The sequence below is a fragment of the Mustela erminea genome, chromosome 10 (assembly GCF_009829155.1).
Source record: "Mustela erminea isolate mMusErm1 chromosome 10, mMusErm1.Pri, whole genome shotgun sequence".
NCBI classification, from domain to species: Eukaryota; Metazoa; Chordata; class Mammalia; order Carnivora; family Mustelidae; genus Mustela; species Mustela erminea.
The window spans coordinates 98,678,392-98,816,035 of record NC_045623.1 but is presented as its reverse complement, the minus strand read 5'-3'; the positions used below and the strand labels follow the sequence as shown (position 1 = coordinate 98,816,035).

Here is a 137,644-nt window from a genome sequence, read left to right as displayed (position 1 = left end):
GTGTCAGGCAGTCTGACTGTGAAAGCTTTGAGGACACAAGAGGAAATGCTGTAAAATGGTAGTGGGGCAGAAAGACCTGGAAGGGACAGCTGTAGTGATTCTCGAGCCCCACCTGCTTGCTTGACAAATGGGGACTGTGAAGCCTGGACCAGCTGAGGGATGTGGCCCCTCTCAGAGCCAGGACAGGACTTGGGCTCCTCCGTTGGCCTGTGGCCTGGTGCAGAGCCAGTCGTTAGGGAGAAAGCCTTTCAAAGCCAGAGTTTGCTCTGAATGCCCCTCGGGGGCATGTGACAGTGTGGGGTAGGTTTCGTGTGCCTTCGTCGTAAAAGCACCCTGTGTCCTCCGTGCCCGTGCTTCCTGCAGCGCGGTGCTTTGTCTGCGTTTCTGCTCTCAGGTTTTCTTCAGTGTTGGTCGCACCTCGTAAAAATGTTTTTATTAGTAGTACATCCCTGATCCTTTTTGCCATCTGTGTTTAGTTTTTCTTTTCTGAATTTCTTCCCCTTTCATCTTCCAGTCGTAAGTGTGACCGAGCTTTGGGAATGGTAGGAGGGATGCAGAGCAGGTGGTGTTTGGAAAACTCACAGACGTGCCGGTGTGCAGGATCATTTAGAAGTGGACACACTGGGTGTCATGTCCAGCTTGGTGACTGTAATTAACAGTGCTGTATCATGTACTTGAAAGCTGCTAGGAAAGTCCATGTTTGAAATTCTCATGTCACACGCGCGCGCACGCACACACACACCCGACATTTGAGATATGGCGAGCAAAACAAAATCCTGCCCTCAAGTAGCTTACGTTTTAGTGGGGGCAGAAAGACAATAAAGAAAAAGATTTATAGGGGCGCCTGGGTGGCTCACTGGGTTAAAGCCTCTGCCTTCGGCTCAGGTCATGGTTCCAGGGTCTTGGGATTGAGCCCCGCATCGGGCTCTCTGCTCAGCAGGGAGCCTCCTTCCCTTCCTCTCTCTCTGCCTGCCTCTCTTCCTGCTTGTGGATCTCTGTCAAATAAATAAATAAAAAATCTTTAAGAAATAGATTTATAGTATGAGAGGTGAGGGTACATTTTATTTTATTTTTATTTTTTTAGATTTTATTTATTTATTTTACAGAGATGACAAGTAGGCAGAGGTGGGGGGAAGCAGGATCCCCACCGAGTGGAGAGCCTGATGTGGGGCTCAGTCCCAGGATCCTGAGATCTTGACCTGTGCCGAAGGCAAAGGCTTAACCACTGAGCCACCCAGGCACTCTGAGGGTACTTTTTAAATAGACTGATGAATGAAGGGCTCTGAAAAGGTAATGTTTGATCAGAGACCTTAAGAGAGAATGACTGGGGAGCACCTGGCTGGCTCAGTCGGCAGAGCATGCAACTCTTGATCTCAGGGTCGTGAGTTCAATTTCCACATTGGGCATAGAGCCTACTTCTAAAAGGAGATGACTGGGAAGAGAACATTCCTTAGGTAGAAGAGCAAGAGAAACAGTCCCAGAGGGAAATTGATCATGTTATTTGGGAACAGCAATTACAGTATGAGATGAAGTCAGAAGGAGAGCCAGGGACCCAAATGGTTTGGGCCTATTTTGTAACGGGAAGGACTTGGGCTTTTTGTTCCAGGTGTGATTGGAAACCACTGGGGGGTTTTGAGCAGGGACTGGCGTCTGATGAAAAGGGACACTGGATGTAGTCTTCCTGCTTTGTGCCATGTTACTTCTCAGTGCTTTCTACTGTACAATCTTTTCTGGTCGTAGATTGTCTATGCTGAAAGACCTCTCACAGACAACCACAGATCGCTGGCTTCCTACGGCTTGAAAGATGGGGACGTTGTGATTTTACGACAGAAGGAGAACGCCGACCCTCGACCTCCAGTGCAGTTCCCAAGTAAGACATCCCTGACACCAGCATCAGGAGAGTGTAACGTGGGCCGGAGCAGTGGACTGCCTTCGGGTTCAGAGTGCAGGGTACAGGCTCTGACTGCCCGTTGGTTGCTGTGTAACCTCGGATGTGTTAACTTTCCTACGTCCGTTTCATCACCAGCTGTGAGATAGGCTGTGAGAATAGTGCACTCGCAACCTCTGGCACACAGCGTGTCCGCGATAAACGTTCGCTTCTACTGTTATCAATAATAACTTTATCCTTGGGAAGGACTTAGGAGGCCACCTCTGCCTGTGATTCCTGACTGACTTTTGCTACTTTGTGCCTGGCCTGCTGCTGGTAGTCAGCCAGGCATGTGCCCCTCTGTTACGTGGTCTCATCACTGTTGTGGGGGAAGAGATTCCTCTTTATAATTTGTTATCACTAATAGATGAAGCTCTGATTTTAAGTAATGTCTTCAGTGTTATGTAGCTAATAAATGAAGACATGGGAACAAAATGTGGTATTTTTTCCCGTTATACTGACCTTTAAGAGCATTAAGCCGCCAGACCACCAAATTCTGTTCCTTCCCTGCCAGCCATGTTAATCCTGTGAAAGGCAGCTGTTGTCTATCTTGATGTTCCGTCAGATTAGGGGTTTATAATCTGGAATCTGTGCATTGGGATTTAGAGTGATTCTGTGTCCTTGAAAGAATCACAGAATTGGGTGGCTTCGCACATGTGTGCATTCGATGGAGAAAGAGTCTGTAGCTTTCCTCAGATGCTCAGAGGGGTTCCTGATCTGTAGAAAGTTGACAGGGTTTTGAGAGGGAACTGTTTGATGAAATGTAATAGTGTTTTCCGTTCCCTGTTATCTTTGGATAGATTTCTTTCCACAGTGTTTAGTCATTAGGATGGCTGGTTTTATGGTTTGTGGTAACAGCTGATGGGTGTCTGGGTGACGATGACAAACCCTAGCTCGGAACACAGTGCTTCCATTCAGCCTGAAACTGGGGCTGTGACCATGATGCACTGTTCTCCCGGATCGGGGTTACAGTAGTCCCTCAGGGCTACTGTTAAACTTTAGAAAGAGCTGGGATTCGAACGTGCCAGTCAACAAAAACCAAGTCTGCCTTTGGTTAATTTGGTGAGATGGTTAGTTCTAGTGACTGGTTTTTGTTTTTGTTTTTTTCCCCCGGCACTGTCCCATGTGGACCAGACAGCCAGTAGGTGGGGGTGGCGAGGGGATCTTGGTCTGTCAGGTAAACAGGTTTCTCAGAATTACTCTGAAGTGAAGGGACTCTCAAGATAAGGGTAACAGGGTTAGAGATAAAATTTCTCCACCCACAGAGAAGGCCCGCCCCTGTGTTTTGCCTGTTGGTATAGATTAACTCCCTCAAACGTGTACACGCACACATAAACATTTACTAGCTGCCCGCTGAGGTCTGTTTGGAGAAAGTGTCTAGTTGAACCCGTGCTAAGAGGCAGAAACTGACGCTGGAATTTAAGGATTCCCTCCTTCTGTTGATGTCCCGTACGCTTCAGGACGGCCTCAGACTTGGGACAGGAGTGACCCTCAGATACATTTTTGGGATTGAGGAGATGCAGCTCCACTCAGTTCTAGCGCCCCATTCTCGCTCTGCTCTACTTTTTCTTTGCTAAGGTAAAAACTCCTTTTTAAGTAACAGCTATATTGAGATGCCATTCATATACCATAAGTTCACTCATTTAAAGGGTACAGTTTGGGGCGCCTGGGTGGCTCAGTGGGTTAAAGCCTCTGCCTTCGGCTCGGGTCATGATCTCAGGGTCCTGGGATCGAGCCCCACGTCGGGCTCTCTGCTCAGCGGGGAGCCTGCTTCCCCCTCTCTCTCTGCCTGCCTCTCCACCTACTTGTGATTTCTGTCAAATAAATAAATAAAATCTTTAAAAAAAAAAAAAGGGTACAGTTCATTGATTTTGAGTATATTCCAAGTTGTGCAGCCGTCACTACAATCAACTATAGCACATTCTCATCACCTTAAAAATAAACTGTACCCATTAGCAGTCATTCCCCATCTGCCTCCAAGCCTCCTGGCCCCGGGCAACCATCAGTCTACCTTCCGTCTCTGTGTATTTTCCTATTCTGGACATTTCATATAAATGGAATCATATAATATGTGGGTCCTTTGTGTAAGACTCCCTTTTATTTTCCTTTCATTTTAATAGGGTCAGCCCAGCCTGCATTTTAGAACCTGGGAGTTGTATCCTTTAACTCTGTTCTATCTTTTGGTGACCTAAGCACTGGGAGAGAACCTGAACATGTTCCTTTTTCTTCTGTTTGTCTCTCCTGTAGAACAGTTCTACCTGCTAGCTCCCCAGGGCATAAGAGTTAGCAGTGATGCACAGATGAAAGCATAAATTCCGACGACGAATGTGTTCAGCAGAAACTTGTAGAATTTTACATCTAAAATGGATTCAGGTCCCTTGGATTGTATAGTATTCTTTCCCCAGGGTGTGCAGGCTCTTTGAAACATGTCAAAGCGGACTGGGATTTTTCTCAAGAATTACATTCAGAATTATGTGGTTATGTTTATTGAGACTAGCTTTAATGTTTTAAAAGCACAAATAAGTAAAAACTTGTCATCTCTCCTGGGATACTGTATAAGCCAAAAATCTAGGGTTACTACCACTGTCGGCACCCCCTTTTCTATTCTTGCCTGTGGGTTCACCCAGACTGCGGTTAGTTGAGAGCGGGAGCAGGGCCAAGGTCAGATGTCTACAGTTACCATTTACGACATGCCATGTACCAGCAAGTGCTGTTCCCTTCAAATGCTTGTTTTGATGGAGTCACTGGAAGTAAACTTTGAACCGATTTTCCCCAACAGACTTACCCCGCATAGACTTCCGTAGTATAGCCGTGCCCGGCACGTCAGGCTCCCGGCAGCGCCAGCCACCAGCACAGCATTCCCACTCATCTCCTGGAGACATAGCTTCATCTCCTCAGGGCTTGGACAATCCGGCCTTGCTCCGAGACATGTTGCTGGCCAACCCCCATGAGCTGTCCTTGCTGAAGGAACGCAACCCGCCCTTGGCAGATGCTCTGCTCAGTGGAGACCTTGGTAAGCTTACGCATATGGAAGACTGGCAAGCTGACCCGAGGGGAAGTGGTTCCATCGCAGCACGTGTGGAGAAACTCAGGCAGCTGGTGTGTTCGAGCCTCCGCATCACGCGATTGCTTGAACCTACCAGGTGCTCTCTGAGAGGTGGATCCGGGCTAGTGTCAAGGGCTGAGTTTACTGGCAGTAGCGAGAGAATTCTACATCTGCATGGAGTTTTGAAATCCAGCTTGACCAGCCTCCTCCATTGACCTTATTTTCAGATTGTTTTCACAGCGTATAACCTGGGTACTCCTATTTTAACCTGTTCAGTTAGACCCTCAGTTTGAGAGCACACCAGTAACCCAGCTTGCTGCCAGGTGAAATGCTTTTAGTTACAGAAACCATGTCTGGTGCCATCAGCCTGTATGGTAAAATGGAACGAACCCTTTTATTTTCTCCCGCCCCAAGTTTAATGGGAGCAGGGTTGTTGCCAACAGCTTGTTTGGAGCTGTATTTGATCCATTCTTATATTAAATAGAACATTTATTTTTAGTTAGCTTCATGAATAAAGTTTTTCTCTGTAAATTTCTCTAGTTTTATTCTTGGGCTTATGAAACGGTACTGATTAAATTTTAAAACATGACAGACACTTAATAGCTCGTTCTTCAGTTGACCATCTTTTAAATCGAGGTAATACTTACCTAACAGAAACGCACAGATTTTTTTTTAAGTATACATTCATTGAGTTTTGGCAAACTCAATGTGACCACCCTAGTCAAGATACAGAACGTTTTTCTCACTCCAGAAGTTCCAGTATATTCTCTGCGGCAAGTCAGTTTCCTCCCCTGATGGGCTGCTGCCATTCTGATAATTGTGGTTTCGATCTTCATGTAAATGGAATCGTACACTGTGTCCTCTCTCATGGCAGACCTCTTTTGCTCAGCTTAATGTGTTTCAGATTCATTCATGTTGTGTGTGTTAATAGTTCATATGACCATTATTCTGGTGTCTTTGATTTCTTATGTAGCAGATCTAGTCACCAAAGACCACGGTGATGGCAAGTTGAAGTTTATACATTTTTATTCATCCTCATTTAAGAAATAGCAAAATTAAGGTGGTTCTTGTAACACACATTTTCTAGCAAGCAATATTTCCTCTTCACTCATTTTCCTACCTGTATTCACCAGGTCAGATAGGTAGGCTAACAGTAGTTTGCATTTAACTTACCTGGCTTAAGGCAGAGGCTGTTATAAAGGGAATGAAACTAGAGGAAAAACGGGGTTGTGGTGCATGGTTTTCAGTGGTGGTGGTGACGTTGATGGGTTTTTTGTTTTTTAATTGAAATATAGTTGACACACAACGTTACTGTAGTTCACGTGTACAACAAACACCGTGATTCATCAGGTCTGTGCCTTACGTTGTGCTCACTGCAGACACACTGCTTGTCACCACACAAACACTATTACAATACCACGGACAAGATCCCCTGTTGTCATGCTGTTTTATCTCTAGGTAATAGGTTCATAAGGGCAGCCGGGGAGGAAAGCAACGCAGCCATTATCTGCCACACAGATAGTCATTTCCGTTCATTTCAATTGAAATATTGTTACCTCTGGGTAAAGACACTACAATGGATAACTTCTTACAGGAAGAAATGATTTTTGCAAAGACTTAATTTCTTCATATTAAATTTAGGTGACGTACGTAGTCTTGCCTCAGAAAACAGCAAGTAAATGTAATTGTTCATTTAAAATAATTCTTAGGCATTTCTGCATCTCTTTACAGTTGTATCTTGAGAAACTGTTTGATCTGGAAGAGTACTAATGAAGAATGGAAATAGAGCGGTACTCAAGATTTTCTCCTTTATTTTTGTAGAGAAATTTTCTAGGGTCCTGGTGGAGCAGCAGCAGGACCGAGCCCGGAGAGAGCAAGAAAGGATTCGTCTCTTTTCTGCTGACCCTTTTGATCTTGAAGCTCAGGCAAAGATAGAAGAAGATATAAGGTAATGACCCTTTCCCTAAAGAGCGAACTTTAGAGAATCCAGAGTTCCCAAATGACAGGTGACCCTGTGTCAGTCGGGCATCTGCTCTGAAGCAGCCTCCTTGTTTTTGTATTTGAGAGAGCAGTTCCGCCTTTTAGGTCTTCTTTCCTCTTCCGTTTTCCTCACACGTTGATTCAACGTATGACAGTGGCACAAGTACCTAACTTAATGACGTTCTCTTCTAAAAGTTGAGTGAAGACTCCGGGACTGGCCCACAGTGCATCATCAGAGCAGCTCAGGTAGATGACTACAGGACTGAGCAGCGGCCCCTGCTTGGTGAGACTGTTCGGGCAGCTCCACAGGCTGCCTGACTGCAGTCTCCGTCCGTAGACATAATGCGTGAGCCCTAGTTAAATTAAACCCAGGCTTGGGTGCAATCTTGGATCAGAGAGCGATCTCTGGACAGATGGAACTCTGTGGTCCTAGGGCTGTTTGCCTCCTGCAGCTCTTGCACTGGCCTCAGTAGACAGCTCTAGCTTCCCTAATGCTGTGGTCCTCACCTGGGGCTACATTAAAATCACATAAGAGGCTTTAAAACTGTAGGTGCTTGTGCTCTCCCCTCAAATCTGATGGATCAGAATCTTCAGAGGTAGGGCCAGAGCAGGTACAGTGATGCTGATGGCAGCCTTGGTCACATTACTATCACGAGCTAGATGCTCTTCAGCCCCTTAGAATGGAAGGACAGCCGCCCCCCCCCCCCCACATTCCGTTTTTGTTGCAAATGGTGAAGGCCTTAGTATAGTCTTCCCTGTCTTTTCCGTGTTCTTGGTTTTCTGTGGCTAACTATAGTCTCCAGGCAGATAGATCAGAAGATCAATAGTAGCTTCATACCATGTCGCAAAACCTATGCCATTCATTTCACTTCATCTTACCACGTAGGCACTTTATCATCCCACATCATCGTGAGAAGCGTGAGTACAGTACAGTAAGGTATTTTGAGAGAGACGCATTCATAGAGTGTTTACTACAGAATATTACAGTTTTTCTATTTTATTATTATTGTTGCTTCTCACTGTACTTCACTGATAAATGAAGCTTTATCTTAGGTATACGTACACAGGAAGAAATATAGTATATGTGTAGGATTTGGTACTCTTTGTGGTTTCGGGTGTCCACTGGGGGTCCTGGACTCTCTCCCTTGCCTTATAGGAAGAACTATGTTCTTTGCAGTCATAGTCTTTTGTTACTTGAATGAAGCCCAACTTGGTCATTACATTATAATGTCAGCTTGGAAGTCAAATAATGGTTATTTTATTTTTTGTTTCTCTGACTACCTCTGAAATCAGGGAAATTTAAGTTATTTGTCAGAATCAGTTGACAGCTCCAAGCCGTTCTTGTTCTTTTTGATGAAGTGCCCACATTAATTGCATCAGTATATTAGTATATGAATATCTTTGAAAAAAACATCTCACTAGTTAAATCTACCCAGAGAAATAGAAAAAGACATTTGTGTTTTCTGAACTAGACTCCATTGCAGCTCTAAGGGAACTTGACATAATTCTGAAGAACAGACATGTTCAATCCAGGAAGCAGGAGCAGTGGGAAGGAAAGTGGGGAGGCATCAGAGCCAAACCCTAACACTGCCCTGTTGGCAGAGTAGCAGTTAGAGGGGGCATGTTTGTGTGTCTTGCGGGAGGTGGGGGAGGTTAAGGAACTGGGGTAATGTGTACACTCTTTTTTTTTTTTTTTTTTTTTTTTTAGATTTTATTTATTTATTTGACAGAGATCACAAGTAGGCAGAGAGGCGGGGGTGGGGGGTGTGGGGAAGCAGGCTCCCTGCTGAGCAGAGAGCCCAATGTAAGGCTTGATCCCAGGACCCTGAGATCATGACCTGAGCTGAAGACAGAGGCCTTAACCCACTGAGCCACCCAGGTGCCCCAGTGTGTACAGTCTTTTATTTTATTTTTTTTAAGATTTTATTTATTTGACAGAGAGATCACAAGTAGGCAGAGAGGCAAGCAGAGAGAGAGAGAGAGAGAGAGGAGGAAGCAGGCTCCCTGCCGAGCAGAGAGCCCAATGAGGGACTCAATCCCAGAACCCTGAGATCATGACCGGAGCTGAAGGCAGAGGCTTAGCCCACTGAGCCACCCAGGCGCCCCGTGTACACTCTTTTAAAGAATACCTTGTGCTTCTCAAGAGATTCTCCACATATAGAGCCCAGAATAGCCAAAATGACTGGTATTATCTCAGAATCTGATTTTGCTGAAACTTAACTTGGTGGAGTCAATGCAAGGTCAGGAGTATACAACTAATTTTAGTTCATTTCTAAATTTAAGAATGTGGCATAAGAGAAGAGCTGTGTAATTCTGTCAGTCGCTTCCTGCAGTTTGCTTTGGTATGCTGCACAGTGATTACCCAGGGCACAACTGCACTGGGGTATGCGAGCTTGCGTATTTCCCTAGATTAAATAAACGTGCCTTCGATTTCCTGAAAAATTTCGTGTATTATTACAGAATGGCTGATAAAATGATTAGTTCAGTTGAGGGGGAGTATTACTGTGAAAAGGACAGGCACTGCAGGTTAGAGCAGGGGTTGGCAAGCTTCCCGTGGATCGCCAGGCAGTAAATACTTTAGGGTTTGCAGGCCCTGCTGTCTCTGTCGCAAGGGCTCATTTGTGCCAGTGCGGTGCCAGCGTGGACCTACCTGATACGACCTCTTGGAGACCGGCAGTGCGGCTGCGCTCCTGTGGGGGTGTTTTGTTTTGTTCTTTTCTTTTCTTTAAAGGTTTTTATTTATTTGACAGAGAGAGAGTACAAGTAGACAGAGCAACAGGTGGAGGGAGAGGGAGAAGCAGGCGTCCTGCTGAGCTGGGAGCCGGATGCGGGGCTCGATCCCAGGACCCTGGGATCATGACCTGAGCTGAAGGCAGCGGCCTAACCTGCTGAGCCAGCCAGGCGTCCCGTCCCATGGGCGTTTGTTCACACAAACGGATGGTGGTCCAGACTGGTATAACTTATCCCCAGTCTGGGGCCCCCTCCTGTTTGTGCATCAGTCTTTAATTGCGTTGCCCAGCCCTGCCCTCGTTCCCATTAATGTTGGTAGTGTTTGGTGTTTTTAAAAGGAGGTTGGGAATGAAGGTACAGGAGGTTGGAGAAAGCTAGAACAGGAGGTTGGAGAAAGCTAGAACCCCCTTTTAGATCCTTTTCATATGTGGGAATAGAATATGTCTGGTGTTTGGAGGAATGGTTTGACAGACAAGTGAACTGTGTGTGTGTGTGTGTGGTTTTCTGAGCGATAGCAGGTAGCTAGAGGGACATTTGCTCAGCATTTGCTGAGCATCTGCTCTTCTGTCAACACTGTGTTCTAGATGCTCTCCACCTCTTAGCCACACTATAATCGGAGCTGCTACACTCACTTAAAGGTAGAAAACCCAGTCTCGGGGATTAAGCAGAGACACAGTGCAGACCATTAACACCCATATATTATATTTGCCAACTATTTCTAACGCACCAGACATAGGAAATGTACCAGATGTCTAGTAAATCCTCTGTTAAAATTGAAGCATTCGTGAAATTCTCACATTCTACAGAATTAAAATGTCGTGACCCTTATACTCTGGAGGTTTATTCCTGTTTCTGAGCTCATAAAGGAAGCAGAACTATTTTGCGGGAGAAAGCCATGTGCAGGCCTTCAGATTTGCTGCCAGCTGCGTCTCACCACCTCACCTGTTCCAGGAGAGAGCACCGGTTCCCATTTCCATGACTCAGCTGCTGTAATAGGGGCACAAGAGGTGTACAGATGTTGGGTTGGTTTTTCCCCCAGTCAGTTTAGTGAAAGGAAAACTGTGGAGGTTCCAAGGCCTTGGGGCTCGGGCCGGAGGCTGCACTGCAGGCAAAGGAAGAGCTGGTGGAGTGGCCTTATTTGACCTCCTTCTTGGGGCGCAGGGGCTGGTGTGGCTGCAGCTCTTGGGGCGGTGGACAGCGTGGGGGTGTGGGCAGGCAAAGCTCTGGTGGCCGATGATCTTGCCACGGGTGTGTGTCCGGGCCAGCTGGCGGGGGAACGGCTCGATGGCACCGCCCCGCAGACAGAACACCAGGTGCAGGCTGGACTCTGCGGCTGCTGTCGTCAGAGCGTCCGTCTGTCAGTGCTTTGCCCGCAACATCAGACCCTGCTCTCAGGTGGGATGCTCCCATTGACTTGGATTTTGGCTTTGTTGCTCTCACTGGTATCACTAGGCTCAACCTCTAGAGTGATGGTCTTGCCCATCAGGGTCTTCTCGAAGATCAGCATCTCTGCGTCTGCCACTCAGCAGCTCGCTGAAGAGAAAGCCAAGTCTGTTTTGAATGTTGTGACTTTGAATTAGATTCCCTTTCCTGGAAATAATGATCTTACTGTGCTTGATTTTGGTGTGTTACAGGCAACAGAACATTGAGGAAAACATGACGATAGCTATGGAAGAGGCTCCTGAAAGTTTCGGCCAAGTAGTGATGCTTTATATTAACTGCAAAGTGAACGGACACCCTGTGAAAGCCTTCGTTGACTCAGGTGACGTCTTGGTCTTTGTCTCTCTGTCTGTCGGACATTCTGACCTGACACGAGGAGAAGGGGGGGCCTGATGCCTGTGAAAGCGGGCAGAAGCCTGGACTGCTAACGAACCTGGGAGTCACTTCACTTGCCCACCTTTTGTTTGTAACAGGTTTATTTCTTAATCGTTTCTTCATTGGTTTTGTATCATGCAGTATGTCCTTTATCTTCCTACCCCCCTGATTGGGCAGCCTGAATTTTTAGGATACCTCTGTAAGAAGTTTGCGAGTACATGGGTTTAGAAGAAGGAGCCATGAGAGGCAGCAGTGTGGGGTGTAGGTCAGACCAGTACCTCATCATGGTCTGTATGGCAGCCCTTTGCCGGGAGCTGCGAGAAGTCGAAGCATGTATGAATCAGGGCTCTTGCCCTGAAAGAACTTGACCGCCAGGTCAGTAGACAGGGAGTTCCCCACCTGAGATTGTGAATAGTGCCTGTACCAGCTGGTACCTTTTCTCGCAGTAGTAACTGCTTTTCAGTCAGACCATACAGAGCACCGCGTGGGTGTGGCTTATTGGTCTCGTGTGTCTTAATCCTGGGTAGCTCGCTCAGCCTGTGAGATGGTGGGGTGAGCTCCTGGAGTAGTGAAAGGCCCTGTTCAAGTATGACTTTCCTGCATTCCTTCATCCACAGCTATCTGAGCTCATGCTCAGTGTTTGTGTCTTGAGATACATACGTTCCTGAGAGAAGCACATTTGCTGATAGTTTAAAAAAAGTGTGTGTTGAATGCCGTAGGCGGGGCACTTGCGCGGAGTGTTTGGGAGGAAGACTCACCGACTGGAGCTTCATGGGGCTCATATGAGTGAGAGAGACAGAAGTGTACATAAGAGACCCTAAGGGTAACATTCAACGTTTACTGAGCCCTTACTGTATGCCAGGCAGCACACTCAGTGCTTAAAATAGATCATCTTAATTTCACTTAACCTTCAGGTTACCCCAGGGAGCTGTGTTCAGCTATTAACCCTGTTTTGTAGATGAAAAAACTTAGGTGATGTCGCTCTTCAGGTAGACAGAGCCCATGAGTCGTGGACTTCGGATTCAGCCCCAGATCTGTTTGATACCACAGCTCAGTGACCGCAAAAATCAGGTGCATGTTGGCTAGCCGTGGAGACCACATTCTTCCTCCGACTGGGCTGCTCGGGCGTGGCTTCCCCCCCAGAGCGGGCATCGGAACTGCCCTGTCTCCACGGGCAGAGGAAGGGGCATGGAGCCGAGTCTTGAGAAAAGGCAGGACAGTGTTGAAAGGGGGCCTTCTTGTCTTGGGCTCGCTTACTTTACAACAGTAAGTAGCTTTTGTGCAGTAGAAAGGGGAGAGAGGAAGAAAAGAGAGATCGCCTTCTCCAGTTTTTTTTTTTCCTTCCTTTTCGCTGGACCTTCTTGACTCTAACCTTCCTTAAATGCCAAGAGCTTTTAGTGCCCATAAAGTGTCAGGTGCCTCGTGAGTAAAGTGAATGGGCAGTGATGGGATTGAATGAGAGGGGAGAGCCCTGGGCAAGGCCAGTCAGCTGCAGAAGAGGCGCGGTTTGACCTGGGCCTTGAGCACGAGGGGGATTCAGAGAAGGGGGGGGCACTCTGTCTGCGGGAGGGTCAGCGGGAGTGAGAGGCAGAGGGAACAACTGGTTCCTGTCGAAGTGAGGGGTTTAGAACAGAGTGAAAGGCTGATAGCTGCATCTCTTCGGGCTGCTATAAAAGAAGACCATCAGCCGGAGGCGGGGGGGCTCATACACAACAGATTTCCTTCTCCTGGTTCTGGAGGCTGGGGAGTTCTGGACCAAGGTACAGGCAGGTTCAGTGTCTTCTGAGGACCCACTTCAAGGTCGCAGACGTTCGTCTTCCCGCTGTGTCCTCACATGGCAGAAAGAGTGAGGGCGCTCTCTGGGGTCTCTTGTACAAGAACACTCATCCCGTTCCGAAGAGTTTCACCTCCATGACCTGATCCCTCCCACACGCCCCACCTGCTGATGCAGCCACATTAGGAACGTGATGGTTTCAACGTAGGAGTTTGGGGGGGACACAGACATCGGTCTGTAGCAGCCGGAAGCACTTCGGCCGGGGTGAGGTGGACTGTGCAGCTGTGGCGAGGGGGTGTGCGGCTGATCTTACAAAGAGGAGGAGCCGTGGAGGATGTTTTAAGACTGAAAACAGTGACAGATCTGGAAAATTCTGTATCCCTCAGGGTCAGAGTTAGAACTATTTCCCTTGCTTTAAATTATACCTCTGCAGAGTGGTTTGAAAACCAGAGAACTTGTCCACTAGTGAGGGGAATAGGGGGTGAGCCACACTGGTTGCTATAGTTAGAAGAAGGAAGGTCAGAAATAGAAATTGCATAAAACTTACTCACAGGGTTGGAGCAGAGTCTGAGAGTGGGGAGAAGGCTGAAAGACAGGGAGTCACGCGTGAACAGTGCCGAGTTTTATGTTGCAGGAAAGTAATTTCATTGGTAAGAGAAATCCGAGGTGAGCACTACTTGGGGGAGAAAGGGCTTTATACCTGTTGGCTTCGAGAAGGAAATGTCCAGCACACAGCGATAGACTAGAGTCCATGGGAGACTAGGACCACATGTAGGGGAAACAGAGACCGTCTCCTGCCCAGGCCCCTCTGGCCGTACAGGTGAACACACGCAGGAAAGGACCCTGACTGCCCTCTTGTCCTGGGGCATGCTTGTTGGTGCAGAGATGGGGAGTTCAGCTCTTCCTTGTTGGAGAGACTGCAGGTTTCACCTGGTAAATTACACTGTCCCAGAGTCTGAAATAAAAATAATCTAGTAAGATGTTTAGAGATACTTGGTGAAGACGGAGCTGAGTGTGAAGTGGTGCTTACCTTAGCGTTCCCTATCTGTAGACACGGGTTCCCCTCCAGGTGGTTTTGCTTTCTGTCTGTAACGTTTTAAAATGTCATCCAATTATTACATTTCAACAAAGTATTCTTTCGTTCCCTGCCAGGTTTCTACACTGTTTCAGATTCCAGCGTGGAACTGAAAGTTGAATTCAGTGTGGTGGGAACAGCTAAGGGCTAGCTTAAGCTCGGTGTGAGTAATTGTACTCAGACAAAAGCGTGGGGGTGTATTTGCTCTCTGCCTTGTTCTCAGGCTGCATTTTTTAATCTTAACACAAGTGTGGGCTTTGTTTTTATTCTCTGATGTTTCCCTCAACCTCCAGGTGCCCAGATGACTATTATGAGCCAAGCTTGTGCAGAAAGGTGTAACATAATGAGGCTGGTGGACCGTCGGTGGGCAGGGATCGCCAAAGGAGTGGGCACCCAGAAGATTATTGGAAGGGTACATCTAGGTGAGCAAAGGCACTGCGGGAGTCTTTTCAGAGTAGCAGAGTCTTAAAAATTTATTCTTCAGAGGTTTATCTGATCCGGCAAGCCTAATCCCCAGAAATGTTAAATCCTCTGTTCTGTCTGTATTACACATGTACATGTTCTAGCTGGTTATAAAAAGATCAGTCACTGTGTACTTCCGTGTTCCTGCTCCTTAGAATCCTTTTCAACTATTTTAGCTCATTTCTTTTGGTGCCTGCCTCCATATTTCAAAATAACGTGTGTGTTGTGCTATTATTGATATGTAAATACTGTAGAGAGCTGAGCCATCTAATTGAAAGTGATTGTTTTTCCGTTTGTGTCTAGTATTATGTTTCTTGTAATAATTCTTTTGTTTCAGTCATTTGGGATTCTATGTGTTACTCCATCCCCAAACACTTACCTAGTTGTGTAAATCTTCCTTATGCATTTCTTCCTGTTGACGGTTCTTCTGGAGACTGGACGGGTGTCCAGAACTGCGCCACAGCTGCTGTCACAGAAGTTCCCTTCCTGGGTCTCCAAGGCCGCTTTCCCCTTGCTGTTAGATCGGAGCACGTGCGTCCCTTCTCTACTCTTTGTACTCTTGCTCCTCAGCCTGTTAAGAGTACAGCTTCCAGTAGCTGCCCGAGAGAAAGTAAGGGAGGAAACTGAGTCCTTAAATGTCAGAGCGTGTCTTTTTTTCCTTGTATTCTACCAGTCTGGCTAAGTTGGAAATCATCTTTGTTTTCCACAGTTTTTGTCAGTGTTGCTGTAGAGAAGCTGGCTGCTGTCCCAATTCTTGATCCTTTATGTGAAAGATTTCTTTCCATTTCTGAAGCTTGCAGACTCTTCTGTGACCTCGGCGTTCTGAAATTTCGCAGGGCTGTACTCAGGTGTAGATCTGTCTTGCGCTGTGCTGCGTCCTTTTCACTCCCTGCACCCTCCCACCTCCTGGATGTCTGTTGCTTGGGTGGAATAACCCGTCTCTCCTGGGCTTGTCTTCTCGTTTCCTTTCCTCTTTCTCTCTTCATGTGTCCTGGGTGTGTTAATTGTTTGCCAGATTTCCTCAAACTTGCCTTCCCACCTTTCTATTACGTTTTGCATTTATTTGACTTCTGTGTTAGATGCTTTTCTCAAACGTCTGGTGATCCTTGGCATCTGCTCATATTGAAACTGGGACACCAGAAGGCTATTTGGAAGATGACTTGGGTGGGCAGTCATGGCGGTTGTGGGGGATCTGGAAGTTGAAAGGGAGAAAAGGGGTAGAGCTCAGTAAACTTAACTTCATCCCCCTGGGTTTCAGTTACCTGCTTGCTGTGTCTCTGTCTCGTTCTGTGCCCGCCTCTGTATTGCCCTCTTGAGAAAATAAACCCCTGGTCTGCTGTGGGGGTGAAAGGAAGTCGCCTGACTGAGCAGAGAGAACCCCGAGATCTAACTGTGCCTCCCCTAGAGACTTTGACCAGTCTTCCTGCTCTGCACCCACCTCTACCCCTGTTTGCACAGGACCTTATTCATCGCCTCTGGGGAGTTCTGAGACACGAACTGGCTTGCTTCCCTGTTTTCCTTACTGTCCTCTGCTTTCTGTTACAAAATTATGTTTCAGTTTTGTGTCCATGATTTTTATCCTTAGTGATTTATACCTTAAAAAAACAATTTTATTGTAAATTTTTAAGGAGTAAATGGAGGTAAATACATGGGTTCAGTCCTTCATCTCTAACCAAAATTGTTCTTTTTCTTAATACTTTAAATCCTTTTGAGTGAGACTCAACTACTAGGTACCATTTGGACTTAATCTCCTTCTGGCCTATTTTCCATGCATTTTGTTCTTGCAAAAAAAAGTGGTCATATATGGGGCATCTGGGTGGCTCAGTGGGTTTAAAACCTCTGCCTTCAGCTCGGGTCATGATCTCAGGGTCCTGGGATCCAGCCTTGCATCAGGCTCCCTGCTCAGCGAGGAGCCTGCTTCCCCCTCTCTCTCTGCCTGCTGCTTTGCCTACTTGAAATCTCTCTATGTCAAATAAATAAAAAATCTTAAAAAAAAAAAGTGGTCGTATGGGGCACCTGGGTGGCTCAGTGGTTTAAGCCTCTGCTTTCGGCTCATGTCATGATCTCAGGGTCTTGGGATGGAGCCCTGCATCGGGCTGTCTGTTCAACAGGGAGCCTGCTTCTCCCACTCCCGCCCTTCTCTCTGCCTACTTATGATCTCTGTCTCTCTGTCAAATGGATAAATAAAAATCTTTAAAAAAAAAAAAAAAAGTTCAGCTTACAATCACAGTTATGCTGAGAAAAGAGTTCATTTAAAAAAAAAAGTGGTCATGGGGCGCCTGGGTGGCTCAGTGGGTTAAGCCGCTGCCTTCGGCTCAGGTCATGATCTCAGGGTCCTGGGATCGAGTCCCGCATCGGGTTCTCTGCTCCGCGGGGAGCCTGCTTCCTCCTCTCTCTCTCTCTGCCTGCCTCTCTGCCTACTTGTGATCTCTCTGTGTCAAGTGAATAAATAAAATCTTTAAAAAAAAAAAAAAAAAAAAAAAAAAAAGTGGTCATATAACTTAAACCATTTTATGAAAAAATAACATTTTCTCACTATTACTGTGTATTTCATAAGCATCATTCAGATGCATAGCATTCTCTTTATGGGTTTAATGGTCAACTTTTAGGATAAAATTTTCCCCCAATATTTGATTATTGTAATATGGCAGTGGTAGTTTTATGCACATTTTAATTTTTTCTTAGTCAAGATTCCCATAAGTGAAGCTGTTGAATCAAAGGTTATGAATCCTTAAAGGCCCTTGATATATTTCTAACTCATAACCAGAGTGGCTTTCCCAGTGCTGAATCAGTGTTTATCTTGAGGTCCTTATATAATCAAAGATTCTTAGTTTTTACTCCCTTACTGTACAGATTAAAAAAGGCTGGTTTTTTTTTTTCATTGTAAGTTTCTTTTCTTTTATTGCAAGTGGTAGTTTCTGCCCATTTCTCTCTCTCTTTTGTAATGTATTTGTCTATTAGAGTTTCTGTGTTTTCTTTTGTTGATTTATATAGACTAAGAATAGTTTAAACACCTTCCTTGCATATACTTCCCTACACACGGTGGACCTGTACTGTCACACAATGGTTGCTTCCAAGTCCGAATTCTCAGAATTTCCGTGGTTTTAAGTAGGAAGATGATAGGAGGAAGTAAAGTAAGTACCAGTCCCCTGTGTCCTCCTTCCTTGTGGACGGGCACGCTGTGCCTGTGATCGGAAGAAAGCCTGCAATTATAAAGGAAATCTAAGTGAAGGGGAGCTATGTCACAGATAAGAGGACTCAGGATATCCAAAGTGGTAATTCTCCCACATTCGTCAAGAGCAGAGTCATTGTAATACCCTTAAGATCTCAGCAGGTGTTTTTGGTTTTTTGTGAGACATGATGCTAACTTAAAATTTTTTATGGACTGTTTATTGTAGGAATAGGCGAGATACTCTGGAGTAATTTCCTCTTCTAGATGTCAAGACCACAGTACTAGAACAGAAACAGACCCACGTTTACATGAACCAAGCTTGATAAATGAGAGAGGCAGTCTTACAGAGCAGAGGGAAGTTTTCAGGAAAGGTGCTAAGACAGCTGGGTATCCATGTGCAAAAAATGAATCAGAACTTGGACCCTGTCTCTCACACACAAATGTCAGTTCAGGGTTGGTGAAAGGCAAAGTCAGAGCTTTTTTTTTTTTTTTTTTTTTTTTTTTTAAGATTTTATTTATTTATTTGACAGACAGAGATCACAAACAGGCAGAGAGGCAGGCAGAGAGAGAGAGAGGAGGAAGCAGGCTCCCCGCTGAGCAGAGAGCCCGATGTGGGACTCAATCCCAGGACCCTGAGATCATGACCTGAGCCGAAGGCAGCGGCTTTAACCCACTGAGCCACCCAGGCGCCCAAAGTCAGAGCTTTTAGAAGAAAATATAAGAGAATATCTTGCATGGGGAAGGGGTTCCTTAAAGGTTAAGAAGGAAATTATTGACAGATTTGGCCATATTAAGATTAAGAACTTTCATCAAAAGGCATAAAGAAAGTGAACAGACATAAAGTAGGAAAGAATTTTTATAGCACATAGGACTAATAAAAGCACATAGGACTAATAAAGGATTTAGATTCAGAATATATACATTCTGTGTGTGTTGTCTGTCCTTCATCTCAGTGAAAAAGACAGTATAGGGGTGCCTGGGTGGCTCAGTTAAGTGTCCAGCTCTTGATCTCAACTCCGGTCTTATCTCAGGGTTGTGAGTTTAAGCCCTACATTGTGCTTCACACTAGGCATGGAGCCCACTTAAAAAAAAAAAAAGAAAAAGAAAAGTTTGCAAAAAAATTACAGAAAGGACCGAACAGGCACTACTTTTTTTTTTGTTTTTTGTTTTCTTTCCTAATTAGAAAGTGAACAGGAGCGAGGGGAGGGACAGAGGGAGAAGCAGACTCCGCACCAAGCCAGAGCCTGCTGTGGGACTCCATGTGAGGACCCTGGGATCATGACCTGAGCCAAAGTCAGATGCTTAACTGACTGAGCCACCCAGATGCCCCAGGCGCTATTGAACAGGAAACCCAAATGGTTAAATATATGAAAATTTGTAAATTATTAATTAGGGAAATAGAAAATTACTTGCCAGATTAGCAAGATTTTAAATCTGATAATACCAAATGTTGACGAGAATGTGGGGCAGTGGAAGTTTCATACACTGCTAAAAACATTGTAGAAAATAATTCAGCGTCACCCAGCGAAGTTGAGCCTAATGTCCCCTAGAATTCTCTGATTCCATTTTCTTTGATACGTATATGTACTGTCAGAGAAACTGAATACACACCAGGAGACAAGGACCAGAATATTCAGGGGACATTGCTTATCACAGCATAAACCTGAAAGCAACCCAGAAAGTCCCAGAGCAATAGAATCAATAAATCAGTTGTGGTCTGTTAGACATTGTAGTTCTCGAAGGGGTGATTTGTAGAGAAAGAAACAGAGTTAACATGTACAGGGATAGATCTCAAAATACTTTCTGAGTAAAGAAGCAAGTAGTAGTTCAAAAACACAAAGTTAAACAGTAATGCTGCTTAGAAATCATACAGAACTGGTAAGGATTATTTATTTATCATTTAATTTTTTATTTTTTATTAAAATATAATGTATTATTAGTAGTATTAGGGTACAGGTCTGGGAATCGTCAGGCTTACACACTTCACAGCACTCACCATAGCACGTACCCTCCCCAATGTCCATAACCCAGCCACCCTATCCCTACCCTCCGCCCATCAACCCCCAGTTTGTTTTGTGAGATTACGTGTCTCTTACTGTTTGTCTCCCTTCCGATCCCATCTTGTTTCATTTTTTCCTTCCCCACCCCTCCAAACCCCCTATGTTGCCTCAGATTCCTCATATCAGGGAGATCAGATGATAATTGTCTTTCTCTGATCGACTTATTTCGCTCAGCATAATTCTAGTTCGATCTGTATCATTGCAAATGGCAATATTTCATTTCTTTTGATGGCTGCATAGTATTCCATTGTATATATACACCACATCTTCTTTATCCATTCATTTGTTGATGGGCATCTAGGCTCTTTCCGCAGTTTGGCTATTACGGACATTGCTGCTCTAAATATTCGGGTGCATGTGCCCCTTCGGATCACTACATTTGTATCTAAATACCCAGTAGTGCGATTGCTGGGTCGTAGGATAGCTCTATTTTCAACTTTTTGAGGAACCTCCATGCTCTTTTCCAGAGAGGCTGTATCAGCTTGCATTCCCACCAACAGTGTAGGAGGGTTCCCCTTTCTCCGCATCCTCGCCAACATCTGTCATTTCCTGACTTGTTGATTTTAGCCGTTCTGACTGGTGTGAGGTGATATCTCATTGGTTTTGATTTGTATTTCCCCGATGCTGAGTGATGTGGAGCATTTTTTCATGTGTCTGATGGCCATCTGGATGTCTTCTTTGCAGAAATGTCTGTTCATGTCCTCTGCCCATTTCTTGATTGGATTATTTGTTCTTTGGGTGTTTTTTTTGATAAGTTCTTTATAGATTTTAGATACTAGCCCTTTATCTGATACGTCGTTTGCAAATATCTTCTTGGTAAGGATTATTTAAAAAGCTGGGAATGAGGAAAACAAAAACCAGGATAGTAGTGAAGGTTGGAGAAGTCACTTAGTTGTGATCAGTGGAAGATAGAGGGGACTTCTGCTCTTTCTGCTTCCTAACCTGGGAAATAAATGCATCGATCTTTGTTCTGTTATGCTTTATACTAGACACATTTCGTATACTCTTCTGTTTGTAAGATACACTTAAGAACAAGGGCACATAGGGGCGCCTGGGTGGCTCAGTGGGTTAAGCCGCTGCCTTTGGCTCAGATCATGATCCCAGAGTCCTGGGATCGAGTCCCACATCGGGCTCTCTGCTCTGTGGGGAGCCTGCTTCCTCCTCTCTCTCTGCCTGCTTGTGATCTGTGTCTGTCAAATAAATAAATAAATCTTTAAAAAAAAAAAAAAAAGAACAAGGGCACATGGATGGCTCAGTCAGTTGAGAGTTTGCGAGGGTGATCCCGGAGTGCTAGGTTCGAGTCCCGAGTTGGCTCCCTGCTCAGTGGAGTGCCTCCTTCTCCCTCTGTTCCTCCCCCAGCATGTATACTGGCATGCTCTCTCTCAAAAAATAAATAGACCTTCTTTTTTTTTAAAAGATTTTTATTTATTTATTGGACAGAGGGATCACAAGTAGGCAGAGAGAGAGGAGGAAGCGGGCTCCCCGCTGAGCAGAGAGCCCGACACGGGGCTCAATCCCAGCACCCCGGGATCATGACCTGAGCCGAAGGCAGAGGCCCAACCCACTGAGCCACCCAGGCGCCCCAATAGACCTTCTTTTTAAAAAAGATACACTTAATAACAAAGTAATTATATATATATATATATGTATATAAAGTAAGAGGACTAATAAAGGAAAGAGGCAAAAGCAAGAGACTCCAGGCAAAGACAGGCATTGGTTTGTCTCAACTTTTGCAAATATAGACTTTATTATAACAGGCAGTAATAAACATTTTACTTTTTGGAGGTTAACTTGTGTACAGATTTTATTTCCCTTTTAATTCTTTTTTTTTTTTAATTTATTTATTTGACAGACAGAGATCACAAGTAGGCAGAGAGGCAGGCAGAGAGAGGGAGGGGGAGACAGACTCCCCACTGAGCAGGGATTCTCGACTTGGGGCTCCATCCCGGCATCCTGAGATCATGACATGAACTGAAGGCAGAAGCTTAACCCACTGAGCCACCCAGGCACCCCTTATTTCCCTTTTAGAAAGCCTTTTGTAAGTGTGTAGGAAGCAAGCGGTTAGTGTTGGAGGAACTGATTTCCATCACCATCCTTAATGCCAGCTCTCCTTACCAACTGAACACGTGTCCTGATGGTATCCTGTATCAAGCCAGATATTCCGGGTGGTTCCACTCTATCCACTTTACAAGCTGGTGCTTTCATTGGCTTTCAAACTGATGGTTGCACTTACTGGATCTTCATACTTAACTCACCTCTTTCATGCTTTGCCTTGACTGTGACTGATTACAGGACACAAGGCCCAGAATGGTAGATACATTTCCAAAAGCTTGTGTGAGGCTTTTGAAGCAAAAATCAGTGACAATAAATAAGTAAGTAAGATTAAAATAAAAATCCATAATCTCTTTCCTTAATGTGCTTTAGCTCAGGTTCAGATTGAAGGTGATTTCCTGGCGTGTTCGTTCTCTATACTTGAGGAGCAGCCCATGGACATGCTTCTGGGTCTGGACATGCTAAAGCGGCATCAGGTAATCAAGGGCTTTGCTTTTGTCTTGGGGTCGGCATTTCTTGTGTTACGCGGTTATCAGTGCATTGTCTGCCTCGGTTGTGTATCCTGGAAAACTGAAAAGCCATGGCTTCTCCAACCTGGAAAGGTCCTGAGTGGAGGATGTCATCATGCGTGGTTTGAAATTATGTATCAGTGGAAATAGAATATCTTCTTGTGAAATCTCTCTGAATCTTTTTTTTTTTTTCCCTCTGAATCTTTTTAATCTTGCCATCTGTTTGAGATTATTTGGGCAACTTTATTCTTGTGTGTTATTTTTAGTTTCTGATAGGAACTCAGGTAATTTTTGATAGGAGCTCAGGTAATTTTTGATGGGTTCGTAGGGATCTGGACAACATATGATGTTAATTTTTTTTGAGCGGTGGGGGAGGGGCCAAAGGACAAGAGGAGGGACTCTTAAGCCGACCCGATGCCCAGCACAGAGCCTGATGCAGGGCTTAATCTCACAGCCCTGAGATCATGACCTGAGCCAAAGTCAAGAGTGAGACACTTAACTCACTGAGCCACAAAGTCTACCATGATGGTGATGTTTCTGCTGCAAATATACATTTAGTCCCTACTCACTAGGCAGAAGAGCTGTGGGATTGAGGAAGGTGTACGTGAGATGTTGGGAATGGAAATGCTTATTTAGTACAGGGAGAATGATGTGTAAATACATTAGCTTGCAGTGATACTTGTGTTTCCACTCTAAAGCCTAATAATTTGTTTAAACATAACCTCTTCTGATTGAAGATGCAGTTAGTGTCCACTGGGTAATAAGATTTTTCACAGCAGGATTTCTCATCTAGTCAATATTTTTATGTCACTAATACTCTTTAAAAAAAATTTTATTACTAAATTCCTATAAAACATTGCATTAATAGTCTAATAAAGGTGCAGAATTTTAAGTGGAAGGGATGAGTGAATGCATGTATTAATAAAACCCAGTTTTTTAACTTGTCACTGTTCTTGTCTGCTTGTTAGTCATGGTGTAGACCAGTATTCTCCAACTTGATAGATATAAAACATGTATTGTGTACTGTGCTTTGTCAAATACACAGATATACAGACAAAAAAGAAAGGGTAGCATAAGTATGAAATAAAGAACACTTGGGGCACCTGGGTGGCTCAGTGGGTTAAAGCCTCTCCTTTGGCTCAGGTGATGATCTCAGGGTCCTGGGATTGAGCTCCGCATCAGGGTCTCTGCTCAGCAGGAGGCCTGCTTCCTCCTCTCTCTCTGCCTGCCTCTCCATTTATTTGTGATCTCTGTCTGTCAAATAAATAAATAAATAATCTTAAAAAAGAAAAAGAAGACTTTTGTAGAGATGGCTTTGCCCATATACCACTTTTGAGACCATTGGTATAGAGTTTAAATATAAGTTGTACTTTATGCAGTAAGCAAAATGTAAATAGTAATGTAAATGTGAATGTATAAATAGTATGTCTCAGTTTTATAAGAAAATCACTTACGTGTTTCTAAGAAGTGGGGCTGCTGATTATGCCTGGCATGTTTCCAAATTTTTACAATGAACATGTATTACATTTAAGTTCAGAAATGAATAGAGCTCGGGTTAGATGAGTAAATAAACTGTGTTCTATGAAGAGGATTCTGCTATAAACTTTTAAATGCTTAAAATACTTCAAGATGAAATAAAACTTAAATATTTAAATTCGTGAAAATTTTTTCTGCATGGCGTTTTATCCACTGTCCTCAGTCTTTGGTTTCTTCCTTCTAAGTGTTCCATTGACCTCAAGAAAAATGTGCTAGTGATCGGCACCACTGGCTCTCAGACCACCTTCCTCCCCGAGGGAGAGTTACCGGAGTGTGCCCGGTTGGCATACGGGGCTGGGCGAGAGGACGTGCGGCCGGAGGAGATTGCAGACCAGGAACTAGCAGAAGCTCTTCAAAAGTCCGTAGAGGACGCAGGTATCTGCAGCGGCCAAGCTCTTGAATGGCTTTTCTTGTTACTACTGGTCTGTGGGCAGGGGAGGGTGGAGCTTCAGAGGGATGGGGGCCTTTCCCGTTTCTAATCCGTGTCATCATGCTGTCATGGATGTGTTCCTTGTTCTCTCACCACCTCCTCCTATCTCTGAATCCAGGAAAGGAAACCTCGGTGTTTAGACAGACCCATTGCTGTGTCACTAGGTAGGTGCATCAGGGAGTTACTTGCTTAGGCACATTTTGGTAGGCTTCCTAAAAAATCTTGTTTCTTTTTTTTTTTTTTTAAGATTTTATTTATGTGATAGAGACATAGCAAAAGAGGAAACACAAGCAGCGGGGAGTAAGAGAGGGAGAAGCAGGCTTCCCCCTGTGCAGGGAGCTCGATGCGGGGCTCGATTTCAGGACCCTGGGATCGTGCCCTGAGCCGAAGGCAGACGCTTAACAACTAAGCCACCCTGGCACCCCTTGTTTGTTTTTTCCTGACAAAAATTACTGCAGGAGCGCCTGGCTGGCTCAGTCAGTTGAACGTCTGACTCTTGATCTCAGTGCAAGTCTTGATCTCAGGGTTGTGAGTTCAAGCCCCACATTGGGCTTCATGCTGGGTATGGAGTCTACTTTAAAAAAAAAAAAATACAGTAATCAGACATTTCCTTTCGAGTTTTACAGTTTCCCTGAAAATTATTTTTCCTTTTCTTGGGCCCATGTCCTTTGAACTGTAGCATTGTCGTGGTGACTGAGCAGTCCTGACCTCTTTAATATCTACTGAAAGTGCTGCCACCATAGAGGAACTGATGACAGAGACGCATAATTGAGCACTAATCAAACTACAGTGTTTATACCATTAATGAGATTGCATAGTGCGTTCTTGGGCCAAATTAGAACAGTGGGTCAGCTGTTGACATGGGGATACCTAATCATGTTTTCATAAGTCTCAATTGTCGTGGCTTGTTTAAATCTAAAGACCAAGTCAAGTTTTCTGGGCTAAATGGAAGAACACATTTTTGCTGAAATCTACCTCCATGGCATAATTGTTCCCCATCTGTTATAAAACAGTGACTCTGGAATACATTTTCTAGAAGCTGAAGAGAATTAACTTTCAAGGTGGGGTTATTTTAAAGTCTTGAGCTGTAATCATTCATCAGTGACTAATACCATGTGCTGTGTTTTCTGGTATAGTAAAATGTGTTAGAGCTACAAGTCGGGGAAATAGCTGTCCTCTAACAACAAAAAAGATAGGATCTTTACAAAATAAACAACCAGATTTTGCCAGTGTTTTCACTTAGAGAACACCCAGAGGTCTAGACCTGAGCCTCTTTAAAATGGGTGTGGCTTGCAGACAGTTTTCCAAGCTGGCCTTGTTCTTAATACACTCCACTACACCTTCTGGCACCTTTGAGTTTTATATGTAAAGTACAGCTCTGGTTGTGACTTAACTTTTGCAGGAAGGGGAGAATTCTGAACAAGACAGAGACTAAATTAATAGCTTCAGTCTTCCCTGCAAGGCAAGCTTGACTGAGTTTGACATACCCACTTAGAAGGTTTTACCTGTTCCAGTAACTTGTCAGCTTAGTCATAATACTGGGTATTCATAAAGTGAAGGTGTATTACCATATTGTGAAATCTCTGTTTTTCCCCCACAGTTTGGTGTTTTTATTTGAGAAGCACTAGCTGATGATAGCGATGCTTTCTAACCTACTAACAGTTACCCTCTTTGGGTAATTACTTCTTAAAATAAAAAGTTTAGGAAATTAAAATAGAAACCATGGGTATTTTCAGGCATAGTGAAAGGAATGTGCCAACTGAAGAGACTAAAAGGAGGAGCGCCTGGCTGGCTCAGTCAGTAGACTGTGAAATTCCTGATCTCGGGGTCATGAGTTTGAGACCCATGCTGGGCTTAGAGATTACTTTAAGGATATTAAAAGCAAAATTAAAAAAATAAAAACATTTTTTTTTAATTTTATTTTATTTATTTGACAGAGAGAGATCACAAGTAGGCAGAGAGGCAGAAAGAGAGAGAGAGAGAGAGAGAGAGGAGGAAGCAGGCTCCCCGCTGAGTAGAGAGCCCGATGTGGGACTCGATCCCAGGACCCCGAGATCATGACCTGAGCCGAAGGCAGCGGCTTAACCCACTGAGCCACCCAGGCACCCCAAATAAAAACATTTTTTAAAAGGATTTTAAAAATGGGTTTTGTGCCCATGTGCTGTTTTTGTTACGATATGTGGCTCTTGCTAATTTTTGTAATGTTTAAATAGTGAAATAATTGTACATCAGATCCTGTTTGTTTAGAACACCGACTTGCCAGTATCCTCAAAATCAAAACTCTGGACATAGTAGGTGAAAGTATTTTCGTTAAAAACTATTTCTTTCGTGGGTACTTACACCAGAGTGTCTTTATCTTTTCTATCAATGGGGCAATAAACCTGGATAGGAGCTGTATCTAATACATCTTCTAAAAACTGGCTGCAAGAGAGCCCAGGATAATCCATTTTGAGTTGTTTTTCTTCTAAAAATCTCATCTGAGAAGGAAATTTGGGAAGTGACAGTTACACATGTTCGCTCACCTTTGGAGGTTTCCATGCCGTGTGATCCCATCTCTGAGTGTGTTCTCCCCCCGTCCCACATGTCTACCCATGAATTCCATGTGTGTGGGTGTGTGAAGTTCATTTCTTTCCAAGTTCTATTGAAAAAATCTGTTGAAGTTGACACATTGCTTTATGTATTGTGAGAGAATTAAACCAGCCAGACTACGGAAACCTTCCCCAAGCTTGACTCTACCAGTTCCTGATTGTAAAGGTGGCAGAGGAATGGAGACAAAACCCTGCATGCTGTGTGGTTTGCATTGTTAACCCAAGTTTGCTTGTCTGTTTCCTAATTCAAACAGAGCGTCAGAAGCCATGATGCATGTAGTGTGTGTGTACTGCAGCTGGAGTGGGCCCCAGACCAGGTATTTATAGACACCACGTTAAGCCTTCCATCCAGTTATCGTCTGTGGTCTGAAAGTCTCTGTATCTGCAGCAGTTTTGGAATTTAGCTTCTGCCATCCATTTCACCTTGTTTAATCTGGTTACAACTAGCCTGTATATGCATCTGTGTGTTGGCACACGTACATATCTGAGCACAATTTCCTATGCAAAGTCTTCTCAGCCATTGGAACAGCCCAGGGAGGGGAGGGAGATCCCAGGAAAAACAGGGCCCATCTGGCCATGGTGAATATATCAGATCAAGAATGTCAGCACCGTAGCATATTGTCATTGGGGATGACTACACCATCGGGTTTCGTGAGTCCGTGTCTTCGGAAAACCTGAAAAGTTCTTTTTTTCCTAGCACTGCACACGGCCACCTAGAGGTAGAGACAGGTAGAAATTGCCAGTCCACTGTGGAAGAAATGGAAGCCTAGACCAGCTGACTTGTCTAGCGACACAAGTTCACTGATGCGGGCAGGATTGAGGTTTTATTCTCCCAGAAAGAAGAGCTGACATTTGGCTCTTCTTTCTCTCCCTAGCCTGACAGATTCTCTCCCGGAGGCGCTGCGCCCCCCCATCTTCCTGGAGAGTAAATCTGGGAGGCGGCAGCCTGGGCACCCCGGCTGATTTCTCAAGAGGAAGAAAGACAGTCTTTCTTTAAACTCCCAACCTGGGACTTCATAGGGCTTTGCAGGCTGGTTGTAATTAGATACCTAGCACTCAGTTTCTTCTTTTTTTTCCTTTTTCCTTACAAAGGTGGGGTAAAGTAGGCTCGGTTTAAATTCGTCTTAATATCCATTGTCCTCATCCCCTTCTGCCCTTGAGTACTGACCCAGTGCTCCCCTACAGTTAGGACTTAGGCCAGTGAGACCGACCATCTCGGCTACAGGAGGACTGTGTGCTGCTTTCCTAGTGAGTACCAGACACCTGGAGGCCACGTTCTCCTGACCTCGTGCAGTTGTCCTCAGTGGCATGCTGGTGCCCGGAGGCTGGTATCATATCCCCCAGGCCACTCACACAGACTCTGGGCGGTAATGCATCTTCTCTGTCAGCATTAATTCACAGTTGAACCTCCTTCAGTCAGCCTTAGAGATTGAGAAAGAAAACTAATCGCCATTCACCTTTAAGCTAGAAGATTGTTTTGCAAGAAGTCAGTAACTTCTGACATAGTGAGTGCTTTATCTGCTCATGCTGTGAACCATTGTCATGATTGAGAGCTTTTCGAATCCTAACTGGATTGCTTCATGACCTCTGAAGATCAGGCCCCCCCACATTGGATGTTAATCAGCATGAAGCATTTGAGTCACATCTGCCTTGATAGATTATATTGTGGAAGTAATTTTTGTTACCAACCTCTGACATTTAATTAAAGATCTTACAGTAATTGTGTGGAGGTCGATGTTTAACTGGATTGGTGGCGAAGGCGGTTAGAGTTCATGATTAACGGTGTCATGAGGTGCTTGAGCCTGCCTTCCTGGGAGCACTCGGTCCGTTGCAGTCTGTCTAAATTGTCCTTGCCTGGTGAAAATGGTGAAAAGCTGTTCCCAACTACCGCCCTCCGCTGCCAGGCCCATCCCTACCATGCCCTTAAACTACTTACATGTTCTCACTTAGCTGTACTTTGCTAACCTGACAAAGTAACTGATCATCCTTTCTAAAGTTGCCCTATTTGGTAAGGTGATGATCAGACTTCGTATGTTTGACTTTAGTTTTATTTTTGTTCTTTGCCTCCACACTGACATAGTTGTACCTGATTTTCAGGAAGTTTGGATAGAAATGAATTAAATAGAATGTTTCTCTTTTGGAGATTCCCAAGCATATTCTCCTTTCTCTTTACAATTCCTGCTCTGTTCCAGATACACCTGGACTTAGACTTGTCATTTAGAACCTTCCTGTTCATATTGGGAACACCGGAAGTGCATTGACATGAGAATCGTCCCAGTGTAGAGATCCTCAAAATTCATAATATGCTTAAGAATCACCTGAGAAGCTTATTGAAAATGCAGATTCATGAGAATGCAGTAAACCTTGGGTTTACTCGCAAGGATGGGTACCCCAGAATGTGCACGCTTAGCAGACTGCCCAGGTGATTCCAGGGCAAGTGATAGAACACACTTGGAAAAACTCTAGAAGTTCTAGAGTTCTGAACTCTCCAAGAATAAAGACGTATCAATATCCCTCAGTCTTGCACTAACCCAGCTACTATGTGAACGTTTATTAATGGTACTTAAAGAAAAATACTGAATTCAAGTGCACGTTTTATTAAGAACGTACCTACCTCTTACTCTGATGCTGTGATGTTCAATTGTCTACCGCAGTGAGAATGATTTTTGTATAAGTCTGTGAATATAAGGCAGACCCAGCTTTAAGGACCTGATTTTGTTCTGTCCTGTTTAGATTTGTATCATCCGATAATTCAGTGGCCTTTGTAACTGGCTGATTCATCTCCTTTCCTTTTTGTTCCATATAGAGAAAAGCGGTAAAGAAACTACCTCACTGGGAATGTCATCATTACCAACTTCAGATGGATGCAACCATCCAGCCCATCCTTTAGGACAGAGTCCTGAGATTGGTAATCCTATGAGTCTTGCTCACTCTGTCTCTGCTTCAGTCTGCCCTATCAAGCCCAGTGACCCCGACAGCATCGAACCTAAAGCTGTGAAGGCTTTGAAGGCTTCAGCTGAATTCCAGATAACCTCTGAAAAGAAAGAACATCTTCCTCTCCAGGATCTTCCTGATAGTGCTTCTTCAGCAGACCATAGTCCAGCCCTGCCTTTGCAGAATTCCTCCGAAGAAGCCATCGTTGCTGATAACACAGAGAAATCTGCTGAAAGAAGCACCCAGGGCCCGAGATCTCATCTCCACACAAGACAGCAAGGTAGTGTACCTGTCACAACCACTAGGGTGCAAGAACCACGGGGGCTTCTAGGTGGGAAGGGTCGGCATCCAGAAAATCAGAACCTGCCTCAGGTGAGTGGCCTTCGGCGGCACAAGGAACCAGGGAATGAACAGCACGGGGCTGGACAACAGAATGCTCTAAATGACCAAAAGCATCTCTGTAACACAGAGGACTCTGAGCTTGTTGGAGAAAGGCAACAGAATCGGCAAAGAAGTGTTGATTTGGAAACAGCAGTGGAAGGAGACGGGCTGCAACAGAATGTGGACCTTCCGGGAACAGAAGAAAATACTCTACCTTCAGGGTGCTTTGGCTGCTCGAATTCAGAAACACTTATGGAAGTAGATACGGTTGAAGAATCCCTCGTTGCTCTGTGTAATTCCGCACACGGTCAGCGGGCCAGTGTCAGGGACATCGGGGCATCTGCTCTCAGCTTAGATAATCCCTTGATGGAAGTGGAACCATCAAAATGTAACCCTTCGTCTGAAATTTTGAGTAATTCCATTTGCTCTCAGGATTTACAGCTCCCAGACAGTACCACTGAAATGTCTGGAACAGGTAAAGAAGATGGGGATTGCTCCCCCTCTTTAAGTCTCTGTGGCAGTTGTCAGCCCTCTGTGGAGTCCGCGGAGGGATCCTGCTCATCTCTAACAGTAGCCTTGAAGGAACTCCATGAACTTCTGGTCATTAGTAATAAACCAGCTTCAGAAAATACATCTGGGGAAGTTATCTGTCAGTCTGAAATGGTAACCGAGGGCCAAACAGTTATTAAGGACCTTTCTGAAAGATGGACCCAAAGTGAGCATCTTACAGTTACCCAGAATGAAGAGAGTTCACAAGTCACCTTTCATCAGACCATATCTGTATCGGTGAGGGCAGAGAAGTTACCAGATGCTTCAGATGGTGCTGGAGTAGATGCAGTTGAAAGTAGTACCGTTGGGGATCCGGGCGATGGCCTAGTAACGGGTAAGGAACGTGACCCCGAGTCTAGGGAATCCAGAAGGGAGAGCAGCTCTGCCACTCTGGCCTCCACTAAAACGTCTGATCAGTCACGCTGCACCTTACGTGTGGACATTCCCCCCAGACTCGTAGCAGGCGAGGAGGATGCAGTCAGTCACACTTGCGAGCAAACGAAGTATGAAACCAGTTTCATACTGGTTGAAGATTTGGATCAGGGCACACAGAAGCCAGTGCCAGACAGGCCAGAGACCAGAGAAGATGTCTGTCCCGAAGTTGCAGAGCCACGTCTTGAATTCGAACCACCTCCCGGCCAGCCGTCAGCAAGTCCCTCCGCTCTTTCACCGTTAACTTTTCCCGCCGCAGACATTGACCGCATTCTCCGTGCCGGCTTCACTTTGCAGGAAGCTCTTGGGGCTTTGCATCGAGTTGGTGGAAATGCAGACCTTGCACTTCTTGTTTTGCTAGCAAAGAACATTGTAGTTCCTACATAACCATGGAGCAGGAGGCTAGACCGTACTCCATCCCCTTCAAAAAGGCTATACACACACGTACACTCTCGCCGCACATACAGTATATGTAGAAACCTGCAAGCAGAATGTTGAGCCAGATTTTTTTTAAAGATTTTTTTCGGCCAAAGTAACTTATCTCTTGTCTGATGAATTTGTCTATTCTCTTTGTTAAAATTTGGGCCTTTTTAAATGTATTGGCAGTATGTGCATACAAAAGCTTTTTATTATCATTAAGATGATGTATTCTGGAATAAAATTGATGGTTTTGTGTATAGCATACCATTTTAGAATGAGAGTGAATGCTTTAAAAAGCAGAAGCCATGAGAAATCCCACCACCCGTGCAGCTAAAAGCAGATCAGCTTCCCATTTTGGCTGTGTCTGTGCTGTAGGCAAGGTATGGCTTGTCTCAGTTGTCCATTTCCAAACTGGATCACACGGTTTGGTGTTTGGAATTACACTTAGTGCTCTGTGTATTGATTCATCAGTTACGACAGGAAATTGAAGGATAATGGAATGATATTTCCTAGAGTGGTATGTTTTTATTCGTGTGATTAGGATTTGACCTTTTTATGGAATGACGTGGGAGGGTTTGGAGCTTGGGCTGCTTTGTGCATCATAGGCTGCTGCATGGATTGCCAAGTGTTTGGGGTGGGACTCTGCTGGGGGGGTGGGGAAGTCCACATCGGAGTGAAACATGGTGCTACCCAGACAGGAAAGGGAAGAGTCTGTAATTCCATTTGCAAATGTCTTGGTGAGGCTTCAAGAATCACGAGTGAAAAATGGCCGAGAAACACTGGAATTGACTAGAGGGAGAGTTTGTTAGCATGTTACTGATCACCCCTCAACCCTTAGTGATGATGATGAACTTAAAGATCACTAGTGGGTTGATCGCCAGCAGTTGATTTCCTTTCGAAGCTCATCTAACTAGGAACTTCTTCTAAAGCTCAGGTTGAGCTGTGATCTGAATGGACTGTTGCGAAGCGGGATAACCTTGTCACTGGTTCACCTTGGTGCTTGGAATGGTCAGTCTCTGTGTTAATGTCCTTCATGGCACCGGAAATAGCAACTGCAGTTTCTGACTGAAGTGGCCTTGGTAGAGATTTCCATCCCTTTCTTTCCTCAGGAGTTTCTTTTTTAAAGCAAGACGTGTCATATTTGTGTTTACCATGTCAAGGTAGAGTGGGGCATAGTATATAGATGTATTTATTGTGGCCTTTTTTTATATGAGGACTAGCCCTCAGAAACCATTGTCCTGTGGGCCCCACTGTGCAATAATCCTACTGGATAGATTTTAGGTAGTTTTTCCTGGAAAATAAACTCTCTTATGTACCTAGCAGGAATCTGAAATCTTGGTTTTACTGAAAAGAACTTTGAGAACGACTCCCGATTCCAAGTTGTAGTTCGTAATGTGTTCAAAACAGGTGTTTTGAAAGGGTGATTCGTGAACTCAGTGTTAAATGATTTTGTCTAAAGTCTTACTCTCTCTGGAAGTTTATTCTTTCCCTCAAAATTCGAGTCATTGAGCACAATCAGAGTGGAGGCTCATATCTCAGGAGTTTTTGACATGTTCATTTGGGGGGGCGCTTAGAGACGTTTCTCTCCTACCCCATTCCCTCTTCTTTTCCTTTGCTGCGATGTGTGTGTGTGTGTGAGGAGACTTGAGTGATGTGAGGGAAAGTCACGCAGATTCATCATGACCCTCTGAGTTGAGATGGTTGACAGAAGGAGTTGTGTGGTTTTACTGTTTTCCAGAGGGCGCTTAGAACAGGGGGTCAGCCAGGTGGTCTTGACGTGTTCTTGTAGACAATTGCATGTTGCAGACCCTTTTGCCTGCCCCACACCAAAGACATAAGATGCACTAGGAAACCGCATATAGGATTTCTGTCAACCGACTCTTAGAGCCGTGATTGTAATTAAGGAGTTGGTGCTATGATTGAAGCAAAATCTAGTAGCAATGCAACAGCCCCTGTATTTGCTTTATGGGTGGAAATTGGGAATTTACTCTAAGCTTATAAATCTTTAAGTGGGATTGGTGAGAGGTCGGAGAAGTTCTCGGTGACAGCAGACTCCTAAAAGGCCTCTGCGTGAAGCTGGGCCTCCTAGTCTTCTGTCTGGGCAGTGGCGCGCTGCTCAGAGGTAAGGCCACTCCGTTTTTACAGTGCAGAGATTTGGGTGGGATATAGAATATCAGCCCAGAAAAGGTTTTATTATAATAGCTTTTTACATATGTATATTTATTTTTAGGAGAAAATTGAATAGGCCTATAGTTGTACACGTATTCTTGTTAGGAGTCCTTTGAATGAATGAGCTGAACCCACTTGCCAAATATCCTTGTCCTTTGTCATCATTTATTTTTCCACGTATAATTGCTTTTGATTTTTCAAAACCGTATTTCCTGCTCCATCATTTGTGTGAAAGTGAAGTCATCGACATTGTTAGGATTTTGAATCATTTTTAAATTTTGCAGTTCTTAAAACACAAAGGGAATTAAGGAACATGACACTAGTGAACCTTCATGGTCAGATTTACTGAAAGTGCAGAAATTCAGGATGCCCGGCTGGCTCGGTCGGAAGAATGTGCAACTCTCGATCTCACGGTCGTGAGTTAGAGCCTCACGTTGGGTGTAGAGATGACTTTAAAAAAAAAAAAAAAAGTTAGACTTATTTTAAAAAGTGAATAAATTAAAGATTAACTTCTCTTAAAATAAGATAAAATCATCGTGAGCTCCTCTGGTTGCCAACAAAACTGATACTGGTCAGCCCTAGACAGTAATGGGCCACTTTACTGGACAGCTGCTTTGCCACGACCAGTCATGGACGCTTCTGTGGTCAGCGCTCACCTTCAACGGTGGTCTCTGTTTATTCACCAAAGAGAGAAGAAGATTGTCCTTTATGACTTTCTGTGGTTTACCCTCAGTCGATTCGGGTGTGTAGCAGTGTGCTTGGTAACCAGACAGCTAATGGCTAGCTTGTAGGTTTTGCCCACTGGAGCTGATGAAAATGATTTCCAAACTTGTACCTGTGTAGGCCTCCTGACATCAGCCAGTTGCCTTCATCCTACATGTAGGGCCTTAGCCATTAACGTAAAAAGATAACCACTTGCTTGGCAAAGAGAACTGGATAGATGGTGGGCGGGTGGGTGTTAAAATGGCTCTGCCTCGGAGCCTCTGAAACCTCCCAGAGCTCCTTGTCTCCATATGTACTAAAGGAAGACACAACCCATGTGTTTTTTCCCCCAACGCATGTCTCCAGCAAGAGAAGGTTGTGTAAAAATGGAAAGGTACATGAGACTCTGTGTCACCGATTTTATGATAACTAGTTAAAATGGAACCTGCCTGTTCCTCCTCAGCACAGCTTTCTATCTCTAGTAAAAGCCATAAAAACTTGGTTGGTTTAACCAGCAGCTCATGTGTATATAGACATGTGTGACTGACAAATATTCTACAGTTAATTTTACATAGACTGAAAAGCAAACAGTTTTTGTATCTGCAGCTCTGTTCTCCACTTACGGTGGCTTTCATCCCACCATGTATGTAAAAACAGCCTTGCAAATAACTGGCCAGGAAAGGTACAGTGCATTCTGACTTCTTTGTCCTACCGGTTTGCCACTTTCAATGAGCGCAAGCAGGATAATTGAACTGCAGTGTATTTCAAACTTGTTATCACTGGTGACTTACCCTAAGAAAAGCTGATTAGATTATGCATTCTTCCATTCTCTTAGCACAAATACCAAAAAGCCAAATTTCTCCTTCGAATTTGGTGACTTAGTATAGTCTGCGGCTGAACTAGAAAGAAACAAGTTATTAGGAGTTTCCCTTCCTTTTGTGTTAGGTGTTCCATAAAATAAAAATAGATTTTTTTCCTGAAAGAATTAAAAACTCCAGTTCCTCTTTAACAACAAAGTAAATTCGAAGTGTGTCCTTGAGAACTAGAAATGTAAAATCATGGCTTCAGTTCTATACATTAGAGGCCTCTCAGTGTTTGGTGTTCCTAGGAGTTCAGTGAATAAATAATTTAGGGGTAAGCCTTTGATGTACTTGATTTTCTCTTGTGCCTTAGTTTCTCCAAATAGCAGAAGCATCACATTTTGGTGGGAAGTAAAAGTGAAAGTATTGGGGGGAACGTTTGCAAATGGCCTTCCTAGAGGTAGAGGCCATGCATGGAGGGGTCCTAAGATTCACCCTCATTGTTAATTCAGAATTACCCTGCACCAAATCTTTACAGACTTCCCTATATAGAAGAATGATAATAGGGCTTTTTTGCATCGGGAGTACCAAAAAAATGGTTTCTAGATGTTTATCATGTTCTTTGTTGCACTGTCTGTTTTGGGGTGGTTAAGACAGAGTTCGAGAAAATCTAGCTGGTACTCTTGAAGGCTATACAGTATCAGTCTTTGAATACGACTTCATTGATTCATGGGGTGCCTGGCTGGCTCATTTGTTAGAACATGCAAGTCTTGATCTTGGAATTGTGAGTTTGAGCCCCATGTTGGGGGTAGAGTTTACATTAAAAAAAAAAAAAAGGTATATTGATTATTCATCAAACATTAAGTGCCTGTGTGCCCAGTACTGGGGAGCATGGGGATACAGGGGTGACTGAGTCCGATTGGAAGCCTGCCCTCGTGAAGCTGTGTGTAGTAAGGAGACACGAAACAAATTTTAGCTCTAAGAGCAAGATCTGTTTTTGCCTATTAGCATGTTTTTGCCTATTTTCAAAGTCATATTAAAGTGATTGGGTTCAAAGTCAGAGATTGGGAAAATCGGGCTCAAAATGGAATTAGATGCTGTGATCCTAAAACTGCTCTAAAATTTATTATTATTATTTTTAATAATATCAGAAACCAACCAAAAAATGTTCTAACGTTTGATAGAAATATTGGAAGAGATGAGCATAAATGCTGCAGGGGGCAGGGTTAGGAGATGTGCAAGTAAATGGGAGGTGATCCCCAAGGTCGCACCTTGACAGTCAGCTTTTCTTCCCATCAGGACATCCTTCCACGCAGGCTAGAAATGCAGAATCCCCGCTCCCCCTTTGAGCACGGCTGCCCTGGGATGCTGACCATCTGGACCAACAGAACTTAGCAGAGGATCCTGTAGGATTTGCTGTTTTAAAGCAGCTGAGTGCAAGGTGTGGCGGTAGGAATCCAGAGCAGAAGATGTAGTGAGCGGTGGGACCTGAGGGTGGGCAGGATTGTTGACAAGAGGATTCCAGGCTCGACTGAATCTTCGACAGGCTAGCTCCGTTAAAAGGATGTTCTTCAACCCGTTATTTAAAATGTCACCACATATGTCGTAATCCTGAGGCATACAGGTAGAAGTTCTGGGCCTGCCTACTAGTGACTTCTGAGGCTTACAATTAGAGAACTCACAAGTTTATCAGCTCCGTATTGGTGATTGGTAATCAAGACCCTGGGGGCTGTAAAAGGCGAGAGGGATCTAGCTAGTAAGCTTCAGGGCACAATCTTAAGGAATGAAATCTACGGAGAAAATGGTTCAAGGATGTAGGAGTTAGAGAATGTTTCTTTTACCGAAAAAAGGCAGATGACAGAAGACGGCGGGGGGGGGGGTGTGTGCGTAGAACACAAAATTAGAACTTCTGCAGAACCGTATTTCTTTAAATGTGTGCCGTACGAAGGTTTTCATTAACCGACTTGGGGAAGGGGTGTGATGGATGTTTTTTCCCCTGGGAAGATCGTTGTCTGTTGGGAAAAGATCTATTTACCAGGGGCTTGCTTTACACACAACCTTGAGTGAATGCGTCTGTGGCTTAAAGGAGGAGACCTCTCTCACTCTCCTACCCCAGGCAGGCAGATCAGCCCGTTGGTTTCCAGATTCCTTCAGCCTGAGATGACCTGATGCTGTCCGGACTTCTTTTCTTTTCCCCAAAGGCCCCGCAGCTTTCTGAGTTTCTGCCTCTTGTCTGAGATCTCTGTCTCTCTGAACGCCTACATTCCGTTCTCTGTTCTCTCCATCATCCTTTTGAAATAGTGATGCACTCAGAGCAGTTCAGCATACCGATCATACTGCTTTCTTCACTGTGTACCTGCAATGAACATTGATTTGCTCATTTTTATTCAAAATCTCGTCGTCCTGGCAAGTTGGGCTAATGACCTTCGCTCTCAAGTAAGGTTTGTTTACCAGTTTTGTAGCCATATTTGGCAAATCTTAGCAAATAGAAACCCTTCTCCCCCCCCCCCTTTGTTCTTGGAATTGCTCATGTATTGCTTTTCTGACTTTTCTTTAAGCTTTGAGACTACTGCATCTTTAAGAAACTAGGCAGATTGGCAAAATAGGCTTGCCAGTAGCTTAGTCACTCCCATAGTGCTTTGGTTTTGAGAGTTGGGAAAACTCTGAGAACTTAAGAGAACCAAACTCAGGAATCCCACTGTTGGCTGCACTGTGCCCTTGGTTTAGGCGCCGGACATAGGACCTGTCTGCAGCTGAGTGAACTAGATGCATTTGGGTTTGAGTTTTTGTCACATACTGAAATGTTAAGTCAGCCCTAAATAATCGAAACACTTTATTTTTCTTTTTTTAATAGGAACTTTCTGAAGAAAAAAGTGATGTGTAAAACATTTGATATTTAAGACAATAAAGTTTTTATCATAAGACTCTCGTTTGATCAGTTTCTTTTGAGATGGTTACTTTAGTCTTTGGCTGTCTCCCTGCCCCTTTAAGTCACCTGTACCCAGGCACCGTGATCTGTGGTCATCTGCCTGCACCTCATGAGAAATGGGTATCTCTAAGCCATGAAAGTTGACATCCAGACGACCGATGCAGGGGCATGGCCATCTGCTCCTGTCAGAGATGCGCGTCCGTGACCGTGTGGGCAGCCGGTGCCCAGTGACAGACGTTGTGGTTGGGTGTTGTGGTTAGACCAGCCTATGGAGGTGGGCCGTTTTGCCACTTGCTGGCTATGTGACTGGGTAAGTTTCCTAACCTTTCTGGGCCTCCGTCTCACCTACAAAATGGGGACCGTCTGGCTGGTTGTAGGGATGTCAGTTAACAAGCTAATACATGGAAAGTGTTTAGCACAGTACCTGGCACCATGCTAAGTGCTCATTAGACTTTAGTATCATCGTTGACACGCAAAGGATTTGAGAATGCCGAGTGCGGTTGTTCTGGAAGTTGGGCAATCCCGGCCGTCAGATAAGACTCTGCCCCGTGCAGTCATTCGGGGTCCTAGGCTGCCAGGGCTCTGCTTGCTTCCACACGGGGCTTCCAACATGACCCTGGACACCAGCATCCCATTGACATACCCGAAGGGAATGAGGGCTGTTCCTGGAAGTTTCTCTACCAGGCCTGGAAGTGGTGTATGTCGCTTTCCTACCCACGTTCCCCTGGCTGCACTCAATCACACGGCCAGACCGAAGTGCAAGGGAGGCTGGGAAACCTCGTCTCCCCATGTGCTCGGGGTGAGTGGGGCAGTGACATGTCACCTAGCAGTGCTTCAGCCGCCCCCGCCCAAGGAGATGGCCCCATACCCCATCCCGGCACTCGGCCGACCAGTCCAGAAGCTCCTGGGATGCCCTGTCCTTCAGGTCTTGGTTGTGGCTCTTCCCAGAGATCAGTTCTGTGCTCCTGCCCCATACACGGGGTCGACGCGGGGAAAATAGCCACAACAGCAAATCCCATCCAGAAAAAAGAGTGGGGAAATGCCACCATTGTGAAGGGGTTGGGAAGTTCCTCTGCTTAAAATCCTAATCACCTTCTGTGGAAGAACTGGGTCCACGGCTGAAGCAGGTGTTGCGTGTGCCGTCTTTGGGAGTCGCACAGCTCTCTTAACTTGTCGCTGGCACAGGTCTGAGAACTGGGGGTTGTCTAAAGGTGTGGAAAGGCGTTTGAACTCTGGCTTTGTAGTTTCTCTGGCAAAACAATTTGCTTAACACTTAAGGGGCTTCTGATTATTTGCTGCCACCGATCATTGCCAGTAACCGCTCTCGAGTTCCCTCATGTACACAGTCCTCGAGCATGATTCATTGCTCTGCTTTCCCACTCCCGGTCTGCCCTGGGGGCATCTACAGTTTCTCCGACATAGGTTTGAATGAGAAAAACTTAGTATGGCTTTTACTACCAGGCTGATTCTTACTGGGCCTTAGCATTCAAAGCCTATTTCAAGCTTAGCTCTCACTATCTGAAGTCCAGAACAAGGAACTTTACTTGAACAACCCCAAACTCAAAGCCCCAAGTTCCTTGGCCCCATTCCTTTTCACTTCTGCTTGGAACAAGCCAGTTCCTTCCTAATCTTGGGTCTTTCTCATAATGTGAAAGTCAACACACTAACCTGACTTTTCAGGCTTTCCTTGTAGACCCGAGTTTTAGGCTATGTAGTTAATGTAGTCAAAGTTGCAAGGAGCCACAGGAGAGTTCGTACCCCTGGGTGAGAGGCACCTCCATTTTTCCAGCCTCTACATACCAGTTCCCCTCCTGACCACCAAGACAGGGCCTTCTTTGAGGTTTGCTTAACAGAACCTTAGTTCTCCTCTAACAGCCTGCTGTGTGTCCAAGTCCGTGGAGGTAGGAGGCCTGTTTGGTCTGTCATTCAGGAAACAGGCTTGGATACAGCCCTGTCATTCTTCCCCGGCTTCCAAACTTGCTCTGGCCTTCAACATTCAACTAGAAAACAATGGAAGAGAGAATCAAACTCAAGGGGTTCTTACAGGCCAGAGCTGGAAATAGTACCTTTCACTTCCCACATAAAATCAATGAAAATCAGAACAATGGGCCACACCTAGCCAAAGGAGAGGCGGAGAAATGTAGACTAGCTCTGTGCTCAGTAAGAGGAGATCAAGTAACCCAGTTTTTGTCTCAGACAAAATGTCTGTTTTCTAATGTCTAGTGGAGACGGAGCCTTGTGTTGACTCCCAGTTCATACCTGTTCACAAATTGAGACCCCTCGTTCTGAACTCCTGAGAGTGGGTTTCTTGTTGAGGGTAGCAAGACTATCTCTTTTCTATCCTAAAGCTTGGAAATACTGTGTTCCATTTTTTAATTTAAAATTTTTTTTTTTTTTAATTTAAGTGACTTGGAGCACCTGGGTGGCTCAGTCTTTTGAGTGGCTGACTCTTGGTTTCGGGTCAGGTCATGATCTCATGGGATGGAGCTCCATGTTGGGCTCCAAGCTCAGCGGGGCATCTGCTTCTCTCCTCCCTCTCCCTCTGCCTCTGAGCACATGCTCTCTCTCTCTCTCTCTCTCTCTCTAAATCTTAAGCTTAAAAAAATTTTAAGTGACTTAAAATTAACCATTTTGAGATTAATGAGTAAGTTGGAAACACCTTAGGCGTTACAATGTGGAGTCATTGCCTTGTGTGTGGTTTGTATTGGAGGGGATTTACTTGAGAAGACTTCAGTGTACCTGGAAAAGCTGGCATATATAGGAGGACCTTAGACATATCGCCCCTTGTTCTGTTAGGGTCCCTTGCCTATCTAATAAGAATGATGAGAGCAGAGGCTACGTCTAGCTGGAGGCAGGAGTTACGTTGCCCTTTTCCAGATCTCAATCCTTTGGTAATCATTTCATTTGAAATGAAATTCTAGTACTTGATAGAGTGATGGAAATTGTGAGACATTCATTAGTGGAAAGAATCATTAGTGGAGAGAATTATGGGTCCTTGACACAAAGAAAGGGGAATTCATTGCATTTTTATTAAAAACAGAACAAAGCAGGGACGCCTGGGTGGCTCAGTTGGTTGGGCGGCTGCCTTCGGCTCAGGTCATGATCCCAGCATCCTGGGATCGAGTCCCACATCGGGCTCCTTGCTCCGCAGGGAGCCTGCTTCTCCCTCTGACTCTGCCTTCCACTCTGTCTGCCTGTGCTCGCTCTCGCTCGCTCTCTGACAAATAAATAAATAAAATCTTAAAAAAAAAAAAAAAAAAAAAACAGAACAAAGCAAAACTTTGAAAGTATCAGGGAATTGGGTGTCTGCCTGGCTCAGTTGGAAGAGTCTGTGATTCTCGATCTTGGGATTATGGGTTCAAGCCCCATGTTGGATGGAGAGATTACTAAGAAAAATTAAACTTAAAAAAAAAAAGTATCAGGGAAGTAAATGCATTGTGAGTTTATGACAGTACTCTATCTATAGCTTGAGGGAGGAACATGTTAAAAAAGGGTAGGATATTCATTTAAAAGTAGAAATACAAAGAAATAGAAGAAAAATAAGAATTTAAAAAAGAACATAGTTCTAGGCGCGCCTGGGTGGCTCAATCGTTAAGCATCTGCCTTCGGCTTGGGTCATGATCCCAGGGTCCTGGGATCGAGCCCCACATCAGACTCCCTGCGCTGCTGGGAACCCTGCTTCCCCCTCTCCCACTCCTCCTGCTTGTCTTCCCTCTCTCGTTGTCTTTCTACCAAATAAATAAGTAAAATCTTAAAAAAAAAATAGAACATAGTTCTAAATTTCAAAATACATGGTAAGAAGAGCTTATTGCCATCTTACATAAAAGGGCTAAATTGTCACGAGATCCTGCTTCCTTGTTCAGGGCCATTAGTGTTACTAACGGGATTAACCAACTATACCAAACCTTACCCATGGATTTTGTCCTTTTAAAAAAAAAAAAAAAAATGAGAGGGTGGTTTGTTTCCTCCTAGAAAATTACACAAAGTCAACATTTTCCCTGTTGGACTCCAGGTGTCTGAAATTGCAGAGCCTGAAACAGAACTGCCCCCCCCGGCCCCCCAAAACCTGCTCCTCTCCAACCTCCCTGAGAAATCAGTGGCAGCTGGCGGCCCCATCCTTCCTGCTGCTCTAACACCTTGACTCACACTTCACCCCCTGCGTGACGTCCATCCGAAAGCTCACTAGCTGCACTTTGAAAGAGATTCAAAACCCCATCATTCCTGGGGGCACCTCAGTCAGTTAAGCCTCCAAATCTTTGGACTGGAGTCGTGATCTTGGGGTGGAGGAATCAGGCCCCATGCTTTGTGCGGAGTCTGCTTGTCCCTCTCCCTCTGCTCCTTCCTTGCTCGTGCTCTCTCGCTCTCTCTCTCTCTCAAATAAATGAATAAAATTCAATTTTTAAAAATTCAGGGCGCCTGGGTGGCTCAGTGGGTTAAGCCGCTGCCTTCGGCTCAGGTCATGATCTCAGGGTCCTGGGATCGAGTCCCGCATCGGGCTCTCTGCTCAGCAGGGAGCCTGCTTCCTCCTCTCTCTCTCTCTCTGCCTGCCTCTGCCTACTTGTGATCTCTCTCTGTCAAATAAATAAATAAAATATAAAAAAAAAATAAAATAAAAAATAAAAATAAAAATAAAAATTCAATCATTTCTAGGGCCCTGGTCCCAGGCCCATCATCTCTCCCCTGGGTCTCCCGACTCCTGCTCCTGCCTACCTACAGTCCCTTTGGGTTTTTTTTTAAAGATTTATTTATTTGAGGGGAGAGGGGCAGAGGAAGAGGAAGAATCATCAAGCGGACTCCCTGCTGGGCACGGGCCCCCTCCATAGGGCTCGATCCCAGGACCCTGAGATCCCCACCTGAGCCGAAAGTCAAGAGTCTGTCACTCAACCGACTGTCTGTCACCCAGGCGCCCCTACCTCCATTCTGCTCTTCCGTAGCACAACCGCCAGCAGGGTTCTGTGAAAGCAGGCCACACCTCTCCTTAACATCCTTCAACGGGTCCCCAGCCCAGTCCGAGTAAAAGCATAAATGCTGCTACCGCCTCCGTCCGAGGCCCCTGTCCACCTCCCTGCCTTCCCCTCCACTCCTCCCTAAGCCACGCCGCCCTCCACGGTCTGGTCCGGGAGCTCACCGTGCTCCTTCCGGGCGGGGCCTCCGTACTGGGTATTTCCTTACTCTGGAGGGCCCTGTCCTCAGACGCCTTCTTGGCTTTTTCTCTCACGTCCCTTGTATGCAGATACCAGCTCCGTAAAGGCCTTCCCTGGCGACTCCACCTAAAATGCAAACCCTCCGACCCCTTCTGGGTCATTTCCCCTTCCTCTCTCTCCGGAGCTCCGAGCACTACCCAGCGAGCCGGCATTCGCTTCTGTTCACGGTCGTTCTCCCCCGCCAGAAGGTAAGCCCCAGGAGGGTAGGATTTGTGCCCGTCCTTCTCAGTGCTATACCCCCAGCGCCTAGAACTCTGCCTGGTGCATAGCAGTCACTGTTGGGAGTCCGTAAACCCATCAACACCATCATGCTGCGTCTGTTTCCATCTCCAAGGTCCCAAGGGGTTGTTCTGTAAGTGGAATGACGGAGCAGAACTGTGCCTGAGGTCCAATAAGGTCCCTGAGGTCGATTCCTAGACTCAGGGATTCCAGCCCAGGAGGCCTACTGAGTTTGAGCTTAACATAGATTTTTTTTAAAGGTTTTATCTATTTATTTGACACAGAGAAAGTACAAACAGTGGGAGCGGCAGAGGGAGAAGCAGGCTCCCCTCTGGGCAAGGAGCCCAGTGCACGGCTTGATCCCAGCACCCTAGAACCATGACCTGAGCTGAAGGCAGATGCTTAAGCATCTGAGCCACCCAGGGGCCCCGAGTTTAAAGAGATTTTTTTTTTTTAAGATTTTATTTATTTATTGAATGGAGAGAGAGAGATCACAAGTAGGCAGAGAGAGAGGGGGAAGCAGGCTCCCTCCTGAGCAGAGAGCCCAATGCGGGGCTTGATCCCAGGACCCTGAGATTATGACCTGAGCCGAAGGCAGAAGCTTAACCCGCTGAGCCACCCAGGGGACCCAAGATTTTAAAAGACAGATGATATTCTGGGGTTAGTAAGTTTGCAGCCTTCCCTGCAAGGTAGTACTTTTTATTATACCCACATATACAAGTAATTGGGGATGTTGGCAAACATCACCCTTCAGTTAATGGTCATATGGACTTTGACTATACTTCCTCAATCTTTACCTTCCGGAATGGAAAGGCCCAAATCAGGTGTAAAGAGAGGCAGCTTTGGGGGCGTCTGGGTGCTTCAGTCACTTAAGCATCTGCCTTCCACTCAGGTCATGATCCCAAGGTTATGGGATGGAGCCCCACGTTGGGCTCTTGGCTCGGTGGCAGCTGCCTTCTCCCTCTCCCTCTGCCTGCTCTCCTCCTGCTTACACTCTCTCTCTGTCAAAAAAATAAAGAAAAATTTTAAAAATTAAAAAAAACAGAGGCAGGCAGCTTTCTATTGGGTCCTAGTTCTCTTCGGTCCTTTTATTTCCACGGTCGGCTACAAAGATTTTCTGCATCCCTAGTGAACTAAAAATTAATCAGAGGATATTGATTCAGGAGCACTTGGGTGGCTCAGTCAGTGAAGCGTCTGCCTTCGGCTCGGGTCATGATCCCAGGGTCCTGGAATCGAGTCCTTGCTCAGTGGACAGCCTGCTTCTCCCTACCCCTCTCCCGCCTGCCTGCCACTCCCCTGCTTGTGCTCTGTGTCTCACTCTCTCTCTCTGTCAAATAAATAAATAAAATCTTTAAGAAGAAGAAGAAGAAGATATTGATTCAACAAACATTGAGTATCATGTGCCAGGCCCTGAGTTGGTGCTGTGAACACAGCACGTCAACATCATGAACAGAGAAAACGTGTGTCCTTTCGGGAGATCACACTGTAGCAATCTCTTTGAAGATGACCACAAGCAACATGACAGGTAGTAATAAATTCTACAACAAAAATTTAGTAGTTGTGGGGCGCCTGGGTGGCTTAGTCTGTGAAGTGTCTGCCTTCGGCTCAGGTCATGATCCCAGGGTCCTGGGGTTGAGCCCTGCATCGGGCTTTTTGCTCAGTGGGGAGCCTGCTTCCCCCTCTCTCTCTGCCTGCCTCTCTGCCTACTTGTGTGACCTCTCTCCCTGTCAAATAAATAAATAAATAAATATTTTTAAAAATAAATTAAAAAAATAAACTGAGACCTAATTGGCAAGAAGGGTCCTCCCAGGGGAGGGCTGGGGATAGATTACGTTAGGCTAGACTGGGGAAAAGAGGCCAAAAAATTCCAATAATTTGTTACAAAAGAAGTTTTTCATCTTGATCATGTTACAGTCCAAGACAAGTGTTCCTGGTTGATGGGCAGCTCTGCTCCCTGCAGTGACGTGGGGACCCACGCTCTTTGCGTCTTGTCCGTCGGACATCCCCTGGCTTCATCCGACCTGGCGGGAGAAGGAACAGCACGGAGGAGTCCCCACTCGCTCCGACGTGGACCACTCTGTTTCTGTTCCTGTTCCATTAGAGAGCGCTTGATGCAGCCACGCCTACCACAGAGGCTGGGAGACGTCATCTTGCACAGGGACCGGCTATCATGCTGTCACTGTGGAGAGAGCAGACTTGGGTGACCAGATGGGGGCCTCTGCCACACTAGGGAAGAGCGCCCCAGCCAAGACGTGAACGCACCAACATGTCTGAGAAACGGAAGGTTGGAGGGGCTGATCAGGAGATGAGTCAGAGAGAGAGGTTGGATCGGATCCGCTATGGCCTTGGAGGCCAGAGAAGAGTCTGGATGTTATTCCAAATGCTGCGATGCAAAGCTGTCAGGGGCTGGAGCGCCTGGGTGGCTCAGTGGGTTAAAGCCTCTGCCTTCAGCCTAGGTCATGATCCCAGGGTCCTGGGATCGAGCCCCGCATCGGGCTCTCTGCTCAGCAGGGAGCCTGCCTCCTCCTCCTCTCTCTCTGCCTACTTGTGATCTCTGTCTGCCAAGTAAATAAATAAAATCTAAAAAAAAAAAAAAAAAAAAAGATGTCAGAGGCTTTTAAACTAGAAGGTTGAACGACTTCCCAATTTTCACCAACCCATCTTGCTGACTGGACAGTCATGAGGAAGGAACTATTTTTTAAAAATAGCTTATTACGATTTTTTAAGTCATCTCTTCACCCAATATGGGGCTTGAACTCACAACTCCGAAATCAAGAGGCATGTGGTCTTCTTACTGAGCCATCCAGATGCCCCTGAATGTTCAACATTTTTTTAAATAAAATCACTTAGGCACACCTGGATGTCTTAGTCAGTGGAGGGTGCAAATTTGAGCTTGGAGTTGTGAGTTCCAGCCCAATGTTGGGGTTGGAGATTACTTAAAAATCTCTAAAAAATAATAATAAAGTAAAATTACCTTGACTAAAGCTGCCTTGTTTTTTGTTTTGAATGTTTTGAATGAATTGACATACAATGATACAATGTATCACTGGTTTCAGAGGTAGAGGTCAGTGATTCACCCCTCTTATGTAACACCCAGTGCTCATTATATCACGTGGCCTCCTCAACGCCCATCATCCAGTTATCCTATGCCCCACCCTCTCCCTTGCCTCCAGCAGCCCTCAGTTTTTTCCCTAAGATTTAGTCTCTTATGCTTTGTCTCCCTCTCTGGTTTCATCTTGTTTTATTTTTTCCCTCCCTTCACCTATGATCTTCTGTTTCATTTTGTTTTGTTTTTTTTAAATATTTAATTAATTGATTCATTAATTAATTTTGACAGAGAGAGAGAAAGAATGGGAGCAAAGCAGGGGGAGCAGCAGAGCGAGAGGGAGAAGCAGGCCTCCCACCGAGCAGGGAGCCCCATGCGGGGCTTGATCCCAGGACCCTGGGATCATGACCCAAGCCAAAGGCAGTGCCCAACAACTGAGCCACCCTGGCACCCCTGATACTCTGTTTTGTTTCTTAAATTCCACATATGAGGGCACCCGGTGGCTCAGTGGGTTAAAGCCTCTGCCTTCTGCTCAGGTCATAGTCTCAGGGTCCTGGGATCGAGCCCCACATCGGGCTCTCTGCTCAGCAGGGAACCTGTTTCCCCCTCTCTCTCTGCCTGCCTCTCTCCTTGCTTGTGATCTCTCTCTGTCAAATAAATAAATAAAATCTTAAAAAAAAATTCCACATATGAGTGAAATCATATGATAATTGGCTCTCTTTGATCAACTTATTTCGCTTAGCATAATACTTCTAGTTCCATCCATGTTGCTCACGTTGTTGTAAATGGGAAGATTTCTTTTTTTGATAGCTGAGTAATATATAAATATACATGCCACACTTTCTTTATCTATTCATCTGTCGATGGACATCTGGGCTCTTTCCACTGTTTGGCTGTTGTGGACATGGCTGCTGTAAACACTGGGGTACAGTTGCCCCTTCGGATCCCTACATTTGTATCTTTGGGGTAAATACCCAGTAATACAGCTGCCTTGCTTTGATTTACCCAGTCCTAGAGCTGTAGACTGTCTGCACTTGTGGGTGCTGGAGGCCATAGGAGCCCGAGCACCGCTGTGATGGACAACCAGCCCCCGCTATCTCCCCTTCTCAGATGAGGTTCAGCTTCACAAGCCTGATGTTCAAGGAAGTATTTCCTCCCTCCTCTAGAAACACAAATGCATTTACCTCGAGTTCCTTGAATGAAGGGACAAGGGAGTAACCAGTCTCTTAAACTATCCTCCACCCCCCGCCAAGTTTTAATGTAAATTCCAGTTCGTTAACAGACTGTAATATTAGTTTCAGGTGTAGAATTTAGTGATCCAACACTTACATTCAACACCAGTGCTTATCACAAGCCCTCCTTAACCCATCACCCATTTAACCCATTCCCTTGTTCCCTCCACCTTTTACCCTTTTTTTTTTTTTTAAGGTTTTATTATTTATTTGACACAGAGAGAGAGAGAGAGAGAGAGAGAGCACACAGGCAGGCAAAGGGAGAGGGAGAAGCCGGCTCTCCACTGAGCAAGGAGCCGGATCCCAGGACCCTGGGATCATGACCTGAGCCGAAGGCAGTTGCCCAACCAACCGAGCCACCCAGGTGCCCCATCCCTCCCCCTTTTTAAAAAATGATCCTGTCCAATGATCTTTTAAGGATGTGCAGGATAAAGGTGCCAGAATTTTGTCCTATCCCCTTTCTCTCTGAGGCAGCACACGTCTTTGGAAGGAAGAGTGAGAAGACCTGGTAGGTGGCGGGGTCTGTGGACTCCGTGATGGGTTTGTCCCCAACCTCATCCCTCACCTGATGGCGTCGAGCGGTGGGAGACAGGTCGAGATACTATTTAAAGGAAGAAGAAGAGCGAAGTCATCTTTCCTGTATCACTGATTTGGAAACTAAGACAGGGATTTGCCTGAGGCCGTAGCATGAGTCAACTGAGGCTTTTGACTCCTGATGCCTCAAAGTCTCATGCACTTGCCACATGACCCAAAGTCTTGTGCAACAGATGAATGGTTGAGCTTTGGTGACCCCCTGTAACTGGACTGATAGGCATTCTGGGGCATCTTAGTTTTGTTCTTTTCTGGTTTGTCCCCCCTCTTTTAAAAAAGATTTTATTTATTTATTCGACAGAGAGAGAGCGTGCACAGCCAGGCAGAGTGGCAGGAGGAGGGAGAGGGAGAAGCAGGCTCTCGGCTGAGCAGCAGGCTCCATGCAGGGCTCGACCCCATGACCCTGGGATCACGGCCCGAGCCAAAGGCAGCTCCTTAACTGAGCCGCCCAGGTGTCCCTTCCTTATTTTTTTTTTTGCCTTAAGTCATCTCTACACCCAACCTGAAGCTCAAACTCACAACCTCAAGATCAAGAGTCACATGCTCTATCGGCTGAGCCCACCAGGTGCCCCCTGAATTGCCTTGTCTTTGGCAGGCAAGGATGAATTCCATATTTGAGCTCTGGGCATGGGGCAGTTATCTGCACGTGAACACGTGACCCCCTCCTGTTTCCTGCAGGACGTCTCGTGACGCCTCTCTTCTCCCAACCATTTGCCCACGCAAACCTTAGGGATTATTTATTTATTTATTTATTAAAGATTTTATTTATTTATTCAGAGAGAGAACACAAGTAGGCAGAGAGGCAGGCAGAGAGAGAGGAAGGGAAGCAGACTCCCCGCTGAGCAAAGAACCCGATGTGGGACTCCATCCCAGGACCCTGAGATCAGGACCTGAGCCGAAGGCAGTGGCTTAACCCACTGATCCACCCAGCCGCCCCCTTAGGGATTTTTTAAAAAGGTTTATTTGTTTGAGAGAGAGAGAGAGCATGAGCTGAGGGGCAGGGGGAGTGGGAGAGGGAGAAGCAGACTTCCCACTGGGCAGGGAGCCCGATGCAGGGCTCGATCCCAGGGCCCCGAGATCATGAACTGAACCAAAGGCAGACGCTTAACCCACTCAGCCACCCTGATGTCCACCTTAGGAATCCGGTAGGCAGTAAGGCTGTATGTCCCTCCTGAATGTTGTAAAAAGTTGGCTGTGCCCATCCCCCAGTGTGTGAAGATGAAAACAGCGTGACAGAAATGCCGCCACCTTACAGCACAGGTATGCAGCCCAGCAATCCAGTCCAGTCCAGTCCGCTGAAGCTGTCATGTGCCCAGGCCAGGAGTGGCCATTTATAGGAAGGTGGCACCCAGGGGAGATGCTGCCCAGGAGATGTCTTACTGTTTTAACAGCAAGGAAGAATCACAAAGCTGGTTGGTTCCACTCTGGGCCGAATGGATTCTCGTGAGCCCGAGTTGCATCCGACAGGTCAGGGCCTGTAGGCAGCCTAGCCAGGGTGCCGTGGGGCAGGGAGCGCAGAAGGAGCAGCTTCCCTCCTCCTCGCCACAAACACCCTTGGACATGTGACTATTTCTTACCTCATTCATCGTAGCGCGTCCTCTGTTCTTAGCCTTTTCTCTCCCCGCCCAGTGACTGGAGCCTCTTCCCCCCTGTCATTCTGTCCTTGCCCGACGCCACGGAGCCTATTACCTCTTGTTTTCCTGCCCTCAGTACTAATAGGAAATGCCCTCGGTTTAGAGACTTTGCTTCTTGTCCTCAAGGGTTAGCCCAAGCCTCTAGAATAGTGTGAAGAAATGTAAAGGAATCTTGGACTCAGGATGCAAACGCCTCCCATCATCTGTAGAGGAACTGCTGGTGCCAATACGGGAGACAAATGTCCGTAGAGCTCTCAGTTCAGCGCCCGGCACGTGGTCAGTCCGCAACACTTAGCATCACCATCATCAGCAGCATCGAAAACTCCTGACCCAGATCCGGAAGTGCCAATAAAATGCAGTTTCTCAAGTTGTTCTCTTGCCTTTTATTGACACACAATGTTGTCCGCCTATCCAGTCACATAAAAACAAAACAATACGCGCCCGGCTGCCTCAGTCGGTGGAGTGTGCGACGCTTCATCTTGGGGTTGTAAGTTCGAACCCCACGCTGGGTGTACAGATTACTTAAAATAAAATCGTAAACAAACAAAACAAATAACTATCACCATCTTGGGTCTCTGCTGGGGAAACTGAGGGATGGAGAGGAACCTTTTGCTTGTGTGTGGGGTGGGCTTCACCTAGGATAAGCTGTAGAGTCAGTGTTTGTTTTTTTTAAGATTTTTTAAAAATTTATTTATTTGATAGAGATCACAAATAGGCAGAGGCAGGCAGAGAGAGAAGGGTGGGGGGAAGCAGGCTCCCCGCTGAGCAGAGAGTCCAATGCGGGGCTCAATCCCAGGACCCTGAGATCATGACCTGAGCTGAAGGCAGAGGCTTTACCCACTGAGCCACCCAGGCGCCCGAGTCAGTGTTTCTGAAGGGTGCTGAGGTGACAGGTCTGGGAGCCTGGGGGAGGGGTAGCCGGGCAGCAAAGAGGGAAAATAGGAAGCTCAAGTTGAGAACTGGCATGTCTTTTTTGTTTTTTATTTTTTTTTAAGATTTTATTTATTTGACAGAGAGATCACAAGCAGGTAGAGAGGCAGACAGAGAGAGGGAAGTAGGCTCCCCGCTGAGCAGAGAGCCCGATGTGGGGCTTGATCCCAGGACCCTGAGATCATGACCTGAGCCGAAGGCAGAGGCCTAACCCACCAAGCCACCCAGGCACCCGAGAATTGGCATGTCTTAAGAATAAAGAGTACTGGGTGCCTGGGTGGCTCAGTGGGTTAAGCCACTGCCTTCGGCTCAGGTCATGATCTCAGGGTCCTGGGATCAAGCCCCACATCGGGCTCTCTGCTCAGCGGGGAGCCTACTTCCCTATCTCTCTCTCTCTCTGGCTGCCTCTCCATCTACTTGTGATTTCTCTCTGTCAAATTAATAAATAAAATCTTAAAAAAAAGAATAAAGAGTACTGATCATTTCACGATATATATAAATATTGGATCATTATGTTGTGCACCTGAAACTGTTATGTAGCTAAGTTTCATAAAGTGAAAAAAAAAAGTATTTAGTCCTTTTTTTTTTTAGATTTTATTTAACAGAGAGAGAGCATGCACAAGCAGGGGGAGCAGCAGAGGGAGAGGGGAGAAGCAGGATCTCCACTGAGCAGGGAGTCCGACGTGGGGCTTGATCCCAGGACCCTGGGTTCATGACCCGAGCCAAAGGCAGATGTTTAACCAACTGAGCCACCCAGACGTCCCCGGACCTTTTATTTTTAAGAATAAAATAGAGGGACTGATGGATGTATCAGGATGTATTTGGGGACCAAATGAGCTAAGTGAGCCAGGTAGGAGAATCAGAACTCCTTAAGTGTAGGGGGCTTTAGGGGAATTTGGAGAGGGGCATATGTGGGAACAGAGGAAATTGTTATGGCAGGTTTCAGGACTGAGGGAGTTGGGGTCCCCAGGGTCAGTGGACCCATGAAGAATTGTGTATGGCTAAGAGTCAGAGTGGGTGTTGCGATTGAAGGGGGAAGTGCAGAGGGTGTGTTTTGGAGGTGGGGAGGAGCACCATGGACCTGAAATGGCCTCAAAGTTTAAGACTGGGCCGGGAGGGTAAGGAGCTGAGGAGAGGGGCTGGCTTCTCTGGGCGGGTGAGGGCCCGGGCAACCAGTGAGGGCCAGAGGGCTGGGATCTCTGGGTCCGTCGGGGTTGGGGGTACCCGGGTCTCTATGCTGCCAAAAGCCGGGGGCCCTGGGTCTCGGGGGTGAGGGGAGCCAGTGTCTGTGCATTGACGGGGGAGGGGGTCTCAGGATCCCGGGCATGGCAGGGGCCTCTGCGCCAAGGAAAGGGAAGGCACAGGTGGGCTCTGTGGGCTGAGGGGATGTCTCTGGCCGGCGGGGCCAGGGGCGGCGGCTTCTCCAGATCCCTGGGATCTGTGGGGGCCTCCGAGGTCCCCGGCCGGAGGGGGTGGAGGGGCTCGGGGTCGCGGAGGAGCCTCGGGAGACCCGGGTCTGTGGGTTGGCAAGAGCAGGGGAAGGGGCCCAAGGTCTGCGGGGATCTGGGGGGCCCTGAGGTCGGCGGGCTGCGGGGGTCTCCGCGGCCCCTGGCCCGAGGGGCTGTGAGCCGACAAGGGCTGGGGCTCGGCGGCCCCGGCTCTGTGGGGGAGTCCGGGGTCCCCGGCCGCAGGGGCTGGGGGCCGACGGGCGCCGGGGGGCCCGGGGACGGGAGCCGGAGGTCCGGCGGGTCTCCGGGCGCGGACGCCCCAGCCCGACCGCCGGCCTTGGCGCCGCCCCGCCTGACATCAGTTCCTGCCGCCGCCGCCGCCGCTGCCGCCGCCGCCGCCGCCGCCGCCGCCGCGCACAGCCCGCGGCCTCCTCCCCGCCGGCCGCGCTCCGGAGCCGCCGGGCCGCGGCGGAGCGAGGGGCCGGGCGAGGCGAGGGCCGGGCGGCGGGCGCCGGGCCCCGCGGCCGGCACGACGGAGCCCCCGCACGGCCGGCGGCAGCGGTTGGCGGCGGCCCCGGGCCCCCGGCGCGGGAAGCGGCGGCGGCGGGGCGGCGGCGGCGGCGGCAGCGGCGGCGCCATGGAGCCGCGGGAGGTGAAGGACCGGATCCTGGAGAACATCTCGCTGTCGGTGAAGAAGGTGAGCGCGGCCTGCGCCCCGCGGCCGGAGCCCCCCACCCCTGCCGAGCCCATCCGGCGCCCCCTACTCCCTCCTTCCCCCGCCGGGGGTCGCTCGCCGGGGCCGGGGAGGTGGCGGGGGGGGGGGTTGTCCCTCGCGTCCCCGGGACTCGGGGACACCGCCCTTCGCCTCCGCGACCCCGGGGGGCCGGGGGACCGCTGCGGGGGAAGCGGGGCGGCTCACGTGAGTGCGGCGGCCTCCGAGCTGTTTGTAAAGAGCAAAGTTGAGGTCAGCATCCCCGGAGCTCCCCCGGGGCTGGCGGGGGCCCTGCGTCACTCCGTGGCGCCGCGACCCGCCGGTCCCCGCACCGCGGCCCCGGCTCCTCGGGGCGCGGCGGCTGCGGCGGGGCGTGAGCAGCCGCCGCTTCTCGGGGTTCTAGGTGACGCCGCCTCTGGCCCCGGGAAGTTCCCTGCATCGTCTTGCTCAAGGATGGCAGTTTCAGGGCTTTGACCGAGAACCCCAAGTGCCTGGGGACTGCAGTTTGGGTGGTGACCCATGGAACTTGGTGGCACACAGACACTCTGCTGTGTGGGGCTTCCTGCAGTAGACATCATTGCCCCAGTTCCAGGTAGAAAAAAACCCTGCTTATTAACAGCGTGTCACTGTATGTGTGAGGAAGTCAGCTTATCTGGAAAAGGTCCAGTTGTCTTTTTTCTTCTTTTAAGATTTTATTTACTTGACAGACAGAGATCACAAGTAGGCAGAGAGGCAGGCAGAGAGACAGGGGGGAAGCAGGCTCCCAGCTGAGCAGACAGCCTGATGCGGGGCTCCATCCCAGGACCCCGAGATCATGACCCAAACAGAAGGCGGCAGCTTGACTCACTGAGCCACCCAGGCTCCCTGGTCCTATTTTCTTAAACCAAACCAGAATTGACAGTTATTTGAGGAAGGCGGTTGAATGAAAATATTTATCTCACTCCCTGTACCCAATTTGAGTTCCTTCTCACCTGATAGTTTTAGAAACTGGGAATGATTTAGAGGGGGAGGAAAGGGTCATCAGATAATTTTAACTCAACAAACCAACATGAAGATGATTCATTAAATCAGCTATTATATTTAAATAGCCCCGCCACACATGTAAATTCCTCAAAAGCTACATAGACTGGCAGTTTTACCTTTCATTGAGATCGATGTGGCTTAAAAGAAAAGTAGATCCAAAATGAGCTTACTAAAATGTTCATCTTAAAAGCATAACTAAAAGTAACATTGCAGACATGGGACAAAAGTTTTGTTTATTTACTTTTCCTGAGCTTTGCTGATGCAATTGGGGTAGAGTTTTTGCTAACTTAAGGAGTTCAGGTTAAGCAAATGCTTTGTTTGAAAGCCATAGACCTTGGGGCACCTGGGCGGCTCAGTGGGTTAAGCCTGCCTTCAGCTCAGCTCATGATCTCAGGGTCCCAGTTGGGCTCTCCGCTCAGCAGGGAGCCTGCTTCCCGCCCCACCCCCACCCCCGCCTGCCTCTCTGCCTACTTGTGATCTCTGCCAAATAAATAAATGAAATCTTAAAAAAAAAAAGCGATAGAGCTTTCATAATGGAGGAGAAAGGGAGACTGCTGACACTTCTAATCTAATCTGGGCTGATAAAGGCTTCAGGTGAGCCAAGTGTTTTGTCTCTGGATTTCCAACAAATAAATGGGGGAAAGTTCTGGTAGAAAGCGGGTAGACACGGACACTGCCATTTTTGTAAGGATGAATCTTTTCAAAACAGAGATTCACTCTGTAGATCAGGCTGCCGTTTAGGAAGGAGTTGAGAGTGCTTGTCAAGTTTCTTGTAATCGTGCGCGTCAGATAAGCACGTTTTATTGAGCTGTAATGCACGCTTGAAGCTAGAAGTCCCACAGGAGCAACCGGGAAGCCATCTCCGGGTAATCACAACCAAAGGCATGACTCTAGACTCTAGCTTCATGGTTAAGAACAGGGATTCTGGAGCGTGGCTGCGTGTCCTGCCAATTAGCAGCCCTTTAACCTTAGGTTCCTTAACCTCTCCATGCCTCATTTTTCTCATCTATAAAAGCAGGGATAAAATCAAGGCTGTGAAAATTTAACGAGAGCGTATATAGAATGTTGAGCAGGGCGCTCGACCCAGCCTTAGTTAAGCTGTCTGAGTCTGTTCCAGCTGCTGTAACAAGCTCCCAAGGACTGAGTGGCTTGTAAACAGCAGGTGTTCACTGGCCGGTCTGAATTCTGGAAGTCTGCAAATAGGGGGCCGGCGTGGTTGGGTTCTGATGAGGGCCCTCTTCCCTCTGCAGACGGCTTACTTCCCCTGCGACCTCACCTGGGGGAAGCAGGGGAGACTGCCCGGATGTCTTTGATTAGGGCTCCACCCCCGTGACCTCAGCACCTCCAAAAGGCCCCGCCTCCTAATACCATCACCCTAGGGTAGGATTTCAGCCTACGAATTCGGAGGGGAGGGACACAGACATTCAGTCCATAGCACAAGCCCTAGCTTTTTCTGTTTGTGGGAGAGCCAGTTCCTTCTACAAGGTTCTGAAGATGGCTAAGTGCCTTACCACCTAAGGGCTGTTATACAACATCATTTGGACTTGGTACCCTCTTTCTTTGTGTGCTGTGTTTCAGGGAACTGTTTTGTATTCTTGCATCATGAAGGGCATTTGGTTTTCTGAACCAGAGTATCTGCTCCTAAGACCAATGGGATAGGCTTAGGCCAAGGGCAGTGAGGGCTGGCGGCCTTGGGGTCACATTTGTCCTTGAACACCAGTCTCACCGAAATTTGTTATTTAGCTCCTGGATAGTGCTTTGTCTTTTTTTCTTCCATTCGCCCTGCTGCTAGTAAAATGGTCTTGCCCATCCTTTTAGATGTTGCCTGCAGAAAATGAGTTGTATGTTTCTGCAACAGAAAAGATCCATTGTGTGTTACTATATTTGCCAAGGGTATTTTAAAGATGTATTTATTTTTAGAGAGACAGAGAGAGCAGGGGGAGGGGCAGCAGGAAAGGAGAGAGAATCTCAATCAGGTCCCATGCCCAGTTCAGAGCCCCACGTGGGGCTTGATCCCATGACCCTGACCCTGAGAGCATGACTTGAGCCCAAACCAAGAGTCAGACAGGTAAACGACTGAGCCACCCAGGTGCCCAGGCAAAGGGTATTTTAGAACTTTTTATTGAAGCAGAACATACCTGCAGAAAATAGAATATATTTACACTAAGTGTGCAGCTGAGTGAGTTCTCACCAGGTGAACATACGTACACGTCCAGCGCCCATCGAGAAACAGAACACCACTGTCACCCAAAAGCCTCCCTTGTCCTCCTCCCAGGAACCACACCCCCAGGCGTAGCCGCTCTCCCCAAGGAGTCTTGTTGAGTTCAGTCATTTTCACCGGTTTTGTGATAAGGAGCAGGGGCTCTAACCCAGAGAGGCTGTTAGCCCGCCGGGGCCCAGGGGAACCTGTGTTTTGATATGGAGGCAGGGTTCGGGGGTTAGAGAGAATTGGAGAGTTTAATAGTACAGTTGAATGAAAAGCCGGTTCCATAGGTTCTGGAAAGGGAGAGGAGGCAGAAATGTCCCAGGCGCAGATAACGAAGCCTGCGGTTGCCGACGTGTTAACAGTGCGGGGAGCTGTCCGAGCCCAAGACCGCGCTGGCCTTTTGAGCTGGCATGTGGTTCTGCTAAACCGTCTTCTCCAGGGGAGGGAAGACAATGGTTTTTTAAGATGTTATTTATTTATTTGACAGAAAGAGAGAAAGAGCTCGCTTGCGAGCACAAGTAGAGCCAGAGGCAGAGGGAGAAGGAGACTCCCCGTTGAGCAGGGAGCCCCATGCGGGGCTCGATCCCAGGACCCCGGCATCATGACCTGAGCAGAAGGCAGACACCTAACCGACTGAGCCACCCAGGCGCCCCAAGGCAGTGGTTTTTACGAGAGTTCTGTTTTGTTTTGGAGGAGCGTGTTGGATGCGTACACGCGGAGTATGAGTAAGAAGCAGCCTCTGTCCCCCAGCGGTTTGTGTGACGGTTGGAGGGAGAATTTTAAAAGTCTGTAGAGCAGGACGCCTGGATGGCTCAGTCAGGTAAACATCTGCCTTTGGCTCAGGTCATGATCTCAGGGTCCTGGGGTCGAGCCCGGCATGCATCGGGCTCCCTGCTCAGCCAGGAGTCTGCTTCTCCCTCTCCCTCTCTTCTGAGTACAAGCGCGCTCTCTCTCCCTCTCCCTTTCTCTCTCTCAAATAGATAAATAAAATATATATATATTTTTTAATTGCTAGAGTGGGGCGCCTGGGTCGCTCAGTCATTAAGCGTCTGCTTTTGGCTCAGGTCATGATCCCAGGGTCTTGGGATCGAGCCTAGCATGGGGCTCCCCACTCAACGGGGAGTCTCCTTCTCCCTCTGCGTCTCCCCCTGCTTGTGTTCCCTCTCTCTGTGTCTCTCTTTCTCTGTCAAATAAATAAATAAAATCTAAAAAAAAAAAAATCACTAGAGCAAGGAGAAACCCCCAGACAAGGAGGGCTTATCTGAGTCTTGACAGATTGGTTTCTACCGAGAAAGAGCAGAAGCAGCCATTGAGGATAGAAGGACCAGCTGAAACATCCCCGAGGACATGGGGACATTGGGTGGTCTTCTGAGGTGACAGACCAGTCTTAAGCGTGCCCCCGGGCTGAGACACCAGCTACTGCCAGGCCAGTGCCTGTGTGGGCCCTGCAGTCAAAACCTCAGACAACTCTTCTTGGTTTCTTTGGGCTTAGGCTTTGCCAGACTTTTCCATAAAATCCAGGTGGTTTTCAGCCGACCTGGTCTCTGTTGCAGTCTCTCGGTGCTACTCTTGTAGTCAAGCGCAGCCACAGACCGTCCCCCCACACAGGAGAGCGGCTACGCTCCCTAAGCCCTTATGGACAGGAGCGGGCTGCATTCGGCAGGCTGTACTGTGGATATGTGCCCAAGAGCGAGTGTAAAAAGTCCTCACTGAGGCGCGGGGGCAGCCCAGTTGGTTAACCAACCCCCTTCAGCTCAGGTCATGATCCCAGGATCCTGGGTTCAAGCTCTGCATCAGGCTCCCTGCTTCATGGGGAGCCTGCTTCTCCTTCTGCCTCTGCCTCTGCCTGCTGCTCCCCCAGCTTGTGCTCTCTCTGTCAAATAAATAAATAAAATCTTAAAAAAAAAAAAGAAAAACACACACAAAAAAGCAGAAAAATCCTCATCAGCATAGGCTATGGGTCACCTTCCAAGCAATCAGTGAGACTGGCCTGTAGGTAATCAAATCTCTGTGGCAGCTGTGTTTTTGTGTATCATATCAGGCTTGTGGAATGAATATGGACATTGGTAAATCCCATCACAAGTCCTTGTGTTTTGTTTTTCAAAAGTATTTACTGAGCGCCGCCCCCTCTCCATCTGTTCCTAGGGTCCTAGGCCCTAGGAGGGCAGGGGTGGCAGTGCACAAGGCCGATCAGATCCCTGCCCTCGAGCCGCGGGTATTTCAGTGAGAGATGCCGTGATGCGTTAGTAGACACACCATACAAAGATGATTTCAGATCCTGGTTGGTGGTATGAAGGCACTATAATGGCAGCTCCTGGGGTAGAGAATTGGCAGGGGGGTCTGCTGTATGGAGGAGGTGACCAGAGGCGACCAGCCTAAGGAGGTGATGTGGCATCCAGTAAAGGACACTGACTAGGGTAAGAGAATGAGATGGTGTTCTAAGAAAATGAGTACTTGTGAGGAGCCTGGAGGGCTCTGTCATTAAGCATCTGCCTTTGGGTTGGGTCCTAATCTCAGGGTCATGGGATCGAGCCCCGCATCGGGCTCCCTGCTCAGCAGGGAGTCTGCGTCTCCCTCTCCCTCTGCCTGCTGCTCCCCCTGCTCATCCTCATGCTCTCTCTGTGTCAGATAAATCTTTTTTTTTAAAAAAGAGTAGTTATTTTTAAAAGCACACAAAGAGAGGTACCTGGGTGGCTCAGTTAGTTAGACATCTGCCTTCCTCTGGGGCCATGATCCCAGGGTCCTGAGATGGAGCCCCGCATGGGTCCCCCTTGCTCATCGGGAGGCCTGCTTCTCCCTCTCCCACTCCCCCTGCTTGTGTTCCTTCTCTCGCCCTCTCTGTCAAATAAATAAAATCTTTTAATAAATAAAATAAATAAACAAATAAAAGCACACAAAGAGCTCAGAAATGTGTAAAATAAAAAGTAAATTACCTCTGCTTTCTGTCTCCTCGGCTCCGGTTTGGCTCTCCCTAAATAAGGCAAATATGTGGATTTTTTTTTTTAAGGTTTTATTTTTTTGAGAAAGGGAGAGCTCATGAGTGGGGCAGGGACAGAGGGACAAGCACACCCCCACTGAGTGGGGAGCCTGACAGCTCCATCCAGGACCCTGAGATCGTGACCTGACTGAGCCTTCCAGGCGCCCCTGGGTTTTAGTAAAGTAGCCATCCAGGGAAGGAATGTTCGTAGGTCAGGAGACCTTCCCCTCACCCGGGTCTCCTGCCCGGCACACACGTGCTGCCCCAGCAGCTCAGGCCCCGAGTGAAGTTCTGTTTCCAGCCGGGCGCCCCCCAGCTGGGTCTCCTGGTCGGGCTCGGCTCACATTGGAGAAGAAGCCGCAGCTGTGTTGTCCCACTGAGCCTGTGAGTGCGGCCGAAGAGGCTGGCAGGGGTGGTGGGCTCGCCCCACCACTTTCCCATCCCTCAGATAGCTTAGGTTGGAGAGCTCACTGCAGATTCGCGAGGGCAGTTGATTTCTAGACAGGTTCTTGTGTTTCTGTATATGTGGGAAATATATTGATCATTGGGTTTCAGTCAATAGTTTTGTGCTCTCTGGCTTCATGGAAAAACTCTAAAGAGTTTAAAAGTCTTAAGAGCTCTGAAAATCCCCAGTGACCTGAGTCACCGGGGCCGAGCTCTAGAGAAAACTCCTGCACACGCGGTACCAAGGGTCGGGATTGCTTGTCCTCGCTCCCTCTCCCCCTGCCTGTGTCCTAATGTTGGCCCTGACTGTTCTGTGCTCCTTTCCTCTCTCACAGAGTAGAGCCTTTCCGGTGAGGGACCTGAGGGCTCCCCGCGGGAAAGCCCGGGAACGTGCGCCCGACCCCATGAGCGATCCCGCCCAGGCCCAGCGTGGGATAATAAGCGGTCGCTGCCCTTCCCAAGGCCTGCCCGTTCAGTTTGAGGACATGGTTTTCCTTTTACAAAGTGCTTCTCTAACATTAGGTTTCTGTTTGAAGCCTTGAGACACTGGGGGTCCGTCCATCCCATGGCGGCACACCCTGGGCCCTCTCTGTACTGAAGCCGGCGGGGCCCTTTGGTCCGAGAACGCAGTGGGTTTCTGCTCCCAGGTGGCCTGGCTGAGAAACCAAGCAGCAGGTGTCTGAGCTTGGGACCTGCAGTGCGGGGGGAGCGACCACACGAGACAGCAGAGCCCGTTGGTTTGGGTGAACTTTCCTCTCCAGCTCTGTCCTTCTGGCTGCTTGCTTAAGGTGGGAACATTCTAGAACTTCCCTTTGAGGCAGGAGAATAAGGACAGTTTCAGGGAGAGTGCCTTTGGCTGGAGCTGGAAGTTCAGGTCATTGTTCTGTTGGTCACCATGACCGTCCAGGGTCCTGAGAGCATGTCCTCCATCTTGCACAGTAGCTGGTCCTGCCACACAACCATCGTCCCCTGTTTTATGTATTGGCAGCCTATTGTTCCCCCCTTTTCTTGAATGCTTCACAAACATTATAGAAATACATAAGGAAGGGGACGCCTGGCTGGCTCAGTTGATTAAGTGTCTGACTCTCGATTTCGGCTCAGGGCATGATTTCAGGGTAGTGAGATTGAGCCCTGCATCAGGCTCTGCACTAGGTGAGGAGTCCGCTTGAGATTCTCTCCCTCCCTGCGCCCCTCCTCAGTGCTTGTGCGTGTGTGCACACATGCATGCTTTCTCTCAAAAAACAACCCCCCCCCCCAAACATCAGGAAGTATTAGAGGCACCTGGGTGGCTCGGTCACAGGAGAGGCAGCTCTTGATCTTAGGGTCATGAGCTCGATCCCCACACTGGGTGTAGAGATCACGGAAATAAGGGATGGGGGAGGGAGGGAGGAAAGGAAGGAAGGAAAGAAGGAATCAAGAAGGAAGGAAGGAAGGGTCCTAGAATCAGCTCTCCTCCCTGGGTAACTGTGCTTAAGAGTTGGGATTAAGAGATTCTAAGAAACGCAATGATATTTGAGAACAAGGAAAGGACTAGTGTAACCTTGACATCTACAAAAATCTCCAAAGTTAATTTTGGTATGTAGTCAATCTCTGTTCACACTTTGTCCCTAGGTTCTTTATTTTGGGTGTCACAGACCACCGCGACATGAAATGGCCAAGTACACGAGAGGTAGCAGGGTAGTAGCACCCGATGAATCCCTGCATTGAGTTTCTTTAGCCCCTGCTGGTTACACACATTTCCCGCGCCCGGCTTGCGGCACACTCACAGGCTAGGCCGTGAGCCCGATCTAGTACCGGCGTGGAATGAGGTTTGGAGAGGAAACTTGCCCCGGATTCTGATGCCCATAAGGGGGCAGAGCTGGATTTGCCCCACATTTCTGGCTGTTGCTCTTTCCATTACTCTGGGCCTTTTCCGTCCCTATGATGTCTGTCTTGAAATTACAACAGATAATCCATCCACTTGGGTCAGTTGTGTAGGCCAGGCCTCCTTAAAACCGTGTGTTCATTGGACAGCTGTTGGCTGAGTGACTCCTCCAGTCACTGGGAACCAGCAGTGAGCAGGACCCACCGAGAAGACAGTCGGCGACCCACAGTAGGTTGGGTGTCTACGCAGCTGTCCCCGTGTCCGTTAATGGCCAGTATGAGTGTGTAACCCATGGAGTTGTTGTCATGCTTCCTGACCCTGTATTTACATCGTGAACCTCTGACTGTGTCGCACAGACCATGGGGTGGAAGCAGGGGTCCCCCCAGTGTCCTCAAAACCCAGTATTGTGATTTCGGGGCGCCTGGGTGGCTCAGTGGGTTAAGCCGCTGCCTTCGGCTCAGGTCATGATCTCAGGGTCCTGGGATCGAGTCCCGCATCGGGCTCTCTGCTCAGCAGGGAGCCTGCTTCCTCCTCTCTCTCTGCCTGCCTCTCTGCCTACTTGTGATCTCTCTCTGTCAAATAAATAAATAAAATCTTTAAAAAAAAAAAAAAAAAAAAAAAAAAAACCCAGTATTGTGATTTAGACGGTGACCTGATGACATTTTCTGGGGCAACAAAATGGCCGTCGGGTGCGGGGCGCGTTGGAGAGGTCATGGTGCAGGTACAGCTGAGGAGAGGGGAAGTGAAAGCTGAAGGCAAAACCAGTGAGGCTCCCAGGCTTTAAAAGACTGAACCAGTCTTCGAAAAACTCCCTTCCTCTTCCTGTCAGGGCCACACATGCCACGGAACGCGGCCCCTGACGCAACAGGGCCTGCCTCTGTCCCAGGGGCCGAAGTGCGGCACAGAGCGTGGGCCACGTCCTCCCGGGCCGTTGGCCGGCTTCTAGGGCTGTGGTGTTTGCCCAGCCACCTCAGCAGAGACACCTGCCACTTTCGTCCCCACTTTGAAAGGACCCCCACTCTCAGTCCCGCCATGACAGGGTGAGCCCCCTACTGCGTTCGGAAGCAGGACAGTTGCAGTACCTTGTGGCTGGGACACTCCTTCTCCAGGAAGGGGAGGCACTTAACTACTCTTGGACACTATATTCCATCAAATTACCCCCGCGCTCCCTGCCCAGCCAGGCCTGTCCCCTTCTGCTCTCACTGTTCCAACACCCCAGAGAAAGCACGCACAAAAGATGAAATCCGGGGATAATTCAAGTACCTGCTTTTTTTAGCCTTTTCTCCCCGCACCCCCCCCCTTCCTGCCCATATCTTTCCACAGAGCTGCCAAAAAAGCAGAGAGCTTGCCGACTCTCCGGCAAAGGGGCCGTGAGTTAGCGATTTGGGCGGTAGGAAAGAGAGCCCTACTAATTGGGTGTATTTAGTTGCAAATAAATGGTTAAGAAGCATTGATTTCACTCCTTTTGCTTACAAAGCAGTGCAGGCTCATGGTAAACAAACAGCACACCCCGCATGGTGACTCAGATGGGGCCAGTCAGCCCTAGGATGCCACCCAGCCTGGGCACGAGCCTCTCCCGGGCAGAGGAGCTGACAGATGGACAGGGTTTTTCATGCCTCCCAAGAAACCAGGCTGAGCATTTCTGAGCTGCTGTGTCTCTGGTTCTTACATAGCAGTGATTTCTGGCTCCATAATCTACCGTAATTGTCATTGGGAAAGCAGTGCTCTTCACGCTAAGGTGGGGTGGGGTCTCGGTTTAGGGATTTTAAAATTAGGACAGTTAAGGGGCGCCTGGGTGGCTCAGTGGGTTAAAGCCTCTGCCTTCAGCTCAGGTCATGATCCCAGGGTCCTGGGATGGAGCCTCAGCAGGGAGCCTGCCTCCCCCTCTGTCTCTGCTTGCCTCTCTGCCTACTTGTGGTCTCCGTCAAATAAATAAATAAACTTTAAAAAAAACTAAATAAATAAAATAAAATTAGGACAGTTAAGTCATGGGGCGCCTGAGGGGCTCAGTTGGTTGAGCTTCTCGATCTCAGCTTGGGTCTTGATCTCAGGGTCATAATTTCAGCCCCCATGTTGGGCTCCACACTGGGTGTGGAGCCTGCTTAAAAAAATTAATGAAATAAAATAAAATAAAGTTAGAGGAGTAAGTCAGAAACATTGCAGGTGCCCCCGGGTTGTTGGAGCAGCAGACACCCAGTGGGCCAAAACCTCTGCTGACACGCTCATGTTGTCTAAGAAGGAGGCAACGAGGATGTTCCTGCCCTTGTCCCCAAACCCCAGCTCCCCTTCTGCAGAGCCCTGGAAATGGCCCAAGGCCCTTCTCAGTAAGACGTGGGGATGAGCACTTCCCAGATGGTTACAGCAGGCACCCCTGACTATTGCCTTACCCCCCGGGGGCGATGGAAGCAGAAGGAGCTCCAAGAACAGCTCCTTCCGGGCCCAGATGATGCAGTAAGGCACAGGCACAAGGACCACCGCACGAAGCCAGAAGAGGCAGGAAGCACCTTCACCACCCTGGGCCCCGTTCTCCCGCCAGCAAAGTAAGGATCAGATCATTTTTCTGATCTTCAGCACATTCAGTAGCCTGACTTACTTTCTTTTTTTCTTTTTAATTTTTTAAAAAATTTATTTAGTTATGTATTTGACACAGAGCGCGAGCAAGCATAAGCAGCAGGTAGAGGCAGACAGAGGCAGAAGCAGGCTCCCCGCTGAGCAAGGAGCGCGGCACGGGACTCGATCCCAGGACCCTGGGATCATGATCTGATCCAAAGGCAGATACTTAACTGACTGAGCCCCCCCCCAGGTACCCCCTTTCTTTTTGCTTTTTTAGTCAAACTTGCATTCACTGTTAGCCTCACTCTGACTCCCCCCAACAATAGGGGGCACCCCAGGAAACTCCGCTTTGTACCCAGGTGATTTCTAGGGGTCCTTTTGCTCCTAGATTCTGAAATCCTTCCACCCGGCCAGTCCCAGCCTTGTCGTGATTCCAGCAGAGCCTCTCTGCAGACATGCTCTTGGCCCAGACCTTCTAGTCCTTGGATCAGACATTATTATTCTTAAGAAGTTTTGCTAAGACCTAAGACTCCAGCTGGCCTGCCTCGTTTGTGTATTTGTTTACTTGTTTATTTTGGGGGGGATGGACGGTGAGCACGGGCCTTCTCAAATCCACAAGTCTGTGCCTGAAGCCAGTGCGGATTGCTAGCGCAGGGTCCCGGTGGGGACCTGTGATGCTGGGCTCTCTGGGGGGATCTGGGTAGTTCTGACCACACCGACCCCTTTCCAGCGGTCTCTGCTGTGGATGAGCCATGGTGGGGTCCCCTCCCAGGGGGGTTCAGGAATCAGGATTTAGGGCCATTCCAACCCCAAAGCTAAGGCGATACATGGTTGCTCATGGCTTGACCTCTGCCTCTGCTCCGAGTTTCCGCTTTGGAACAAAGAGCGAATGTCCATGAGGCCCCCAGGGCCAGTCTGACCCCGCAGGACTCACTGTGACTAGAATCCCAAAGGCCAGGCAGGCAGGGTCCCCTCGTTTTCTATAAGGCTCGTCCCTCCCCGAGAGCGCACTGGCAGCAGCAGCAGCTGGGGAGAGAGAGGCAGCCGGGGGATTCGGGGGCCCTGCGGGGTCTTGCAGCTCAGGCTGGCTCTGCGTTCGAGTTCAGCTCCTGAATCCAGGGCCATGATGGATTTCATTTCTAAAAGAGGTGATTTGAGGACAGGTGGCTGTCCCTCGCTTCGTTCCGTGGGGTTTCCCAGCCTTTGGATTTCCCCCTCCCGGACGTGGTGTGCGAGGCTGTTCTAAACATCCTGGTCTAAATATACGTGGTCTCCAAGGAGACCCCAGGGCTGCCACTGTCTCCCAGAGAGCAGGGTGGCCGGCCGGGGTCGGAGGGGCCGGTCTCTCCCGCCTGAGCCGTGTGCACGCTCTGTGCTAAGCCAGGAGGGAGCCCGCAGTGGTCGGGCAGTTCACTGTGTCTGTCCTACCCTGTGGACCCCCTTACCGTTGTCGGGGCAGGCATGTTTATCCTGCTTTGTAAATACAGGGCTGGGGACCCTCCGGCAGTCCTTCCCCCGCCCCGCCCAGTGCAGCCTATGAGCAGGTAGCTGCTAGAGTCTGGACCTCCCGTCCCTCTGCTGGGCAGCATCACGGCGCCCTTGGGGTTGACTGACCAGGGAGAGAGAAGGAAGGACCCCTGTGACCGTCTTTATTTTCCTCGGGCCATTTATAATGTTTCATAGCCATCTTTGAGTTAACCTATCAGGGACCAGTTCTGGAAGGCTTTCTTGGGACCAGCCGCAGAAATAGAAACCGTCTCTCGGTTATGGGTCTGTAAGAGAGAGAAGACTCAGAAGGCCGGCTGCAGCTCAGAGCAGAGCACGGGACTAACCCTAATTAAAATGTCCTGAGTCAGGCATTTCTTGGCTTGCTGGAGTGCGCCACCCACATTTCCCAGCAGTCACGGGGGCTGGCACGGCCTCGTGATGGCCGGTCTTCCCAGGGTGCTCAGCCTGCCCGCCGTCCCCCTGGCTTTGAGAGAGTGGGTGGGCTGAGCCCAGCACTCCCCTGTGCTGGTGCCTGGGTGCACCCCAAGAATCAGGAGCAGGGAAAGGCAAGCAGTGTAGCCGACCTGGGGTGTGGTCTGGCAACATGCCTGACTTAGAGGACTTTAGGGAGACCGTGGCTTTAAAAAAATTACTCTAAATCTTCAAGCCTCTCTTCATTCTCAGCTGACCTTGCTTGTTTTTATTATTTTTATTTTTTTAATTTAAATTTTAGTTAGCATACAGGGCAATGTTGGTTTCAGGAGTAGAATTCAGTGATGCATCACTCCGTACAACACGCAGTGGTCATCACCGCCTCCTCTAATGCCCTTCAGCCGTCTCGCTCCTCCCCGACCCGCCTCCCGCCGGCAACCCTAAGTTTGTTCTCTATCGTTAAGGACCTTGCTTATTTTAAAATTTCCTTCTTACGGGCACAGTTCATCCTGCCACCTTCCAGCACACCAGCCCGCCTGCATCTGGGTTCCCATTCCTGCCGCCCTCCCCCGGGGCCGTGACTGCTGTCCCGTCTTTCCTGCTGGAGGACTCCTCTCCTGCACTCCGCTCCCATTTTCTTGCCGCTCTTGACAAGACTGGTCAAAGGAGCTTTCTGTATTAACATCTCCTCCGCTCCGTCCGTCCATCCTTTCTCGTCCTCCGCTCGTTCTTTCCTCCAACTAATAGTAGGCAGTAAGGTGAGCTGGTGTCTCTCCACAGCTCAGCTGTACCCCTCTGTTACTTTTTTTAAAAAGATTTTATTTATTTATTTGACAGAGATCACAAGTAGACAGAGAGACAGGCAGAGAGAGGGGGGGGGGACGCAGGCTCCCTGCTGAGCAGAGAGCTCGATATGGGGCTCGATCCCAGGACCCTGGAATCATGACCTGAGCCCAAGGCAGAGGCTTTAACCCTGAGCCACCTAGGCGCCCCCCTCTGTTATTTTTGAAGCAGATCCCACGCATCCATGAATTTTTCTGTAAACATTGCTCAAAGGTGAGGATTCTTTTCTCACATGACCTAATACCACTATCACACCTTAAAATTTTTAAAAATATATTTAATTTAGAGAGCATGCACGTGCAAGCAGTGGAAGGAGCAGAGAGGGAGGGGGAGGGAGGGGGAGAGGATCCCGAGCAGAGTCTGCCCTGGGCGTGGGACTCAATGTCACCACCCTCAGATCATGACCCTAGCCAAAACCAAGAGTCAGACGCTCAACCTACTGAGCCACCCAGGCGCCCCATTCACATTGCTCGGGGTTCCCAGCACCTCCCTTTCCATGGGACTATGACCCGGATGAAGAGATCATTCCTGGGGCATCTGGCTGGATCAGTTGAAGGAGCATGGGACTCTTGATCTCAGGGTTGTGAGTTCAAGCCCCATGTTGGGTGTGGAGATTACTTAAGAATTTTTTAAAAAACAAAAGTCTTTAAAAAAAAAAAAAAAAGACCATTCCCTCCCTTGGGAAGCTTTCTTCACTTGGCTTCTGGAGCACACACAGTCCAGATTTTCTGCCCGCCTCTTGGCTGTACCTTCCCAGTCTAAAGCAGTGATCCTCAAGCCAGGCTGGACCTTGGAATTACCTGGAGAGCGTTAAAAAATGCTGGTCCCTGGGCTCCACTTCCAAAGTTCCTGCTTTAATTGATCTGGGAAGGCGCCTGGGCATGATTCTTTTCCTCCTCTTTCCAAGTGGTTCTGTTTTGCAGACTGGGTGAGGACCCCCGGTCTGACGTTGGCGTGTCCTGGCTCGGTACTCGGGAGCCGTGCTTCCCGCACTCCTGGGGTGACCTCGTCCGAATCCTCGGCTTTAAATACCTCTCCCTGAGCTCCAGACCCATTTACGCAGCCGTCTGCTTGACATCTCCACGTAGACATCTGAGCCGTGTTTTGAACTTACTATGTCCAGAGCAGAATTCCCCCTGACCTGGAAATGGCACCCCCATGCAGTTGCTCAGACCGAAAACCTTAGAATCGTCCTGGCACCTTCCTTGCTCTCATACCTCACATCTAATCCATAAATAAATCTCTGAGGCACCACCTTCACATGAGATCTTAAACCTGACCCTTTCCCACTTCTGCCACTACAGCCAGCTCCAAGCCTCCACTGTCTATCTGCAGCCAGACTCCCTGCCCCCACCATGGCTTCCCAGAGTCTGTGTATACACAGCACGGAAGGTACAGCAGCCTTGTAATATATATATTAAACATGGTAAGTCCCTGTTTTCAGCCTCCCATAACTTCCCGTCAAACTGGTAATAAAAATAAAAGTTCTTATTATGTCCCGTATGACACGATGTGGCCCTTGGCTGCCCTCTGACCTCATCTTAAACCACTCACATCATCACGTCCTGAGCTTCAGTCACACCTGTCTCCTTACTGTTGCCCCTGCCTCAGGACCTTTGCACCTACTGCCCCTCTAACAAGAATAACTCCTCCCCCAGTCATTTCCTCAGCGAGATCTTCTCAGACCCCATATTTATAACAGAGTCCCTAGACCCTGCATTTTCCTTTAAAAATTTTTTTTTCACTTTCCTTTTTTTATAACATTTTTACTCCTGAACATGATGTTATGTATATGCACATAGTTATCTCCATCTGCCACCGGAATGTAAGTTTTACAAGGGCAGGGACTTCTGTGTAAGATGATTATCTGATACACACATAGTAGGTTCTCAGGAGATACTTGTTGAAATACATGAATCGTCAAGGCTTGGACCTTCCCTCTGGTCACTGCTGAACTGCTTTGGGCAAGAGACACCTCTCAGCCCAGCCCGTCACAGGTGTGCACGCCTTGCCACCTCTTCTCAAGGCTCTAGATCTAAAGGTCAGCAAACTTCTTTTGTAAAGGGCCAGATAACATTTTAGGTTCCTTGGGCCACACACAGTGTCTCTGGCATCTACTCAATGCTACCAGCGTAGCACAAAAGCAGCTCTGTGTGCCAAGCTGGCTCAGTTGGAAGAGCACGTAACTCTTGATCTCTCGAGGACGTGAGTTCAAGCCCTTGGTTGGGTGTAGAGATTACTTAGGGAAAAAAAAAAGGCAGCTGTAGATAATACAGAAATACATGACATGGTTGTGTTCCAATAAAACTTTATTTATAAAAATAGGAGGCAGACCCACTGGCCATAGTTTGGTGGCCCCTGCTCTGACGCTTTCCACCTCTCTCCCAAATCTACATGGACAGAAAGGAAATACTCAGAACTACTTGGGAATCTCATGAACAGGATGTATTTCTTCCCAGAAGTGGGAAAGATCGCTTCCTGGAGCAACTGCGGCTTGCATTAGCCAGACAGCACGCTTCCTCACCGCTGGGAAGATGCCAGTGTGGAGCAAAAGCATGGCGAGAGTCCGAGGCAAGCTTTCTTCTTAAAAATGGTTGCACGGGCATTTCTCCTTAGTCCATCTTCCAAGAAGAAGAGCTCCTGCAGAAGATGCTGAGCTCATTTCCACCCCCTGGTGAAAAAGCTTAGTTCTGTGGCTTGAAAAAAAGAGACCGCACTGCTCTTTCTTGGGTTCTCCCGCAGCACATTAGATCAGAGCGTGACTTTTTTTGGGGGGGGGTGACATTTTATACACATTATTCATTCAGGGATCTTGAGCCCGGGTAGAAAGACCTGGATTGAGGGAGTCTGGCTCTGCCACTTACTAGCTCTGTGACCTACTTTATGCAATTGCTGTGGTGATTGCAGAGTGTTGGTAAAGTGTGTCATCATCACGGGATTAAAAACAGTGTAAATATCATCTGACCCTTACAGCAGCCTATAGGGAGGGTACCATTGCTAAGCCCATTTCACAGATGCAGACACTGAGTTTAGGGAGGTGAAAGCACTTGCCCAGCGTTACGTGGTGAGTGAACAGCAGAGCCCACACCCAGATCCAGGTTGTCTGACCCCAGAACCCATACTCTTACCCCCTCTGCGCTTCCCGGTGTCTGTAATAAGCACTTGATAAAAGCGGGTGCTAACCCTACCTGGCGTCAGCTCCAGCAGCACGCGTCGCGCGTGATGAGGAGTCCTTGGGGAGACAGGCTGGAAACTGCTTCAGGCCGACTTAAACGTTCATTATCCTCATTCCCTACATTCTGTTGCCCCAGAGCCCTTGTTGATGGGATGTTGGCTTCCTTCCCACTCCCCCGTTCTTTCCAAGCCTGCCGATCTTAAGGGCGCGGTGAGGGGCTCCTGGCCACGGCCTCTCCGCGGGGAAGGGAGAATTCCTCGCTGTTCCCCGTTATGTCGCGTTCTGCTGACCCAGCTCCCCAAGTCTGAGCTTGAGCCGTGGACGCAGCTCCTGAAGTTCTTCGTCTTAGGTTCATAGACTTTCCCTTTCTCCTTCTTCCTCCTCTCAGGAGCCGAGCTGGGCCGCAGCACTGATCAAGAACACCTTCTCCCCTGAGATCATGGCCAAAGCTTTTTTTTTTAAAGGTTTTATTTATTTATTTGACAGAGAGACACAGTGAGAGAGGGGACACAGGCAAGGGAAGTGGGAGAGGGAGAAGCAGGCTTCCTGCTGAGCAGGGAGCCTGACTCGGGGCTCGATCCCAGGACCCTAGGATCATGCCCTGAGCCAAAGGCAGACACTTAATGACTGAACCCCCGCAGGCTGCTCCAGATCATGGCAAATCTTTATCAAGCTGCCGTGAAAAGGTGTTTAAAGAGTAGGCTTTGGAATCCCCGCAAGCGAGCCAGTGAACAGAATGGTTGTTCCCGAGAGCAGAGCACTTACTTGCCTCTGCTATTAGGGTCAGCCAAGTGCTGTGTTACTGGTTACTGGAGACTAGTTCCCTAAGAATATGGGTTTGGGGCACCTGGGTGGCTCGGTCGGTTGAGCGTCAGACTCTTGATTTTGGCTCAGGTCATGATCTCAAGATCCTGGGATCGAGCCCTGTGTCAGGCTCCGCACTCAGTGGGGAGTTCGCTTGAGATTCTCTTTGCCTCCCCCATTCACGGTCTCTCTCTCCCTCCCTCTCTCTCAAATAAGTAAATCTTTTTTTTTTTTTAAGAAGATTTTTATTTATTTATTTGAGAGAGAGCAGGAGGTGGGTGGGGGCGGAGGGAGAGAGAGAAGCAGGCTCTCCACTGAGCAGGGAGCCCAACAGAGGCTCTATCCCAGGACCCCAAGATCATGACCTGTGCTGAAGGCAGATACTTAGTCAACTGAGCTACACAGGCGCCGCTAAATAAATAAATCTTTTTTAAAAAATGGTTTCATTATTCTTAATAAGCTTGGCTAATATTTACTGAATGCTTGATGCTTACCAGAACGTATGGTAAGCCTTTTGCATGCTTTGTATCATTCCGTTCCCCAAAATAGCACCATCCAATAGGACTTCCACAAGGAGGGAATGTTCTACAGCTGCACTGTCCTGTCCAGTAGCCATTCAACCACCTGGGGCTATGGAACATCTGAGAGGTGGCTAGTGCCACTGAAGAACTGAATTGTTAATTGTGTCTAATTTTAAGTAATTTAAATGTAACTAGTCCCATGAAGCTAGCGGCTGCTATCCTAGACCGCTCAGCTCTCTCCCATTTTACAGATGAGCAAAAATGAGAGTTAGGACAGTTGTGCAGTTTGCCAAAGGCGCTCCACTCCATTGTAGCCGAACCAAGCTTTGCACCCTCACGTCCTGCCCACGGCCCCCACTTCTCACCACCGTGTTACACGCTCTTTCTGTTGTACTTTCTGCGGGAGTGGTCACCTCGTTGCCAGACCGTTCCCTAAATCGTAGTGTACTCCTATGAATGCATCCCACCTGCAGTCAGTGTGCGAGACCCGCCGGAAGAGAGCTGTGGAACTCGCCAAATGACAGAAAAGAAGACCTGCTTAAATGCAGAAAAATTCCATGTCCCTGGTCGAGAAGACTTATTGTTGTAAAGATACTGTGTCCCGCCTCCCTCCCGCCGCCGCCCAGACCTTCTCTGGACTCAGTATAATTCTACTCCCAAATCCAAAAAGGAACTGTATTGAAATTTGATTCTAAAAGATTATGCCAGAATAGTCAAAACAGTTTTGAAAAACAGTAGTTGGGGGGGGGGGGGTGGATTTGTTCTGCCCATATCAAAATGATGAATAAAGTAAAAATAATTAAAAACCAGAGACTTCCTCAGGAATAGGCAGTGGGCTGGCTAAAATAATCTAGATAGGTGACAGACAGATTCACCAATCAGTGACCATTAACAAATGCAGAAATGAGTTCTCCACCCACAGAGTAATAAGGCTCAATCCTGACCTCACGCCACATGAAAAGTGAAGATCTAAATAAATGCCGAAAGAGTCCAAAAGCGATAGAGGGATAGAAGTACTTTTGCAGTGTTGGCCTGGGGACGACAGGAAGCCGGGAGGGGCCAAGCTGACAGATCTGACTACCTAAAACAGACATTTCTCCATGGGACAAAAAAACACTATAAGCAAAATTTAAAGCAAAATTTAGTTGACTCGGGGCAAGAATAATACATAGTTCAAGGCAACACACGGGATTGAATCCTCCACCAGCAAAGAGCTCTGGCAGACCATCAGGAAAGACGCGAGTAGATGAAGACGGAGCGGATTGAACCAGCAGCTCACGGGAAAAGAAACAGGTGGTAGGAACGGCTAAGAATGTTCGGCTGGATGGCTGGATGGCTCAGTCAGGGAAGCACCTGCCTTAGTTAGGCTCAGGTCCTTGTGATCCCAAGGTCCAGCCTCGAGTTGCGCTCACTGCTCTGCAGGAAGCCTGCTTCTCCCTCTACCACTTCCCCTGCTCTCTATCTCTTACTAATAAATACATCTTAAAAGGAAAAAAAAAAAAAAAAGGAATGCTCAGCTGCACTGGTGATGAGAGAAATCTAATTTAAATGATCAGGTTCCAGGGCGTCTGGCCGGCTCAGTGGGAGGAGCACGGGACTCCAGATCTCAGGCTTGTAAGTTCCCAGCCCCGCGTTAGGCATAGAGAGTACTTAAAATAAAATCTTAAAAACACACACACACACAATTAGGTACTGTTTTTCACCAGTTGGACTGCCAAGAATTAGACTCATTATACCAGGGTTAGCCGGCACCATGAGAGTGCAGATCGATCCAGCATTTTAAAAGGTCTGCAGGTCCGTTGTAAGCACTCACCACACAGACGTAGCCACACGGGGACCCACGGGGGTTCACTGCGGTATCGTGCGGCATCAGAGAAGTGGAGACAGCAGCCGTTAGCTAACAGCATCCTATTTTAGTGTGCTGTGTGGCCCTGGAAAAATGCAATCGCTCGGTATGTAATGCTACGGAAATAGATCCTTCAGATGTTGTTAAGAAAAAGCACGTTTGGGAACAATGAGTAGAGGGTGACCCGGTTTCGGTTTTTAAAAATTTTAAGTCTGCATATGCAGGAAGCGTGTTGGGAGGGCACACGTTCGAGCTGTTGACAGTGGGGAGCGGGGGGCCAGGAGGTCTTTCTACTTCACACACACTTCCATCTTGCTTGAGTTTCTGTGGTGAGCAAATGTTGTTTTCGGAGTGATTGTTGTAAAGGTCTCTTGAGTGGAGAACGGCGTCTGAGCCCCAGCTCTCGCCACCCCCGACCTTTGTAGTGAGGAGCTTAACCTCTACTGGTTTTTAACCCCCTTCTCTAAACAAAACCAGTGCAGTCTTAGCACTCTTCCCTGTCTCTTGGGGGTTGTGGCAGGTGTGGCTACTTTTAAAATCAAGAAAATGGGTGAGATTTCTTTCTTTTTTTAAGATTTTATGTATTTATCTGACAGAGATACACAGCAAGAGAGGGAACACAAGCAGGGGGAGTGGGAGAGGGAGAAGCAGGCTCCCCGCTGAGCAGGGAGCCCGACACGGGGCTCGATCCCAGGACCCTGAGATCATGACCTGAGCTGAAGACAGAGGCTTAACCCACTGAGTCATCTAGGCGTCCTCATTTTGCTTTCTTAATAAGGGAGTTCACCAGATCTTGAAATATCCTGCTAGCTCTATCATCTAAGACTCTCTGATTTCAGAAAGAAGAAGAAAATGCCAGACACCCGTGTTGTCAGTACTGAAGTGAGCAAGAGCACCTCCGGCCATCTCTGGGAGGGACTTGGGCCGTTCCCCTGGGCTCCTGGCTTTCTTTTGCCTCTAGGAACCCTCCTCCCACGCCCGTTTTGCGCGCCTCACAGGAGGGAGGGCAACCCCGCAGGACTGGGGTCTATCCCGGGCCAGCAGGGCTGCTGGGCTCACCCGGGGCCACGGGGAAGAGAGGCTATTTTTGTTGTGGGCCCTGAATGGCTGGCCTCCCGCCAGGAGCGCGTGCTTGCTGGTGCGGCTGATGCGGCCTGCTGGTGCGGCCTGCTGCTGCCGTCTCGACCGCGGCCTCCAGAAAACACTTGAGTACACGTCAGTCCCGTGCCAAGCTTAGACCTGAGATGAGTGTTCTTGTATGTCTGTCTCCCGTCTGGCCAGTAGAAGCGCAACAGCGGACCGGAGTGTGGCTAAAACGAGGTTGGAGAGACTTGTCTCCTAGGGCCCCTGCTCTCGCAGCCTGCGCTGTCCGGGGAGAGCCGCCCTCTCCTTCCGCGGCCTTCGCTGCTCCGTGCTGCGGTTCAGCTCGCCTGCCGCCCCCTCCCTGTGACCTGTCCAGCCTGGAAACAGGTGTCCTTCTCGGTGTAGGGCTGGACAAGAGCCCGGCTTGGACCCCGACCCCTACCCAACCTTGTCCATCTCCTCGGGCAAATCCAGGGTCCCCCGTCAGCCCTTAGTGTGTGCGGAGGGCGCTCCAAGCAGGCGTGTTGTAGGGCTCCGGAGCGGGGGACCATTTGTACAGATAATACCTCATCACCTGAGACCTGCACACAGATCCCGGCCTCAGGCTGTCACTGTGCAGAGCACAAACTGGCCGCCTCTCCGGGGCCTGGGCTCTGAGGCTGCAGGGTGAGAGCTGGTGGTCACCATGGTGATGTCATTGGACTGGTTGTCTGTCTTTTATTTGTTTTTTCTTTTTAATACTTTCTTTTTTCTTTAATTTATTTTTTTTTAAGATTTTATTTGTTTATTTGACAGAGAGAGAGATCACAAGTAAGCAAAGAGGCAGGCAGGGGGTGGGGGAAGCAGGCTCCCCGCTGAGCAGAGAGCCCGATGTGGGGCTCATCCCATGACCTGAGCGGAAGGCAGAGACTCAACCCACTGAGCCACCCAGGCGCCCCAGTATTTTATTTTTAAGTAATCTCTACATCCGGCATGGGGCTCGAACCTACAACCCTGAGATCAAGCGTCGTGTGCTCCGCGGACAGAGCTGGCCCGGCACCCCTTGACCGGGGGTCTTAGCTGGCTGCTGTAGCCCGCCCCTTTATCCGTTTCTCACTTCGGGCGGATTCCTTTTCCTTCCAGTTGCAGAGCTACTTTGCGGCCTGTGAGGAGGAGACCCCCGCCATCCGGAACCACGACAAGGTCCTGCAGCGTCTGTGCGAGCACTTGGACCATGCCCTGCTGTACGGGTAAGGCAGAGGCAGCCCCCAGACAGACCCCAGGGCACCCCTAGGCACGGCCCGGGCCGCGGGGAGCCTCTGTCTCGGCAGACAGAGATGTGCCCCACTCGGGGAGACCGCAGGCTGTCTGTAGCCGACCCCGGACACGGCCTGTGGACAGGATCAGTGGCAGCCGGGCCGCTGGTGGGAAGGCCCAGTGCCCGCCTGTGGGACCCGCGGGGAGCCCCTCGCCCTCAGCCTGGAGCTCGTGTCCGACACACAGGCCACTGGGCCGGCGGGCGGCAGCGTCCCAGGGTGGCCCCGTTTCGGTCCGGGCAGCCCCTGTCCTGTTTCCGCAGACTGCAAGATCTCTCGTCAGGCTACTGGGTGCTCGTGGTGCACTTCACCCGGAGAGAGGCCGTCCGACAGATCGAGGTGCTGCAGCACGTGGCCACCAACCTGGGCCGCAGTGAGTGGCGCTGGGATGATGCCGCGGGGGGCCGGGGGCTCAGGCGTGGCCTCAGGGCCGGCCCGGGAGGTGGATCCCCTGGTGCTGTCCCACGGCAGAGGGGCGTTCAGGGGCCGGTGCCCGACAGGTCACTGGAGCTTCGAGGGGGGGGCAGGGGAGCGGGGTGCTGAGGGGAACCCGAGCCCGGAATGGGGAGCCTGGCTTCCCTCCCTGCGCTGGGATCGCTGTGCGCCCGCAGCTTCGGTGCCCAGTCCTTAAGCTTCAGCCCCCCTGGAGGTCATGACCTGCGCTCTCCGTCACAGTTCCCTGGGCCGCTACCAGCTCTGGTCTGACTAGAAAACCACAGGTTTCAGGGGTCCCGGCCCTCCTGACAGGGGAGGGGGCTAGCACAGCGCTTGGTCCCTTCAGGGACTCTCGCTGTCCTTCCTGCCGCCGTCCGGCCCAGAGAGCCTGACCTTCCTTCCAGTTAACTCCCGCCCCCCGTGTGCAGGCAGGGCCTGGCTGTACCTGGCGCTCAACGAGAACTCCCTGGAGAGCTACCTGCGGCTGTTCCAGGAGAACCTAGGCCTCCTGCATAAGTACTATGTCAAGTGAGTGTCTCGAAGCCCTGGAGCTCCCCTTGAACCTCGTCCCAAAGACTCTTGTCATAAGCAGACACCATGGTGTGCCGCGTCAGAGGCCCAGCCTGGCATGGTGCGTGGTGGACACATCAGCGATGGCCGAAGGGCCCTTGGCACCTTGCCTCTGACGGTCCTGCCAGGAGTACAGGCGCCCCCGCTGCTCCGCCTCTGCCCGGTCCGCTCCCTAGGCCTCAGACCTTACTAGCGCGCTCTGCCTTGGCCGGGCTCCTGAAGGAACAAAGTGTCAGGGGCAGCTGCTAAGAGCTAGATGAGCCTTGTGCCGCAGACCCCATGTCTGAGGACAGTGGCCGGAAAGTGCTGTGCGGCTCCAGAGCCAGGAGGAGAACGGCAAAGGGGTGGCTGAAGGCGGCCCCGAGCTGGGTGCCCTCCAGACGGTGGGGACGTCCCATGTCCAGTTTCAACACAGAGAGCTTGCCAGGGAGGTCGGGGCCACGCTGGTAACCATTGTCCCTCCTCGTGCCTCGCAGGAATGCCCTGGTCTGCAGTCACGATCACCTGACTCTCTTCCTGACCTTGGTGTCTGGGCTGGAGTTCATTCGATTCGACCTGGATCTGGTGAGACACGGCGGCTCTCGCTGCCACTGGGGGGCGGCAGGCTGGGCGGGCTGGACGTGATGTCCGACCCTCCTAGTCCGTCTCGGGGAGCCTGTTCGGTGTGATGGAGCCTGAGCGGCACCTTGTTAGTCCAGGGTCAGAACGGGAGAACGGGATGGAAGCGCGTGATCCTCTCGGCTTCCCTAAGCCAGAGGGCCTAGTTCAGGTGACTCCTTCCTGCCTCTGTCCGAACGGGGCGACAAGCCACACAGCCTGGAGTATTTAGGGCTAGTGGACCTTCCTTTGTGTTTAGGACGTGAGTGTTTAGAAAGACAAAGCACATTCATTCCTGTGCCTCTTAGGATCCTACAAGGGCCCTCAATTCCTTGTTCTCTGGCGTCCCTTGTTGTTACGCCCTAGAGAACCAGGACGTGGGCCCTGAAAGGGCTAAGGAGGGTCCAGAGCGTCTCTCGAACTTGGGTTCGTCAGCACCCAGCTGCCCTGTCTTAGTCTAGTCACCTTCCCGGGTCCCTATGCCAGCAGCACAGACCGTCTACCAATAAGCAGTCAGAACTGGAAAAAATGAGCCACTTCTACGGCCGAAGAGGTCAAAGGGGGGCTTGGCAGGCTGAGATGGGATCTGCCCTCTGTCTGCCTCGAGCCCAGAGCTTTGAGAGCCACGGCCGTTCACATGACTGCTTTTAGCAGCTTCTTTCCAAATTTTGTGCCTTTAGCCCACTGACTGCCCGAAGGAGCGCTGGCAGGGGAGGCCTGATGGAGGCAGGTCTCCTCCGGGGCCTCCCGCAGCCGAGCCTGCTCTCCGCTCTCTCATCTTAGGACGCCCCGTACCTAGACTTGGCCCCCTACATGCCCGACTACTACAAACCGCAGTACCTGCTAGACTTCGAAGACCGCCTCCCCAGCTCCGTGCAAGGCTCGGACAGCCTGTCCCTCAACTCCTTCAACTCCGTCACCTCCACCAACCTGGAGTGGGATGACAGCGCCATTGCCCCATCCAGTGAGGGTAAGCGCCCCGTGCCTGGGGACCCGCCTCTGCTGTGTCCCTCGTGGTGAGGACACTCACGCCTGGCTGGGTGACGTCTGTCTGGGCTTGTTGTGATCTGACCGGGGCGCTTGGAAGTTCACCGGGGCCGACCATTTCCCAGGTCTCCGTTCATTTCCTCAGCATCTCCATGGTGGGTAAAACACAGATTCTGGGGACAAAAAGCCAAAACGAGATCCTACGAATGTTAGACCCTTTTCCAGAAGGCTAGGGCCCTAGACCTGGGGCAGGGGTGGGCTGGAGGTTTTCTAAGTGACGAGGGAGTAGCTGCAAGACCAGGAAGCTCTTCCTGCCGCTGCAGGGGTGAGTGCCGCCTGCTTGGGGAGCTCGTCCTACTCTGATGCTAGGCAGAAAGAGACTGAGCAGCTCCTGGAAAGAGGAGAGAGGGCCGGCAGCGTCCGAAGAGGAGGGGAGACATGCCCCCTATTCTTAGGAGCCCATCTGGTTTCTGGGTCCCTCCTGCACTTGCTCCTCTGTTAGCATGATTGTCCCCACCAAGACTGGAAAAGGTTGTCGTCGCGTCTGTAGATCACTTTGTCGTTGGGATCCAACAGCTGATTGAACAGCCTGGTTTCTTTCAAACCTTAGGCTTCTGTGTTCGTGTATAAAACCGGCCGGTTCTCCTCCTTCATGCGTCCCCCATGGGAAAGGAGATCTCTTCGGTTACTGTACCCGGCTTCACCTCCAGGGAAGGGGACCCCAAGCACAAGTGCGGCCCCCGGGCTCCCTGGAAGTGCATTAGCGTTGAGACCTTGGCCTTCCTCTTTCTTTGTGTCTTCTTGTGCCAAGGGCTCCCGAGGGCAGTTACTTCCAGCCTTGTTAGCAAGACTTGCATTGCCTCTTGTACAAGCGGAAGGCGGCAGCTCAGTTTCCTTGACTTGGGCGTATGGGCTGCCTCCGAGAAGTCCAGGGCCGGGTCCTGAGAGGGCAGCCAGGCCGCCTGCAGGCGGAGGTGTCCCCTCGAGCCCTCCCACCTCCGATGCTGGGTTCAGAGGCAAGGCAGACGAGGGTTGGAAAAGGCTAGGTACAGGGTGCCCACATTCTTCTCAGCCAGAACCAGGTCCTGGGGTTGGATAGGGTTGCCCCCCGAGGTTGTTCCCAGCTGGCTGGAGGCTCCCGGGCCAGTGTGGGAGCTGAGAAGCATCGTAAGATTCCCGGGCTTTTAGAGAAAATGCAGGAAGTTTAACTTTTCCTCTTGTTTGCTCCCCATGTCTCCCCCCTGCCGCCCCCACCCTCCCTGTCCCTCCACTACCTGTTTCTAATCTTCAGTTTTATCCCTCGTTTTTATAGATTATGATTTTGGAGATGTGTTTCCAGCAGTGCCGTCTGTACCCAGCACAGACTGGGAAGGTGGGACAGAGTCCGCTGTTACCCTCTTCTGTTTTGCTATGTTTCCATGCCAAGCTTGCTGCATGATTCGAAATCAGCTCGTTATTTATAATAATAATGTCAATGATTATAATAAAGCCAAGTTTGGTGTTCTAATAGATGGAATTCTGCAGTAGGAGAACTTGACCTCTAGATCCAGGCAAACCCCCTTCTCCTAGTGCAGGACTCCTGCCTTTGTGCAGTGGCCGCATAGTCACCAAGTGACTGTGTTTCAGGGACACGTGGCTCACCCTTCCCAATTCCAATGCCAGTGGAAGCACCAGGATGTGCGTAGGGAACCACCGGCTCATGGGACGCTAGTGGCCTGGCCCGGCGAGCGGAGGCTTGTTCTGGAAAGTGTGGGTTGAACCTGTGGATCGCGAGCTCCTTTAGGTCAGGTGGGCTCTTGTGTCGAAGCGTCAAGAAGTAAAGGCGGAGGGCTCGGTTCCTGCGGTCCAGTCTTGGCTTCCTCTCCGGTGTGAATCGTGCAGAGAGCCTGAGGGCCCGGTGGGCAAAATGGCTCAGGCAGAGCTGAAACCTCCTACGGGGAGATTCTCTTTGAGGTTTTCGGGCAGATTTCAATAAAGTCCGTCCGCCCTCCCACCTGTCCACTAGGTGGCAGCCGTGCCTGGACATTCTCCTGCCCATGCCACCACTTCCGGGCTTCTGGAAACCCATGGGGCTCTTCCTCCTGTTCCCGTGATGACTCAAAGCACAAGGCATGTTTTGGAGAGGGTTACTGCTTCCTCCCTCAATCTGAGGCCATGACCCCCACCCCCTCATTAAAGAGCCTCCTGCCCTGTGGGCGGCTGGGCCAGGTGGGGGTGGGGGCAGGCAGCCCCGGAGGAAGGAGGTGCTGACTCCTCAGGGAGGTGACCTTTCCACTGCTCTGGAGCACCGGCCCGCTTCGTTATTAGCGCCGTGATCTCTGAGTAATGGATGGCAGCGGATCTTTTTCCAACTAATGTATGAAATAGCTTAGTTGCAGGGAAATAAGACAGGGCCTTGGGGGAAATGATGTCATCTGGCCAAGAGAGTAGCACTCAAGAGTGCCACAGGTTAGTTGAGATGAGCTCGAAATCCAGAATTCCATCGTAACCTCATTTATCCTCTGAACCTCTCTTCTTGCAGTGCACATGCTGGGCATTGATTTTTCTCCCCCTCCGATTCTAACCACTAACCCCCTCGTGACCCAGCTCCTCACTGCCCTCTGCAGTCACCGGTCGGGCAGGGCCTGACCTCCCTCTGCAGCCCTTCGGAGCTCCCGGTGGCCTGAGAACTAACAGCTCCGGTCGCACTGCTTGCTCGGGCTGGGCTGGGCTGGGCTGGGCTGGGGCTGGGGCTGGGTGCCCAGGCAACGTGAGCTTCATCCCACGGGGATCTCCTGCCTTCCTGAGTTCCCAAGCCTGTTCAGGCAGCTTCCCTGGGGAAGCTCAGTCTTCCCCCGGAGGAAAGCAGGATTTGGGGGCAGCTCCAAACTCGGGGCCCTGGGGTTGGGGCTGAGGCGGCCTTCCAAGGTCCTTGGTTCATTACAGAGCTGGCAGGTCAGCAGCCTGGATAGCCACCACGTCCCGGGGCCTGCCCACTCACTCCTCAGCCTCCTTCTGGATCTCTAGGGGCTGGAGCAAGAACAGACGGCTTCGAGGGACCCTTCTTTGAGGCAGAAGGGCAAGGTTTTCTACCTCTGAGAACTAAGGCTGTGGGGGCCCAGGACATCTGAAGGAACATCTCACGTGTTGCTGGTGTTTTTCTGGAAGGGCTGGCAATTGCCTTTGGCCCCTACCTTTGTTTTTATGTTAAAAGACACTGTACTTATAAAAAAAAAAAAAGAAAAAAAGGATGGTGTGCTGTATCAGTGGACAGTTGCCCGCTCGTTTCCAGGACCCATGAGGAAGTGGCCAGCACGTTGGGCCCTTCCAGAGGAGGCCAAGGGTAGGAACATGTTTGCCATGTCTCCCCTGGGCAGATAATGGCCCACACGATGTGTGTACACTGGCAGATGGGGCGTGAGCCTCCCGCGCCCCGTGCCATTAACCTTCACCTGACCTCTTCCCTTGGCTGGGCCTCAGTTCTCTGCTGGGCCGGCTTCCATCTGCCACCAGATAAACGCCCCATGTGCTTTCCCTGCTCCTGTTCTGGTGACCTGGGCCGGGTGGTCGGGGTAGGGGGAGCAGTCAAACCAGCCCCTCTCTGGAGAGGCAGCACCCTCCCCCTGCCCTGCCTTCTCCCCAGGGTGGAGCCAAGGCTGAGGGGGACCCAGAAGGGTCCAGAGACTTGAGTGAAATGGAGTTCCCAGCTCGCGCCTTAGAGGGGTGCCTGCTCCCGCCCCCCACTCTGGGAGTGTACCGATGTCAGGTAGAGAAGCAGCCACCGAAAGGCCTGTGAGGCAGCGGTTGGGGGCGGCCACTCAGGACCCCTCTCCTCTCGCCTTTGCATCTCCTTGTTGCTCTGGTCTGTCTGTCTTCCCACGGTGCTCTGGGCCCTTGTTCGGCCTTTCCCCCACCTCCGGACTCCCCACCCTGTCTCTCGGCCCCTGACCGTACTCTGCACCCCTCACGTTCTCTGATCCCCGTGGTCTCCCTCTGTCCTCCCTCCCTTTGTTGCTTTTATCTGCCTCTGGTGCGGGCCGGAGTGGGCACCCTTCAGAGGACTTCGGGTATCTCAGCCCTGCTGGATACCCCCCTCCCACCTCAGCTCCCTCTAACAGGAGGCCGTAAGATTAACCTGAGAGGTCCGTGGCCTGTGTCCTCTCCAGGCATCAAGGTCACCGTCCCTGACGGGCTTCCTCCTGGAGACTGTTTAACCTTGGGGCTCTTACCTCGAACTCAGCCAAATTGCTTTGAGCTCTTAGGGGTTCCCAGTGGAGTGGTGATGGCGTCCCTCCAGGTCACTCTCAGAGCACATGTCCTGTGTGCAGTTGGTTTGGGGCTTCTGCTCTTAAAACAGGGCCACCCTGATCAGATGTCCCCGGGAGGGACTCACCTGCCTCCCTCATGAGTTAAGGCATGCTTTGGGGGCCTGGGGTCGCCAGATGGTGTCTGACGGGCTGTCTCCTGTTTCCTTTTCTCCCAGATGGAGACCTCACAGACACCGTCAGCGGCCCCCGCTCCACTACTTCGGACCCGACCAGCAGCAAAGCTTCCACCAAGAGCCCCACCCAGCGCCACAACCCCTTCAGCGAGGACCCGGCAGAGACCGTGTCCTCCTCCGACACCACCCCAGTGCACACCACTTCTCAGGAGAAGGGCGAATCCCACACTCTCGACCTGCCAGACACCTGCACAGAGCTCGAAGTCATTAGGTCAGCGGGCGTTGGGGGGACATCCGGGTGTCCATCGCGTCTGCTCTCAGCATCATGTTTTCTGTCCTCGCGCACCAGGACTGCACCCCCAGGGGCAGACTGGGATCTTCCTGTAGACTAAGGGGTTCTCCAGTGGTTCTTGGAGCAAGAGGAAACAGAGGGCCTGAGCCCAGAAGGTGGTGTGGCACGGACGACAGCTGTGGCTGGGGCCACGTGCGGGCTGCGGGGACATTTGTCCAATTCATCCAGGACCAGAAAACCCCTTCACACTGGAATTCTAACAGTCCTTGGATGTCCCTGTACAGTTTCTGAGATGTGTACTGATTCTAGTTCAGCATGGCTTCTCGAAAGTGTCACCATCAGGGGGACAGGGACCTACCTAGAAGGGAAGGAGGAGGTGCAGGACAGACTGGGGAGCTCTTGGCCCAGAGCCTTCCGGGCTCCCCCACCTGCCCCGGCTCCCGCCCCTGAGACTCTCAGCGCCGAAGAAGCAGATGTGCATGTTGTACCCTCCAAGGCTTGCTGGCCTGAGGCAGGAGACGGGTCCCACCCTGTAAGCTGGTTCAAGGCCTCAGTTGCTTAAATGGCTCAGACCTGGGGTCACCCTGCCGGGCCCATCCCAGCCAACTTGTCCCCAAGGAAGTTTGAGCCCAGAAGACTCCGAGTGCGTTTCTGGTTGAATTATCCGCGGTGATACCTGATGGGACGTGAGGTCAGCTCAGGGGCCACTGGCCACATCCCAAGGGAAGGGCAGGGTTCGAGGCACCATCATCCTGACCGGCCACGGCTTGTGTTTGTTTCCAGAGCAGCTCGCGCTGCTGTGACAGCAGCTAGAATTCGTAGGCCTTGCTCAGGGGTTCCTGCCTCTGCCGGCAGCGGGGCTACCTCAGGGCCTGAGCTGCTCTTGCCCCCTGGCCTAGGGCCTCCCACCCGGCACTGCCCAGGACCACTGAAGCTCCCTCCTGTGCCCTCGGAGGTCACACACCCAGGATCACCGCCTTTGACCCAGCCTGTCTCATTCGCCAGTTCTGCGGCGCTCAGATGGTTAATCTCTCCTTGTCCCTACTGTCCCAGGGTCACCAAGAAGAAGAAAACCGGCAAGAAGAAGAAGACGAGGTCGGATGAGGAAGCCAGTCCACTTCACCCCGCCTCCACCCAGGACACCGGTGCCCGGCGGGGAGACGGCGACAGCCTGGTCAGCAGTCCAGGCCTGGGGCAGGCCTCCCCCGATGGGACCATTATGTCCCCCCAGGAGGAGGGAGAGGGGCCCGGCAGCACGGCGGAGAGCAGCGAGCTCTCGGAGCCCGGCCAGATGGGCCTGCTTATCCCCGAGATGAAGGACACCTCCATGGAGCGCTTGGGGCAGCCCCTGAGCAAGGTGATCGACCAGCTCAACGGGCAGCTGGACCCCAGCACCTGGCGCTCCCACGTCCAGTCCCCAGACCAGTCCTTTCGGACCGGCTCCCCCGGGGAAGCCCCGGAGAAGCCGCCATTTTGCGACTTTAGTGAGGGGCTTCCAGCCCCAATGGACTTCTACCGCTTTACCGTCGAGAGTCCAAGCACTCTTACGGCAGGTGGCGGCAACCATGACTCTGCAGGGCCGGGCCAACCGCTGCATGTTCCTGGTAGCCCTGCGACTGCTGGCCAAGAAGAGGGAGGAGGAGGAAGAGAGGGGCAGACGCCTGGGCCCCTAGAGGACGCCCCCCCCAGGGAGGCCCCAGAGCCGGGGACCCAGGAGCCGGACGCCAAGCTGCCCCTGGTCGGGGAGGGGCCTGAGCCGGAGCTGGAGCCTGGGACCCACGAGACTCTGTGCCAGCTCAAGCGAGACCAGCCCAGCCCGTGTCTGAGCAGCGCGGAGGACTCCGGGGTGGATGAGGGGCAGGGGAGCCCCTCCGACATGAGCCACTCGGCAGAGTTCAGGTGCGCAGGGCTCTCCGTGCCGCTGGCCTGAGGGACGCTCCCACCCTCGAAAGCCGAGGACGGGGGTGTCTGTCCTCCAAAGTGTAGCTCCCGGGAGGCCTAGCCTGGGCTGGGAGGCGGGATGGGGTGTAGGACCCCACACAGTCTGGCTCCCGGGCAGAGCCAGCGCCACGACAGCCACGCTCCCTCTGCATGCCTGTGTGTCACTGTGTGTCACTGTGTGTCGTGTCACCTCCCGCCCCTGCCCCTGCCCTCGCCTGACACCCTTGCGCCTGTCGCTCTCACAGAGTGGACAACAATCACTTGCTTCTGCTGATGATCCACGTGTTTCGAGAAAACGAGGAGCAGCTCTTCAAGGTCAGTCCCGGGAACTCCAGGGCGAGTGGGACAGCGCAGGCCCGGAGTGGGGCAGCAGGTGGGAGCTGGGGAGGCCTGACCCTCCTCTGTCGCGGCCCCGCAGATGATCCGGATGAGCACGGGGCACATGGAGGGCAACCTGCAGCTGCTCTACGTGCTGCTCACGGACTGCTACGTCTACCTGCTGCGGAAAGGTGCCTGCCGCCCCTGGGCCCAGCCGAGGCTGAGCAGGAGGCCCGCCGGCCGCCCTCTCCCAGTGCCCCCACCCCCGGTGCGGTGGCCAGAACCCTGCCCGGCTGTGCCACCAGCCACCTCCGCGGCCCCGTGAGACCCGAACACCCCACATCACTCTCCTCCGTGTCGGATGGCAGGGCAAGGACAGCGCCACTCTCAGAGAGAGACGGGGTCTTAGAAGGTGGGGCAGCAGGGGGAAAGAGACCCCTGTGGGTCACAGGCCTTGGGGTCTCCTCTCTCAGGGGCCGCGGAAAAGCCATACCTGGTGGAAGAGGCCGTTTCGTACAACGAACTTGACTATGTGTCGGTGAGTGCGGGCTCGGCGGTGGGCATACACCGTGGAACAGGGCTCCTCGGCCACCCGCCGGCGGAGCTGCAGAGTGAGGCCTGTCCCCGCCGGGCCTCACCGTCAGGCGTCAGCTTCTCTCAGAGCAGCTTGTGCCTGTGGTGCTGGGGAGGAGAACCGAGTGGAGGACGGCCCTTCATCCCTCACATTTCTGACTGTCCCTCCCCGACTCGTGCCAGGGTCCCCGGCCTCTGGGGCTTTACCCTGTGGCGCCTTCGGTGTGTGCTTCCTCCCCCGCTACCCAGCCCTTAGCCCGGCCACGGCTGCCTCTTCCTCCAGGCAGCCGCCAAGCCCGGTGTGCATGTGAAGGTCTCGTTTCTGGCAGGTGGGCCTGGACCAGCAGACCGTGAAGCTCGTGTGCACCAACCGCAGGAAGCAGTTCCTGCTGGACACGGCCGACGTGGCCCTGGCCGAGTGAGTGACACGCCCCCGACCCCTGCCATCTCCCTGTGTACATAGGCCTGGAGAGCGGCCTGGGGGTGGCGGGGGAGCAGCAGGACACACAGACGTGGCAGACAGATGTGTTCCCTCTGGAACCTGCAGGGGTGTGCAAGCACCCTGAGCGACATGTGTCGTCTGCTCGGGCAGACCTGAGACCTGAGGTGGCCACCAGAGAGGAAGGGGGCTGGCGTGAGTTACTGACAGGAAAGAAACACGAGCCCCACCACTGGGCCACAGGTCTGGGCCGGGCCTGAGCCACGGGGTGCCTATAGAAATGACTCGTAATAACCGGGCGTCATTATATGGACTCGGGTCCCACCTGCACTGCCAGCAGACCACAGACCCCCCGGGCCACTGAGAGCGGTTTGGCCTTCCCCAGGTCCCTGTCAGATGACAGTGGACTGCTGCGCGTCACTGCCGCCACCCCCCCCCCCGCTGCCCTGCGCTCCGGTGCCAGCCAACTCCCTCCCCAAAGTTTCTGGGAACCCTCCAGGCCAGGATCCTGTCTGGTTGAGGGGTGGGCCCCCCGCCCCGGGCCTCTGACAGCAAACCCCACTCCCTGTGTAGGTTCTTCTTGGCGTCTTTAAAGTCTGCCATGATCAAAGGCTGCCGGGAACCACCTTACCCCAGTGTCCTGACTGATGCCACCATGGAGAAGCTGGCACTGGCCAAATTTGTGGCCCAGGAGTCTAAGTGTGAGGTGAGTGCCAGGAGCAGAGGGGAGGGGTCGTCCCTGAGTCCCCGAGAGGCCCCCTCTGGTGTCAGGATGAGGTCAGGTGCTGCAAATAGAGGTCTTTAGCCTTTCTCTGTCCCCCACCGGGGAGGGGCTCTCCTACCCCTGGGTCCTGTCCCCCACCCTGCTGGGGGTGTGCCCTTGCTTCCTCAGTGGCCTTTCCTGGTGCTAGGCCGTCGGTGAGCCGGGCCCAGGCCTCACTGCTCTGTCTGCTGCCCCTCCCAGGCCACTGCCGTCACTGTGCGCTTCTATGGGCTTGTCCACTGGGAGGACCCCATGGACGAGTCCCTGGGTCCCATCCCCTGCCACTGCTCACCCCCCGAGGGCGTCATCACCAAAGAAGGCATGCTGCATTACAAGGCGGGCACCTCCTACTTGGGCAAAGAGCACTGGAAGACATGCTTCGTGGTACTCAGGTGGGCACACCTGCAGCACGGGCCTCGGGCTCAGCCTGGAGCTTGTGGGACCGGCCGCTGAGGAGAGAAGCCTGAGGGGACCTCCTTCACCCCCACGAGGGTTTTAGAGCCCACCTGCCTTGGGATATTAGAGCTTCTGTGTAAAGGCTGCCATCTTCGGGGCCCAAGGAATCCTGGGGCATCAGGTGTAGATGTGGGCTGGGCTGCTGCCTCTCACTGTCCCGGGCTGCAGAGGGGGTAGTGTGCCCTCCTGTGCCTCTGGTTCCTTCTTCACCCTCCGTTTCAGTCCCCAGCTTGCAGGGTGTCTCTGGGATTTGGGCTCCACTTGGCTCTCAGTTCCAGGGCCAGGCCTCACCCCTGCTCTTTTGTGCCCCTGCAGCAATGGAATCCTCTACCAGTACCCCGACCGCACTGATGTCACCCCCCTGCTCTCGGTGAACATGGGGTGAGTGCCTTGGCGATGCTGGGCTGGGCAGGTGTGGGGCCTCCTGTCGCCCCCCCACCCCGCCCCAGGGTGAGGACTCTGGCTAAGCCTGTGGCCCAATACTCCTGTCCTCCCTGGCTTGAGCTGATACCCGCTCCTGTCCATCAGTTCAGCCCACCCCCCTCAGCCGCACCCCATCTGGCAGCCCTGACCGGTAGCCGGGGGTCTGCTGATCTCTGAGGGGCTACAGGATCCTGAGCCAGGGGAGGAAGGGTGGTTTCCTCTCAGGGAGGGAAGGATCTGGTCAGGCAGAGGAAAGGGTCACTCCCCCTGGAAAGTTCCCGACCTCATGGAAGACGGACGCACACATGCTTGGAGACAGCCTGGGGCCCCAAGAGGGAGTGTGAGTGCATGTGCCCCGATAAAGGGAGGGCCAGAGCCTGGAGCCCATCCTCCCCCTTCTCCTGGCCAGGCCACAATAGCTAGGAGGGTCCTGGTGATTCTGGAAGCAGAAGTTATTCCACAGAAAGGGGTGGGCCTGGCCAGCAGCTACCAGCCTCTCCTGAGAGTGCGGGGGTCTGCACCACCGGCCCAGGTTCCCCCGCCTCTGGGACGCGGGGGCCGGCGTGCCGTGTCCGCACACCCTGAGCCGCCCCCGCCTCCTTGCTCCCCTTTCACCCCTCCTCGTCTGGCCCAGGGGGGAGCAGTGCGGTGGCTGTCGGAGAGCCAACACCACGGATCGGCCCCACGCCTTCCAGGTCATCCTCGCCGACCGGCCGTGCCTGGAGCTGAGCGCTGACAGCGAGGCCGACATGGCCGACTGGATGCAGCATCTCTGCCAGGCCGTGTCCAAAGGGGTGAGCGACCCCGCCTACACTGTCCCCCGGCCTCCCGACCCCCTGCGGCATCCCCAGGGCCCTGGCCCAAACCCTCACGCTCAGGGAGCAGCTCCTGGGAACCAAGATGGGGACATCCAGCGAACAACGCAGGAACGGACCCTAGAGCTCAGGACACCCCCACCTCCTCCCCTGTCCCCACCTGTGCTTCCGAGGTGGGCAGAGCCTTCTGACCCCTGGACAGAGGGGCTGAAGGGCTGGCCGGGCCGGAGTGTGGTGTCCTGGTGCCAGCCAGCCCGGAAGAGCTCCAGCTTGCCTCTGCCCATGCCCTTCAGGTCATCCCCCAGGGGGTGACTCCCAGCCCCTGCATCCCCTGCTGCCTAGTGATCGCCGCCGACCGCCTCTTCACGTGCCACGAGGACTGCCAGACCAGCTTCTTCCGCTCCCTGGGCACAGCCAAGCTGGCCGACGTCAGTGCTGTTGCTACGGAACCGGGCAAGGAGTACTGTGTCTTGGTGAGCTGGGTGGATGGGGGAGGGGTGAGGGCGGGGGTCTGGGGGGCAGGCCCTGCAGAAGGGACGCTGCCTCTGCTTACCTGGGGACCTGCTCGCCCCAGGAGTTTTCCCAGGACAGCCAGCAGGCCCTCCCACCCTGGGTCATCTACTTGAGCTGCACATCTGAACTGGACCGATTCCTGTCTGCACTGAGCTCTGGGTGGAAAACCATCTACCAGGTACCTAGCTGCCCAGGGCCCCGAGGAGGGAGTGGAGGCTCTCCCTGGGGAGGGGAGCCCCGCACAGTACAGAGGCAGGAATTGGGCCTGGGGACAGCACCATACCCATAGCTCTGGGACAGACTCCGGCCCCTGTGACCCTGAGGCCACAGCTCATAGTTGAACTTGGGAAACGCTGCTGCTGACCTTGTTCCCACAGTGCAGGGGGACCCGGGGTTCCCACAGCTGCCCGAGAAAGCAGGGTCCCGGACCAAAGCCCTCAGATTACCCCGGAACCCCCACAGGTGGACCTCCCCCACAAGGCCATCCAGGAAGCCTCCAACAAGAAGTTCGAGGACGCCCTGAGCCTCATCCACAGCGCCTGGCAGCGGAGCGACAGCCTGTGCCGGGGCAGAGCCTCCCGGGACCCCTGGTGCTGAGGCGGAGCCAGTCGGCATCCCGGGGCCAGGAAGGGCCTGCTAGCAGCACCCGCTGTCCCCTCGTGTGGCTCGGGGCCAGGGTTGCCCCTGTGTTCCATGGCCCACTCCCGCCCTGGGGAACAGAAGCACTGACGGGGGCTCGAGCCAGGGTCTCTGCCCTCGCAGGGATACAGAACGGGTCCTCCACGCTCTCGGGCTTCCCGCCCGGCCGGCGGTGACTGGAGAGCGCTGGGGCGGAGGGTCTGAGCCCTATGGGCTCTGCATACGCGCGCGGCATGTACGGATGCGTCTGCCTCTCCAGGATGGCGATGAGAGTCAGGCCGACTCTGCGGGGAGCAGAAGGACTGAGAGGGCAGGACTCCCCTCTTCCCCTCCTGGGTCAGGGGTCCCAGCCAAGGCCGGACCATCCTCGTTCACTTTTGAACACTCAGCTGGCCGCGCAGGGAAGCCGGACGCTGGGGACGCCATGCATGCTCCCTCACTAACACCGCCCCAGCCGCGCTGCTGTCTTCCAGGGAGGGCACCCGGCTGGGGGCTGGGGTGGGGGGCTGGGCAGCCGCTCCCTGGCTGCCCGGAGGCCCTGTGTGTCCAAGGCACCCACTCTCCCCAGACTGCAGTGCCAGGAGGACCCAGGAGTCAGGCTGTCTCCTCCTGCCGGGAGCAAAGGAGATGGGGGAGGGCTCGGAGTGGGGCAGAGCCCCCCAGTCTGGCATCCCGGCGAGTGCCTCCTGACTGTCCCCTGCTTGGCTGGAGCCAGACCCCCTGGGGGAAGGGGTCAGATGGTCTGGGTTTGGGTTTTGTTTTTTTTTTTTTTTTAAATAAAATAGACACGTTATATTGCCAGGACTTGTCACTGGCCCTTTGTGACCGGGCTGGGGGTGGGAGATATCTGCACCCCCCGCCCCCACCGGCTGCCTCTCCCCTCCCCGACTAAAGCCGCTCGGCCATTCATTCCTGATTTTCTTCCGTCAGCTGCTGTGTGCTGACGCTGGGCGCCCGCTCACCCACTGCCCCGGTGCTGCTCTCTGGAACTCAGGCCCTGAGGGGTTCTTGGCCTGACTTTTGCTCTCTTATTTCCTGCAGTGCCCAGGGGAGGGGAGGACACTCCTCTAGTCCCAGAGCCTGTCTCCACGGCCAGCCTCCCCAGCTCTGGGAGCGAGGGCCGGGATAAAGCCAAGAGTCCAAGCTGCCCCCAGACGGCTTGTTGAGCTACTGCCCTGGGGGCTGACCAGAGGGTGCTGCCAAGCTTAACAGGTGCAGGCAGGGGAGGGGAGGGGAGCCTGAGGCACTTGAGCACCTGGCAATGCCCACCCCCCCCCCGGGCCCTCACACCTGGGACAAAAGGAGGGGGTGCTGGGAAGGGTGGGCATGGAGGCTGTGGAGCATGGCGGCTTCGGTGATGCGGGGTGTCCATGGCAGAAGGGATGCCCTGGGGACAGAGACCAGGGTGGTGCTGGCTCCCAGGGGTGTGAGGTCCCTTCTGACACAGAGCCATTTCCACACCAGGGCCTCTCCTCCAGACACCTACGGCCCAGAAGGGGCTCCCACCAGAAGGGGGGCAGGACTGGGGGGCAAGTCCGCATGGGGTGATGACCAAAGCCTCGGGCCACTCTTTGAGACACACGGCTCAACGGCCCTGGAGTCGTCTGAGGCTGGGATGGGAGAAAGGAGCCCGAAGTTGGGAGAGGGGCGAGTGGGGGGGAATGCGAGCCGTCCTTTACCGGCAAGAGCCCCGTGCTAGGCGTGCTGTTCATACATCTCTAGCCCTCCAAAAAACCTCTGAGACAGATATTAATATTCCCAAGTTACAAATAGACTGAAGCTAGCAGGGGGAGTGATTGCCCAGGGTCACACATGACAGCGGAGCCTGGGATTCAGAACCAGTTCCACAGGGCTCGAGAAGCCCTTGGCCGCCGCTGCTCTCCCTGACAGTGGAACCAGAGACCGTGGGAGCTGGGCTGGAAGACTGAGGCTGGGGAAGGGGAGCCTCAAAGACAGTGCATGGGGGGTTGAGGGTAGTGGCTGCATTGCCTGGGCACGCGGCTCCGGGTCCCTCCCTGGGCAGTCGCCCCTGTGCCCTGGGCTCTGAGCTGCAGCAGGACGGACTAGGCCAGAAGTACCCTTTGCCCCAGGGCCAGAGGAAGGGCAGGAGGACAAGAAAAGCTGGAGGAGGTGTCCCCGCTGACGGGCACCCTCTCCCCCGCCCCAATCAGCCTCCTGTCCCAGGTGACCTTTTCCCCAGATCCCAGGGTCCAGGCACACCCCTGCTGGGAGGTGTGGAGAACAGAGAGAGCTGGGATTGGTCCGAGCCAGCAGGGGCGTGTCCCGGGCTCCGCCAGCCCCAGTGGCTGAGCAGAGCAGGTGGACTCCCGAGATAGACCAGGGGCCACCCGGCTTACTCGACTGGGACCTCTGCCCACCAGACATGGCCCCAGGCCCCCTGGATCCCCAGCCCTGTGGCGGGGCAGGGGTGCAGAGAGCCTAAGCGCCCCCACCCTAGGGCCTGTGCCCAGGCCCCTGACCTGCACAGCCAGCCTCAGAAACAGAGGCCATGGAGACGGTTGCCCCAGCTGTGGACCTGGTGCTGGGCGCCTCGGCCTGTTGCCTGGCCTGCGTCTTTACCAACCCCCTGGAGGTGGTGAAGACGAGGCTGCAGCTGCAGGGGGAGCTGCAGGCCCGCGGCACCTACCCACGGCCCTACAGGGGCTTTTTGGCCTCGGTAGCAGCTGTGGTCCGTGCAGACGGGCTGTGTGGCCTGCAGAAGGGGCTGGCCGCCGGCCTCCTTTACCAGGGCCTCATGAACGGCGTCCGCTTCTACTGCTACAGCCTGGCGGGCCAGGCTGGCCTCACCCAGCAGCCTGGTGGCACGGTGGTCGCGGGCGCGGTGGCTGGGGCACTGGGAGCCTTTGTGGGGAGTCCTGCTTACTTGGTAAGTGCCTTGTCTCCAACCCCCACCACCTCATGACCCAGCTTTCCAGTGGAGAAGGGAGGGTGGGCGCCTCTGGAACCTTCCAGGCTGGCTCTGGTACCAGGCGGGGTGGGGCGGGCCAGGTGGGGACGTTCCCGGGAACATCCCTGCGTGGGGGTTGGAATCTGTCCCTGGGTGCAAAGCCCCGGAGCCTTGCCCCATGCTCCTTCTCCTGGGGTCCCTGCCCCACTGGGCCTGAGTCAGGGGAGGGGATAGAGGGTGACAGGGCGGGTGCTGGCTCAGACCCAGTGTGGACGCCCGTCTTCCTATGTGGCCCAGCAAGTTCAGAATAAGCAGGGCCTCCGCGGACTAGGCCAGAGGCTGAATAGTCACCATCCCACTTGGTCCTCGGAACAGTGGGAGCGGGCAGGCTAGGAGAAGGTCAAGTGACTTGCCCCAGGTCACACCAAGATGTAGACCCAGGCCGACTGCAGAGCCTCCCCACCAAACCCTGTTCCCCATGCTCCCTACACAGTGGGTGTGGGCTCGTGGAGGTCTGGAGGTCGGGCTGCTGCTTGTCCAGTCCCTCTGTCACATCTGTTCCCACAGGTCAAAACGCAGCTGCAGGCCCAGACGGTGGCCGCGATGGCCGTGGGGCACCAACACCATCACCAGGTAGGGACTGTCCCTCCCCAGAGCCCCCTGGGCTGGGTGGGCTGGCAGGGGCTGCCCAGTGACCCAGTGCCTTCTCCCCACAGAGTGTTTTGGGTGCCTTGGAGACCATCTGGCGGCAGCAGGGCCTGGCAGGGCTATGGCGGGGCGTGGGTGGGGCCGTGCCCAGGGTCATGGTCGGCTCAGCCGCCCAGCTGGCCACCTTTGCCTCTGCCAAGGCCTGGGTGCAGAAGCAACAGGTGAGGAGCCAGGGACACCCGTGCCCACCCTCAGACACGACAGAATCGGGCCCTCTGCCTCCGTTCTCCCTGCGTGGGCCCTCATCCCATCCCGACATCTCCAGCTGGACGCCCACCTAGGCAAGGCCAGTGGGGGGGGGGGGCAGACAGGGCCCCTGAAGAGAGCTGAGGACCCCGGCTCTGCCCTTGTGCCCAGCAGGGGTGGGGGCCGCAGCCCTGACGCCGTGAAGGAGCTGGGCTGGAGGAGTGGCTGGAGGGGCCTGGTCTGCTCCCTTTCCCGCAACTCTTCCAGCCCGCAAGTACGGGAGGGTAGGGTGGGCACCAGGGGGGTGGGGGAATGGCAGCGGCTGCAGGGGTCAGAGCCTGTCCCAACCCCACAGTGGCTCCCAGAAGACAGCTGGCTGGTGGCCTTGGCTGGAGGCATGATCAGCAGTGTCGCTGTGGCCGTGGTGATGACCCCCTTCGACGTGGTCAGCACGCGGCTCTACAATCAGCCCGTGGACGGAACTGGCCGAGTGAGCAGGGGAGGGTGCAGGGGGGATGCGGGGAGCTGGAGAGCATGCCCCGGTGTGCGCGCGCGCACACACACACACACACACACACACACAGCCAGGGACGCGCAGATGTGTGACATACACGCAGACACATCGATTTGGCCGGTTTGCTGAGCACTCACGTCCCCGGCACGGGCTAAGCACTTTATTCTACCCTCACAACCACCTTCATTTTCCTGCTGAGGAAACGGAAGATCGGGGCCATCTAGTGACGTGCCTGAGGTCACCCAACTAGGCCTGACCCCACGGCCCGCCACGTACCGTCGCGCAGGTTGTGTTCAACACAAAGGTGCCCTCCAAAGGCTGAGAAGGGGACGAATTCCACTCGCATGCCACTAGCCAAATCTTGGGCCCCGGGCATGGGCTGTGGCTACCTGAGGAAGAGGTCTCACCTTAAATGTCCCAGCCTAAGGGGTCACCTTTATGTACGTTGCCAGCTTGGGGACAGTCTCTCTGCTGATGTACGGCAGGGGCCCCTCCACACAGACACACGCCCACTTGTACCAGCCAAAACCCCATGACCCCTGCAGTGACCCCCACCCTGCCTCTGTCCCCAGGGCCAGCTGTACGGTGGCCTCGCCGACTGCCTGGTGAAGATCTGGAGGCAGGAGGGCCCCCTGGCCCTCTACAAGGGTCTGGGCCCAGCCTACCTGCGCCTGGGCCCCCACACCATCCTCAGCATGCTCTTCTGGGATGAGCTCCGGAAACTGGCCGCGCGGAGCCAGCACCAGGGCACCTAGGCGGCATCCCTTGTCCCCATCTCCTAACACAGCCCGGGACCCGGGAGCGACGGCCCACTCCGGCTGGGAATGGCCGTCTCAGAGCAGGCCACAGGCCCAGCCCCGGCCACACGACCAAGGAGAGTGTGGGCAGCTCTGGTCAACCCAGACCCACGGCCCACTCGGGGCTGGAGCTGCTTGTTCTGGATCACCAGCTGCTCGGTTTTCTGGCAAGTTCTCTTCCCTCTGCCTGGGTTACCTCATCCCGTAGCCTTACCCGTGACTATAATAACCGCTCCGGGTCGTGACCGTTACCCCGAGTGGGGTCACTCGCACGCATCGGCTTGCTTGGTCCTCAAACAGTGCGAGATGGTGAAATCCTCTCTTAGCAGGGGACACTGAGGCTCACCAGGTAGGAAGCCACACAGCTTTGAAGGGACAGAACCAGGACTGGAACTTAGCTCTGCCCAGCCCAGACTGGTGCCTCTGGCAAGAGCCAGGACCACGGCGGCTGGAGAGCCTGCGTGTCACTGTGCACATGGGGAGGCCTCAGGCTTCCATCAAAAAGCCCCTCAAGCCGGGGTTCAAACAACAGATGCTGTCCACGCTCTGGGGGCTGGAAGTCCAAGGTCAAGGTGTCAGCAGGGTTGGTGTCTCTGAGGCCTCTCTCCCTGGCGGCCCAGGGTCCTCACACGGTCTACCTTCTGTGTCTGTGTTTGAATCCCTTCTTCTAGGGACACTGGTCGTGCTGGACTAGCTCCTGCCCTAATGTATTCCTTTTAACATAATTCCCTCTTCAGAGACCTCATCTCCAAGTACAGTCACAGACTGGGGGTTAGAACTTCAGTGTACAAATGTGGGGGAGGGGAAGACATAATTCAGCCTGTGACATCCACAGAGAGCTTTTACGAGGGCCTCCTAGATGCCCAGCACTGTGGGCGTTTGCACAAATCCTCATGACCGTTCTGAAAGGGAGCTCTCGCGATGCCCATTCTTCAGGTGAGGAGACTGAGGCCCGGGGCAAGGAAGTGACTTGCTTAGGGGAGTCGCAGAGCCAGGTGTCCTCATCTGGGGCCCTCTCCCTGAGCTGAAGCCACACTCCCGCCGCTGAGCGTGTTCCTCAGGCCCCCGCTGACCTTTGTGCTTCAGAGATGGACACCGAGTCCCTGGAAGGGACAGGACTGGCCCAGGTCAAGCAGCCTGAACCGCCTACCCCGCCACACCCCACGTCTGCTCTTCCCAGGGGTACCCCTAGCGCACACTCCAAACCAATAAAGTTTTCTACTTTGTTTACTTCAACGACTCCCTTCTGCTGGCAGCCTCCGGCTCCCCCACCCCTGAACCCCCACGCTTGGCTCTCTCTCCTCGGATCTGGGGAAGGAGGATCCAAAAGTCCTGGGGCAGGCCAGCCGCACCCCACCGCGTCCAACCGATGGAGGCCTGCCACCTAGCGGCCAGGGAGAGGACCGTCGGGGAAGGACGCGCAGTGGCTGAGGGAGAGGAGGGCCCCCCACCGGGATCTCAGCCTCCGGCTGGGGGAGGGGCCCTGCCTCCAGACCTCAGGCTGTGGGGGGGACAGACCACCTTCCAGACCACAGGCGGAGGGGCGCCGAGCCTCGGGCTGTGGGGACATCGACGGCCCCTTCCAGAACTGGGGCTGAGGGGCAGAGCCCAGAAGCAAGGCTGGGGGTGAGGGCAACAATGACGCCTGGGGCTTCAGGAAGGCGAAACAGTGGGCATCCAACTTGAGTGGGGACAGAGGCCAGGACCAGTGCTGGAGACGGTCCCCACGTCGTGCTGCCCAGATGTGGAGCCCCTGAGCAGCGGTTGGCTCTCAAGGCCCCACAACCCTGCGGCCCTGAAGGCTGAGGTCCCTGCCCCCCCTCCCCGCCCCTCCCTTCCCCTCTCCTCCCCTCTTCCCCCCTCCCACTTCTGACCCCACTCTTCCCGGACTTCTGACCCCCCACTTCTGGCCGCTCCCCTCCCCCATCTCCACCCTCCCCCTCCCCCCCCCCCCCCCGTGTTCTGACCCCTCCCCGCCCCACCCCTCCCTCCATGGACACCTTTGCCCCATGACGTCGATCTCTCCGGTGCAGATCTGGCCGGAGGCTGGGGCTGGGGCTGATCCCAGCGGCCATGTTCTCCCTGCCACCCCTCCCCTCCTGGCTCCCCAGCCTCCCCTCCCTCCAGTGGGGCTCCGGCCTCCTCGACTCTGTCCTTCAAGGTGAGCGCCGCCTCCTCCTCCCACGCAGCCCCCCCCGCCCCACCCCCCGCTTTGGGCAGCACAGGGTGGACCCCCCACGTGGGTCTCCCACCGCCTCTCACCCCGCCAAACTCCCTCCCTCCTGCCCTCAGGCCTCATCGGGGCCAGTGGAGTCTCGGTCCTGAACAGCCTCCTGAAGGTCTACTTCTTTGTGAACTGTGCCAAGTGAGTGTCTGCCAATCCGGCCCACTCCTGGCCCCTCCCCTGAGCGCCCACCCCCCAGCCGAATCCGGCCTCCAGTGGGGAGGACTGGAGGGGTGAGAACTCCGTCCCCAGAAAGTGTTTCTGGGGGCCCAGGGCCACTGCCTGGGCCGAGGCTGATGGTTCTGACCCTGCCCACGCCCGCTCTGCCCCACAGCAAGCCCGAGCGGCAGCTGGAGAAGCAGCGGCTGCAGGCCCAGTGGGCCTCCCTGGAGACCGTGCACCTGGCCGGGCTGGCCTTGATCCTGACCGTCCTGGGGGCCCGGGTGGCTGCCCTGGTGGTGCTTGAGTTCTCCCTCCGAGCTCTGTCCACACTGCTCTCCCTGGGCCAGGTAAGACTTCCAGAGGTGGTGAGTCACTCCCCGGCCCTGGGCCCTAGTTTTCACCGGAAGCGGGGGGTGGGCGCCCAGCGGGAGCACCCTGTCTCCTCACCACCCCCTTTCTGTAAGACTGAGACTGGAGAGTACAGATTGCCTCCTGGGACTGGGAGCACAGACCCCTGCTCACCCGCTCTCGCAGTGGCCCACAGTGGCCGCAGCCCCAGTCCAAGAAGAGAACGGTGGCAGCTCCTGGCTGTGGCACCCCCCCATGTGCCAAGCAGGTGCCCACCAGCGTCTTTGGGTGCGTCATCTCGCGTGTCCTCACAGTCCTAGGGGGTAAAGCTCTGCTGTGACCTGTATCTCACAGGTAGGGAGACTAAGGCTCAGAGAGGGTGAGCGACTTGTCCCAGGTCAGCCAGCAAGAGGTAGAGTCAGGCTTTGAACCCAGGTCTTCAAGGCTCCGAGCCACCAACCTTCAGTAAGCACGTGGGTCCCAAGTAACATTCGTGAGGGAAATCAAGCAGAAAGAAATGGTCCCAGGAGGGCTTGACTTGAAGGCAATATTCCTTCTTGGGGAACGATTCCCAAGGTTCCTTCTGGCTCTAGCCTCCCACAGAGTGGTCTGTGTGCCTGGTGAGAAGCAGCCGGAGGCCTGAGCACCCCCAGCCCTCCCCACTGTGCCCCTCTCTGCTCCCGCCCCGCGCAGGGCTCCGAGAGGGAGAGGCTGCAGCTGTACCTCGTAAGCCAGTACTCCCTGGGCTGTGGGCTGACCTGCGGCCTGAGCTTCCTGCAGGAGGGTGCCCCTCACCGCACCTTGAACTTACTGCTGGGCCTCTGGCTGGCCACCCTGCTGGGCACCGGTGCCAGGCGCCTCTGCCGCCACGTCTGCCAGTTGTATGAGCTACACAGCAGCCAGCACTACTGCGGGGTCTGCCTGGGCCTGCTGGCCGGTGCTCATGGCCTCCCCAGGCTGCTGGCCCGCGCCCTGGCTGTGGCCTTTGCTGTGGGTGACCTGGCAGCTGTGGCCCTCATCAACCGGGACTTCCCGACCACCTCGGATGCCGTGCGCTTCTGGACGCCGCTCGTCATCTGCTACGCCCTGCTGGTCATCTACATGCAGGGTAGGGGCCGCCACTGGGGTCCTGGGGGAGCAGCTGGGCCACTCAGCACTCACATCCCGGGGTCTGACCTGGGTGCAGCACCATGCTGGGACCCGGGGAGGCCACCCACGGTTAGACCCCACCCCTGCCATCCCAGCGCGCCTGTCTAGCAACAGAAGCCACAGGGAACAACTCGGGGAAGGGTGTGTTGTGCTGTGGGAGCTCTGAGGAGATGGAGCTTGTATAGGTCCTAGCAGGGGGAACCAGACATGCCAAACCCCAGAGGTGACAGAGGGCGTGGCACTGTCAAACAATTTAAAAAAATGGAGTGTGGCTGTCACCCCAAGGGAATGGGGAGAGGATGAGGCTGGCCAGCTGCATGGGGGCCTGATGGGGAGCCCTCATCAGCCCGGCTGGCCATCTGCTGAAAAACCACTACAGGTTTTCAGTAGGGGAGAGCAACCTGGTCAGATGGGGGCTGTAGGAAACGCCATTGGCTGCAGGGGAGAGATGGGGCAGGACAGGGAAGTGCAGTCAGGCAGAGAGCAGCAGGTGCAAAGGCCCTGAGGTGGGAGTGAGCTTGGTGTGCTTGCTGAACAAAAAGAAGACCTGGAAGGCTCTGGGATAGGAACAGGAGCAGGTCAGAGGCAAGGTGAGGTGGGGTTGGAGAGCCGGCATCCTATCAGGCAGGACCTCACCGGCAAGGTAAGGAGTTTGGAGCTTACCCCAAATGCAGTGGAAAGTCCTGGGAAGAATGTAAGCAAAGGAGAGATTTCATCTTGTTGATCCGTTTAGAAGGTCACTAGCTGCTGAACAGACATGGAGTAGACACCTGACCTACAAAGTCAAGAACAGAAGCCAGGAGCTGGGACTAGCCAGGGCAGCAGGAGTGTGGAGGTGGGCTCAGGTGGGGATCTACTAAGCAGAAAGTGTCCCCAGGGTTTACTGAGGCATCAGATGTGGGAGTGCAGTGGTGGTGGGGGGGACTCCTCCGCTTGGAGCTGGAGTGCTCCCCCACCCCCAGTGCAAGCAGAGCACAAAACAGCAGGAGGCTTGGGGGTGAGCAATGAGCCTAGGAGGTGGGTGCTCAGAGAGTGGGGGTGCAGGGGTGGGGTGGGGAGCTGGGAGGTCCAGGCTCCGCTCCAGCTGGACCTGAGGTTGGGGCTCCAGGTATGGTGGCAGGCAGGGACAAGCACCCCCTTCCCCCCACCCCCATAGAGGAGCAGCGGCAGCACCCCGGCCTGCAGAGTCACGCCCAGACCTTGCTGGTGCGCATGGGCGGCCTCTTCGTGCTGCTGCTGACCGTGGGCAGCTGGCTGGACCTCCTGGGAGTCGTCCTGTCCCTGCTGGGCGAGCTCTGGTGCCTGGCGGGCAGCCGCACTCTGCTGGACCTTTGCCAGGTACAGATGGGTCCTCCTCCCCGAGCGCCCCCCCCAGACCCTGAGCCCTGCCCCAGACAGCTTAAGGAGCCTCAACACGCCCCAAGTTTAAGAAGACCTGGGATGACCTTTCTTGGGGTGGGGCAGAAGGAGCTGAAATCCCCTCTTTCTCCTGGTGTTAACCTTTGACCGCTCAGAGGTCCCGGGTTGGAGGAAGGGCCTGGGTAATGGGAGGCCTGAAGTCTCCCACCGGAGGATGGGGGAACTGAGTGGTGTCCTCCATCTTTCCCTCCACACCTTCCCTCAGGATTTTCCATCCCAGAGGCCGACAGTGTCTGCTGCAAGGGAGTCCCAGCCCCAGCCCTCAGCAGCTGCCCAGCCCTCAGCAGCCGCCCAGCCCGGGGGCCCAGCCCCCTCCTGACCTGCCTTAGCCAGGACTCAGAGTCTGTCTTAGGCCCCCCCGGGCGCTTCTGGAGGCCTTGACCCCAGGGCACTGCCCCGAGGCAGAGGGACAAGGCTGGCCCCCACCTGGAGCTGGAGTTGGGCGCTGGGGGCTCCTGGCAGGGAGGGGTGGGGCTAGCAGCCTCCGAAGGGGGGCACCAGAGGCCAGTGGGTAAAGCCCCGTTTTTCTCAGGATGGACAATGGGTACAACCCCCTGAGACCCTCCTTCCCCAGGGGTTTGGGGAATGAGGGAGAAGCGTCCTCAGAATGACCCCTTTACTGGCCTCCCTCGTCTCCTCCGTGAACAATAATAAAGATGATTTTTCTCAACCTGTGCTTAGAATCATGAACATACAGAGAGGGAAAGAGGCTTTTCTGAGGCCACACAGCCCTTCTGTCTGGGGCAGGTTCCGGGGATACATGCGGGCTGGGTTCCCTGGGGTTCAGGAGTTCCATATTGATGTGTCTGAGGAAGCAACGGGGACCCAGTGGCAAGGACCCATGGTCCAGCACCCACCTGCAGTCGTGATGGACAGTGTCCCTGTCCCGTCTCACCCTAGGCTGTCCAAGACCACGAGGGTCCTTGCCATCTCAGCCTCGTTCAGCCCTGTCTCTCCTGCAGGGCCCAGCCCAGGAGACCACAGAGTAACTGGGAAAAGGTTGGGTACCAGCTCCTCTGCTTACTTGCTGTGTGCCCTTGGGTGGGTCGCTGCCATTCTCTGAGCCAATCAGAAGAAAAATGGCCACGTGTAGGGTGCTTACCACGTGCCAAGCACTTTTACAATCTCATTTCGTTCTGACATCAGCCCCAAGAGACAATTACTGTTATCCCTTTTTAACAGATTCAAAAACAAGCCCAGAGAGGTTATATAACTTCCTCAAGGTCACAGAGCTAGTTAGTGGTGAAGCCAGGATTGGAGCCCAGGTGGCCTGCCCCGCAAAGTGCAAGCGCTTTGCATGCTTCCTGCTACCCTCTTCTCATTGAAGAACTGGGGCCAGGGAAAACCAACAGAGGTGCACATAAAAAATATGGCCGATCCATTCCTGGAAGGTTCTGGAATGTGGTTCCAGTCACCTTGTGAGCAGAGTAGCCTGAGGCTACAGGGATTGAGGGTCCTTTCCGAGGAGGGGCCCCACAGGGCAAAGAAGACTCCTAGCTAGGGGGTGTCCAGGGGACTACGGTGGTCAGGTTGTCCGGAAGTGACAGAGGACACACCAGGGAGGAGGTGAGGCGAGAAGGTTCTTGGAGGATTCCAGGTTCTGGCGAGCCTCGCTTCTCAGCAAAGGCCACCACGGTCACCCAAAGGTTACTGCTTCCAGACAGACAGCATCTGGTATAGGATTCTCTGCTCCCCACCCCCGGGGCACACCTGGGACACAGAGGCAGGCTGGCCCCAAAGTTGGACAAGGTGGCTTCAGCTCCTTCCTCCAGAAATGGCCACCTCAAACCCAATCTCTGATCCCTTACTCCCCTTGCTCTACCCCCAGGAAGGCCTCTCAGCTGCAAAGTAGCTGAGGTGGGGGGAAATGCCTGTGGTTGCCCCCTCCCCCAATCCAGGGGAGCCCCCCTCTGCCTGGGAGCGTGTTCAGTTCCCTCTGGGCAGGAAACTTGTCCCAGTCTGGGAGGAAATGGCTCAGTTAGCTGGGCACACGGCCAGCCCTTGCCAGACCCAGACTGGGCACTGGGTTCCGACTCAGGCCCAGTGTTTTTGCTGGAAGGTTCCCTGGCCTCCTGGCCCCCAATGCAGCCAGAGACCCTGTGGGGACAGTGCTGGGAGGAGATTAGATTTGGCGGTCCTTTCCTTTTTATGGACACGGGGACCATTTCCAAACAAAAACTGAGCCACGTGGGTTGGAATAGGATTCTTTTCTTATCTATTAAATTATTTTTGTGAAAAGTCTGACAAGGGTATAAAAATTAGATCACTCTAAGTGAGGCATTTAGGAAATCTCCATACCAAACAAAGAAAAACAGGCCTGAAGTCCAGAGAGCAGAGGAAATACAGAAGGTCTGGTCTGGAGTGGAGTGTGCAGCTGGGACTCATTCTCCTCCAGAGACCATGAGCTCCCGAATCCTGGGCCCAGACCAGCAGCCTTCTGAGGAGGTGAGAGACCAGGCTCCCCAGTCTCTACTAAGAGAGAATGGTAACCTCCAGCTGGGATTGGGGTGAGCCAGACTCCTCCCTCCTGAGCCCCCTACTTCTGGCTCTTCTGAGCTATGGCATTGCCCCTTTGGGCCTCCTGTGTGCCTTCCCGTATTTGCTCATTCACAAGTAATTCCTGAACATCTGCATGGGGCCAGGCTCTGGGCTAGAAAAGATGCAGAAGTAACAGCCATGCTACCAAGAAACAAAGCTGGGTAAGGCGATAGAGTGGCAGGAGCTTGGGGCGAGCGGGCTAAGGAGAGTGTGTGTGTTAGCCACAGCTGCATAACAAGCAGTCCCAAAATTAGGCAGCTTAAAACAACAGATACTAATTGTCTCCCTCTTTTTTTTTTTTTTTTTTTGAGAGAGAGTGTGTGCTTGAACAGGGTAAGGGGCAAGAGGAGTGTGGAGAGGGAGAGAGAGAATCTCAAGCAGGCTCCATACCCAGTCCAACACGGTGCTCTATCTCACAACCCTGAGATCATGACCTGAGCCGAAATCAAGAGTCAGGCTCAGTTGTTAAGCAGCTGCCTTCAGCTCAAGTCATGGGTCCTGGGATGGAGCCGCAGGTGAGCAGGGAGCTTCTCCTCTCCCTCTCCTGCTCTCTCTGCTTGTGTTCCCTCTCTCACTGTGTCTTTCTGTGTCAAATAAATAAATAAAATCTTTTTTTTAATCTTTTTTTTAAAAAAAAGATTTTATTTATTTATTTGACTGAGATCACAAGTTGGCAGAGAGAGAGAGAGAGAGAGAGAGAGGAGGAAGCAGGCTCCCTGCCGAGCAGAGAGCCTAATGTGGGACTCAATCCCAGGATCCTGAGATCATGACCTGAGCCGAAGGCAGAGGCTAAACCCACCGAGCCACCCAGGTGCCCCAAATAAATAAAATCTTAAAAAAAAAAAAAAGAGTCAGATGTTTAACCATCTGAGCTACCCAGGTGCCCTTACCATCTTTTTCTGTGGGTTGGGTCCCACAACCTGGAAGGGTCCTCTGGCTCAGGTTCTCCTCACAGACCAAGTCAGGATGTTGTCCAAGGCTCTGGTGTCATCTTAAGGTTTGACCCAGGTAGGATCTAATTCCAAGCTCACTCACATGGTTGTTGGCAGGGTTCAGTTTCTTGTGGGCTACTGGAGCGAAAGTCTCTGTTCCTCTCTGGCTGTTGGTGGAGGTGTCTGTCCTTTGTTCCTTGCCACAAAGGCCTCCCCACAGACAGCTCACAATATGGAAGCTGGCTTCCCTCAGAGCAAGCCATGGAGGGAGACAGAAAGAGAGAAGACAGCAGGACAGAGGTGACAGTCCTTTTGTAGCCCAATGTTAAAGGCAACACCCATTGTTTTTGTTGTATTCTTTTTTTTTTTTTTTTTTAAAGATTTCATTTATTCATTTGAGAGAGAAACAGTGAGAGAGAGCATGAGCGAGGAGAAGGTCAGAGGGAGAAGCAGACTCCCCATAGAGCTGGGAGCCTGATGCGGGACTCGATCCCGGGACTCCGGGATCATGACCTGAGCCGAAGGCAGTCGTCCAACCAACTGAGCCACCCAGGCGTCCCTGTTTTTGTTGTATTCTATGGATTAGAAGCAAGTATCTGAGTCTCGCCCACCCTTGAGAGGAGGGGATTACACACAGGAAGGGCAGAAGGTGTGGAACCTTGAGGGCCATCGTTAAAGCTGCCTTCCACAGAGGGCTTCTCTGAACGGACAGAGGGAGTAAGCTAAGCAAGATGCTGAGGGAAAAGCGTGCCTGGCTGAGAGAACAGCATGAGCAAAGTCCCTGAGGTGGCAACAAGCTGAGAGTATCCAGGAAATTTAGTGTGGCTGGAGCATCAGAGAGGATGGAGTGTCAGGAATGAGGTCGTGGAGGTGGGCAGGGACCATGTCACTCCAAGGTGGGGGTGGTGACGGTTAACCAGCAGAAAGTTTGCACAAGAGAGTGATGTAATGTGACTTACATTTTTTTTTAAAGATTTTATTTATTTATTTGATAGAGAGAGATCACAAGTAGATGGAGAGGCAGGCAGAGAGAGAGAGAGAGAGAGAGAGAGAGAGAGATGGAAGCAGGCTCCCTGCTGAGCAGAGCGCCCGATGCGGGACTCGATCCCAGGACCCTGAGATCATGACCTGAGCCAAAGGCAGCAGCTTAACCCACTGAGCCACCCAGGCGCCCTGTGACTTACATTTTTAAAGGAGTCCTCTCCTAGCTGTTTGTAGAATAGTGCAGGAACAGAAAACCAGTTGAGGAGCATTTAGAATTACCCACGTGAGACGATAATAACCCTGGGAATAACCCAGGGCTTGGACCAAGATGGTAGCCATGGAGGCAGCCGGAAGTGGCTGGAGGGGATCGGATGCATGGACATGGATGTACGGTGAAGAGCTCGTAGGACTTCCTGATCAATTAGATGTGACTTTGAGAGAATGACATGAATCCAGGGCTCTTAGCTTTTCGGCCTGAAGAACCCGGTGAATGAGGTAGGAGGCATCGGGGACAGAACCGGACCCTCTCACGCAGGCACCGTCGGCGTCATGGTGTGTGATGAGGTCTGGGTCTCCAGGGGCCTCACTGACAAGGAGCTGTTGACCCTGAATCCTCAGCTTTCCGGGGGAGTTCCCAGACCAAGGGAGTGGTAGGGAAGCCCGGGCGCTGAGGCGTCTGAGGGGCTCCAGAAAGGTCCGTGTGGCTGAGCAGAGGGGCAAGGGTCGCAGCAGTGGGAGATGCTGTCACGGAGGCTGGCCATGGCCGGATCACCCAAGGTCACAGGAGGGCTTGGCGCGTTCTCCCCAAAAGCAGCAGGTGCCCCAGAGAGGCTGTGTGGGGGTCCCGGGAAGATCACATGCTTTCACTAGCGAGATGGTCTGGCCATCAGAGTGGAGATGTGTTGTGAAGGAATGAGAGCAGGGCCAGTCCAACTTTAAAGGTTCCCCTTTAGGAAAAAGAATAAAAAAACGGTATTAGTGATAGAACGATAAAGGAAGACGTAAGAGATTGCTGGAGGCCTGCGGACTGGGTTCCTTCTTCTGACATCTCCCTGGGCAGTGTGCCAGGAGCATTTAATGGAAAATGCTTCCTGAGTGTGATCTGGCCGCCTCCCCTCCCAGAACACTCTGGAACTCCCAGCAACCCTCAGAGGGGCCCTACAAGGAGGAGGCCACGCAGTCACCGTAAACCCACCTTGGCTAAGAGAGAAGTAGGGAGGCCAGCTGGGGGTAAAGAGGGGTCCCAGGGACTGCGGTGCTGAGACAGACGAAGCCAAGGATGGGTGCTCCCAGTGGGGATGGGGGCTCAAGCAGGGGGACGGGGTCGGTGAGGTGTTTGGCCAGGCGCTCAGCCTTGGCAAGAGGCCGAGGGCTTGGGGCAGTCCCAGGGACCTCAGGGACCTGACTGACACCAGGATTTCCCCCTCTCTGTCTGAGAAGGAGCTCTGACCTTTAAGGCTGGGAGCCCTCCATGACCCAGCCCTCGCTCTGGAGCCGATGCTGATTTGCTAAGCGATGGCAAACCGTGGGAACACACCAGCCCAGACAGGGTCAGCTCGCCCCCGGACCAGGAAGGGATTAAGACCCAGACAATGTTGTCACAACCAGGTCTGGGAGGCTGTGTGGCCCACGTGCATGCAGGCTTAGGGCCTGAGAGGAGGGAATTTATGCGGCTATAATGTGGCCCAGTCTGCTCCCCCTTTGTTGCTTTTGTTTTTGTTTTTTAAGATTTTATTTATTTATTTGACAGAGATCACAGGTAGGCAGAGAGGCAGGCAGAGAAAGAGGGGAAGCAGGCTCCCCGCTGAGCAGAGAGCCCCGTGCAGGGCTCCATCCCAGGACCCTGAGATCATGACCTGAGCCCAAGATGGAGGCTTAACCCACTGAGCCACCCAGGCGCCCCTCCCCCTTGGTTTTTAAACATTTCCCTACACACTTGGAATGAAGTTCATTTACTAACCTTGTGACGTTGAGCAAGTTATCATCTGTGCTCAGTTTCCTCATTTGTTGAGTGCCCTGAGCAGATCGTAAAGGTCGGGCACGTAGCCCGGAGGCTGACTGTGGGCTCCATTCCCCTCCTGCCGGCCCACCAAGGAATGATAACTCAGTCCCAGCCCGGCCCCTGAGTCAGGTGGTGGGGAAGGAAGTGCTGATTCAGGCAGCCGAAGCAGGAACCCATCTCAGGGGAGGAAGGGTGTGATGAACCCCCCCATCCTGTCCACTAGAGGAGCACATTTGCATTTCACTTGCAAGGAGCTGTGAATATGTCAACTCTTCTCTACGGAGGAATGACAACCCTGTGCTATGGATTTTTTCATGCGTTACCTGCCTCCAGCCTTCAGAGCAACCTGGGAGGAGTTGACTTTTCTCTGTCTCCTCAGGAGAAAACCCCAGGTACAGAGAGATTACATGACTTGCTCAAGGTCACAGAGCTAATAAGTGGGAGAGCCAAGATCCAAATTCAAGGAGGTCTGATTCCAAAGCCCAAGCCCTTGACAGCTCACCACCCATCACTATTTCTATGTGATTTGCCTATGAAGCTACTTAAGACCTCCAATTCCAACTCGTATGTTTCATAGGAATTACTAGGTCCCTACTATGCGCCAAGCATCATGCTGGGTGCTGGAGACCCAGAAAGCAATGAGACACAGCCCTGCTCCTAGTGTCATGGGGGAAAGCATAGTGGTGCATCCCAGCAGTCTTGGGCTACATCTAGGGGATGGACATGGCTCCTAAGCCTGTCTGGAGGAATCAGGACAGGCTCCTCCAAAGTGGTGACAGGGACGCAGTTTGCCAGGAGGAGGAGGTGGAGATGATCCAGCCCCATGGGGCCTCACCAGTCTTCACCATGACTTTGCTTTAAGCAACAGAAACACAGTTTTAACCTGTCGAAGACAAGGCAAGAAAAAAGAGAACTCATGGGCTCCAGAGGTCCAGAGGGAAGACTTCAGGCATGGCTGAATCCAGCAGCCTAAGTGATGAGATCCGCTATCCCCTGCCCTCCATGTTGGTCTGAGTGCTGATAAAAAAATGGTGCCAAGCTTGTATTCTGGCAGCCTGGAAAGATGCTGCCTCTTTTAAATAGTTCCAGCCAGGCACAAAGAGTGGGGGCGGGGTTGCTCAAACAGAAATTAGATACTGTGACCAGAATCCAGGGAAGTGATGCTGGCTGACAGAAGCCATGACGCCCCTGGGATTCTCCAGTGGAACCAAGTCTCTGCCTTACCTTCTGCCCTTTGTTCATCTCGCGGGATCTCCCCAGACCTCTGTCCTCTACCTGCTGGGAGAGGAAAGGAACTCCTCTTCGAACACCTGCCAAACATCAGGCGTATTTAGCCACATTTGTCCATCGAATCCTCACAGTGAAGCCCAGGCGCTCCAAGAGGAAACCGATTTGCCCAAGGTAAGCGACTGACCAGTGGCAGAGCCAGACTCACGCACAGATCCTGATTTGACGCCTACCTGTGCTTGACTGGCCACTGGCCCCGCCGCCGTATCGAGGAGCTCCTGCTTCTCAGAACTGCTCCCCCTCCTGCCTGGCCCGACACACAGTAGGTGCTCAGGGAATAAGGGTTGAGCTGATCTGACTCCCAGCGGGCAGAGCAGAGGATGGAGGAAGGAGCAGGGACAGAGGCAGGACGGCGAGGCCCAGGGAAGCTTCTGAGGCTGTTTGCTAAGAAGTGGACGTGCAGCCCCACCCCGGACGTACAACTTCTTGCGGCTGTATATCTGGGCCCCACCCCCACCAAAGGCTGGGGCTCCGATCTGGGGTCAAGGGGACGGGCCACTGAGCAGACAGATGCTTCCCTTCCTCAAGGTCTCGGGGCCAGCGGGGGCTGTGTGGCTCTGGGAAACTTGTCCCTGTTCCTGGCTCTAGTTGCAAAGCGTATGGACCGTGTGAACAGAGGCGAGGGGGACGCGAAAACAGCAGGCAGTACCATTAGTGGGCAAGGACCAGGCGTCAGGCCCTGGGGGTCCTTTCAGCCCCTCCATCCCTAACAATTTGGCAAAAGGAAGCATTCATGTCTCCAGGGGAGGGTATCTAATCCAACCCCCCTGTTCTTGTTTTTGTTTTTTGAAAGAATTTACTCTTAAGTAATCTCTGCACCCAATGTGGGACTCGAACCCATGACCCCAAGACCAAGAGCTGCATGCCCCCCGCACTGAGCCAGCCAGGTGCCCCTCCCTTATGTTATAGGTGAGAAAACAGAGCCTCAGAGAGGGAAAGAGCTTGTTCAAGGTCAGAGCCAGCACCAGAATGCTGGGAGTTAACCTGAAATCTGACCTTAAAGCCTATGTAGTGGGTCCCTGGCCCTGGAATGTCCTCCCCTGCTCCTCTGCTTTCCGCCCCACGGAGAGGCCTGGTCCTACTGTCCCCAAACCTCTTATTCTGTGTCGGCCCCTGATTCATTCGTTCATAGCACACATCACCATTATATTATGGTCACGGTGATATCGTGGTCATTATTATATTAGTTTGTGTTAACGTTGATGTCCCCCACCTTTCCGTAAGTTCCGTGGGGACGAGGATGGACTGTGTCTGACCTGATTCCCTTGAGCTCCCTGACTTGTTTTAGCACAGAGGTGCTCAACCAAAGTTTGCTGGATCTAAGCCTTCTGTGGGCAGCAGGGGCATGTTCCCCTCAGACTGGGCAGCAGCAAACATCCACACTACCCTGGTTCTGTCCCCCGAACCTCTCCCCCCACCCCTTCCCTGCCACCCCGGATCTCAGCAGCCACAGCCCTAATAAAAGAATGAGCTGCTTTGCTCAGCTGCTTGGAAGAGAGCTGGTCCAAGGCTGGCAGGACAGGAGGAGGGAGCAGGGGCTCTCTGAGCCCGCAGACAAAGGGCATGTGTTCCCATCCAGCACACTTCCTGGGTTTCCCTTACAGGAAGCTTGGCACCTGCCAAGGTGACACGGACACCCCTCCGCCCTCTGGGTGGGTGTGGGGTGTGGGACTGCCTTCGCCAGAGCGCTGCTCTCCACCCAGGCTCAGCGACAGAGGTGGAACAGGCAGCCAGGGGTGCTGGACAGCAGGTGAGTGGTGACAGCTGGACCCCCCACAGAGCCCTTCCATCTTCCCCCTTCCCAGCCAGTCTTAGCTTCCAGCAGATGCCTGGAGGCCTGGGCCCTAGAGGGAGTCAATGTGACTTTAGATGAGGCCTCAGATCAACTTTTGGTGCCTCACTGTTCCATCTACAGGGCAGTGAGGTGAGTGGCTCAGTGAGGATATCATGTCGACGATGAGGGAGGACAGCCCCATTTTGATCTGTTTTAAATAAGCTTCTGGGTCACGAAGCACTTGAAAAGGGGGTTCTAGAGCTTAGAGTATTTGCAAACCCCTGGATCGCACCTTCTTCCTTAAGGTCCTCCCCATCCCTGGCAGTCAGCAGCCCCCTCCTTCTTCCTGGGGAAGTCCTGGGGCAGTGTGCTCCAAGCAGTGGTGCAGGCTGGGGAGGGAGCCTGATCAAGGCTCCGGCAGCCTGGGGTCTGAGTCTCCTGGGCCCCACAGGGCTCTACAGCTTCCACATTGGGGGGGAGGGGGTAGGTGGAGGGTTCCTCTGACATTGGCTGGCTTGGCCCTCAGGTATGGCCTTGTGCCTCTCTGGGCCTCAGTTTCCTCAACTGAGAAGCAGAAATGACCATTCCTGTCACACAGGGCTGTCCCGGAGATTCCATGGAGAGATCTATAGGTCAGGCACCTGCCACCTGGGAAGCCTCTACCTGGGGCTACTGTTGTTGTTCTTATGGAGTCCCGAAAGGCTCGAAAGTGGGCAAGGGATTGAGAAATGCTGGGATGAGGAGGAGGAGGAGGGGTGAGGGAAGGAGATGAGGTACCCAGGTGCCCGCCTCACGACCTCCATGAGCAGCAGCCCCAGAGCCATGGTGACTGCAGCTTTGGCCCCAGGGGAGAGCTCGACCCTGCCTGGCCTGCCCCCAGATGGCGCTGGGTCCCACACTCCTCTGGCCTCAGCAGAGGCTTTAATCAAAAGAACAATCTGTTTGCCTCTGAATCAGACCCAGATTCCTTTTCCCAGCAATGTTCCCCGGGCCTCCAGGGACCCAGGCGGCCCATCCCGGCTCCATCTCCTGTCCCAGGGCCCAGGCTCTGCTTCCTCCTCCCCCTTCTCCTCTGGCTTGGGTCGGGGAGTGCAGGAGGTGGGAGGGAGGCAGAGACTGGAACCAGGGTTGGCAAAGCAGGTGACCCGGACTGCCTGCTGGGCCCTGTCTACCAGGCTGCCTGGGAGCCTGTGCCCCCCCCAACCCCCTTCCCCTGGGGTGGGGCTGGGACCCCACTGCGGAGAGCTTAAGGGTCCACCCAGGCAGTGATAGCAGGTCACGACAGCAAGTAGAGATGACCTGCTCCGCTGGGCATCTGAGACCTCCAGGCAGGGTCACCCCCTAAGAAGGCCCACTGACCACCAGTGCTCTTCTCTCTGTTCAGTGCCGTCTTTTATCTCGGCTGAGCCCCAGCCTTTACCCCCATTTTACAGATAAGAACCTGAGACTCCAGGAGGCGGAGTGCCTGCCCGGGGTCAGGGAATTGTTAGTGAATGGCCCGAGGAACTCGGGTCCACCTGACACCTAGGACCCTGGGAGATCTCAGGCCAGACTCAGGTGTAAGTACCCGCCCCCCCTCCCACCCAACACCCGACTCCGCAGGTGGGGCCACCAACCCAGGAGACCTAGGGAAGGACCGCGCGGGGCGCACAAAGGCCCCCGGGGGTGGGCAGCCGGGGAGGCCTCCCACCCCAGGCCCGGGCCCAGAGGACGAGAGGAGGGTTCCAGGGAACAAAGGGCAGGCGCCGGGGGCGGCGCGGGGTGCGGCCGGGCAGGTGGGGGGGGCAGGTAGGGGCCGCTTCCGCCGGCGGGAATCCCGGGCCCCCTCCCCCTAAGCTTCACCTTTTATGGTAAGGCGGCCGGGGCGGCGGGGCGGAGGGAGCCGAGGGGGCGGGGAGGGCGGAGGGGGCGGGAGGCTCCGCGCCGCTCAGGGCTCAGCTCGCTCGGGCGTCCGACCGGAGCCGCTGGGGGCGCGGGCGACACAGGTAAGCGGGGCGCGGGGCGGGGGGCGCGGGGCGAGCGGGGCGGCCGTCCTTCCGTCCTAGCCCCGGCCACACACAGGTGACAGCGCGGGCGGCCCCGGGCCGGAGCCCCTCCCCGCCCCCCCGCCGGGACCCCAATTCCGGCGCTCCTGCAGGGGGTCCGCGGGAGGGCGGGGGTGCCGCTTTGGGTCCCGGCCCCCGGTCTCTGTCCCTGTCCCTGGAGCGGGGGAAGGGCTGGTGTCCCTGCCCCGGAGCGGATCGTCTGGGGAAGAGGTGGGCAGGGCGGAAGCTCCCGCACAAAGAGGACAGCGTCCCGCACATGGATCGAATTAAAGTCCCTGGCGGCGCCCCACAGTGACCCGGCCAGCCGCCCGCCTGGGCTGCTTGCGGGAGGGCGCCGGGTTTCCGGAGCTCCAGGGAGCTCCGGGCCCCTTCACCCAGCCCGGGTCAGGCGAGGGGAAGGAGGGGCCCCAGGGCCGCCCCTCTCTGGGGCCTTAAATCCCGGTCGGGGGCTGGGAAGGGGTGTGCCGTGGGGCATCCTGGCGGGGATCCTACCCAGCCCTACTCTGGGGACCCCGGGAAGAGCCCGGGCAGCTCCCAGAATCCTGCTCTTAATGTTGGAAGCCAAGTCGAGTCCTCCCAGGCGCCCCCCACCCCCCACCCAGGCCAGCCTGGCCCCTGGGGGCTCCTCCCCATCAGGGGCTGGGTAACCAGCTTGCCTTCTCTTTGGACCTACCTAGTACCAAGGTCTGGAGCGCTCTCTCTCCTTGGATCCTCTGAGCCAACCACCTTTCAGGACAGACTTTTTTATTCTCACTTTAGGAAAAAACTGAGGCCCAGAGAGGGCCAGTAACCTGCTGTGGGTCACCCAGCAGGGAAGAGGTGGGGCTGGGTGTGACTGCAGCTCCCTGTGTTTCCCTGGCTTCCTTGAGGGGAGAGGGAAAGGGAACCTCTACCCAAGGCTGCAGGGCCCTCTGCTGGGTGTCAGCATGGTCTCCCTCCTACCTCCAGCAAAGTGTCATTCTGAACCAAGCGTAGATTGCTTTGTCCAAGTATTAGAGAACAAAGCTTACAGGTGGTTCCAGAAGTTTTTGGAGGGGGTTAGAAGGAGTAGGAAGGAAGGGGGGGGCACTACCGGGAGGACCGCCAGCTCAGCCAGCCTGTCCCCTGCCCCGGGCTGCAGCCTAAAGCTGGGCTGGGTGGCTGGCTGGATCTCAGCCTCCTTCCTTCCTCTTGACAGGAAATGACTTTCTTTCCCTTTGTTCCCACTTTCTCTGCTTACCCAACTGGATCTCAGATTCCCCCTCTGCGGGAGGAAGGATGGGGGCAGAGGGTCTCCGGGGTGCGGCTGGCCAGTAGCCTCTCAGGGAGCTTTCTCCCACATACCCCCCTCTGGGGTGACCTGGGGGCAGTGGGACCTGAAGGAGGCTGAGGCTCTCTCTCCTAGCAGCCCTGGGCCTGACTGACAGGCTTTGAAAATCCCCAGGGGTGGGGGTCCCCTGGGGCCTGAAGTCCCTGAAGGAACTGCAGGGAGGGATTGGGGGGGGCGTGAAGCTGGCCAGCTGTGAACATCTGGCGTCAGAGCTAGGACATTTGCCTTGGATGTTTTCCGAGAAAACCACAGATCTGACTTCCCGGAGGGGTGGGCTGGGGTGGAGTGGGGGTCAGAGCAGGGTCGGAGGGAGGTGGAGGGGGCATTCACAGCAGTCTCCGGGGATGAGCCCAGAATGTACTGGCCACAAGAAAATCTATCTGGATTGGGCTTTTCTTGGATGAGAACAGCACCAAGGATTTGGAGGCGCCCGTACCATCCAGGGAAGGAAAAGTGTGTCATCTCAGGTCCAAGGACTCCCCCCTCCTCCAGGACTCGGGTCAAATGATGCTCAGTTAGAATTCTGAGTCTGCCAAGGCTGCTAAGATGACCTGGAAAAGTCCCTTAACCTCTCGGGGCATCCCATGGAACCACCTGTAAAGTGGGGACGTCAGGGGATGTGTTGCAAATAAGGTGTGTTTAGAGGCTCAGAAAGCGTGAGCCGCCGTGCCTGGCACAGAGCAGGCCCTTGGTCAGTCGGTGCCCTTGCTGTCCTTTCTTGGACGTGACTCTCTGAAAGCTGCTGACCAAAACAGACTCTCAATCTGGTAACAAAGTGTAAAGCCAAAGTGTCAAACCATACAGTTTTGGATGACGTATGACCAGGGCGGCCGATACGAGGAAGCGTATATACTCCTAAATGTCCCTTTCCTGAAGAAGAAACAAAAGGAAAGGTTGGAAAATAACTTTTTTTTTTTTTTTTTGAAAATAACTTTTAAAGCTTTCTTCGGACGTTGATTTCTTTCTTACTTTCTTTCTTTCTTTTTTTTTTTTTTAAGATTTTATTTATTTATTTGACAGAAATCACAGGTAGGCAGAGAGGCAGGCAGAGAGAGAGGGGGAAGCAGGCTCCCCGCCGAACAGAGAGCCCGATGCGGGACTCCGATCCCAGGACGCTGGGATCACAACGCAAGCGGAAGGCAGACACCTAATGACTGAGCTACCCAGGTGCCTGCACCTGACCCTACTTCTTGATTATCACTCACTGGATTCCTATTTATTCTCTCCACACGCCTTCGGAGCTACATCCAGATGGCTCAGCTGGAGAGTGGGTTAGAAAGAGGGGAGACCCAGCTTAGAGACCCAGCTCAAACGGGGCATCAGCCCTGGGAGCACAGGGAAAACCTTTGACTGAATGTGGTTGACTTGCCTTCCCCCGAGACCTGAGGGGCCCCACCTCAGCCTTGGCCTTGGAGGCAGCTGTTTGGGGTCACCACCTGGGGAATGGAAAATGGGCTCCTTGACATCAGGAATGCTGTCCGGCTTCCAGATCCGTGCTCTGATGCCCACGTTGGACTGGGGTCACAAAGATTACAGGCACAGCTGAAGTCACATGCAATCACTTGGGGGGAGGTAGGGGCAGACGTGGTGACAGGGCGCCAACATGTCCCGTGATGGGCTGTCATCAACCTGAGGAAGCAGACGCTGCTCCCGGGAGGGGGTCAGGAATCACGGGAGGCTTCGTGGAAAAGCTGGGCCTCTAAGAAAAAATGGACATTCGCTCTGTGGGGGCAGAGGAGGAAAAACAAGGGGTGGAAACTCTCCAAGGCTGGTAAGAGAAAAAGCTGGGAAAGGGGCAGAGGTCCAGGGTCGTCAGAAAAGAAATCGAAGGGCACCGGGTTGGCTCAGTTGGAAGAGTGTGCGACTCTTGATCTTAGGACTGTGGGTTCAAGCCTCATGTTGGGCATAGAGATTCCTTCAAAGTAAAATCTTTTTTAAAAAGCTTTTAGGGGCACCTGGGTGGCTCAGTGAGTTAAGCCTCTTCCTGGGGCTCGGGTCATGGTCTCGGGGTCCTGGGATCGAGCCCCACATTGGGCTCTCTGCTCAACAGGGAGCCTGTTTCCCTTTCTCTGTCTCTGCCTGCCTCCCTGCCTACTTCTGATCCCTGTAATAAATAAATAAAATCTTTTAAAAAAAAAAAGGAAAAGAAAAGAAAAGAGCGAGCCTGGGCCTGGATTCAAATCCCAGCTCTGCTGCTGTGTGACCCTGAACAAGGGACTTCACCTCTCTGAACCTTGGTTTCGGCGTCTGCTGGGATAGTCCTAGCACCTGTCCCCCAGCGGCTGGGAGGACTTGGAAGTGAGTGGGCAGCAAGTGCTTAGGACGGTGGGTGCATAGTAGGTTTTGACCCACCATAGCTCGGATTGAACTTCTGTCCTCTCCGCCTCCTGGAACCCAGCCCTGATGCTCTGACGGGTTGCGCTGTTTCCCTCTCACAGCAGAGCTGGCCTGTACCCGCAGGGACTTTGACCCCCGGGGGGAGAATTGGATCTCAGGTGAGGGAGGTAACTGGGGTGTGGCCCGGTGGCAGGGTGGGTGGGTGGGTGGGGACTGGAGGAGCTGCTCCTTCTCACACTTCTCGGAGGAGGAAAATTAATCATTTGTGAGGTGAGCAAGGCCTCGAAGCCCTTTGCCCCCCCCCCCACCCCGGCTCAGGTTGTGGGGAGGGACAGTTAGGACTGCTGTGGGTCCCCTCCCTGTGGCCCGAGTCACCTGGTGGACGCCTGCCCTCCCCCGCAGGACATCCCCAGCCCCTTCTTTGTCTCTACTGGGGCCCGAGCCGGCCCAGGGGAGTGGGCGCTCCTGTCTGTTAGGAGAAGGGAGGCTCCGGGCCTGGGGATGTCTGTCTGTCTGTCTAGGTGGAACACAGCCTTGGGCCTGAAGCCCTGCCCCAGCCTGAGCCACACTCTGTCTCCAGCCCCACCAGGAACCGAGACAATGGCCTCGAAGCCGGAGAAGAGGGTCGCCTCGTCTGTCTTTATCACGCTGGCCCCCCCGCGGCGAAACATGGCCGTGGCCGAGGAAGTGAAGCGGGCAGCTTGTGAGGCCCGGCCGGGCCGCACTTGGGAAGCCCCTGCTCCTGGGAAGGCGCCCGGGGCTGGCTCAGCAGGGAGGTCCAGCCCCTGGACCCCTCCTGCCAGGGCGGCAGCCACCAGGCCAGCGGTATCCCCTCAGCTCTCCAACGGAGGTAAGAAGGTGAGGGGACCAGGCAGGAGGCTGTGTCAGAGGCCACACGGAGGCGGGGAGGAAGGGACCTGCTCTGGGCTCTTTCAGGCGTCCATTCATTCCTCGGGCACCTACTGTGTGCCAGGCAGACTCAAGCCCACCTGCGCGGGTTTGAACCCTGGCTCTTCTACTTGGCTGTGTGAGGTTGGCAAGCCACATACCCTCTCTGTTCCTCCGTTTCCTAATCTATAAAACAGGCATCACGATAGTACCTTCCTCAAAGGATTAGGGGAATGAATATACATGTTTGGGTCTGTGCCTGTCACGTAGAAAGTGTTAAATAATGTGTTACCCGAGGTTACTCTTCTGGGCCAGAAACTTGGGACGTGAGAAGAAAGACCAGTCTTTCAGCCTACATGAAACTTAAATCTTAGTGGGGAAAACAGATGACCACAAACATAATGTTGGGGAGACACAAGGGCTCTACACGAGCAAAACACGGAGAGGAGGTGGGAGGTACCAATTTTTTTTTTTTTTGAAGATTTTATTTATTTGAGAGAGAAATTGCAAGAGAGAGAAAGCATGAGCAGAGGGTATAGAGGGAGAAGCAAACTCCCACCTGAGCAGGACTCGATCCCAGGATCCTGGGATCATGACCTGAGCTGGAGGCAGATGCTTAACTGACTGAGCCACCCAGGTGCCCCAGGAAGTACCACTCTTTCTGGGACAATTAGAATGGCTTCTCCCAGCAGGTGACATTTCAGCTTAGCTAAGACCTGAATGACAGGATAGAGCTGGCCTATGGGAATAGCAAGTGCAAAGGCCCTGAGGCAGGAACGAATCGTGCACATTGAAGGACCTCAAAGGTGGTTTTATTCTCTCTCGAACTCTGCCATTCACTTGCTGTGTGGTCTTAGGCATGCAGTTGGTTTGCTTGATTTCAACCTCTGGAAGGTGGAAATTTGGTCATGTATATGACGCATCTGTCACAGAATGGATATAGTTCATACGGGGCTGTTCCTTTGCCTTGTGCTCGGCTCTGCTGCCAGGACACCAGAGAGCGTTGGAGACTCCACTCCATGGAGTCTTAGCTGTTGGTTGGGTAGAAACAAGGAAGGAGCACAACCCGGGGGCTTGGGGCAGGGGGATGGCTCTCCTTATAGGACACCAGGTGGAATAAGGAAGCACAGAGACGACAAAGATGAGCCCCTGGAGTTCCCCCAGGGTGTTCTGCTGTCCCCGAGCAAAGTTAGAGTAGCCCCGTGCATCCGTCACCACAGAAACACCCTGAAGACCAATAGGAACTGCCAGTTCCAGGGGCCAGAAAAGGGCAGGAGACAAAGACACTCATGTAACATGCCTCTTCATCTGACACCACCTCGTAAACTGATCTCTCCTTCCTAACCACTCATCCCAAGAACACGGCCTCCTCCAGGAGCTTTCCTATAGAACCAAGACCCCGATGACCAGAATTCACACAGCAGGGTGTGTGATCCAGTGGGAAAAAATGACATCCCTTTTGGGTAGGAGAGGGAGTCCGGAGTCTATAGTGTAGATGCCCCATTGCCAACATTTCCACAACGTATTCATGGGTTGCTGGAATACCAGAAGGTCTTGGGAGTGTGGTAACAAAAGCGGACCTTCCCTGGGAGCGGGGGCACCTCGCTGTGGCTGGTCTGCTGGTCCTCCATTTTGTTTGCCAGTGGGGCGCACGGGCAGAGCTCAGGGAATCTCGGGGTTCAGTCTCACCTGAGTGAGACAAGTTCTAGGCGAGCATCTTGGTCAGGAGTCTGGTCTGACCACAGCACAAAGCGGGCCCTGGGGCCACGCCAGCTGCCGGCTGTCATCTGACACCCCAGCCAGTGCTTGTCTTGGGAATCCACACACGGGTTTGTTTTTTTTTTTTTTTTGGCCCTTGCGTCCTGAGAGAGATCCCCATCTTTCCCTCCCTCCATCCCCACTTCCTTCTAGAAGCCCACATGCACAAAGCCTCACCAGCTCGCATTCAGAAGTCAGTTTTTCTCTTGGCTTCTCTTTGGGAAATCTGCGCTTCCTCCTCCTGCTCCTGCCCAGGGGATCCTGGTTCAGCTGGGGCCCCCTGCACCCTGCCTGCGGGCCTCCCGCTGCTGCTGCCCGGCTGGAGTTCCTGTCCAGGCCCGGACCCAAGACAGGTCCCTGAAGAGGCCTGGGGGCTCCGGCTGCCTTTCCGCGATCCAGTTCCTGACTCACCTTCAGCTCATCTGGAGCAAGGTTCTCACACCGGCCTCGGGAGGGGGCTTGTTCAAACACAGCCGGCTGGCCAGGCCCCACCCTGGGTGCTTCTGATTCAGCAGTGCGGTGCCCCCCCACCCCCCGAGAATATTCATTTTCTTACGCACTTCCAGATAATGCTGATGCTCTGGTCTGGGGACCCTGGTCAGGGAGCTGCTGTTCTAGCCTAAAGGCTTTAAGCAAGTGAAGCTTGGGGAGCAGAAGAAACGTTTTCCAAGTGTGGCCTTTAAACCAGCAGCGGCGTCTTCACCTGGGAGCTTTCAAAAATGTCAATTCCCAGGCACTTCCCCCAAGCCCGCTGAGTCAGGTCCTCTGGGGGTGGGGCCCACCGTCAGCACCAGAGGATTCTGTGGCTTACTCACCGGTCTAGAATAATCCTCCCATCCGGCCCTCAGTCCCTGGGAGAAAGAGGAGGGGGCTCCTTATCTTTGTCGAATGGATGAGAAAGCTCTAAGCCCAGAGAGGTGCCCCAGTGACTCAGCAGCGAATGGGACCAGAGCCCCATTGGGGTTGGGGGGACAGGGCCTGGGCACTTGCGGTCTGCTTTCCAGGGGTGTCTAAGGCAGTCCTACCTTGTGAGGCTTGGCCTACCGTGTGCCCCAGAGACAGGAGGGAGCCGAAGGCTGATTCAGACCAGACTCCCTGTCCTTTCTCCCCAAGGCACTATGTTTTTTTAAAAGATTTTATTTATTTGGCAGAGAGAGACACAGCAAGCGAGGGGACAGAAGCAGGAGGAGTGAGAAAGGGGGAAGCAGGCTCCCCGCCGAGCCAGGAGCTGGATCCCAGGACCTTGGGATCATTGACCTGAGCCCAAGGCAGAGGCTTAATGACGGAGCCATCCAGGCGCCCCTCCCCGGGGCACTATTAACAGCTCTGTTCCCCATCAGGCTTTTCAAGGCCGGCTTCTCTCCTGACCCCCAATCCCCTCCTCCAGGGGAGCTGGGCAGTGCCTCCTTGGAACAGGGGTGGGAGTTACGGCATATAGGGAGCAGGGGTGGGCGTTACGGCATATAGGGAGCTGTTCCTGGACAGAGCAGAGCCTGGGGCTGTGGCCAGAGCTGGGCGATCCTCAGCCCTCCTCCTCCTCCTCCCTCGGTCCTCCCTGGAGCCCCGGATCCAGACCCCTCCGCTTCCGTGAACCTCTGTAGACTGCAGCTTTCCCAGGAAGAATTAAGCTCTTCTGGGGTGCCCGAAGAGGCCTGAGTCTCAGGTGGCTCAGATCAGGATCCCAGGGTCCTGGGATCAAGCCCCGCAGCCCCCCCCCCTCTCTGCACAGCGGGGAGTCTGCGTCTCCCTCTCCCTCTGCCTGCTGCTCCCCCCTGCTTGGGCACGTGCACTCTCTCTCAAATAAATCCTTAAAAAAAAAAAATTAAGCTCTCTTGCACTAACTGAAAATAATGTCATGCAGGGGTGTTTTTCTTATGTATGTACATGTGTTTGCTGTTGGGTGGTTCTTTTTTTTTTTTTTTTTTTAAGATTTTATTTATTTATTTGAGAGATGGAGATCACAAGTAGGCAGAGAGACAGGCAGAGAGAGAGGAGGAAACAGGCTCCCCGATGAGCAGAGAGCCCGATGCGGGGCTCGATCCCAGGACACTGAGATCATGACCTGAGCCAAAGGCAGAGGCTTTAATCCACTGAGCCACCCAGGCGCCCTATTTATTACTTTTAAAAAAAGATTTTATTTATTTATTACTTCGGAGAGAGAAAAAGCACAAACAGGGGGACCTGTTTGCAGAGGGAAAGTAAGCAGAGGGAGAAGCAGACTCTCCTCTAAGCAGGGAGCCTGATATGGGGCCCAGTCCCAGTACCCTGGGATCATGACCCGAGCCAAAGGCAGATGCTTACCTGACTGAGTCACCCAGGCGTCCCTAAAGTCTCTCTTTTTTTTTTTTTTTTAAAGATTTTATTTATTTATTTGACAGAGAACACAAGTAGGCAGAGAGGCAGGCAGAGAGAGAGGAGGAAGCAGGCTCCCTGCTGAGCAGAGAGCCCGATGCGGGACTCGATCCCAGGACCCTGAGATCATGACCTGAGCCGAAGGCAGCGGCCCAACCCACCGAGCCACCCAGGCGCCCGAGTCTCTTAATTCCTGGGAAGTTTCCCCTTTCTTTTTCTCTCACGTGCTGTTGACTTTTTGCAGAAAGTAGGGTCAGTTTCTGTAGAATGTCCCTGGTTTTTCCCTTTGCTCCCACACCCATTCAACTCATCCCCTCTCCCAAATTTATCATTAAGTGGAGTTAATTCCAGAAACCTGATGAGATTGGGTTTGGTTCTTGCTTATGTTTGGGGTTTGTTCTGGTCAGAACATTCCATGGGTGTCCCCTTACCTGTCTACAACCTAACACGAACCTAAAGATCCCTGGTATCTGCCTGGGGTTGATCCGTGGATTCGGGTGGTGACAGTCTGACCCCTTTTCTGGAAAGTTCTCCATCTGCCTTTCACCTGATGCTTTCAACACTCGATAGGCATTACCTGAATCCGTTATTTAACCCAGGTGGTGGCTCCCACACTTGAGCGGCATATCGTCACCGGGAGGGTTTCTCCTGCTGTCGGTAGCTGCACACCCCCACCCCGCGCCTCCCCCCGCAGGTTCCGATTCTCCAAATCCAGGGCAGACGCAGATGGTGCGTTCCTAGACATAGTTCCAGGCACTGTGGCTGCTGAGCCAGGAACCACACTTTGAGAGCCGCAGCCTTAGGAGCTGAGTTTGCTTGTACTTCAACAGGGACCTTCTAGCAAGGATTTGGGGCCCTCGAGTGTCCAGGTAGGGAGGGCTGTTATGGAAGGTTCTGACAGCTTCTGTTTTCTGAGCCCACACCACGTGCCATCTCCCGTGCCAAGTCCTTCCCGTTCTCACGACAGCCCGGGAAGATTGATACCCATGTTTCCACTGAGTAAACAGACCCAGAGAGGTTAAGTGTCTTGCCTAAGGACACACAGCAAGTCAAAAGCAGAGCCCAGGTCTGGGGGGCCCTGGACCTGAGCTCTTGGCCCCCATGTTGTATGGCCTTCTGGGTAAGTGCACACCTTTTCTGTCTGCCTGCAGAGACTCAGACCAACCCTCTCTCCCCTTTTGGTTGCAGGATGTTCTCTCCCTCCTCCTCCCTTGGATGGTGAGGACACACTCCCCGACCTGGACCTCCTCCCTCCTCCACCGCCCTCCCCTGATGAGCAGCTCCCTGCCTCGATGGGAGCATCACTCATTTCAGACTTAGAGCAGCTGCATCTGCCCCCGCCCCCGCCCCCACCTCAGGTATGGGTCCCTCCATCCCTGTGGAGCCCCAGGGTCCCCAGGGAGGGGAAGGGGGACAGAGAGTCTGCGCCTTTCAGGGATTTAAGCTTGGAGGTTGCTCCTGCCTGAGGGTTGTCCCTCTTCAATACTTCTAAGCTGGTAAAAGCTGATCCTGCTTTTCAAGGTCCCTGGAGGACGGGTGCCATACCCTTTGCCCCTTCAGTTACCTCCCTTTCAGCTCTGAGAAGATAATTTTAATCCCCTGCCCTTCATAGAGGCCGTCGTAGTAACGGGCAGGATTCCAGGCCAGGGAAGAGCGATTCCAGAAGATTCTTCAGAAGTGGTTGGAAGTAGCTTTGGGCCCCAGCCACTGCCGTCAGCCTTCCAGCGGAGCGACATTTGGTCGTTTGCCTCTCTGTGCCTCAGTTTCCTCCTCTGTAGAGCGGGGCTAATTGTGCTTGATGCCATCAGAGGAGGAGCAGAGCTGAGAGGGCTGTGTGGGGTCCCCACTGGGTGACAGCTCCCCTGCCCTCCCCTTGTCGCCCCACAGTCCCTGACCGAGGCACCTCCGCCCCAGCCTCAGCCCGGTCTCGCCAGGCCTGCGGAGGACGAGCTGCCGCCTCCCCCAGAAGAAACAGTCGGCTTCCACGAGAGGGAGGCGTCCACAGGTACGGGCTCGGGGCTGGAAGACTTCTGGGTGGTCCCCAGGAGCCCTCACTGGACACGCAGGAGCTTCCGAGCCAGAACTAGAAAAGCGGGGCCCCTGGCGTCTGTCCCACTCACGGTTCCGCCACACGCCTCATTCCTGTACATCAGTTTTATGTTTATTACCTTAATCTTTTTCCTTTGTAACTGAAATCCATTTTATGCTATTTTAAAAATATTTTTATATTTTATTTATTTGAGAGAGAGAGGGGAGGGGAGGGGCAGAGGGCAAGAATCTCAAGCAGACTCCTCCCCGAGTGCCGAGCCAGATGCAGGGCTCAGTCTCACGACCCTGAGATCATGATCTGAGCCTAAGTCGGGAGTCGGACGCTCCACTGACTGCGCCCCCCAGGCGCCCCGAACTGAAGCCCATTTAAATATCGATCAGCAAAATGTGCTATGATAGCAAAATGCCTTGGATTTTTTCACTGTTTAATTTTTTTTTAAGATTTTATTTGTCAGAGAGAGAGGGATCACAAGTAGGCAGAGAGGCAGGCAGAGAGAGAGGAGGAAGCAGGCTCCCTGCTGAGCAGAGAGCCCGATTCAGGACTCGATCCCAGGACCCTGAGATCATCACCTGAGTGGAAGGCAGAGGCTTAACCCACTGAGCCACCCAGGTGCCCCTCACTGTTTAATTTTTTGAACACATAGTGTTCTTGCATAGACAAGATAAAAAGAACAGAAAGACATACAGTGTAAAGTCTCTCCTTTGAGTCATCTGTGTGTCTCCCGCTTTCCTGTCAGATGGGCAGCCTCTTTAACATCTCCCGTATCCTTCCAGAGACATCTGATGCATATGCAAGCTGTGTCTGGGCTGCTCCCCGGCCCAGCCCATTTTTCCACAAACTGGAGCGAACTCTCAGCTGTTCTGCACTTTGCTTTCTTTCCTTCAAACACCTTAGGGCTCACACCACACCCGAACATAACGTGGCTCCTTTTTCACAGCTGTATAGTATTCCACTGGGGCCCTGCTGTATATGTGTAGCCAGCTGCCTGTGGACGGACACTTAGGTGGTTTCTTGCTCTAACAAGTAAGACTGAGACGAACTGTCTTTCACATGGGTCATTTTGCCTGCGTGCGAGTTTGTGAGAGAAATTTCTAGAAGAGAAAATACCAAGGCCAACGGGTACATGCGTTTGGTCCTCCCGATCTGCACCGCGCCCCCCAGCAGTGTCTGAAGGCATGACCCCCGCAGCCTCCCCAGGCCCGTGTCTTAGCCATCTACTTAGCAGCTGCTAAGTGCTTACCAGGCACCAAAAGCCTTCTGTACTCCACGGTTATGATCTAATTCTCTGGCTTCTTCTAGTCTTATGGTTTCAATTGTCATACTTAGATCTTTGATACATTTGGAATTATCTGGGCATAAAGGTGTCACCATGGAGCCTCCTTTAATTTTTTTTTTTTTTTTAAGATTTTATTTACTTACTTGACAGAGAGATCACAAGTAGTCAGAGAGGCAGGCAGGGAGAGAGGAAGGGAAGCAGGCTCCCTGCTGAGCAGAGAGCCCAATGCAGGACTCGATTCCAGGACCCTGAGATCATGACCTGAGCCGAAAGCAGCGGCTTAACCCACCGAGCCACCCAGGCACCACCTCCTTTAAATTTTTACAGATGGTAACCCATGCGTCCTGATGCTGTGTCCTTTAATTTTGGCTTTTTTTTTTTTTTTTTTAAAGATTTTATTTTTAAGTAATTTCTACAGCCAACAGGGGGCTCAAACCCACAACGCTGAGATCAAGAGTTGCACACTCCAATGACTGAGCCAGGCGGGCGCCCGTCCCCGATTTAGGCTTTCAGGGGCTTTTCACATTCCTTTTTATTGCTCCTAAAATGAGGCCACACTCCCAACCCCCACCTCCCCACACCCCCCCCACCCCCTACCCCCGCCCTGGGGCTCGAGGCAGAGACCTAGCACTTTAGGCTTGTCCTGGGCGGTGCCTGGGTGCAGTTCTCCCAGGCCGGGTGACTGACAACTGGTGTCTCCTCCACCCCAGATGTCTGTGCCTTCTGCCACAAGGCCGTGTCCCCCCGAGAGCTGGCCGTGGAAGCCATGAAGAGGCAATACCATGCCCGGTGCTTCACGTGCCGCACCTGCCGCCGCCAGCTGGCCGGGCAGAGCTTCTACCAGAAGGACGGGCGGCCCCTCTGCGAACCCTGCTACCAGGTAACCTCCCACTGCGGGTGGCCTCCAGGCACCAGACACCGTGCTGTGCCCTTGGAAGGTATCCCATTATTTCGTTCCCCACAGTAATCCTGGGAGGCAGGCCCAGGGACCCATTTCACAGATGAGGACATTGAGGGTCAGCGAGGGGAAGGAGCTCAGCCAAGGTGTATTAGTTTTCTGTGGCTGCTGTGGTAAATCCCCACAAACTTGATGACCTCACACAGCACCCATTTATCCTACGGTTCCGGAGGTTGGAAGTCTGTGGGCAGATCTGCACCCCCTCTGGAGGCTCTAGGGGAGAATCTGTGTCCTTACCTTTTCCAGCTTCTGTAGCTGCGTCCTTTGTGTCCCTTGGTTCCTTCATCCACCTTCAAAGTCAGCACAGTGGCGTCTTGCTTTGGTGTCCTACTTCTTCCTCTCTGTCAGTTCTCCCGCTGCCTCCCTCTTACGGGGACACTGGGGATGGCACTTCGAGCCCACTCAGGATCCTCTCCCCATGTCCAGACGCTGAACTCAACCATATCTGCAGGCCCTTTGGCCATTAGAGCCCGTAGTCATGGGTTCCAGGGATTAGGACCTGCATGTCCTGGGGGCACGGACGCAGCCTGTCACACACGTCACACTCTGGAAGGTGGTGGACGGTGGGGAGCGGGGCTTCTCCCACTGTGCCGCCCAGTTCTGGAGCCCGTGCTCTTGCCTCTCTTGCCTGAAACTACAGGTTTGAGTGCACAGAGGAACCTGTGTCACCTCCGAGTACCAGAGGCCATCTGGGAGAGCTGGTTTGGTTGCCACGCTGTTAGGATTGCAACCTTCTGATGGCGTGTGGTGCGCAGCCCACTCAGACGTGTCTCCTGGCTGTGTGCGGGTCGACCTCCCCTTGGTCTCATGAGTCGATAGCACCTGGGGGTCTGTGTTTTTAACAGGTCTCTCGGGTGATTCTGATACACACACTGCAATTTGAAAACGAATGATTCCAAGTGTTAGAATATTTGGAGGACTAGCTAGTAAACTCCAGACAATCTGGTGACCGTTTGAAGACATCACCAAAGTCAGGAGGCACCGTGGGAGCAGCAAGGAGCCAGGCCATCCGCACCCCATCCCTCTGGCCCCCTCAAATGACAGGGGGAGATAACCTTATCCTCTTCTCTGCTCACAGCCAGGCACGGGTGGGGCACTGAGGGGAAACAGGGGCGAGGGTGTACTGACAGCTGGAAACAGCAGGAGGAAGACTCTAGGCAGTGTTCTAGGGAGGGAAGGGCTGCCCCCAGGACAAGGAGAGAGGGGGTTCCCACCAAGGGGGAGCAGAGACCAACACACCTTTCTGTCGGGATGAAATCAGGTTAAATGAACAGGAGCCCAGCTAGGAAGGGAGGGGACCGGTCTGGAAGAGAAGGTGGGCAGGCTGGAAGGTCTTTGCTCTGGGTCAGTAATCTCTCTCTCTCTCTCTCTCTCTCTCCCCGCTCCTTCCCTTCCTTCTCCCACCTTCCCATTCCCCTTTTCACCCCCCCCCCATCCTCCTCATTCCAGAAGGGATCTGAGGAGCTTATAAGAATGCACAAATACCTATAGCAAATAATGTTGTACATTTAAAAATTTGCTGAGTATAGATCTCATGTTAAGTGTTCTTACCATAATGAAATTTCAGAGATAGATAAATCAGAAGAGAGGAAAATCAAAGTAGAACAGGGGATGAAGCCAGAGGGAAACTTAGTACCCCAAAATATATGACTAAAAGACCCCTATAGTCATTCCTTAAAGTGGGACACAGAATTTGACTCTGAGCTTCCCAGTGGCCAAATGGAAAAGGGAAAGAATTTTGAAATTTATTGTCTATAAGATCAAAAGCACACCAGTTCTTCCTGGAATTCCGTTTCCTGACTGTGAGGTTTAAGAGAAATTTCCCCCATGGGTCCTAGTGGACACTGGCCATAAGCAGGTCCTAGTAATGAAAAATACAGTAATAGCTCCTTGGCAGGATTCCTCACTGTAGGCCCAGGACAGAATGCTAAGCTTGATTCACTTTAACCAATGGTAGAGGTTTTTTTGGGGCGGTGGTTACGGGCCAGTTGCATGAGCGGGAGCCCTTCTCTCTAGCCCTGTGCTTCTAGGCCCCTGTGGGTTGCCAGCTAGAAACCCCTTGCTGCTTGGAGCGGGCACAGCCATGGGATGGCTCTGAGGCAGTGTCCCTCTGTCCCAGGACACCCTGGAGAAGTGTGGCAAGTGTGGCGAGGTGGTCCAGGAGCATATCATCAGAGCCCTGGGCCGGGCCTTCCATCCTGCCTGTTTCACGTGCGTTACCTGTGCCCGGTGCATCGGGGACGAGAGCTTTGCCCTGGACAACCAGGATGAAGTGTACTGCCTGGACGACTTCTATAGGTATGAGAGGGGGTCTGCGTGCTGGGTAGGACTCAGCCAGAACAGAGGAGCCTGGCCCAAGCTCTAGGGGCTGGCGCAGAGCATTCCTGCAATCTCTGGGCTCACAGAAACCTGTCTGCCTGGTCCACACACCCTATATTTGACCACACACCTGCTTCTAGCTGAAACCCCACGTACCTGCACTGTGGCAGGCACTTCACGTGAGTTAAGCCCTTTAATCCCCAAGCCTGGCCTGTCAAGCAAGTACTATTAAGCATTCTCTTTTACCAAATGTGGAAACTGAGGCAGGCAGCAGACAAACCTCTGGCAGGTATGGAAGTTCCGATTCAAGCTCTGAGGCTGCAGAGGCTCCCTTCGGAGCTAGAGCCTTATGAAGCCATAGCCCGAAGCTAGGACCCATGTCTGGCTAAGTCCCTACACTGGGGTTGTGCACTGCCCAAGGGGAGAGACAGCTGTGTCTGTTCAAAAGACAGGTAAAAAGAAGAAGCGTTGACCCACAGTACCAGATAAACGAAAGGGGGGGTCAGCCCCACTGAACACACATGAGATTTCTTGCCTTTCTAAAATTCAAAAGTTCCCCAGTCACTTCCTTGCCTCGAGCTAATTATACCCTGGGAAGACGGGTCTAATTACACCAGTCTCTCCATCCGCTCCTGCCAGGAAGAAAGAGGCTTTGTGGCTGTGGCTGCAGGTGCATTCACATGGCGACGCGTCCAAAATAGCTCCGGGAGCCGAACTAGTGCCACCCCGGCTCCCACAGCTAATTTCTGCGGTCCTGGCCAGAGTGCCTAAAGTGTGGGTTCCCTTCCCTCTAGGAAATTCGCCCCTGTGTGCAGCATCTGTGAGAACCCCATCATCCCTCGGGACGGGAAGGATGCCTTCAAAATCGAGTGCATGGGGAGGAACTTCCATGAAAACTGCTACAGGTGTGAGGTGAGTGGGGTGGTCAGGAGTCAGGATCACGCTGCCGGTGGCCCCCTGCCGCCCCCAACCCAGCCCTGCCGAGAACCCATGGGATGCCAACACTGTGCTGGGTGCCGGGACATGGGGACAAGTTGGGGTAGGGGCTCAGCTGCCAAGTGCTCACCACCCAGTAGCAGAGACAGATAAGAATGGAGATCATTAGAAGCAGTCTATTAATCAGAGCTCTGAATTAATGATAAAAACCAAGCTCAGGGCCCCTGGGTGGCTCAGTGGGTTAAAGCCTCTGCCTTTGGCTCAGGTCATGATCTCAGGGTCCTGGGATCAAGCCCCAAGTTGGGCTCTCTGCTCAGCGGGGAGCCTTCTTCCTCCTCTCTCTCTGCCTGCCTCTCTGCCTACTTGTGATCTCTCACTCTCTGTCAAATAAATAAATAAAATCTTTAAAAAAAAAAAAAGCTCATCCTGCTTTCCTCAAGAAAGGGAATCTCATTGATGAGATCATCAGGGCATCTCTCCGTCTCTCAGTTCTGCCCATTTTGTATGTTCGCTTCATTTTCTCTTCCTGGGGGCTAGCTCCTCTATGAGGAGAGGGATACAGGCGGGGTCGTCCTTCCAACCTTGAAACCCCATCAAGGAAACTGGTCCAGTCTCAAGAAGGCCTCTGACTGGCCCAGCGTGGGTCACATGAGCCAATCTGAGCCAATCACTGGCCGGCGGGCTATGATGGACAATCCCTGAGGCCAAGGAAGCAGGTCCCCAGGACACAGAGGAGGAGTTGCTACAAGCCTCCGAAAGAAGAAGGGGATGCGCAGAGTGTAGGGAAGCGAAGATCGGAAAAAGCTGCCCAGCATAGGGCACCCCCCCATCCCCCATCCCTCCCCCCACCCCCAGCAGCTTCCCCTGCTTGCTTCAAAGCTCTGCTGTCACCGTCTTGAAATTCTTCCTCTTCGAACAAGGGGCGCTACTTTGCCCTTTGCTCTGGGCTCTGCAATTATGTAGTCAGTCCTTCTAGGGAGATTCCGAGTCCTTCCCTGCCTCTTCCTCTGTCACCCCCATGCTGCTGATGTGTCTTCTCTGGTGATGGTGACAAAGGTAGCAACCCTTTTTTTTTTTTTTTTTTTTTAAGATTTTTATTTATTTGGGGCGCCTGGGTGGCTCAGTGGGTTGGGCCGCTGCCTTCGGCTCAGGTCATGATCCCAGGGTCCTGGGATCGAGTCCCACATCGGGCTCTTTGCCTGCTTCTTCCTCTCTCTCTTTCAGCCTGCCTCTCTGCCTACTTGTGATCTCTGTCTGTCAAATAAATAAATAAAATCTTTAAAAAAAAAAAAATTAAAAAAAAAAAAAAAAGATTTTTATTTATTTGATAGAGACCCAGCAAGAGAGAGAACACAAGCAGGGGGAGTGGGAGAGGGAGAAGCAGGCTTCCCACTGAGCAGGAGCCCAATGTGCGGCTCGATCCCAGGACCCCAATGTGGGGCTCGATCCCAGGACCCCGGCATCATGACCTGAGCCAAAGGCAGACACTTAACGACGGAGCCACCCAGGTTCCCCAATGTAGCAACTTTTATGGTGCCACCTAAGTGGGGTGTCCCAGAGGACATCTCTTAGCCAGCCAGTGAGTAACTCCAAACATTTACCTTACTTTGCCGTATTTAAACAGATGCATGGAGCCAAGAGGCTGTTTGTGCTCAAGTGACAAGGAGGCTTGGTGGAGAAGTTGACACATGGCTCCGTATTATGTTGTGCGTTGGTTGTGGTTCAAGGTCCAGCTGATAATACATCTTGCCAGAACAATGATGTCATTTAAGTGCTGTTATCACCACCCTAGCCCTCATTAGGCCCCATAGCGATTAGCTTTTCCCTGAGCCTGGCTGGTGAGCACACAAACCCTCCCTGCGTCCTCGTGGTCGGCTTGGCGAAGGCAGCTGTAAGCATCACCCAGGCTGCTGCTCTAAGTCCGGGCTCCGGCTCTAGCAGTTACATTTTAGAGGGGAAGGCTTGAAACACCATGGCCCGGAACTGATCCGGGGTGCTGTTTCCCCAGGCAGAGAAATGGGCTCCAAGGTGCCATCTCAGATGAGGAACAATGAGGGAAAAAAACTGAGCCTGAAAAAAGTGACTCCAACTCTGGTCCGTTAGACCTAGTTCTAGCCAGCTCTGGGCCACCCCACAGCTCCCTCACAGACTGTGACTCCGTCATAGATGAGGGGTTTTCTCCCTTGATTCTAATTTAGGAGAGGTCACATGTGCCCTTTTGGGACCTGAGGTTTGGCACTTGATACTGGGAATGCCGAGCAAGTAGCCTCTAGGAAGAGTATGGATCCCGTGACCTTGCACGACTTGAGATGCAGTTGCAGGGAACAGACACACGAGGGCGCCCTTCTCCTCTGGCTGTGCTGGGTTAGGATGGCCGCTGGGACCCCAAAGTTGTCTCTGTGGGGACCAGCGTCTCTGGCCCGAGCCTTGCAGCTTCCAGAGGTTGCCAGCTGAGCCCTGATTCAGGTCGGACATTCAGTCGTTCCCATTGTTGCGCTCCAGCGTGTGTCCAGGGGAGGCCCCCAGTGAGGTGTGGGCAAAACGGTTAAGTGGGCAAATTTCAGGCCCCGAATCCCCAACCTCCTTGGTCCGAAATCCTTTGGAGATTTGAAAAACTGGAGGTCTGTGCCAGTGTTGAAGCTGTGCAGACGGGGGAGCAAGAAAAAAGATGCCTGGACTCGGGCTAGAGACCTGTCCTGTCCCAGTCTGGAACCAGCTGCCCGGCCTGTCGTTCCCCAGACCTCAGTTTCCCCAGCTGTGAAGTGATGGGACGAGACTCGACTCAGTAATTCACGCAGCAGACGGTTATCGTGGGCTCGTGGGTGTACCAGAGTCTGGCCTAGGCGGGATCTAGCAGGAAATGGGGTCACTGCCTCTCAGAGCTTGTGTTCTAAAAGGGCTGCTGCTGGGTGATCACTAAGGCCCTTCTAGCTCTTCCTGAGATCCCTCAGTGTCCGTGACCCTCGGTGTCCTCAGTTCTCCCCTTGGCTGACTCCGCCCTCATCACTCACACCTCCGTGTGGATGGAAGCCCCCATGGGCCTCGTCTTCCCTGCCCAAGCCCGGGCCCAGGTGTGTCGGGAGGATGGAAATGAGGGGCCTCGCTCCCGGCCCTCTGGAAGTACATTTGTCACTTAATTTTATCAGCAAACGCGGGTGGGGGGCGGTCCGCCCCGTGCAGGCTCCGGGCCGCTTGCTCGGGTCTGGGGTCCATCCGCTCGTGCCTTGTTTCCCACAGGACTGCAGGATCCTCCTGTCCGTGGAGCCCACGGACCAAGGCTGCTACCCGCTGAACAACCGCCTCTTCTGTAAGCCGTGCCACGTGAAGCGGAGCGCCGCGGGGTGCTGCTGAGGGCACCCGCCGGGGCGGGAGGGCCTCTCCTGACTCAGTTTGCCTTTCTGACCCACGCTTGCACACTCTCCTTCTGAGCCAGGACGGGGACCGGCCTGCAGCTCTGCCCGCTTCGTCGGGGACATGGGGGCTGAACCACCCCAGGCTGAGCCCCCTCCCCGCTCAGAAGTGGGCGGTTGGCAGACGGACGGTGCTTCTCAGACTTTCCACTCCTCCTCTAGCCTCTGGACTCTGGAAGGCTTCCATAGCCCACGGCTCCCATCTCCGAGGCTCTCGCCCCTCTCAAGCACTGGCCTTGACCCCCACTTCCATGGGTGAGTCGGCATGAGTTCTCTAGATGCCACACCGTGTCCCTAGCAATGACACTTTAGCTGTCCCCGTAGGGGATACTAAGACCAGCCCTGGCTTGCAGGACTGAGCTATTTGGGTAAACCTCCAGGGTCCCTTAAAAAGCCCCCCCCCCTTTTTTTTAAACAAATTTGAGATTTAAACAGTGAGAAACATTCTTTGGACTTGGGGCGAGGTAGGGATCTTGGTAGGAAAAATCTCATAACTGTACAAGAATGTGGCCTAGCGGGAGCAGCCTTGGACCTCTCACCTGGAGGACATGTCATGCTGACATGGGGACCAGGTATGAACCTGAACTGCCCAGCAGGGGCGGGTGGAGAGGGTGGTGTAGGCTGACATACCAGGGACGCCGGCCACCCCTCTGCCCTGCCTTCGGGCGCACCTCCTGGTGCCACAGTGATTCGCCATTAAGTGCCGGTTGTATGCTGGGACCAGGGTCCAGAAGCTCTGAGTGTCCTTCCAACAGCCTTGACCGGGGCTGTGTACGCAACCCCCCACGCATGCGCACACTCTTACGGGACAGGACTGGGTTGTCCCTTCTGCCTCCCTGTTTATCCCCCGTTGTGTCCCACTCGGACCCTCCAACCCAGGCTGCCCTGTGACCACTGCTTCCGCAAGGCCGTACCTAGAAGATTCTTCTTTTTAAGGAAAATCACTTTTGATGCTTTGTAACTTCTGAGACGTCTTGTAGGGCATGAACAAATGAACTTTCCTCCCTGGAGTGCTCGGGGTGCACCACGCTCTCCTCTGGGGATGCCCTGGGCTCCGAGTACTGGGAGGGTCTCCTTCTGGAGCCCCTTAGGGGCCTCAGAATGGAGCCCAGCTTCTGGCTCAAAGCTTGGAGAGTGAGACCCAACCTCTGGGCGTTCACATACCATTTCCACAATTCTTGTAACCAAGAACCTCCTGTTCCCTTCTTCCTTAATATTTTCTTGGACTCAACATATTTTTTTCTTTTACTTATTTCAAACTTTAGTCTCATGCTAAGCAATATATCCTGCCGTCACATCTTATGTGCTAGTTATGTTTTTTCCTATTACACGTGAAAATAAACGCGTACCTATTCAAAGTCTGTCTGTGTTCCAACTAAGATCTCTAGAGAAATGCCGGCCTTCGGCAGTAGCTGGAGAAATGTGGGTTGGGTGTCTGCTCACTGTGGTACGAGTGTCCAGACGGCGCCTGTTCCTTGTTCCCCCAAACGGGGGCTCAGCTCAGCAGATGGAGGGACTCGTGTCCCTCTCCCTGCCCAGTGACGAAGACTTGCCTGCAGCAGCCGACCCCCGGCATGCTGGTGCACCGTTCCCAGACACAGGCTACCAGCAGCAAGAGTGGCTGCAGGGTGCCCAGAGCGGGGCCTCTGTTTTGGGGGGCCCTCCAGGGCCGGCAGATCCTTTCACAGAGTCAACATCTGCCCTCGGGTTGTGCTGTCTGCACACGAACAGAATGTCCCCCTCCACCCTCGCAGGGACAGCCTGGCTCGCTTGGTGAGCGTAGCTCTGGAGAGAAGGGTGCGTGGAGCAGTGGCCTTGGGGGTGCTCAGACCTGGCTCTAGTCCACTCTTAACAGTGTGGACAAGTGATCAGTCCTGAGCCTTGATTTTCCTCATTGGTAAAATGGGAATAATGCTGACCTCTATCACAGAGGGTTGCTGTGACCAAAAGAAAGGAGTATCAGGTTGGTGAGGATTCACTCCCAGGGCTGGCCGGCAGCTCTTAGCATTCATCACTGGCCCTGTGACGCCCATCAGAGACTGCTGGGGACATGCCTGCAGTGACAGACCTGGGTGTCCCATGCTTGCTGAGGCGCAGGCGGCCACATGGCGCAGGGAACCTCGGGGCGTCTCCCTACGTGGGCGTTAGTGGGGACTCCCAGGACTCCAGGATTCTGGCTGGTATTGAGGGATTTGGGGGAGGATTTAGGGAGGTGAGGGTTTGGTCCTGTGTGCTGTAAGAAGCAGGGAGACCGACTGAGAGGCGTGATGCATTTGTTTCCAGCAGGCTTGGTAGGCGACAGTGGCTTACGGCAGAGGATGCTGGCCAGTTTTGCAGGTGGCCCGGAGTCACTCAGCCCTGCTGGTCCCCAGCTGCCAGGGGCCACTTTGCTCTCTTAATCACCACACTCAGTTTAGTTTGGCTTTTCCTATCATGGATACGTAACCATGCGCTGGGATTCCTGTGTTCCAGTCTGTTTCTGGCTGGTTGTGTTTGGAGGGATGGTATCTGGATGAAATTCTGGGGATGCTTTTGTCTTCCAGACTGCATGTGTAGGAATCATTCCATAAGGGGACAGACTTCTGGGGAGCATTCTGCAATGGGAAATGAGCCCGTCACAAAACCCCAAATACTCTGACTGCCCTTCTGTGAGGTACTTGGCATAGCCCAAATCACAAGGACAGAAAGTAGAAAGGTGGTTGGGTAGGGCTGGAGGGAGGGGGAAATGGAGACTCGTTTGGTGAGTACAAGCTTTCAGTTTGCAAGACAGCATGTTCTGGAAATGACTGGAGGAAGTGCTTTAAAAAAGCCACTGGGGGTGCCTGGGTGGCTCAGTTGATAAGCATCTGCCTTCAGCTCAGGTCATGATCAGGCTCCCTGCTCAGCGGGAAGCCTGCTTCTCCCTCTCCCACTCCCCCTGCTTGTGTTCCCTCTCTAGCTCTCGCTCTATCAAATAAATAAATAGAATCTTTTTTAAAATAACCATGAAAAAGCCCCTGAACTGGACACACTTTCAAATGATTTGGATTCATTTAATGTTATGTATATTTTACAATTAAATATCTACATAAGTATATTTAATGCTCAGAGATGGGGAGAGGGGCTGACAAAGGGATAAAAAGATGTAGGAGTCCTGAGAGACCATCCTCCCGATGGGGGTGCCCAGGAGGCCTGGCGGTAGCTTTCTGCAAACCCAGTGGGATCTGCCACTCAGCCACGGGGACGTCCTGAGAGCAGGGCCCAGCCACTAGAGGGCAGCATGGGCTAGTGAACTGGAGCACCAGTTCACCCTAACGGGGTCCTCAGCCTCAGCCTCTCCAGACGCAAGATGGGAATAACCCCTGCCTACCAGTGCGGAGAAGAGGAGAAAAATGATTTGGGCAAGTAGGGAGTGAGCCACAGGGCTGTGGAATTACTGCACAGCCTCTTGGAGGGAGACCCACGTTGGAAGACAGTTCTTCTGCCCAAACTCACACCTGCAAGGAGGGAGAATCCCACCTGGGAGCTCGCGCTGCCACCCCTCCAAGTCGATGCCTGGGAGTCTGGACTCAGGAGCCTGATGTGGGACTCGATCCCAGGATCCCAGGATCATGACCTGAGCCAAAGGCACACGCTTCACTGACTGAGCCACCCAGAGGATCCTGAGCGCGCAGCTCTGGATCTCAAGGTCCTGAGTTCAAGCCCCATTTTGGGTGTGGAGCGTCTCAGCTCACAGACAAGGAAGCTGCATAGCAGAGAGGCGTGTAACTGCCCCGGGCTACACCGCAGAGTCAGTGCCAAACCAGGTCCAGCGTAAACCACAGGCCCACAGAAACTGCAGACCCACATCACAAACACCCACCGTCTAGAATGTTCCAGAACCCATGATGTAACACAGATGCCAAAATCCAGCTGAAAAATTTGTATGTCAGCTATACGTAAACAAACCAACCCATAAACGTCTGGGGCCCCTCACCTCTTAGGCTCCAAGCCTGTCCCATGCAAGTGAGAAGCGACGTCCCCAGCTCATTCAGAAAGGACCTGCATTTGCAGTGTGTGAATCATACTCCACTCGTGACTGATCATCAGATTAGAGACCACGGAGCGTACCCTGGTCTTGGCCTTCCTTCTGCAGGAAAAAAACACGTACTTCAGTGGAAAACTATGTCTGCGCCCAGCACACCCTTCAGGGGTATCCGATTCTAGCCTTTCTTTTTTTTTTTTTAATTTGGATGAGGCTCCACGCCCAACATGGGGCTTGAACTCACCACCCCGAGAGTGGCAGGCTCTCCCGACGGAGCCAGCCAGGCGCCCCTTAGCCTTTCATTATTCTTTTACAACTGTCAATTGTAGGCAACTGACCCATTCCATCTTGTCCGGCAGAGGCCCCTTCACCCCCTCGTGGAAAACCGGTTTTGCCTCCGTGGGCACATTTACTTCGATATTCCTGGCCTATAAACGTGCCTGTTCTGTTGCTTCTTTGAGCCCGTGACAACATCTGACCCAGGTTCACTCTGTATTGGCACAGGAGTCACGGTTTTACCGTTTTTAGAAAATTATCTGTAGCACTTCCTTCGTCAGGTGTTTCCAGACAGCATGTTTGGCTGGGGCGCTGGGAGGGGGGGCGGCTGGGGGGGGGCAGCTCTCTTGGGTGAGTTCAGACGAAACAGGCAGCTGTCCGCCCCCCAGGAGCCCTCTTCAGTCTCCGAGTGAATCCCAGAAAGGGGCTTTGCCCAGGGGGATGGGACAAGGTCTTAGCATCTCTCTCTCTTCCTCTCTGGCTAAGCCTCTAATCAGCTATTTGACCTTGAGACACAACCTCTTTAGGCCTGAGGGTAAGGAAGGGCAGAGTAGAAGCTGACTTATTTCCTGACCGCTTGCTTGGGGTGAGGCGGGGGAGGTTGGGATGATTGATTATCCCTGACAGGAAGCTGGGGTTCAGCGGGGTCATGGAGCCGGCCTGCAGACCACACCTGGACAGAGGTGGACTTGAACTGGAGCCGGGCCTGCCTGCCTGGGAGCTCCAGGCTGTGACCTGCCTGCCCCTCACCCTCCAGGGCCAGACGTCTGCACAAATGACTGGCTGCCCGGGCACGGTCCCATGGTGTCCTCCTGACCTCTCTGCGGTCCCCATCATACAGGTGAGGAAACGGAGACCCAGGGGGATGTCATGACTTGTCCAAGGTCACAGAACCAGCAGCTACAGAGGGCTGCACCCTGGGATTTCTGCTCATCTCGAGGGCGGAGTCAAAGCAAGTTCTGGAAGGCCTGACTTCTTCCCCAATAAAGGCACCCAGAGGGTGAGTGGCAGGAGCTCGTCTAAACATAACCCTTACCAGAGAACCTGGACTCTTGAGGAGATCTGGGCCCCTTCGTAATGACGGTGCTGACGGTCATAATAACAACAGCTCCCATTTTGTGGGCAGGGAGACGCCTGCAGACATGATCTCATTCTATCCCCACTCTTGCCTCCAAGTGAGTGAGTAGCCATCCTCCAGACACGGGGCCCACGGCTGGCCTCACTGCCGGTGGCTTCTGGCCTTAAACCCCTGTTAGCCGCTGGATTGGTCTCTGGGCTCTGTGACCGAGTCCTCCAGACTCTCTTCTGGTCTTTGTTTTTTGTTCTTGTTTTGTTGTTTTGTTTTGTTTTGTGTTAATAATAACTGTGTTGTAGATTTGGGGGTTTTGTTTGTTTTGTTTTAAGATTTTATTTATTTATTTGAGAAAGAGAGAGGAGGGGACGAGGGGAGAAGCAGAGGGAGAGGGACAAGCAGACTCCACGCTGAGCACAGAGCCCCATGCTGGGCTCGATCCCACCACCCTGAGATCGTGACCTGCGCTGAAATCGAGAGTCGGACGATGAACTGACTGA

At 52.6% G+C, this 137,644-nt stretch overlaps 5 protein-coding genes and 2 long non-coding RNA genes across 20 annotated transcripts in view; 5 read left to right on the top strand and 2 right to left on the bottom strand.

The window, feature by feature from the left end:
- Positions 1 to 38,467, top strand: part of DDI2 (DNA damage inducible 1 homolog 2) — a 44,703-nt gene extending 6,236 nt beyond the window's left edge. The window contains exons 1-9 of one of the 7 annotated variants that reach the window (XM_032361164.1): positions 1,783 to 1,870; positions 3,388 to 3,505; positions 4,707 to 4,940; positions 6,795 to 6,921; positions 11,318 to 11,445; positions 14,641 to 14,769; positions 22,466 to 22,569; positions 24,324 to 24,513; positions 29,963 to 38,467. In XM_032361164.1, coding sequence (XP_032217055.1) covers positions 4,856 to 4,940; positions 6,795 to 6,921; positions 11,318 to 11,445; positions 14,641 to 14,769; positions 22,466 to 22,569; positions 24,324 to 24,513; positions 29,963 to 31,839 — 2,640 coding nt within the window. In that variant the 5' untranslated portion in view covers positions 1,783 to 1,870; positions 3,388 to 3,505; positions 4,707 to 4,855 and the 3' untranslated portion in view covers positions 31,840 to 38,467. The other 6 variants (XM_032361162.1, XM_032361169.1, XM_032361163.1 and 3 more) reach the window with 6 other exon arrangements.
- Positions 38,468 to 53,303: 14,836 nt separating this feature from the next.
- PLEKHM2 (pleckstrin homology and RUN domain containing M2) lies at positions 53,304 to 90,196 on the top strand. Of its 3 annotated transcripts, XM_032360636.1 has the most exons (20): positions 53,346 to 53,473; positions 75,870 to 75,976; positions 76,306 to 76,415; positions 76,906 to 77,005; positions 77,524 to 77,611; positions 78,428 to 78,614; positions 79,944 to 80,003; positions 83,094 to 83,322; positions 84,397 to 85,242; positions 85,530 to 85,599; positions 85,703 to 85,793; positions 86,076 to 86,140; positions 86,505 to 86,593; positions 87,188 to 87,320; positions 87,579 to 87,769; positions 88,149 to 88,214; positions 88,891 to 89,050; positions 89,365 to 89,544; positions 89,646 to 89,762; positions 90,047 to 90,196. In XM_032360636.1, the coding sequence occupies exons 1-20, from the start codon at positions 53,414 to 53,416 to the stop codon at positions 90,179 to 90,181; spliced, it is 3,084 nt and encodes a 1,027-aa protein (XP_032216527.1). In that variant the 5' UTR covers positions 53,346 to 53,413; the 3' UTR covers positions 90,182 to 90,196. The 3 variants fall into 3 exon arrangements, with proteins under 3 accessions (XP_032216529.1, XP_032216527.1, XP_032216530.1); XM_032360638.1 differs by lacking the exon at positions 79,944 to 80,003 and having other exon boundaries at positions 53,304 to 53,473; positions 90,047 to 90,181; XM_032360639.1 differs by lacking the exons at positions 53,346 to 53,473; positions 75,870 to 75,976; positions 76,306 to 76,415; ... (2 more) ...; positions 78,428 to 78,614; positions 79,944 to 80,003 and adding an exon at positions 81,778 to 81,953 and having other exon boundaries at positions 90,047 to 90,181.
- A 1,729-nt stretch (positions 90,197 to 91,925) lies between these two features.
- On the top strand, positions 91,926 to 96,566 carry SLC25A34 (solute carrier family 25 member 34). The gene is made up of 5 exons (XM_032360647.1): positions 91,926 to 93,110; positions 93,699 to 93,764; positions 93,848 to 94,000; positions 94,381 to 94,515; positions 95,112 to 96,566. Exons 1-5 carry the CDS (start codon positions 92,733 to 92,735, stop codon positions 95,292 to 95,294), a joined length of 915 nt encoding a protein of 304 aa, XP_032216538.1. The 5' UTR covers positions 91,926 to 92,732; the 3' UTR covers positions 95,295 to 96,566.
- A 761-nt stretch (positions 96,567 to 97,327) lies between these two features.
- Positions 97,328 to 108,772, top strand: TMEM82 (transmembrane protein 82). 2 transcript variants are annotated; one of them, XM_032360645.1, is made up of 6 exons: positions 97,328 to 97,497; positions 97,629 to 97,701; positions 97,895 to 98,069; positions 98,764 to 99,178; positions 100,376 to 100,557; positions 108,355 to 108,772. In XM_032360645.1, the coding sequence occupies exons 1-6, from the start codon at positions 97,410 to 97,412 to the stop codon at positions 108,505 to 108,507; spliced, it is 1,086 nt and encodes a 361-aa protein (XP_032216536.1). In that variant the 5' UTR covers positions 97,328 to 97,409; the 3' UTR covers positions 108,508 to 108,772. The 2 variants fall into 2 exon arrangements, with proteins under 2 accessions (XP_032216536.1, XP_032216537.1); XM_032360646.1 differs by lacking the exon at positions 108,355 to 108,772 and adding an exon at positions 100,844 to 101,329.
- On the bottom strand, positions 105,243 to 113,318 carry LOC116600573. Its single transcript, XR_004289712.1, has 3 exons — positions 112,874 to 113,318; positions 108,319 to 108,404; positions 105,243 to 106,039 (listed from the first exon to the last, which is right to left on the bottom strand). It is a non-coding gene; the product is annotated as an uncharacterized LOC116600573 (long non-coding RNA).
- On the top strand, positions 110,040 to 133,152 carry FBLIM1 (filamin binding LIM protein 1). Of its 5 annotated transcripts, XM_032360642.1 has the most exons (10): positions 110,040 to 110,131; positions 111,589 to 111,714; positions 115,948 to 116,004; positions 116,427 to 116,696; positions 122,033 to 122,202; positions 122,732 to 122,849; positions 124,881 to 125,050; positions 127,248 to 127,426; positions 128,242 to 128,359; positions 131,621 to 133,152. In XM_032360642.1, exons 4-10 carry the CDS (start codon positions 116,447 to 116,449, stop codon positions 131,732 to 131,734), a joined length of 1,119 nt encoding a protein of 372 aa, XP_032216533.1. In that variant the 5' UTR covers positions 110,040 to 110,131; positions 111,589 to 111,714; positions 115,948 to 116,004; positions 116,427 to 116,446; the 3' UTR covers positions 131,735 to 133,152. The 5 variants fall into 5 exon arrangements, with proteins under 5 accessions (XP_032216533.1, XP_032216534.1, XP_032216531.1 ...); XM_032360643.1 differs by lacking the exon at positions 110,040 to 110,131 and having other exon boundaries at positions 111,239 to 111,714; positions 115,951 to 116,004; XM_032360640.1 differs by lacking the exons at positions 110,040 to 110,131; positions 111,589 to 111,714 and adding an exon at positions 112,035 to 112,140.
- Positions 132,207 to 135,819, bottom strand: LOC116600574. Its single transcript, XR_004289713.1, has 2 exons — positions 135,749 to 135,819; positions 132,207 to 134,387 (listed from the first exon to the last, which is right to left on the bottom strand). It is a non-coding gene; the product is annotated as an uncharacterized LOC116600574 (long non-coding RNA).
- Between the last annotated feature and the right edge of the window lie 1,825 nt (positions 135,820 to 137,644).

Coding starts and splice junctions, on each gene's coding strand:
- FBLIM1 (XM_032360642.1), top strand. CDS start 116,447: ATGGCCTCGAAGCCGGAGAAGAGGGTCGCCTCGTCTGTCTTTATCACG. Junction 122,850..124,880: donor CGAGAGGGAGGCGTCCACAG/GTACGGGCTCGG, acceptor CCTCCACCCCAG/ATGTCTGTGCCTTCTGCCAC. Junction 127,427..128,241: donor TGCCTGGACGACTTCTATAG/GTATGAGAGGGG, acceptor CCTTCCCTCTAG/GAAATTCGCCCCTGTGTGCA.
- TMEM82 (XM_032360645.1), top strand. CDS start 97,410: ATGTTCTCCCTGCCACCCCTCCCCTCCTGGCTCCCCAGCCTCCCCTCC. Junction 97,498..97,628: donor CCTCGACTCTGTCCTTCAAG/GTGAGCGCCGCC, acceptor TCCTGCCCTCAG/GCCTCATCGGGGCCAGTGGA. Junction 98,070..98,763: donor CACTGCTCTCCCTGGGCCAG/GTAAGACTTCCA, acceptor CGCCCCGCGCAG/GGCTCCGAGAGGGAGAGGCT.
- SLC25A34 (XM_032360647.1), top strand. CDS start 92,733: ATGGAGACGGTTGCCCCAGCTGTGGACCTGGTGCTGGGCGCCTCGGCC. Junction 93,765..93,847: donor GGCACCAACACCATCACCAG/GTAGGGACTGTC, acceptor TTCTCCCCACAG/AGTGTTTTGGGTGCCTTGGA. Junction 94,516..95,111: donor CCGTGGACGGAACTGGCCGA/GTGAGCAGGGGA, acceptor CTCTGTCCCCAG/GGCCAGCTGTACGGTGGCCT.
- PLEKHM2 (XM_032360636.1), top strand. CDS start 53,414: ATGGAGCCGCGGGAGGTGAAGGACCGGATCCTGGAGAACATCTCGCTG. Junction 83,323..84,396: donor ACAGAGCTCGAAGTCATTAG/GTCAGCGGGCGT, acceptor CTACTGTCCCAG/GGTCACCAAGAAGAAGAAAA. Junction 88,215..88,890: donor CTGCTCTCGGTGAACATGGG/GTGAGTGCCTTG, acceptor CGTCTGGCCCAG/GGGGGAGCAGTGCGGTGGCT.